Here is a 135,898-nt window from a genome sequence, read left to right as displayed (position 1 = left end):
TGAGACGCAGAAAAGGTGAACGGATGGATTCCACATGCCTGGTTCCCACTGTGAAGCATGGAGGAGGAGGTGTGATGGTGTGGGGGTGTTTTGCTGGTGACACTGTTGGGGATTTATTCCAAATTGAAGGCACACTGAACCAGCATGGCTACCACAGCATCCTGCAGCGACATGCCATCCCATCCGGTTTGCGTTTAGTTGGACGATCATTTATTTTTCAACAGGACAATGACCCCAAACACACGTCCAGGCTGTGTAAGGGCTATTTGACCAAGAAGGAGAGTGATGGAGTGCTGCGGCAGATGACCTGGCCTCCACAGTCACCGGACCTGAACCCAATCGAGATGGTTTGGGGTGAGCTGGACCGCAGAGTGAAGGCAAAGGGGCCAACAAGTGCTAAATACCTCTGGGAACTCCTTCAAGACTGTTGGAAAACCATTTCAGGTGACTACCTCTTGAAGCTCATGGAGAGAATGCCAAGAGTGTGCAAAGCAGTAATCAGAGCAAAGGGTGGCTATTTTGAAGAAACTAGAATATAAAACATGTTTTCAGTTATTTCACCTTTTTTTGTTAAGTACATAACTCCACATGTGTTCATTCATAGTTTTGATGCCTTCAGTGAGAATCTACAATGTAAATAGTCATGAAAATAAAGAAAATGCATTGAATGAGAAGGTGTGTCCAAACTTTTGGCCTGTACTGTATACACGTGTTAAATGACACCAAATCTCACAAGACGGCAACCAAATAAAAGCCTGTGATGAGATGTGATCATTTCACTGCCAAATATATTAAATAAAATGTTGACATTTCATTAGTTTTAGAACATAAAGCTCATCTTATTACTGTTTTATACCTTTACATTCCACTATATTTCAGAAAGAATACTTTTTAGGTTGACAGCTAAAGCACTGAAACACTGCTTCCACAGTGATGCATGAGCACTATACAACATGAAAAAAACTGACAGAACTTTTGATATGTTTATGTACTTTGATAACATACACTTCCTGAAGTACATTCTGAATGCATGAGGTAAAGGAGTACTCCTTCCACCATGTGATACATCAAAAATTCCTTTTGTGATATTCAAGATGTTCAGTACGAACCATCAGACACTGCTAAGCTATAAATGTGCTAAACAACACTGCTTGGTTCAAACTTAAAGGACACCTCCAATATGATGCATGCTGTAACTGAAATAGAGGATAATAGAACTGCAAGCATAAATGGATTACTAAACAGGCAGATTACCGGGCACAGAGCAGAGGGCCCAAAGTGTCAGGGGTATTCATTCATTAATTGCTTATCCTATTCAAGGTCATGGGGTGCTGTTGTGAGCGAGAGGCAGGGTACACCCTAAACAAGTTGCCAGACAGTCACAGGGGTGACTGGGCGGCTGTGGCTCGGGAGGTACAGCAGGTTGTCCACCAAGCAAAAGGTGGGCAATTTGATCCCCAGCTCCTCCAGTCTGCACGTTTAAGCACCTCAGGCAAGATACCAAACCCCAAATTGGTCCTGGTGTATGAATGTAGTGCTTTGTATGGTAGTCTTGGCCACCAGTGTATACATTTAATGTACGTTAATGGGTAAATGTGACAAGTAGTGTGAAAGTGCTTTGAGCGGTCAAACAACTAGGAAAGTGATATACAAGTGCAAGTCCATGCAAGTCTACTACATATAGAGACAGACAACCATTTACAAAGTATATTCACACTTATGAGCAATCTATAGTCATCAGTTAACCTGACCTGCATGTCTTTGGACTGTGGGAGGAAGCAGGAGTACCCCGGGAAAACATGCAAACTCCACATAGAAGGGTCACACCTGTAAAATGTTGCTCAAACTAACACCGACCAGGAAAAAAGATATCAAAGAACGGTAAAAAAAAAAAAAGATGCAAATGAACTGCAAAGAGATACAATATAACTACAAAAATGGGCAAAACAACTCCAAGAAGACACAAAGCATCCAAAATCTGTGTGTCTGTGTAGGACAGGTGGTGGGGCCTTTTGCATATCTGGCCCAGTTGCCCCTTTCTCTCTCTCTTATAATCTGCCCATGGCTGCAAATGTAAAGCTGCATGCGTGGTAAATTAATAATCGCATCATGGGAGTGAACAAAAACAAGGTCTCACAGAAAAGAGCTTTATCACCAAAATGTAGTAATTGCATGGAAAACACAATCGGGCCTGAGGTGTCACGCTTCCATTTCCAAGTATCTCTCAGTCACGTGTAGAAGGTGACAGAACTGTCACTGTATCACATATAAGTCAAATGAGAAGGCGGAAAATGGTGGAAAATGACCATCTGGCCTCTGAACCAAGATGATATTAACCGTTTTATTTTGATTTAATTATTAATCTCAGCTTGGCCCCCCTCAAAACATTTACTGGATTCAGTCCATGAATATGGAAGTTTTTATATTGTTCTGAACTTGAATAAATCCAAGAAAATCTCCTCCAAATTGGCAGAATGAACGTCAAACTATGAATAGAAATCTTACAAACTGAATTCCACTTGACTTGGCGACTTCCTCTTCATAGCTGAGGTTCTCGAGGGTGCAAACCCCAACATAAGTAATATTTTGGTGCAACCTCAGGAAACTGTGTCATGGAGTTGGTTGGGAAGTTTCTAAACAAAACAGAGAGAGGTCAGCAACAGGCTGGTGAAATAAACACCACAGCAATGTGAGTGAGTCAAGAGATGTTATCCTTTGTCTTTTGTCTCTCTGATTCAGACACTGGGCTTATGATCTGTTCTCTGTGACAGCACTGGCAGCCTTATCATTGTATGTTATGTGTACATTGCATTGTGGTTAGGTGAGCAGCTGATAACACTGTTGAATGCACTGAGGTTAAAATGGAAAATGAATAAAGGGGGGGATGTACTGACAGGTCATCTGCACCATGCACACAATGCAAAGTTGACCTATAATTAACATGTGGCTGTTAAGGTCTCAGTGGTAAAAAAGAGGCCCTGTCTTCCTATAGATTACATAACTGAAACACCACCAACAATGATCTGCATATATACTCCCTTTTTGGTTTTTGCAACTTCCTCTGTCTCACTGTCTCGTATGTTTTCACAGAATGTTCCTTCTATGTGGACAGAGGGACAAAATTCTGCATTGAGAAGATGGAGGTCTTGTCTATTGTAGTCTTTTCCTAGGTCATTTCTTAAAGGTGCAGTGCTGGGTAAAACTCAAGTAAAAGTGAAACCAACACAATTTAAAACACCAGAAATACTATATATTCAAAATATGTAAGGTTAAGATCTTTTGCCACAGTACTGAGTATGAAAATTGAGAGTAGCTTTGAGGAGTGGTCCCTGTCACAGCTTTAAATGATGTATGGTGGGTGATTTAACTACAGCAATGGGCTACATAATTTCTTATAAACCATTCAGCCATTTAAGAACAACATTTCTGTCTTAAATACAGTATTAAAGGTGTAATAAAAGTATAGTTTTGCAAAATGAAAATACTTTGGTTAATGCCCTGTGGCTCAAAATAGTAACTTATTGATTAAAGGGATGTATTTAGTTGGCCTACTTTTGTCTTGCTGAGATTATGTAAGTCTTAAAAATGATGGCATATCTTCCTTTAGGTGACATAAGCAGTGTCCTAGGGGGCCACCCAGAGGCTGTGGGGCACCAAAAGCCCCCATCCTGACCCCACCCCCCAAAAAAGTGCATTTAGAAAAAAAAAAAAAAAAAAAGAAAAAAAAAAAAAGAATATAGAGCATGCTGAGGTTTGGGGTGTGGTCGTCATGGCAACGCGGTTCACCTTAATGTTTTTATTAGTGAGTGATGATCACACTCAGAACATGCAACAGAATTGTTGGGTATGGTGAAGGAGGAAGAGGAGGAAAGGAAAAAGGAGGAGGAAGAAGAAGAAGAAATTTGCCAATTAGCACTTTATTATTGGTTATTTATAATTTTTTTTAGCTAAGTTGTTTATTTGTGTTGATTTCTTATTAGCCCGTTTTCACATTTGTAATAAATCTGGGGGGTAGGGAGACATGGTAAGCTTGCATAGGGCACCAAATGAGTTAGGAAAACTCACATTAAATTAAATATGATGCTATTTGCTATAAAATGCAAACTCATCTCTGTCATGATTTTCATTTCTATTCTTTCCATTTCTTTTCTCTTCTTTACTGAGTAAAATAGTAGCAATCTATTACGAAGTTAAACACTTATTCTACATAAACTAAAAAAATTGAAAACTAACAAAAAACTATATATGTATTCATCCTTACAGCTAGTATGTAACATATTCAGGCTGAGTACATCTGCAAGCCCAGCAAGCAGTCATGACTTTTAAACATAAAAGCAGCAGTTTAAAGGACAAGAGAGAAACAAACATGGGGAAAGTAGCAGAGAATCCTAAATTAGATTCCTGTGGCATTTTTATAAACAGTTGGCAGTGGTGTGTGTGTGTGTGTGTGTGTGTGTGTGTGGTAACTACCTTACTCCACTGGTGGTGGAAGAAGTATTCATCAATACCACTGTAAAACAATTAATTGCTTGTAAAAGATGTGCATTCAAGAGCTTAGTAAATTAAAAGTATATAACCAGTATAAGTGAAATAGTTTATGTAGGCCTACCTCTTATCAGCTCATTTCTTTTTGTATAGTTTGTATACTTATCTATTTTAGATATAGATATACTTATCTACCTATGTATTTCTGTCCTTGCACTGCTGTAACAGCCAAATTTCCCCCACTGGGGTTCAATAAAGGTGTATCTTATCTTAATGGTAAAGTGACAATAAAGTGACTGTTGATAATGCACGCGGGAAAAAACACACCCCACTTTGTGTTCTGATAGAAAATGAAGGTTTTGGTAAAAAACAGAACTTAACTTGTGCTTTTTTTTTTGTATTAAAAATTAAGATTACATCATGGGTTATGGTTAGAAGGTGAAGGATGGGCGGAGGGAGGAGGAGGGAGGGAGCTGCGGTAACAGCCGCTTCTGATTGGTTGCTGTAGGTTTGTCGTGCGGCCCGAGGTGTTTAAATAGCCAATCACGTCGCCTGTGTTCAGTATGTGTAGCAGCTACAGCGAACATTCGGTCCTCTGTCGGTGGAAGACCGCGTCCGAGCGACACCATCGTCTCTGCTCTCTCACTCAATACAAGTGCCATGGAGGAATCGAGTAGTTGACGTTTCCTGTTGCAACCTTCTCTTTTTAAGCTTTCTTCCCGTCTGATCATCGCGATCCTGACACCGGTTAACTGACGTTTTGACTTCTCAGCGACTTTTCCCACCACGAGCTTTGACCAACCGACATCATGAAGTACATCATCGGCATCGGCGGGTGAGTTCCAACGGATGAATGAACGGCGGCTAAGCTATGCTATGCTAAGCTAGCCAACCGATGCTGCTAGGCCTTGAAAGGCCGGTACACGTGGAGGAGAGGGTGGTCATAATGACACGCGACAAAACGTCGCTTCTTTTTCTTTGTCGTAGAGCTGTTCACGTACCAAATATATCTGTTTTCATTTATAGTTTGTGTAATAATTCAGTAGCTAAACAAAGCTAAAGCTAACGGTTACTGGCATGTGATAGAGACAAGTAAACCTGCAATGTGTTAGCTGACCCACCCTTTTTTCACAATGAATTAACACATGCCTAAAATGCCACTAAACGTGTAAAATTTGAGTTAACTTGAGACTATCATAGCAATGTCTGTTAACGGTAGTTTTGTTACAAAATGAACTGAAAATGAATGGCATGTGAAGGGTAATTACATATTTAATAATGCATTACCTGAAAACTGATAATGTATAACTGCTGTATTATTTGGGCATGTTAGACACTATATTCAATGTGACTGTCCAATCTTTAGGGTTGTCAGCTTTACAACTTTTCAAGTGGGTGTCCTTGTCCTCCATTCATTGCCCTTTTTATTGCTTTGTTCCATTCAGCGTAACTAACGGAGGGAAAACCACCCTCACCAACCGACTGATCAAGAACCTGCCCAACTGTTGTGTGGTTCACCAGGATGACTTCTTCAAGGTGAGCCACGTACACACATCTCTCATTGAATTTTGGATATAGTTAACCAAAGGGATTGCTCTGAGTAACACAAGTTGGTGGGGTGTTAACACTTTGCTGCCTGTGTTGCTAGATACAGTTTGACCTAGTGACTAAAAACACACTATCAGAGCCTTCCATATAGCAGAGTGTAGTGGAATGTACCTTGGTACATCTTATCAATGTATGTTTCAGCCCCAAGATCAGATTGAAGTTGGTGAAGATGGCTTTAAGCAGTACGATGGTAAGCCTGGGTTTTTAATGAAAGGATTTGAGTGCGTGTATGTGTTTGTGTGTTGTGTGTTTGCTCCAGCTGTGGTGTTGCTTCATTTGTTACCTGCATGCAATATAGACAAACTCTATCCCAGATCGTGTGTTTCCTAACATGCTTTTCTGCAATTTTCTATACGCTTCTCCTTTTCCTTCCATCCTCCCTCTTTGCTTTGCTCTCCAGTCATCACTGCCCTGGACATGGACGCCATGATGAGTACGATCTATGCATGGTTGGACAACCCAGTGAAGTTCGAGAAGTCTCATGGCGTCAATAACACCCTGGATACTGAGATCGTCCCAAAGTCTGAACACAAGGAGGAGGAGGAGACTCACATCCTTATTGTGGAGGGCTTTCTGCTTTACACCTACGGGTAAGCACATGTGTTCATTGTGTTTCTGTTGGGGTTGTTTCTCACTGTAAAAGAAATGGGGACCAGTAAACGTTGAAATTAATTTATCTCTTCCCTTGCAGACCTTTGATCGACGTGCTCAACCAACGCTACTTTATTTCCATCCCATACCAAGAATGCAAAAAGAGGAGGTGGTACGTACCTCAGTGTTCAGACACTGTTCTTAACCGGTTGTTACAGTCTAGTCTGCTGTTTTATTACCTTTTTTTTATAATTGGTGTTGTGTCTCTCTGCAGCTCTAGGAACTACACGGTGCCAGACCCCCCCGGCCTCTTTGACGGCCACGTCTGGCCCATGTATTTGAAACACAAGAACATCATGGAGGCTTCAGATGTTGATGTCTGTAAGTGTGTTTTTACGGATTCTTTTGTATCATCACTCTTTCATATTTTGAAGTTTAACATCTCATGAATTTAACTGTATGTTTGCTATTACAGTGCAGCTAGATGGAACCAAGTCAAAGGAACAGCTGTTCAACTTTGTCTACGGTGACATCCTGAATAAAATCCAGAAGTCTCTCTAACAAACAAAGGTACACAAATCATCCAGCTGTCCTGTCACAAAAATCTTTGTGTCCAAGTGTGAGTTTCTGATTGTGTTTTTCTGTGTTCCAGGTCATACGATCGGCTAAAAGGAGCATGTACTCAGCCTGCAAGCAGAACACCGCCTTGCCTTAAGTTTCTACCTGGCAGCTCATTTAGCTGACTGCTACGATTTTTTGTAAATGTTTAACTGATGGCATCAAAATGCTGGCATGTTTTTATATCTACCATATTTATTGCTTTGTTACAGCCCACACTCCAGAGAGAGTTGATGGATATGTTCAGAGGATGGTTGCACTTATGTCAATAAATGATCCTCCTGTCAACTCTGTGCTCTTCTGATTATTTTTAAAAGGATCAACTCTTCCACTGAAGGTTGAACAAAGTTGAAACCCTACAAAATATAACTAAGATATTGTGAAGTGTTCACGTGTGTGAAGCCCACATTTGTGAATTGAAGTTTATAAATATAGTTCCCCTTTTCAGCACTTGCAGCCCTGGGTGGCTGCTAAGTTAAGCACCATGAGCAGACTGCGTTCACTTATCTTGTTCCCAGGCAGCAGTTGGTGCGAGTGATAAGTGGAGTCACAAGGTAACCTTGTGACCTCAGGTTTAGAACACAACCCTTTATCTAAAGGCGGACACACTTTCGCTAGAAGTTTACCCTTCAGACGAAGCTACTTCAGAGGCACCTTCATTGGTTTTACAGAGCGATAACATTGTGCAATAGTACTCATCATCAGTTGATGTAAATGCATGACTTGCATAACATCCTACAGTGTGTTACTGGACCAAGATGATAAAGTACGTGCAGCACATGATGTATTTAATTATTCCACAAAGGTAGTAAAAGCCTGATTGGTGTAAACAAGGTCAAGTTCAGCAGATTTCTAAGCAGGGAAATAGCATCACTGGATACGAACAGACCATCACTTGGAGAAAGTGGAAAGAAACGTGATGGACAACCTGATTTCACTCCCACACCAATCCTTTTTTAATGTCTTATGAGGTGTGGTTTAATCCCATATGCAAAGACATTTATTTCAAAAGATGCTTTCCTCCAGTTGCAATAAATAAGCTCCACCATTTTGTCAGATTCTCCATGAAGCTGCGGTAAGCCTGGCTGCAAACACTGCCTAATGCATGGGCGTAGGTTTCAACAATTGAGACATGAAATTTAAAGCATCAAACACTTAATTTCCTGCATTCTGGTGAGTTTTTATGAACCAATTTGTGCCTTTTGTGCACCAATTTATGGCGTCAGTGTAATTTGTCCAAACAAAAGTCCTCTGCTACTTTCATGTTTTTATTGGTGGGTACAAATGTACATGTCTTAAATATTGACAGGGACGTGTCCCCTGCATCCTGCCTGAAATCTTCATCTATAGCTGAATGTGTTTTTACTGCAGGGACACATAATGTCTATATATTGCTGCTGTTTTATGTATATATGTGTGGTCAATGTAATACAATATGTTAATGTAATAAAAAGCTGAAGACTTCATTTTCATCTGCATAAGTAAAGAAGGTTTTTAACCAACACACCCCATGTCAGCTCGTGCATTAATGCAATGCTATAATAAAGCATTAGGCCAGTGTATTAATACTTAATTGAAAAAGGATACATTAAATGTGTAGGCTATCAACAAAAGACAAAGCATGCATGATATTAAAGTTAAATAAAGCAGTAAAATGATGAAAAGTACTAAAAATACATGCATGTGCGTCAGTAAAGCATTTATTTTTCCTCAATGGAAAAATACTGCGATGAAATCTAAATTAAAACATCCACAAAAGTCATGGGTGTGTCACGCCCCTCCGAGGGAGTGAAATATGTTTCACACTGGCCTTTTTTTCACTCTGCCGTGAAAGCACACGTTATGTAATCTTACTATAGACATGTATGGATGGAAAAGGAAGTAGGTCAGTGCTGTAAGTTGAGGAAGAAAACTCTTGGCCTACATACGAGAAGTCGTTTTTTCCCTCTTTGTAGTTCTGCATGCGACTGTTGTGTGTATAATCAAGGATAGTTACAGCTTTCCCCGAGTTATGTATTCATTATAGTATTAAAAGATCCAACCGTGCTGTTTTTTTTTATTCAACTAACCTGCCTTTGAAAACAAACCACATAATGTTTTCAGATCTATTGCCTGAAATCTTTTTCCATTAAACAGTTACTGTTTTCCCGCTGATGTGTCATTCTGGAATAAAACAATCCTAAAATGTTGATATTACACCGACAAATGGCGGTCTGACACAGAGAGCATGTGTTGCATTATTCACAGAGCACAAAGCAGCTCTTATGGGTTTCTCTCGCTCCAGACAGACGGCAGGAGTATTGACACATCAGTGTTTCTGCAGCATCTGCACACACACACACGGGCAGACAGTGAGCATCTGTCTTAAAAGCGTGTTTTTTCAATGCACGTTTGAGTTGTTAAGTTACAGTTTATTATTGAGGTTTCATTGTCATTTTTATGCCCTCAAACGACTTCTCAAGTCCTCCTCCACCCACTTCTCCTCTGATACATTTCAACATACCTGCTGCATGTGTTGTCACACACATAAAGGTTCACATCTGCCATGACCTTCCAGCTAATTGTTGTGATCACTTAACCAGAGGCTTCATATATTCATTCATCTGCTCTGAAACACAACCACAGGCTGAGTAATGTATATGTAATTGTAACTGCAAAGTATTCACTGTTGGCTGCTGCTCAAGTTTAAGTTATGTAACTTTACTTCATGGGCTGTCGTGTGGATTGAGTTTGAATAGTTCAGACCACCAGTGCATTCAAATGTACTGGGGGAGAGAGATACTGAGCGGGAGATCCTGTTACAATGTTATCCATCTTGAGAATTTCCTGCAGCCTACTTTAGTTCGGAGCAGCACAAACACCAAAATATTTCATCCCGTCAGTCAGTCAGTGTGATTATTTAGCTTGGATCAAACTTTTCAAGGCAGAAACTTTCACTTTGTAGTGTTTATTTTCCATGATATATGATTTTTTTATGCTCAAAAACCAGGTGATCTGTGTGCTGACGTCCCCACGTGGCTCAGCATTTTAACAGTGACTCATAATGTACTTAACTTCGACGCCTGAAATCATTTGGAGACGGTGTTAATTCCCTCAAAGGGTAGCTAACTCATTTTAAAATGGGTGTTACTTCACAACATGTGCAAGCTGGTCAGTCTGGACTTGAATGTGAGAGATAAACAGTTATATAAGCTTGACTGCTGTGGGCACGGCCTCCCTTGGAAAAAAAGAAAACATTGCACTGAAGCATGGCTGCAGGCTTTATTGACTTCAACTTCAGTTATACTTTACCTCTCTGTGTCTTACTCTACACAGCAACATGATGGACAGGGGCGGCTAGAATGTCAAAGATACAAACAGTGAGTCAAAACAGTGTTTCTTCCAGTAAAGTGAGTGGTTGCTTGTAGAAACTAGGTTACAATGAACTTACTGTCCTCATGCAGATACAATAATTCATGGATGAATAGCACTGTGGTGATAGAGGACATCGTTTTCTGACACCCGTGCTTTCTGGACTACAACAAACCCTGCAGTTTTCTAAACCACACCAGCCACCACACTGGCATGAGAGCTGCAGTATGGGTCTTGTTTGTGTATGTGAGCAAGTGTCTGCCTGTTTTACTGTCTGCATGAGTGAGTGTACGTGTGTCTGCGTCGCTCCCGTCTCTTCCCCACTACACACCTCTCCACAGTGCATCCAAAAAGCAGAGGAAGCAACAGTCTGCTGTGGTCGACTCAAATAGACCATATAAACAACACTATAAATCCTCCCTTCAGACCTCTAACTCCATACAGTTAAGGTTTGGATTATCACATATCCACCTCACGCAGGTCAGACGGGACACGGCATTGCAACCACTAACCATCCTGGCGGCAGAGGTGACTGCATCTCTGTGGCCGTCTTGTCTGAAAACAATTTCTTTGTCTCACTCATGGCTTTGCAGTGCGTCCTTTAACGTATTCCCTGTTTTCTTCTGTTACACAACCAAGGAAAACAGGAACAGGGCACATTCACTTAATCAAATCATGCTTTCTCTCGACCACTATGGAGCCACGCCACTCTTCAAAGCCTCCTTTTTCAGCCTATTTCTATATTTACTGCTTTTATTATAGTCTAAGAGGAGCCCATGAAACCAGTCATTGTTGCCATAAAAGCTTTTGTGACCCTAGGGGATGTTGTGAGGGGACTTATTTTGAAAATGTGACCCTCTAAAGCTGGCACAGCAGCGTGCTCCTCAGGGTTAACACTGCACCTGTGGGGCTGACGTGAGGACAGCCTTTCACCTACTGTGGTTCACCAGCTCCGTCTGTGTTTACGCTGAGTGGAACTGGCCTAACCACAGTGCAGACACAACAAGACACACACAGGGCATTAGACACTTAAATTGTACACACTGCACTGCTGTTGCTGCAGCACATGGGTGGTGGATGAAAACATTTAGTTATGGGTCACAGTGCATTTGACTGAAATAAAGTTACATAAGTATTATAAGATCAGTGTACTGAAGTGTTAGGAGTACACATACAGTGTTTACATGTTTACATACTACTGATCCATTAACATATAAAAAACAATTTAAAACTCCATCAGCTCCGGAAGCTCCAGGCTCACTGTGTCAACAGGTTTGTACTGATTTAATTTAAAATGTGTTTGCATCACTAAAGCCTAATATGAACTGACATGATAAGGGCTTTAATGTGGCGCCAGCTTTATTACAATTTAATGTCTATTTTGGGATTGTACAAATAAATACACAAAAGCATATTAAACAAACTCAAAGTTTTCCTTGTGAGGAGCAAAATCACATTTTAAGACCTTTTTTATTCCAGTTTTGTTCTTCAAGTCACCAAGTACATTTACTTTAATACTGTTTGTAGGTATTTTCATACTTTGCCACCTTAAACTATGACAGCCCGCTTCATTTCAGAGTGAAATATTGTACTTTTTACAGGACTACTTTTATTTAACAGCTGTGGTTAACCAAGGTTTCTGGCATTGCATTATGACCATATGCTGATTTGCATTTTTGTAGAGGTATTTTTACCATATGATGCTATTTATTTATCTTTTTGTGCTTCTTATTGCTACGTTGGGTATAATGTTGATTGGTCTATGTACTATGTTGTATGTTGTATTTCTGTGACTGCAGAATGGTTGTAGGGCCCAAGACAAATTCCCAGGCTGTGGGACAATAAAGTTAATCTTGATCTTGAGGTGTGGACTCAGTCACATGACTTGGGCTCAAGTCAGACATGAGTCACAAATTTGATGACTTCAGACTAAACTTGAAGAATTCAAAAGACTTGCAGCTCGACTGACTTTAACACCGATGACTCATGACTTCACCTGGACTTGAAAATGCTCAATACCTTCCCTGAAACCCACATATTAAATGCATGTTATTTAAAAAGTCTGCCACAAATCACTTAATATCTCTTCCTTTCCTGAATCAACTAACATTTACGCAATTAACGCTAGCAAGTTGACACTTAATTTTCACCAGATCCACTTTTTTTGAACCAATCCTACGTCATCCAGTGACGTTGCAGAACCACGAAGAACCAACATTACGTTACTTACCAAATAGAAAAAAGTGATACCAAAGATACTTAAGTTTGCACACAAAAACTTGGATGTCAACAAAAAACAAACTGCAGTGCGCAAAACGTGCAGGTTAAAAATTACAGACGGAGATGCTACATCTTCTAATAAACTTGTTTTAACAAAATAAATACAACACTCAAAAAACATTTTTAACTTTTGTGAATTTAATTTACACTCTTATTAAAATGGCATTACATTGAGTGAAGAGACTTGTTTGAGGCTTGAAACTCGAAGTTTAGGGCTTGTAATTTGACTCTGGACATGTCTGCCTTAACTTGGTACTTGACTTGAGACTTATTTGTGACCTGCAAAACAATGACCTTAACCCACCTCTGATGGTGAGTAGTTATTTTCCAGATAAAGATTTTACATATAAGCATACAGTACCCATGAGTTTATAAAATGCAATGCACCATTTAAGATGAAACCAGTGGTTTCATAGTTGTTTGCTGTTTCACCACAGAGATATTTTCCCTCTGGTTGTCTCAGGTGGTTCTGTTTAAATAAAAGTTTGAAGTTGATGATCTAGTTGGACTTTTTTTCTTCTTTCCCAACCGATCATCTCACAATCCTTCAGGTCTATCATGTGACCTGCTGGAGGGGCCGGACTCATAGGTTAGGAACCACTGAAGTATAATAAAAGTAACGGTAAATAAAATACTTAAAACTGGAGCCAGCCCAAAGCCCTGTGATAGTCTGGCGACCTGTCCAGGGTGTACCCCACCTCTGGCCCAATGTCAGCTGGGATCGGCTAATAATGCACAGGTGAGATGGAAAAACCCTGGGGGCTTGTAAAAGCAACCAAACTAATAAAATCAAAGACAGCTGTTCATGCTTATCACCAATTAACAAACAGACAAATAAAATTAAAAAAAAAAAAAAATCCAAACAAGTTATGGTAAAGAGCTAAAAACACCACGGAAGAAAATTAAATAAATAAAATTTCCAAACAGGACATGCCAGAAACAATAATAAAATAAAAATTTAAAAAATAAATGAGAACAAGAATTACAATAACTTAAATATGTATCTATATCTATATCTATATATCTATATATATATATGTATGTATATATATATATATATATATATATATATATACACACACACACACACACACACATACACACACATATATATATAGATATATATTTATCGTAAGTGCTAATATTGTAGGCAACTGTGATATTAGCACTTACGATTACCATGACCTGGATGACTGAGAATCTTCACCAACTATATATATATTTATATTTACTACTACAAACTCATTTACACACGGCTGTACTCTTTTAAGAGCAGTTGTTTAGAATCTCTAAAAGTCAAAAATGAGAATTTGCCTCTAATAGTTCCGTACACATATTTACATTGTCTTTAACTTACAGAAAGAAAAGGATTTGAATACGTCTTTCACTGGGTTTCATTTTGCATATCCCTAAATTAATCTCACTCTGTGGCAGTGTCAAGACAAAGCTAATTTAATGTATTTATTACTTTATGTACTGTCAGTACATGATATTTTAAAGGTTGATCATATGTTTTGTGTATGAAATCATTATCTGTAAAGCAACTGGGTGTAACTGTCTGTATAATATGTCCCTCTGAAATATACGGGACTAGAAGTACCATAAAATAATAACAGTGAAGTAAAATACAGTAAAAATATCTCAACTGTACTCGGGTTGATATATTTGGTTCCCATCAATGTATAATATCAAACTAAATGTAAATTATTGTTTTGGGAAGATGTGGTGGTTACACTGTAAACTCCTCTGCTTAAATATGTACTCTGTACCATCTGTTGAGTCACAAAGACCTAAATGTAATTACTAATGTCCTCCATGCCCACTTATCCAGACTTGCGTATGTAGAGTTATATAAGACCTGGTTGAGAAGGGAAAGTAACCTCACTCACTGTCACCACACCACAAAGAGATATGTTTTCCAGAACCTTCGACCCAGCTCTTCACATGGTACACAGTGTGCACGAATACTACCACACCAGCCAAATGGTAAAACCTAAGGGAAATAATAACATGATGCAACCATCCAACCATCAGTGTGGGCCCAATGACCATATCCTGTTATGGTGGGTCTGGGTGAGGCCTGGTGCTGCCAGTCTGAAGCAGACCACAGCCTCCCACACCTCTCCCTTCTGAATCACTGTTTACTGAGACAGGAAGGCCGTCCGCTATACAACATCATCATCTGCTGCTGCTCCATGTCTGTGACTCGCTTGTGGCTTTGGCGAAGGGGGGTTTGTGTTTTCCCCGACGGCCAAGTTTCTAAAAGCAGAGACAAGTTAAAACCAAATGCTTGGAGGAGGAGAGCCCAGCCTCGGAAACCACTGCTCCTCTGAGCTGTCTACCTCTGAACCCTCCTCTTGGAAAAACAGAGCGCGATTCAATCAGAGGATTAACTAATGAAGAGCAGATCCTGTTAGAGGTTCAGTTAAATATCACACAGTGTGAAAACTCAGTCATTTTAAAGTGATTAAATATGATAAAGCAACTGATAGTTCAGGAAAAAGCCAAGCAAAGATTTTTAAATAAGTGTTTCATGAATGTGTGGATCACTATGGCTTTGTAAACACCATTTGTTCAGTTTTTAATATTGCCCCGTGATTGGTGACTCTGGGCTATCCAAAGTCTTTCTGGGGCCCTGAGAAGAACTTTATTTTCTCCCACTGTTCATTCACAAATTCAAATCACCTAAAATCACAAAAATACAGGAATAAAATTAGATCTTCTCCTAGATCATTCATGGTATCGTACTTAGGCAATATGACAGGAGGTGTCAAGAGAAGACAAAATACCTACTGAAAATCTTGTTGGCAGCCTGTAAAAAGGCCATCGTGAAGAGATGGGACAAGGTAGAGCCACCAACACAAGATGAATGGCTGAAAATTGTGAATGAAATATATGATATGGAGCTGTTAACCCACAGGATGAGGACTCAAGAGGAGTGATGTTGAGAGAAATGGGAGAAATGGACAATGCTTGCACATCAATGACAAGATGAGAGATTGAGTCACTGAGTCACAGGGATGAATAGCTTTTGAGAGACAGGGCGATCCGGACCTTTGTATTTATTTGTATACTTATTTTTGTTTGTGTTTTGTTTTGTATTCTTTTTTCTCCATCTTTTACTAACCTTTTGTAACAGCAATAAAAAATAAAGTGTTAAAAAAATGGGATCTTCTTGTTTCGTGCTCGTTTCTGGGAAATAAAACACATAAAAAGTGCTTTATTGAAGGCACAGTTCAGCCCAAAATCAAAAATACATATTTTTCCTCTTACCTGTAGTGCTTTTTATCAGTCTACATTGGCTTGGTGTGAATTGCCGAGTGTTTGGAAATGTCTGCCTTCTCTCCAATATAATGGAACTAGATGTCACTCAGCTTGTAGTGCTCAAAACGCCAAAAAAATACATTTGTAAAACTCAACAGCAATGTCTCTTTCCAGAAATCATGACCTAGTTACTCAAGATAATCCACAGATCTTGTTGTGAGCAGTTTCATGTAGGACCTATTTTCTTCCTACCGAACTGCACATGCCAACTGTATCACTGTGCCGAAGGAAGTGTGCGTCTACTCATGGACTAACACATTTCACTCCGATCTTGTCATATATCAACGTTTGCTCATGGACCTTCCACATCACAACGATGTGAAAGGTCCCATGAGTGGGTTGTTGTGGTTCTGGGACACCATGTCAAGTTCTACCTGTAACATGCATTGTCTTCTTTCAAAATACACTTCCGTTGTCACAGGAAAATAACACGGTTTTTTTTCCTTCAACAACAAAACATGTGGTTGGGTTTAAGAAAAAAGAACTGGGTTTGGCTTTATAATCTTACTGGACGTGAACACCGCTCCCCCTGTTGAAAGTCGGTGTTTATGGGACCCATCCACCCACCTTACTTGGACTTTCGCTGCCTTAACTTTCATTCTTGTCCCGCTGCGTTTCCCTCTGACACCACAGATTGCCATTAAACTATAACGGCAACCTGCCACACATCACGCCAACATTAGAGGATGGCTTTTGTCGTCAGTGTCTGACACCGCAAGTCACTGCCCAAGTGCCAGATTTCGATGACTTCGGAGTGAGACCGGTTAGGACGAGACGCTTGTGCTCACGACAGAGTGAGATGTAAACATTAAAGGCGTCCTCCTTAGCTGAGCTGTTATGTTAGCTAGCTCAGCACTGCTAGGTGAGCTAGCAGTAGATGCACGCTTCCTTCTGCACAGGGATACGATAAGCTGGTGTAGTTTAGTACAAAGAAAAGAATCCCTACATGAAACTGCTCACAACAAGGTCTGTGGATTATCTTGTATAACTGGGTCATGATTTTTGGAAAGAGACATTGCTGTTGAGTTTTTCAAAAGTATTTCTTGACGCTTTGAACATCACAAACCGAGTGCCATCTAGCTATATTATACTGGAGAAAAGGCAGACATCTCTATGGCAGCAACTAACACCAAAACTATTTAGACTGATAAATAGAGCTACGAGGAACAAATCTGATCTGAACAGATCTGACAAAAATGACCTCCCTCTTAAATTAAAAAAAAAAAAAAAAAGATCATTAATAACTGATTCAATATTATTACACCTGCAAGATCTCTCTTTTTGTTTATAGGCATATTTTTGCCTCCAACGAACCCTTGACCAACTTTTATATGTGACAGAGTTGAGCAAAACATCTTTCCTTTTTGGTCTTGGCATCACACTGACCCAGTTTCAGAAAAATGAAGAAAAACAACAGCAATCAGGTCGCAAAGGCATTCGTATATGGAGCCACTGTATTTAGATATACACAGAAAAAATGTCAAACAAAACCCAAAGTCAAGGTACTGAAAACTATATTCAAAGTGTGGTTTCCACTGCACTGCCTCACTTTCATCAGCTGGAATCGAGTTGCCCCTCTCCCTGAGCCTGGACCCCTCCATGGCCACACTGTGGTGCAGTTTCTGCTCCAAGAAGGACTGGGCGGGGGTGGACCGAGCCATGTTGGTTTTGACTGAGTTTCCTGCTGTAGTAGTAAGTATAAAATTAGAGTTTATGTGAATAGGAGGGGGGTGGGACAGACACATGGTTGTGGTGGGATGGAGAGGAATGTAACCTACTTTTCTGTCAACAAATGTCTGTTTGTACGGCTGGTACGTGATAATAGTGGATAAAGTGTGCGTGAAAAGAGACAATGTTGGTTGAAAACATCCAGTGTTTACCAATTCAGTGACAATTTGAGGTTTATGGGAGAAAACTGAGGCTGTATTGGGAACCAACTGGAGCCAGTAAACCAGCATCAGTCCTGGTGCTCTCCTCTTTTTTATAAAATTGCAATTGACAACATTCACCTGGCATCCAAGCTGATCAGGTGATCAGAAACAAGTTTACAGCCTAGATGTTAAACTGTGTGCGATACATTAAAGACAAAGACTCTGCAGGATTTTATTTTAACTTAAGATTACACTGGATGTACTCACTGAAAAGATCTTCCTCTGTGCTAATCAGTAACACCAGGTGGTGCAGAAATGCTGAAGCCAATACCTGCAGAAACTCCACAGAGCACATTTTATCATCACAGCTTGAACTCTGGTGAAATAAAGTCTGGTCTCTGCTGACACCTGCTGGACTGAGATACTTACTACAGTTTAAAGTATCAATCAAGCACACAAGGCTGAAAAGAGGAAGTTTACACCATGTTCTAGATATGGAGACATTACCCCTCCTAGTAAAAATTGCCTGAACAACCAGCACTGAAGGAACTCTAACCAGGAGAAGTTTCAGCTGATGGCAGTCTGCAATCCCGATGTCACTAAATCTCCCTAAATCCTACATAGTGCTCTAGGGGAGCTCTTTTCTATCATTGGGTAAACTGATGACCCCTGACAAAGTCACATCTACTATGGATATTTCATATTATAATAAATGTATAGCAATAACACAATAGAACAACTGATAAACTGTACAAAATAATAGAAAACACCATAACCGCAGGAGGCAATGCGGCTGAATTTTGAGCAAATCATTTCCTGTGAATACTGCATTAGAGATGAGTTTTCAGTGTTCAAATTCCGTGTTTTCTTCTCCCTGACATTTAGTCATTGTTCTACTAGCTCTTTGGTTGTTAAAACTGTGTATTTTTCTGATGCAGGACGAGGCTGTTAAGCACAGAGTGAAGGCTCTGTAGTTACAGCTTGTGTTCAGTTCTTCACCGTGTCGCTATCCATTTACAATTTTTCGAAGTTTATTCTTTAATAAAAACCTAAACTTTAGAAATAACAATTTCATTTCTTCCCCACAGAAATACTGAAATACTGACATAAGCTGACTTTATACGGTCTAAAAAAAGTTTCTCACACCCCTTAAAAAGAAGGCCTTACTACCCCACGGTGGAGCTTTGGCGACTCCTAGTGGGGGTCAGGAACCAGGGCTGTAGTGCCCAGCTAAGAAGATACTGAAACCAGAAAGATTAAAAATGTAAGTCACTTTACAACAAACCAGCTTTTGTAGCTTTAATTATTAATTGTACAAACAGTGGAGTTCCAGGCGTTAAGTAGTGCATAGAAGCCTCTTGAAAGGTCTGTTAAACAAATGTACACATGCTGTGTATGATGGGGCAGAGTTTGGTAAATATTATCATCCATCCTCACATCATCTGGACCCCACAAATACAGTCAGTTAAGTTTAGTGCAGACCTATTTGATTTTAAACAACATACCTGTTTTATAACATTCAACACTAATGAGGCATGAAGCCCCGCAACAACATACCTATATCAACACTTTTTCTTCAAGAAAAGACAGCAAATGCACTGATTCTCCTCCCGGTCATTGTCTGATGGCTGCAAAAGTGTCTTTGAGTGATTTCTTCCACTCTCGGGGAAGTGCTCGAGTTTGTGTTTGTCACTGGAGGTTGATAGTGGGAAGTACCAGCATTTGATTTAGTCCATGTCTTTGGTTTGTGGTGATCTTGGCAATGTCCAACATAAAGGATCATACCTGACCTTTTGCACGTTTTAGCCCATTTACTCAGAGTCACACAGACTGTCTATAAAGTGAACCATTTCCCAAAGCATATAACTCTCCTTGTATTAGTCTTAAAAAATTTTCTTAATGGATTTTTGTTAATCTATTTCTTTCACTAAAGATGGTTTTACACTTTACTTTACACAACTCATGTCCCTAAAGTCAAGCATGTTCTGCCAGAAACACAGAATGATAATTACAGAAGTTTACAGTCTATTCTGTAATACTGCTGGAGACTAGGATGAACCAAATGTTGAGAGTCAATCTCAGTCCTATTTTAACAACTTCATACCATTTCTTTGCAGAAGCTGCCCCCTAAAACTTTTTTTAAAGTATTTCAGTAGCCAACAGGTGAACCTAGACTAAAGTTGATTTCTAACACCTCCAATTGAAATAGTCTGTACATATAATAAAATACTGAGACATGAAAGCGGCTTGAGATGGTACATACTGTCCCAAATGCCCCAAAAATCATCTTTAAAAAACAGATCTAAAATACTTTAGCTTTGGAAAACGGTCCACAGTAATGCAACATATAGCTGACAAATAATAAATAGGCTAAGGCATGCAAAAAGCACCTGTATGGTCCATTAATACAGCAGACATACTTGGGGATGATCCTAAGTTCTTTTCGCAGGTTTGGCAATAAGTTGCCTCTCCCTCTCCAGCTCCTTCTCACGTTGCTGCTCCTTCTCCAGCGCCTCCTTCTGCTTCTGCTGCTGCAGCTTCAGAGCTCTTTTCTGAGAGAGAACAAAAGTCAACATTTGATCAGTGTAGGCTTTGTTTAAAGGGAAACGTCTATATTTTTTCAACCTGGACATTATTTTCCCATGTTTTTATGTCAAAGAGACTAATGGAGAAAGAAATCGGTCCAGTACTGAGCGAGACGGCTGTAATTTACAGCCATTAAAAGTGCTTGTTTTGCCACTGACAGGCTCAGATTCTTACTTTTAGTGTCTGACAACATTATGGAAAAGACCCTATGGAGAAAGAGAAATGACACATATTTTTCATTATATTTTGCTGGTTTGTTTGTTATTGTGACCAATTCTTGCTCAAGGAGAGGGCTCGTTTTGAAATCTCAATAAAGGTGACTTGGAGTTGGAGATAGGAGTGTTGGGAAGAGGTTGTTGGAGTGCAGAAAGTATACCTTAGTGTTATCTAAAAGATTTTCAGTGTCATGGCTGAATATTTAGCTAATTTTGACAATATGGAAAAGTCAGAACAAGACTTCTCCTTCCCTTCTCGAACCGGGTAATGACTGAAAGAATGAGGTCACGGATACAAGCAGCCAAAATGAGCTTCCTCAGAAGGGTGGCTGGGCTCAGCCTTAGAGATAGGGTGAGGAGCTCGGACATCCAGACGGAGCTCGGACTAGAGCCACTGCTCCTTCGCGTCAAAAGGGGTCAGTTGAGGTGGTTTGGGCATCTGATCAGGATGCCTCCTGGGCGTCTCTCCTTAGAGGTGTTCTGGTACGTCCCACTGGTAGGAGGCCCCGGGGCAGACCCAGAACACACTGGAGGGATTACATATCTCATCTAGCCTGGGAAAGCCTCGGGATCCCCCAGGAGGAACTGGAAAGCGTTGCTGGGGAGGGGGACGTCTGGAATGCTAGGATCTATACGGCCCGACATCGAATAAGCAGCTGAAAATGGATGGATGGGTGGACTTCTTCTTGAGCGTGTCTTGGTTACACATAATTACAAAAACACTTCATCAATGAAAAGTAAAGAAAAACATTTAATTTCTCTGTAGGGTCTTTTCTGTGAAGTTGACAGACACTTATAATAAAAATCTGAGCCTGTCAGTGGCAAAAACAAGCACTTTTAGTGGATATAAACTGATGGTGCACAACTGTCTGTACAGATTACACTGCAACCTGTTTCACTGCTGCAGCGTTTTCTCTAAATACTGAAACAATGTAAAAAAAAAAAAAAAAAATGTTGTCTCTATTTGGACTCACTTGGACACAAAAATATGGAAAATAGTTCCAGGTAAAAAAAAAAATACAGCAATTTCCCTTTATCCTTTTATTTATGCATCCATCCATCAATATTTGCTACTGAACTTTGAACATAACGTCACTTATAAAATTGCTTTGACAACACTCGTGTTAAAGAGCAGTACCTTTAATTTAGTTGTCTTCTCGTGGAGCATAATCATCTCTTTCCTTATGTTCACTAGTTTGTTGTGGTAAACCTTCGCCTCTGTAAACTAAAGACAGTAAACTGAGTTAGAAATCATTCTTGTGGGCTGGTGTACATAATACAGGCAACAATAAGTGTGTAAAAATGAGATTATAATCCAGTTCAAACATACCAGTGAATTGAGGTCCAGTAAGGCATTACAATCTCTGAACTTGGTGACTTCCTGGTCCAGTGTGTCTAACAGGACCAGCTGATTTTGTCTGGTTGAGACAAAAATGAAGAGGAAGAAATCAAGTGCGTTTTTTTTTTCATCAAGTCAATGGGTAATAAAAAAATTAATATATGCTAATAATTTATACAACAACAGGACGTTAAGAAGAGTTTGTAAAATACACTTCAGGTTGTTTGTTATGACTTGACACACAAAAGTGAACACCAGCATGTTGACAAGTTAAGATACTCAGCACTACCAGCATTAAAGCGGCTGGTCAACCCATCCATCCAGTCCTTCCAGTGCCTCCCATTTGACTACTGCATACCAGTGTCTGTGTATATCAATGTATCTGAACTACACAACTGACTGCTGTGCAGGCAAAGACAGCTCGTTTTTAGAGACATTTCACTTATCTTCTTATCAACTTATCGTTCACATACCACAAAACAGAAGTTCGTAATGGAAGATTTTTTTTTTTTTAAAGAATAGTTTATCACTGCTCACTTTCTAGTCAGCACCCACGTCCCACACATCATCACTGTACCTTTCTCCAGCCACGTCAAGAGCCGTGTCATTCTGGAAAGCACTCTTTCATTCAAACCACGCATAAAAAATATTACCCGGGCTGCATTCTTCCACCTCCGCAACATTTCCAGACTCCGCCCATTACTGTCCCTGTCCAGCAGTGATGTCTTGGTCCATGCCTTTGTCACATCTCGTACTCACTATTGTAATGCAGTACTCCCTGACCCTCACACCAAACTCATTAACAGGCTTTAAATCATTCAAAACTCTGCTGCTCAGATCATCACCCACACCGAATCATCCGACCACTTCACCCCCATTCTCCTCCAACTACACTGGGTCTCTGTTCAGTACCAGATTAATTACAAAAACCCAACGCTCACCTTCAAAGCCCTCCACAACCTAGCCCCCACCTGTCTCTCTGACTTCCTCCAGGAGTGCGCCCCCTCCCACTCCCTGCACTCTTCTTCTGCTGGTCTCCTGACCATTCCCACCTCACGCCTCAGCACCATGGGTGCCAGGGCTTTCAGCTGCACTGCCCCCAGGCTCTGAAACTCCCTACCTCCACACATTCGACAGTCCAACAGCATAACATCCTTCAAATCCCATCCCAAAACCCATCTGTCCAAACTGGCTTATGCACTTTGTCAGTGTCAAAGCTAATCTAATTAATTTTAGACATACTAAACACTAACTGCCTCTATTCGCTGAGCTCTTTATGCACTCAATGACTTTCTTGCAGTCATCTCAATGTGCTACAAGATGGTCCCAGGCAGGTGTGACAACAAGAGGCTATCATCATTGTATCATCATTCAAAAATATAACTTACTGATCTTTGACAGCTTTCTTTCTTTTGCAGATATGTGACTAATGTATGAGTTAATTCATGGTCTTGTGCTGCCACCACCACCACTTAAATCTATTTGTGTCATTCTGCAGGGACAATGCTAGGAAGAACAGGGCATCAGCCAGAGGTGACTGCTCAGCTAAATTTAGAAAAACTGCTTTTGGAGAATCAGCACTTTCAGTCACAAAGGCATATATATGGAGCTCAGTTCTTACACATATCAGAAAATGCAGAAGTTTCAGTATTTTCAAACAACACTTGAAACATGTCTCAAGACAAACCAATCATGTGATCACTGATCTAAACCTTTGTCAGGAATTGACTGTTTGCCAAGACTATATGATGTGTATTTTGTATGATGTTTTATACGTGATGTACTATATGTAAGATCTGTTTTGCTTGCACATTGTTTTGCTTTTAATTGCCTATATTGTTCTGTCTATGTTGTCTTTTAATTTTTTTCCTGCCAGGGGGCCACAGATCCAAATACGCTATATCGCTAACTCAGTCTTAACAGTTATGTTGTGCAAGGCCCTGTTTAATTAGCTAATTAACTAAACTACACTAATATTTAAAAGGCAAGAGGTAAATATAAAAGGTTTAATTTACAGGTATGTTTGCATGGCTCCAAAGCCTATTAGAGGTTTAGTCAGATTCCTTTAGCATGGCATGGTTTTTGGTTTATAACTCCTTAATCTCATGCAGTTTTCCACAGAGGCAAAGACAAAAACTCAAATCCTGCAGGGGCTTATTCACCAAGGGACCTAACAAATCTGCGCAGTTTGAACCTGTTGGAAGAAATCCTTTGGAATATAACCACCATAAACTGGCTGTATCATGGCACATATTTCCCTTCCCTTCCCTTTACTGATCTTTTCTATTTCCCTACCACTTTTACAGTTTTTGCCATCAGCAGAAGAAAAAAGTGCTGTTAAAGATTTTGTGGTGACATTATACTGATGACAAGGCACTGAGAAATACTGCAGTCCATCGAGTGTTGGATGTAATGAAACCCCAAGTAAGGAAATACTCACGTGAGCTCTTGGAGGGCTCGTTTAGAGTTCTGTAGATCTGGTAGGTAGTGAGAGAGTAATCCCTCTGTGAGTTTTTCCACTGCTTTCTGATCCACAAACGCGTTCTCTACAGGGGCCGAGCTCTCCAGAAGCAGTGATTCCTGCTGTGACAACTGGAGATCTGTCAAATATTTAACAAAAAAAATGTGCAGAGCATTAAGAGACCATTCTATGCATGAAGCAATTGTAGCATGTGATAGAAATAGACAGACATTTTGGAGTGCAATTTGTCTATGAACACACTTAAACTAATCTGTTGGGTTCTGCACAGTGATGAACTGTTTGCAATAGTGCTGTGGAAAATTGCTCATCTAATCTTGTATCTCACAGTTGCTGCTCTGAAATTCTAGCTTTAACCACTGCTTCAAGAAATCTGTCCCCTGAGTTACATAAGATTGACTGCTTGTGCTGATAATGCAGTGACCTCCTAAAATATTCTGCAATGTCACCTAAAATCAAAACATTTATACTTCTTTATAATTCCATGGCTGTTCACAATAACCATCCTCTGCTTGTCTGTGACTACACCTGTACCTTTTTTACTGTCTAGTATTCTATTTTATTAATGACTCCATCTGTTCCTGTTGTTTGTTTCACGGTATGAGTGGATTTTACTCATAAAGGTGAGTCTACTCATCATGGTACCACGCAGCCTGGGCAAACAGTTGCGTAATTTCCTATGTGACTTTTTTTTTATAAATTCTGTGAAAATAACCCTGATGAAATCTTAAAGATTATCTCCATCTGGGCTTAAACTAACTTCAACTAAAAGTCTGCCTGACAAACTGGAGGTGTGAAGGTTATAATGTAGGTGTTAATACGTCAGGGAGAGTACACTGCGGCTTTCTTGTCATACAGGAAAGATGGTAAAGATAAGAAAAAAATCCCATGTTTACAACTTGTGGGTGTTTATGTCATTAGACGACTTGATATGATTGCAGAGTTGGTTGAGTAAGGGTTTAAAAAACTGGATTGACAATGTAACACTGTATCGATGAAATTTGGGTTTAATTACCTCGAGAAACACAGTTTGGCTAATGTGAGGGAAACATGTTTGGTTGGTTTGTCAGGCACTTCTGTCTTATTATGCACCAAGCTGAATATATCAGAAGAAAATTCTGAGTCATAATCATGACTTGGACATCGACATGAACACTATTTGCAAGTCAGGAACTGGTAATTACGATACCGAGTATCACATGAACACGGCACAAACAAAAATGCCTTTGACTTGCATTATGGGAAGTGCAGGATCCATTGTTGAGACTAAAGAGACTAACGGCCAGGATGTCACACTGCCACTCAGATTGGAACGTAGTGCCAACCTGCTCTGTACAAAAAAGTTAAATAGATACATAAACAAACTGCATGTCTAATCTTTAATTGTTAACATTGTTTTGATACTCACCGTCCCTTCCTTAGGGACTGTTTGTTACTTATGAAGGGGTAGGTGGTGCTGCAAAACATGGCAGGCATGTCAAATAGTTTTATAAGCACTGGGGAAAGACTTTTTTTGGTTCAGGGAAGTGGCATACAACTTTAAATGGTTGTATTTTATGTTTATTTTAAATATCCTCTGAATCCCAAAACCCGCTGGTGGGTTTAAAAGGCATGTTGTCTTTAAAAGTCTCCAGAATTACCCCACTTATCACAGCCAGAAACTGTAAACACAGAAATTATCGTTGTTTCTTTTTCAATTTCTGAAGGTAGCTGAACACATCATGCACAAAGACGCTTCCGTCAGTAAATCTAAGCGTAAAATAGTGATAAAAATTCTCACTTAAAACTTCACCAAAAACTATTAAAACTACTAACTATTAAATTCTGTGCTACCACATATATGACAACAGTGAAAAACCAAAGCTTTTTTCAACTCCAGGATTTCATTTTCAACTTTCAAACATCAAAGGGTAAGTTTTCAAAATCCAATGACATCTGCTGTGACGAGTTACTGATATTATTCTGGAAGCTACTGCCTTAGGCCAGCCTAAGGCACACCTGTGCAATAATCATGCTGTCTAATCAGCATCTTGATATGCCACACCTGTGAGGTGGGATGGATTATCTTGGCAAAGGAGAAGTGCTCACTAACACAGATTTTAGACAGATTTGTGAACAATATTTGTGGGAAATGGTCTTTTGTGTATATAGAAAATGTTTTAGATCTTTGAGTTCAGCTCATGAAAAATGGGAGCAAAAACAAAAGTGTTGCGTTTATATTTTTGTTCAGTGTATATGGCAGCACGGTGGTGCAGTGGTTAGCATTGTTGCCTCATAGAGGGTTCCTGGCTTGAATCCCAGGGGTGGGGGAGCACTTTTGTGCAGCATTTTCATGTTCTCCTTGTGTCAGTGTGGGTTTTCCCCGGGTGCTCCGACTTCCTCCCACAGTCCAAAGACATGCAGGTTAACTGGTGACCCTAAATTGGCCTTAGGTGTGAATGTGAGCATGAATGGTTGTCTGTCTCTATGTGTCAGCCATGTAATAGTCTGGTGACCTGTCCAGGATGTACCCTGCCTCTCACCCAATGTCAGCTGGGATAGGTTCCAGCCCCTCTGCGACCCCTAACAGAAAAAGCTATTATGGAAAAGGAGTGAATCAATGAATAAGAAAAATATGCTTGCTTATGGTGGAGGGAGGGTAATGCAGTTTCCCCCATCACTCAGTGGGGCTCAAGGAAAAGCAATTGTAGCTTAGGGGAGAAAAGTGAGAGTCAAGATATTAAAAAAAACAAATTACAAAAAATTAAGCGTGCGCTCTGAATCGCATACTTTTTCTTTTTACCTTTAGTGGGTACTGCAGATACCCTTAAAAAGTATGTGCTGTTGCATGCAGTATGCACGCAATCGAGACATACTACTTCCTCATAACATTACACCCTGAATTTTGATCCTCTTGCTTTTATATCTGTTACCATGGAGATAAAACAAATGCTGCTTACTGAGTTTGCCAGAGACGGAGATTAACCCAGAGAGTTCTGATGTTTTTTTGTTTACTTAAACAATCATTATTCCTGTTATTACTACTGGTCATCAGTAACATGAATGTGCTGTCATCCATCATTGGGACTTCTGACAACTGTCAATCAGCTGTCATCTGTTTGTGGCTCAGTGGATGTTATGTCTTGTCCACAACGCAGAGGATTGTGGGTCAGAATAGCCAGAAAAGCATGCTGGCTTGCATACAGCAAACTTGGACTGGATGTAGTAGAACATCCTGGTATTTTTGGCATACTGCATTTGACATACTATGTATTAGGACATACTAAATCTTGTTCTGGCATACTATGTAGTATGGTAGTATGGGTATTGGACCTTAAAGAAAGTCACACCCTCGCCACCCTCCTCCTCTGACAAGTGAAGAACACTCCCTTACACCACCCACAAGTTAGTGGTGGTCACTTACAAGTGAATGAGGATGCATGAGCTGGATTCAGGTAATCTATACTGATGTTCATGCAGCCTGGTCATTGCAGGCCAAACAGGTGTACACAGCAGAGAGCAGGTTAAACACACACACCTTCACTGCTTGGAGGTTCACTCTGGAGCGAAGGTCCTTCATCCTCCATCTCCTCTACCTCCATGTGCAACGACTCTGTTCACCCAGACTGCTTTAAATAGCCTAAAAAATAATTCACCAAGAATCCAGACAGATTTTTATCAGACGTAAATTATCAGCCATTAGTTATTTATCACGACATCACAGCATCTGACTGCTGAGGAAGTATTTTAGCTAGCTCACAGAGCTGCTTCATAATGTGTTCAACGTGACACGTTAGCACCCAGACACCCTGTAAACACTTCACCTTACTCTGTAACATCTTACCTGTTTGACTCTCTATTCAACAGCAATTAGAGGTGTGAAGAGTTGAGTTATTTCGACCAAAAGCAGAGGAGACCGCAGGGAAAGATTTTGGATTTGTCGCTGCGTCTAGGAAAAAAAAACGTCATGTGACGCTCACGTCATCACGTGACTGCGGGCGTAACCAAACTTGCTAGTGTTACTTCCGAATGCGGAGGTAGTCTTAAGGCTCTGATGTTTACACCAGTATTGCCATGACAGTTTTTAACCCACTGACAAACTAAGTTAGTACAGCGGTGAAGTAACACTATAAGGTAAGTTCGGCTCATATTTCTTAACAAACTACCACATTACGAGGGTTGTCTGTGTGTCGCGAGCTGAAATGACAAGATAGCTAACCTTTACTAGCTAGCTTGTCACTGTTTAGCCCAAGGCTGTTTTTCAAGAGGACCCAAAGTTTATCAGCTCACGTGGGGAATGTGAGCGAGTCAGTGATGTGCCTTTAACGCATTAAGTCACCAGCTCGAGTTGAATAACCGCTGGCATCTTGGGTTGATGAAATTGCTGAGTTATCCTGGCGTGTAACTGGGATCTCTGGTGTCACTTTCGTTTCTTTGTCTCCTCCAGCTGCTAAAATGAAGTAGAAATGAAGTATTTCAACCCACAACGATGTGAATGATAACCTCGGAGGACACTAACCTACACGCGGAGCTCACATAATTATTAAAGATGTCAGGTGGGAACCTATTAGGCAAGGTGCGGTCCGCCTTCAGGAGGGAGCGGAGCGACTGGGACCTGAGCGACACGGCGCCCTTTGACTTCTCCGACGAGCTGGTGGACGATGACACCCCCAAATTTAACAAGCTGAAGGTGGTGGTGTCCGGGGAGATGTCGGACTACTCCGCCGGAGCTCCGTCCAACGGGGTGGCGGTGAACACGCTGGTGGTGGCGGATGATGATGACTCCCTGCTTGACTCCTCTTCCAGCCTAGGCAGCCCGGGGTTGAACATGGACCCCTGTGACAACTGCGCCAAGAAGAGGGAGATGATCAAGCACAAGAGAGTGATGAAGAGGCTGATCATTGCAGCTTTGCTCTATTTTCTTTTCATGATAGGTGAAATTATAGGTAAGCATGTGCAGAGTGAACCCCACACTACCTGATTATTTTATTACTGCTTGATATCACAGGAGACTTTATGAGCACCATTTCACAGAGAGGTGGAGGACAAACTGACTTTGAAGATGTGTTTATACAAGGCCAATAAAAACAGCTTAGTGATGCAATATTTTCCAATAAACAGAGTGAGGCATTGTTGGTTCCTTTCACTTATCAACAGTTAAGTGAGTTTAGAAAATGAACTCTCGTGCCCCCGAAAAGTGGGTTTCCAGCAATGTTTTATTGTGTAAGTGGGCCATCTAGCCTGAAATAAAGACCGCTAACTCATAAAACATTAACCTTTAGGAGAACGGAGCAGAGTTGCTGTTTGACACAGGGATTTTGTATTTTTAATGAGGGTAGCTATTGTTTTTGAGTGTACTTTGTTCACCTCTATTGGTGGAAGGAGGAACGTTAGAGACAGATATCTCCAAACCTGGGTGTACAACCCAAGACGATATGCATGCCTAACGATCTCTAGAGACAAGAGAGACCATTTTTGATGTACTTTTGGCTGAATTTAGCCCAGGTGATATAATGCTCATTAAAATGAGTGGCATAGACATGTAAAAGGCCTCACACCTCTCCTACATAGGACTGGAAACACATGCAGAGATTTTGTGGTGATTTTGCCTCTTTTTTTGTCATCATTTTGTGTCTCTTTTGGTTGTTTTGCCCCTTTTGTAGTAATTTTTGTGTCTCTCTTTTCGTGCCTCTTTCTTCTGGTTTCATGTTAATTCCAGTGACATTTTTTAGGTGAAGTGTAGTGGAGGCCCGTGAACCTGTGCCTTGTAGGTCCGTTCAGTTATCCATCCATGCACATTAACACATTTTCTCCTCAGTTGAATCCTAACCCATTGAATGCAGTTTCAAAAAGAGTAAGTTTTGTAGTATTTAGTTCAGGGCTGTTTTATAGACTTGAATCAGGGGCTTTGCAGGTGTTCGTATTATCAGGTCCATCACCTGTATCTCACAGCTATCACATAGTTGCTGCAGTTTCTGTCTGTCTGGTTGGAAAGCAGCCAGAGGCCCCTGTGATTGATTATACACGTCAAACCGCCATTTCAACCTCTTAAAGCCTGTCCTGCTGACTTGCTTGTGCTAAAAAATCTCTTAAATTATTGATTTATCTTTATAAAGTGCTAACGTCTTTTACTAATGTTTGGATACATTTTTTGGTTGAAAATTATTACACCAAAAATAAAACCGTGGCCCAAACATAAGAGTGCTACATGAGATAGAGGGCTTTTGCTTTCGTTATGAATCTGTGTTTTCCATTAAAAAAAAGTGGTGACTGAGCCTTAGCGTCTTTATTCCATTTTTTGCTGATAGCGTGTGACAGTTCCACTTTTTAAATTAGATTTCATTTTCCCAGGGTCACATTAGATCGTATGCTGTGTTTTTGTCCCTGTTTTCAAAATTCAATTGTTTACAGAGCAAATTATCACGAAAAAACCAAAAACCTTTAAATGTACCTGCGGCTTTTTAAAGTTAACAACATACCAAGAAATCTAATCATGTGCTTTGCTGTTGATGTACATCTGCACGGAGCCAGCACCCGTCAAAACTTTTGTGTTGTATCTCAGGATCTGTACATGCACAAAAATCTCAGATAGATCTCAGCAGATGTCATTGTCGTTGTTCACCTTGTCTTTTACTTTCAGGCGGTTACATATCAAACAGCTTAGCCATTATGACTGACGCTGTGCACATGCTGACAGACGTGGTGGGCATTTTGTTTTCCCTACTGGCTCTCTGGCTCTCCACTAAGCCACCCACCAGGAGGTTCACCTTTGGACTGCATCGCCTTGGTAAGCCTCTGAGCTCAGATGCCTGCACACTTCCTCTTTTCACTTCTCCTCTCTCTCCACTTCTGTATGAATGAGACAAATGGATACTTGTGGTTTTGATGCAGATGAATCATGTTCAGAGGAGAAAGGGTGTGTTCAGCTGTGTTCAAGCAAGATCAGATTTCAAGCTGTGATACTTCTAGGTATAAGTAGATAAATTTAGGTCACTTCACCCATTACCTATATGAATATTTGTCATTTCCTTACAACACCACAGTGTTTCTAGTTTCCACCAACAGAGTTTACCTGTTACAGTGTAACTGTGGTGTTAGGTGCAGATAGATGTCTGCAAAATACTGCTTTGATGGTACCTGTCCTGATTTATTAGTAAAAACACTACACTGTTGCTAAATAGCTGCAATCACTCATGGAGATAAATGGCAATTACTGGGAATGACACACATACACAATAATAGGGCTAACTGTTAGCAACACTTGGATAACATTACTCAAGGGATTTAATGACAGAGTTGAGCTATTTCGGTGTCAGTGTGAGATTGTTGGGTATGTTTAACAGCTCAGTGTCGGATGTTTGCCACTGTTGCTGTGTTAGCTTGTGCAAATCAGGCAGAGCAGGAGGAGAACAGCTTACGCAGAGGGATGCTTAGCGCCATGCCAAACGGCAGCAACAGCTGATGTCGGCAATCAACTGTCAGCACCACCCACCTACCCAACTCTATCATCAGAAATAGATTCTAATTCTGTAGGAGACACTTAATACTTACAGGCTTTGAGTCAGAGACAGCATCACACATTTTTGAAATTTTCACTTGCCCCCAAAATTTCACTGCAAAAAACGCCTGTAAACACCACAACATAAGTCAAGTCACAAGTACACAAGTCATCTCTCACAACCTTGTTCTTTCCGTGTTTTATGATGTTTTAGGACTGACGTCATTTCATCATTGAAGTAAACAAGCCTGCCTGTGTCTCTCTTCACGTGGGGTGGTCTGTTTGCACAAAGAACGACAGACAGACGAGAGCAAAGTCTAAGACAGTAGAGCAGATTTAGTAATGTCGCTCATTCGCTCGCTTTTTCAAGCATCTACCCAATCAGTCAACTGTCTGATTATACTTACTGGCGATGGCTCTGTCTGACTGGCCAGAGAGTTAATAGCATGGCACGAATCAGACAAAAAAGCACCTACAGACAGAATGTAATTTAATACATTGATACTATATTCAAAGTGCAATTTTTCAATATGTTTATCTCGCAAGTTAACATCATGATGACGATAAAAAAAAGATGTATTTTGCAGTCCTAAATTAAATGTAGAATAAGGCAAGATGACCTTTGTATTTGTTTTAGTCCGACATTGTCAAACATCTTTTTTTTTTAGCCTGCAGGCAGTTGGATCCTTTAAAGCTTCCCTGTAAGAAGCTGACAATCACACAGTTGCCTGAAGCAAATGTAAACCAGTTTCATGTAATTAACCCTTGTTAATAGCTAGTGGGTAAACAGTGATAATGGGAAAACAAACAAACACAACACAATGACTGAAACAGACAAAGTCATTAATAACACAGAATAATAGACGGTAAACAAGGTACACGCTCAATTAAATTAATCACATCCAGGTACTGTAGAGGACACTTACAGGGAACAGTCTCACAGTTAGAGAGAGGTATGCGTGTTTCCTTTTTTGACTAACATTGCAGACTATGAAGCTGCAGAAACAGCAAAAGCAGTCTTTGTTAGATCACACTGTTTCTGAAGCATCAACCAGTTAGTGTAGCGGGTTAACAACGGGCCAGAGCACAAGAGCAGCAAACATGAGGTATAAGGTGGCAGCTGTCTGACAAGGGCTGTAAATAAATAAAGGCCTGTAGCCAACCACCTTCTTCATGTAAAATTCACCTGTCATGATCGTGAGGACAGAACAGTGAAAGGAGCCTAGGGGCCTCAGTGTTGAGGCGGCATCTGTGTGATACAGGAAGTGAGAGGGAAACTCCACACTTCGCCACTTCACAGTCCTCTCCCTGTACCCCAGAGAGAAGAAAGGCACCAGTTTCTGTTGTAGTTTACCATCAGGGTTTTCTTTGAGAGACTATTTTTAAATGTAATTTCCCATCAGGCCAGAGGCCAAAATATTTGTATTCCAGTACCCTCTCAATATTAAACCTGGTGAGAGTGGAGATATGCTTTATACATTATTGTAATCTGTATCTCTGGGCCAGAAGAATGGCATGAATTTTGTTTTATTTTCATCAAGGACTAAAGTGAGATTTATGAGAGCATTCCTCAGTGTATTAAAGGCAGGGCAGTTTCATTTATAAAGCAGAATTTCATACTCAGAGGTAGGTTTAAGGTCCTGTACAGAGATGTACAAAAAAGATGACATGCAGCAAAGGGCCACAGGCTGGACTCAAACCCAGGCCTCTGCAGCAGCAGCCTTGTACATGGGGCGTCTGCTCTATCCACTAAGCCACCGACGCCCCAAGTGGAATAATTTATTCCATTATTTTGGTATTGTTTCCTACACTAGTAGATAGTTTTTTCCCTGTACTATTTAGCTGACTGTTATTGTTCATTGTATTTAGGTTCATTCTTCCAGCTTCTGTATTTATAGTTACGAACATGCTCTGTATACACAACTGACTGTGATTTCCTGACCTAGAGGTGGTATCGGCGGTCCTCAGTGTGGTGCTCATCTACATTCTGACGGCCATCCTGATCTATGAGGCCGTTCAGAGGACGATACACCAAGACTTTGACATCGACGGAGATGTCATGCTCATCACTGCAGCAGTGGGGGTGGCTGTAAACCTCATGTAAGAGAAACACTGATATGTGAATGTGTAGTGAGAGAAAACTGTGTGGCTGTTACAAAATAAGAGCTGAAGTACAACGACACCGAGTGAGTGTCAGCAAAAATTTAATGTTTAAGTCAAAAGTTCTGTCTTAAATGTACTTCATTAGCTTTAAGTTGTGTAATGTTTGACTATAGACCAGAGAGTCACTGACTGCAGTTTCTAAGTCAGCTTAACTATAATTAGATAAATGTGAGGATGATGCTTAAAATAAACCTCTTGCTTTGTTCTCTTGTGTCTTTTAGAATGGGTTTCTTGTTAAACCAAGGTGGACACCTCCACTCTCACGGCCATGGTCACTCTCACGGCTCTGCAGCCGCCTCAAGTTCACAGTCAGCAGCGTCAGGTCAGCAGCAGAGGCAGCATGGCAGCCTGGCTGTAAGAGCTGCCTTCATCCACGCTCTGGGAGACCTCGTCCAGAGTATCGGGGTGCTCATAGCTGCCTACATTGTCAGATTCAAGGTACCCTTCTATTAACACAGTTATTTTTATTATTACTTCCTAGAACTGTCTCTAAGATCTCTTTAGTCTGATGTAATTTAACTTTACTTTCAGTAGCTTGATTTTCTTTTTCTATTTACGGCTACATTGTGCATCAAAGAGTAATTTGTACCTTCCAAAGTAATAATTTTACTTATTGACCCCATAACTGGTAATTTAGAGGGAGGTTGATGTGACATGTGGACTTTCCCAACTAAGCCTTGTTGAACTAGAAGGGCACTCAGAGAGTACAGACCTCGGCAAAGCCCAAATGCCATTTCTCACAATCTTATCCAAAGTAAAAAATTATTTGTGTATCCATCCTGTAATTTGGATCTGCTCCAAAATGTAATGGGTTCCTCCTTGGCCCGTGCTACACCCTTCCACCAAGTTTAAAGAATATCAGGCCAGTAGTATTTCTGTAGTCCTGCTGACAAACAGACAGATAAACAAACCAACAGACAAACAAAGCAAACCAAAAACATAACCTCCTTGGCGGAGATAATAATTAGTGGCAGTCCAGTGATGCATGTAATTAGTGGCCTCTACTTTTAAATTTCACTTGCTGAGCATGCAGTAGCTGCTCGATAACTGTCTGCATTAAATATAGTAACTAATTATGGTTCAAGAAATATAAAAAACTTTGATTTTTGGTTGATCTGATGTAACCCTCTGACTCCACAGCCGGAGTTCAAGTTGGCAGACCCAATCTGCACCTACATCTTCTCCGTTCTGGTTCTCTTCACCACATTCCGCATCGTACGAGACACAACAGTCATCGTGCTGGAGGGTAAGTCTTCAGCCTTTCGGGATCTAACTTAATTTGTTGTCACCACCGTCCCAAATGGTCTCAGAGTACGTATTTAAACTGTCTCGAAGGAAATGCTGGCCACCCCAATTGTGCAGTGACTATTTTTGTACAATAAAATTGTTTCCAAAACTAAAAGTGATGCGTGGCATGAATAAAACTTGAAAAAATTGAATTAGCTCAAAGGTTGTAAAAACATGTGTGAAATATACATATCCATTGATTTATTCATGCCAAATACATTAAATTCATAAATCAACAGTTATTTTTAATAATAATAATGTCTGTAAACTTTGTGTGTGGATGTGTGCATGTGAAAAAGCCACCTGTCTGGCATGCTCCAGTGACAGACAGAAACAGTGGTTGAAGTTTGTCCCTGTTTGTTTTTGTCTCCTCCACGCTTTTTCCAGTTAGGCTGCTGGTGACACCAGAGAGCGTAAAATCTCACCAACACTCTGGGACACCATTGTCACTGCCTGTGTGTTTGTGCACTTGAATTATGGATTGTTATGGACCGTAGTCCCAGAGTCCTGTTAGATTATGTTGCATAGTATTTAGAGTGGCGTAGGTGCATTAAGGTGTTGTCTTTATCCTGCTGTGTCAGGTGTTCCCAGACATTTGGACACACGAAGAATTAAAGAGGACCTTCTGAAGCTGGAGGACGTCCAATCAGTCGATGAGCTGAACGTGTGGGCGCTGACAGCTGACAAGACTGCAGCACTAGTACATCTCCAACTCAGTGAGTAGCTCCATGACATCACTGCACCCGACAAAGAGAAGGCATTATAGTCAGCTTTGGACAAAGTAGTAATAGTTGCCCATGTTTACTTTTACTTTCTTAGTTTACACACAAAAAATGGAAAGTATTGTTATCATCAGCTATGTAGAGTGATTATTGATTTATTTTAATTTATATATTAACAACCTACATGTCAGATTTCTTACTTGTAGTTCTTGCAGTCCCATTAAAGTTAAAGCAGTTTCAGCCCAAATTCATTAATAATGATTTGTTGTTGTTGTATTTTTGTACGTTGATTCTAAAGTATAGCAATGTCACTAATGATTATTTTCATTATGCATCGTCTGCTGATTATTTTCTTGATTATTCATTTATCATTTGGTCTATAAAATGTCAGAAAACAGTGAAAAATGTGCATCACAAGTTACTAAACAACAGTCCAAAACACAAAGGTAATGAATGTATTTTCGTGGAAGACAAATAAATCAAATCCTCAAAATTTTTAACGAATCTCAATAATATAAGAAAATTATAGTAGGTCCCTTTTGAGTATGTTGACTTTTTTTGGTCTACTAACTGGAAAAAACACAGTCGAGGGGAAAACACCTTTTTGTCAGCTGACATTTCGACTGGTCACAGCAGGAAAGCACAGTCATCGAACCATGGTTACAGTCATTAAAGACGTAGTACTTTAACGATGGCTAAGCGAAAGGGATACTTTGCAGATTCCTAACCACGTCTTAGTCACTGTGGTTTGAGGAGTGTGTACAGATGAACAGTGTCAAGGCGGGTGGGGAGCCTGCTCACTGTTCACTGTTCATCAGCACACACTCCTCACACAGAGGTTACACAGACCTGGGGTCTCATTTTTTAAAACAGTGCAGGGGATCCATACTAAAAATGTATGTACGGTCAAAAGCCAAAAATGGTGTGTGCCAAAAAATATTCAACAACTTCTACAGTCAGGCTTTCACCTCACCATCTGAGTTGCCGATTTCTAGTCTCCAAAATGTTTGTAAGCATGTGTCAAAGTTTCTCCCATCAAGTCTATTTTATAGACACAACCTATCAATGGGAAGTTGCGTTCACCTCTTTCAGGCCTCGTTTTGTGTGTATGCAGTGTTTATAAATGAGACTCCTGGTTTTAAATCAGCAGTGTCCCTTTAAGTGTCCCAGCGAACCATTCCTACGAAACTGTCTCACCTAACTCCAGTGCAGTCGTTCTTAACTTGATTAATTACACCTGCGGTTAACCTGCTATGGCATAGCCTATCATAATGCCTGCTGTGGATAAGGTCTGTTGTTAAATGGTTTCTTTGATATTTAAATGCATTTCTGTGTTCACAGCGCCCTCTAGTGCCAGCAACTGGGAGGACGTCCAGGCGAAGGCCCGTCACCTGCTGCTTCACACCTATGGTCTCAGCAGGTGCACAGTGCAGGTGCAGACACACAGGCTGAGGCTGGTACACAGTTGCACAAACTGCCAGCAGCCCACCGCCTAAAGAGAGAGACTTGTGCTTACCTTAACTTCCACAGTACATTTCATGGAGCCACACGGCAGAGAGTATGGTACGAAGTGCAGCCTGGATGTAGCAGCGCTGTCACAGCTCAGTGCCATAGCAGGAAACGCAGTATACTGTTTGTTAGTGTGAGAAGACTGGTGCCAAAGGACGGTCAGTGAAGCAACAGCACACTTCTAATTAGAGGAACACTACATCCTCCAGGGACCTTTTGCTCTTACGCTTGCAAAGCTTTCGAGGGGAATTTGAATGCTTGAAGTCTCAGAATGAAAATAACTTGCTCTTAATTCACCATTACAGCCTATTCCAACTTCTACCTTTTTTGTTTGTATTTTACTTTTTGATTTGTCACAACTGATGTCCTGTCATCAGATGTAAGTTTTACTTTTTGTTACTAGGTGTGAAGACTGTAAAACAGGATTGTATTATTTTACCGAGGATGTCAGCACATGAAAAGTTACCTCATGCCATTGGATAATAACTGTGGTCACGGTGCATATAAGCTGTCCGCCTTACCTCCAGCATCAGTGAGGCAGAAAACCCCTTTATCATTGTGTCCCTTTAGTCGACATCACATCTCATCTGATGCACTTAATCATTCATATTCCTCTGCCAAAGTCTGTTTAACACAGATTTTTTAGATATTCTTTAATCAGTCTGTACTGACCAACACTTAAAATACCAACACTTCTAACATTTTACTCTAGCATGTCTCTTAATGAATTGTGGGGGAGCACGCAACTGACAATCACAGTCTGACTTTAAATAAGGATAAATGCTACAGTGGTTGGACCGACCTCAGTACGGTCCCAGCTTCACACTCTATACTCAGCTTTTTTCATATCAGTAACAGTATAACAACACAGGCAGGTCTGTGAAGTCCTCAGTATTTCAGAGTTGTAGTGTTTTCAGGGAGGAAGATGTGAGTTAAAAATTTGCCAATTATAGTGTTTATAGTGTTTTCTCTGAGAGGCTTTAGGGGGGTTTATGGTAAACCTTTTCATGTCTCTGGTATTAATCATCAAGAGAAATCAGGAACTGGATCAGTGTTTTTGTTTATAATAAAGTATTTAATCTTGTGTGTCTCTCAGTATCATTTCTCTGGACAACTTCACACTGTTTAAGGGGAGATAATACAGGTGAAAACAGTTTGATACTGTGGTCAGTTTGGACGTTTTGGGCTATTTTGCTTCCATAATGTGTCGTCTTTTAGAGAAGCGCAAAGAAAATGTCCAAAATACACTTTTAGGTGTTTATTTTGGTGCGAATTTCTGTTCTGGAGATGTATGTAAAATAGCCCTTTCACCCACAGAGGGGCATAAGTGACATTCTGGGCAAAAATTTGTAATATTAATCAAATGTAAGCTCCTGATGAGCTCTTTCTATTACCAGGAAGATAGTCTAAAGCAATCCAGAGTTATTAAAAAAAATTTAGAATAAAAAAAAGAACACACTAAAACACCTGGGGCCAAAAGGGCATAAGTGCACTTAAACACTCAAAAATATATTTTATTAAATGTAAAAATACTACTAAGTACACTGTCATCCACATTTTTTGTTAAGTTTTAATATTGAAAATTGAAATTAATCAAGTCGGGAAAAAGTATAGTCATTTTTTGTTTTGGCTGTCCTGTAAGTTGATTGAATGTCCCTTAAGTCTCTCACCCTTTGATATTTAATTACATAATGCATCATTTGCATATTTATTTTGTTATTTTGGGCAAAAATGAGTTGTATAAATCAATTGTAAGCTCCTGATGAGCTCTTTCTATTGCCAGAAGGAAAGTTGTGAAACCAATTTAGAGTTAATAATCAAAAACCAAAAGAACACACTGAACTATTTGGGGCATAGTGCATTTAAACACTTGAAAAAAATATAATTTATGTAGTATACTGTACTGTATACTGTAAATCACATTTTAGTTTCAAATTTTCATATTAAAGAGTAAAATCAGTAAAGTTGTGACAAAGTATAGTAATTTCTTGTTTTTGCTGTTCTGTAAAATTGATCAAATGTCTCTTATGCCTCTCTGATTCTCACCCCTTTATATTTAATTACATAATGCATCAATCATTTACATATTTACATATTCATACATAACATTTCAGAGAACTTGTAATTAAAAAAAAATTCTATGTAAAAGTAAACAAGGAAAGTTTCAGTTTCATGGTAGTATCTAATGCTTAAAGTGTTTACCCTATTCACCTGTAGTGTCTTATTTTAGTTTAAAAATGTATGGAATTTTCAATACGTCTTTAAAGGCAATTTTCTCAAAATTAGATTTTTTTTCTCATACTCAGAGTCAGAAATCTCCACTTTAGTAGTACTTTCAAACACAAAACCTTCACGTTTATTCCTTTCTATATTCTGGTTTTACAGAGGGGTTGGTTCACATATCATTCACAGGTTGATTTATAATATTTTATGTCGAAAGTAAAAACATGCTGAAAATGGGTTTTTTTTAATGGCTACTGACAGTATTTTATGATTTATGGATTGATAAAAAAAAGATATCCAAATTCCCTCTCTGTAAGAGCTTTTATGTCAACAAAATTAAACAAGAATCTTGAACCTGACTTCATCTAATGTTCAGATTTGTGCTCTTGAAGTGGTGCAGCAAGTGTATGCATATTTAATTAGATGATGCCACATTTGCATTCATAGACATAAAGTTTCAGATAACCTAAAAAATTCAATTTGGGAAGTGTCATGGTGATAATCTATTAGTTTAAAGTTTTACCACATTCACATGTAGTGTCTCATCTGCTTATTTCCACAATCCAACCGAGAGTTTCTATTTAAATGTGAATATTTGTTTTCCACTGAATCAATAACTGTTGCAGATGTTTGTCTCATCTTTGTCCACATTTTTCCATGTTTTATTCATCTGCGAATTCTGGAACCGAAAGAAAAAGTATAAACAGAGATGGTCGGTAAAATGTAGCTGCACACGTTGCTGTCACCTTTCACCACTGGGTGGCACTTTTACCATGGCAGAGATATTATTTTGATAAGATAACAAATACACACAGATTGAGTTACACACCTCTTTTTACCACCTTTCATCTCAAATGATGGTGCACACAGGGCTGAATCAGTATGAACTACATGTCATTTAACACGGCTACATTTCAAAGGAGCTTGCTGGTATTTCCTCTACATTCATATTTGCACAGTGATACAAGTAGTTAAAATACTTTTTTTTGACATTTTCTGTAGCCTAACTACATAAACTACAAGTAATTTTCATAATTTGTGGACCGTAAAGAAAAATGAATGCTTTTTAATCTTGATTTTAACATTGCTTCTCTGTTGACCCCCTTTGACCTGCCCTGACCCTTCTCAGGTCGCCAGGAAGCTGGATTGTCAGCTCACCCTTTAAAAAATATTTAGTTTTGAATCTGAATTTGTAAAACTAAACTTAGATGTATTTGGTGTCAGTTAGTCAGTGTTAGTAAGTATTGATTTTGGCTTTTTATTAACAAATGTTCAGATAAGTTGTTGCATGTGAGCGCAGGTGTCTGTCGAACAACAACAGCACCTCTTGGAATAAAACCATTCAAGGAAATTTTTTGCTGGCATGGGACTTTTTTGTATTATATTTTGTCATATCGTATGACATGTACTTTGCCAATTTAAGCTATTTTTTCTGTGTTGCTTTAGGTAACCTAACAAGATTTCTCCTGAGGGTAATTTTGCTGTAGTGCAGTCTCTGCCAGTGTGAAGTAACTGGTAGCTTGCAAAGTGATTTCCCAACACTGGGATGACCAGCAGCATTCAACACACATTTCTGTCCCAAGAGTGCTTGTACTTATCATAATGAAACTGCTTTAAAGCTGTAGTTTTACTTGCATTATTAGGTGCAGGTTTGATGGTGAATAAAGCCTCCCTTCAGGGGGAAATAAAAGTTCTACACAGTATGAATACTGATAAAACACTTACGTAATTATGGCTGAAAATTGGTGAACTTCCTCTTTTAAAATGTCAAAACTGTGAATCTTGTGGTAAATGGCTAAAATACTTAAGACTAAGTATAATTGAAACATGAAAACATCAGCTTACTGAGGCTTTTCACATAAAACAAGGTTAATATTCAAAATGTGGACATATCAAAGGTTTATCACTGACAACATGAGTTAACTGGGAGTGTCTCCGTATCCAGGCAACCAAAGGCAGGTGCTCTGTTTGCATTGCAGTCAAGCCAATAGTTTTACAACATCCACCTGAGTGCTCTGTTTCACCTTAGAGTATCATAAACTGCTGTAATGAGGCCTCTTCAGTTACTAGTGTCCGTACCAGAGCAAAAAAAAACAACATGCAGGCCAAAATAGATCACGTTCTCAACTTGTTTTCACTGTTACAGCATTGAAATGTGCCGCTAGACAGCACAAGGGGAATTCCATCTCTTACTTGGTATACACTATGGGAGTGACTACCTGCTTTACTTGCTGCTCACATGGTCTGTGGTGTCGTGACGTGTGTGACTGTGTCACGTACACAGATTCCTGCACCACCTCTACATCCTTCCTCTCTGATCATTGTTTCCCTAAATAAACTTTCAGCTGCTTGATAGGTGATATTAAGGTCCCTCTCTGTCTAGCACTACACGTATTTGACCATATGATACAAGAGAGCTGAAAATGCCCTTAGGCCCGTGCTCATCCACAGTATCTCCTGTTTACATTCTCAAAAGCTTTGAAATGTGACTGGGGAAAAAAAACTACATAACATTTTAAACCACATGTAAAAACATATTAGGGTAAACGATAACAGCGAGGAGGAAGGAAATGCTTAAAATGTGAAACACCCTTTTTGACGTGATGATTTATAACCAAACGAGCTTGTAAGTGAAACCAGATAGAAGGGTTTCCTGAAACAGACCTCCCTGTCTGTTTCCGTTCACGGCCTTTGTTTAGCGTTTAATAATTCACGTAAACCCTTTCAGATTCAACAGTCCAGCGGCTGTCTGCCACACTGTGCCACAGTCTGACACTGTACACGGGTTATCTTATGGAAGCCCATTTCCGCCATTTTATGGAAAAAAATAAGATCTAATAACTCAAAAATAATGAGATACCAAGTCAAAATAATGAGATACTAAGTCAAAAATAATGACTTACAATCTCAAAATAATGAAATACTAAGTCAAAAATAATGAGATACTAAGTCAAAATAATGAGATACTAAGTCAAAATAATGACTTTCAATCTCAAAATAATGAAATACTAGGTCAAAAATAATGAGATACCAAGTCAAAATAATGACTTACAATCTCAAAATAATGAAATACTAAGTCAAAATAATAAGATACTACGTCAAAATAATGAGATACCAAGAAAAAATAATGACTTACAATCTCAACATAATGAGATACTGAGTCAAAATAACGAGATACCAAGTCAAAATAACGAGATACCAAGTCAAAATGATGAAATACTAAGTTTAAATAATGACCTTCAATCTCAACATAATGACTTTCAATCTCAAAATAATGAAATACTAAGCCAAAAATAATGAGATACTACGGCAAAATAATGAGATACTAAGTAGAAATAATGACTTTCAATCTCAAAATAATGAAATACTAAGTAAAAATAATGAGATAGTAAGTAGAAATAATGACTTACAATCTCAAAATAATGAAATACTAAGTCAAAAATAATGTGATACTAAGTCAAAATAATGAGATACTACGTCAAAAATAATGAGATACTAAGTAGAAATAATGACTTACAATCTCAAAATAATGAAATACTAAGTCAAAAATAATGAGATACTACATCAAAATAATGAGATACTAAGTAGAAATAATGACTTTCAATCTCAAAATAATGAAATACTAGGTCAAAATAATGAGATACCAAGTCAAAATAATGACTTTCAATCTCAAAATAATGAAATACTAGGTCAAAAATAATGAGATACCAAGTCAAAATAATGAAATACTAAGTCAAAATAATGACTTTCAATCTCAAAATAATGAAATACTAAGTCAAAATAATAAGATACTAAGTCAAAATAATGAGATACCAAGTAAAAATAATGACTTACAATCACAACATAATGAGATACTGAGTCAAAATAATGAGATAAGTCAAAATAACGAGATACCAAGTCAAAATAATGACTTTCAATCTCAAAATAATGAAATACTAGGTCAAAAATAATGAGATACCAAGTCAAAATAATGACTTACAATCTCAAAATAATGAAATACTAAGTCAAAATAATAAGATACTAAGTTAAAATAATGAGATACCAAGTAAAAATAATGACTTACAATCTCAACATAATGAGATACTGAGTCAAAATAATGAGATAAGTCAAAATAACGAGATACCAAGTCAAAATGATGAAATACTAAGTTAAAATAATGACCTTCAATCTCAAAATAATGAAATACTAGGTCAAAATAATGAGATACCAAGTCAAAATAATGACTTTCAATCTCAAAATAATGAAATACTAAGTTAAAAATAATGATACTAAGTCAAAATAATGAGATACTACATCAAAATAATGAGATGCTAAGTAGAAATAATGACTTACAATCTCAAAATAATGAAATACTAAGTCAAAATAATGAGATACTACATCAAAATAATGAGATACTAAGTGGAAATAATGACTTTCAATCTCAAAATAATGAAATACTAAGTCAAAATAATGAGATACTAAGTCAAAATAATGAGATACCAAGTCCAATAATGAGGTGAATGAGTACAGTTACAGTTACAGCCTTCGACAATCCATACTCTTCATCTCTCAGTCACCATGGATAACATCATTGAGGGATACTAACTCAAAACAATGAGGTAATAACTCATGTACAGCGGATGTGCCACACACTACACTTTGATGTGACGTATGGGGTATGTTTGGCTACTTAAGTAGTCTACAAATTACAAAATGTGGTAAAATAGTGTTGATTTTAAGTGTTCTGTTTGGCTAAGACATTAAGTTAATTATTCAACAGTTAGTTCCGACCGAGTAATTTGATTGGACAAGAAGCATTCCATGAGTGCTGATATAGAGTATAACATCACTGGGACTTGTAACAGTAAAATCACTCCGCTCACAGATGTTATAAATATAAATATAAATACAACCGTTAATTAACCAACTGTCAGACTCGCTACATTGCTGCAAACGGGCACTATAGCATTACACCAAGAAGATGGATATTTTCCCCAAAATTACATTTGAATTAATTTATGAGTGGTCGTCAGGAGAGCACGAGGAAAAGGAAAGCCAGGACTCTTCTGCGCAGACCTCCAGGTGTGTTTGTGTAACACCAGCCGAGCTGGACAAACTGGAGAAGAGCAAAAATTAAGCGAACATGGTCAGGAATTATCAATGATCATCTGATGAGGTATGTATGGAAGCAAATCGTGACCAATATTTAAATGAAAATGCATTTGCAGAAATGCCTTTTCATTTTAAGAATGTGGCTGCATTATTTCACTCATAAATAAAATTAATAATCAATCAGCCTATTTGCATTTTCATTTTCTTCTTCAAGACTGCACATTTTATGCCATAATCAAAAAGAAAACAAAGAGGACAATGCTATTTCATTTTCGTGATCTGCCCCAGAAAATAGTGCCCATAATTCGAAAATGATTTGGCAATCTGAGCGGCACAGGAGAGTGACGTCAGTAGCCGCTCTTCTTCAGCTCCGTGCTGACCGTGCTACCCATCTAATACGGTCGGGGCGGTGTGCACATTTGATATATGGACGCATCACAGATCATGGCGCTCCATGAGATTGTGCAAACACTGTTAGAATTAGCTGCCCAGGTGGATTCTAATATTGTATCTGAGTCTGATGCCTGTCTATTAACGTCTGAATCTGTGACGGTCAGCACGGAGCTGAAGAAGAGCGGCTACTGACATGTCATGTAGTGTGTGGCATATCCGATGTACATGAGTTATTACCTCATTGTTATGAGTTAGTATCCCTCAGTGATGTTATTCATCAAGACTGAGAGATGAAGAGTATGGATTGTTGAAGGCTGTAACTGTACTCATTCACCTCATTATTGGACTTGGTATCTCATTATTTTGGGTAGTAAGTCATTATTTTGAGTTAGTAAGTCATTATTTTGACTTAGTATCTCATTATTTTGAGTTATTAGATCTTGTTTTTTTCCATCAAGTGGCGGAAATGGGCTTCCATATTATCTGATGTTTTTGCTCCCTTCTGAGATACGAGACAGCCGTTAAGAGGATTGTCTCCTATTAGAGAACACAATGGGAGTTATGAATGCCCACGCAGCCATAAAAATAGAGGATGAGTGCATTTGGACATTGCTTGTATGGCAGTAATTACTTTATAGCTGCTCCTCCCTGACAAGCTGCAAACAGCTTGTAAACAAATACTGACTAAGCCTTTTGAATAAAAAGTGGAGCTTGCATGTTCTCTCCGTGTCAGCGTGGGTTTTCTCCGGGTGCTCCAGCTTCCTCCCACAGTCCAAAGACATGCAGGTTAATTGGTGACTCAAAACTGCCCGTAGGTGTGAATGTGAATGTGAATGGTTGTCTGTCTCTATGTGTCAGCCCTGTGATAGTCTGGTGACCTGTCCAGGGTGTACCCTGCCTCTCGCCCAATGTCAGCTGGGAGAGGCTCCAGTCTAGATTTTCTCAAATGACTTTTGCTCATAAATTTATAATACATTTCTAATTACATGACATCATGGCAAACTCTATCTGCTGATGAAGATCATGTGGGAGCTGCAGGTGAGATCATTTCTTCAAATAAATATGAACATTTAGCCTTCCAAATTTAAAGAATTAGATATTTTTCTTGCTTGTTGTTGCAAAGGAAACACAGTTAGATCTAGTAACATTATTAATCCCTTTTCCGGGGAACTGATAGGCCTGTTGTGTGTACTGGCTCACTGCCATGTTTTAGTGGAACACGCATTCAGGTGTCTCGATAAAACATGCCACTGAGCCATTGTTGCTGTTACTTGTGCTCTTTCTCATAAGTCAAACTGTCTACAGTGAAAAGAAGTTTATTTAATGAGGTACTTACTGCATGTAATCCAAGTGTGTAACAACAGACTGGCATTAATCTTTCTTAATGTCAACATATCCCAGGAAAAGACTAAAGTCAACAATGCATTAGTTAGCATTTCCCAGCAATATAGTCTGTCAGTTTCACTCATTACTGAGAGTAAAATGAGTAGGTCAGTGCCCCTGTCATGTCTGCACACTAAATAGCTGTGAAGCTAGAGCTAGCAGACAGTTAGCTTAGCTTAGCTTAGACTGAAAACAGGGGGAAGCAGTTAATGCTCTGTCAAAGCTCTGTTAGAGGTGACAAAATCTGCTGGTGTGCAGCTTTAAAGCTCACTAATCACATTATATCTTGTTTAACTCTTGCAAAAACCAAAGTGTAAAAACAATAGTTGTGGCTTTACAGGGTGTTATGTGCAGGGCTAATTTATGACCAGGAACAATAACAATAACCACTTATCCTGTGAGGAGAGGTCGTGGGGGGCTGGAGCCTATTCCAGCTGACACTGGGCAAGAGGCAGGGTACACCCTGGAAAAGGTCACCAGACTATCACAGGGCTGACACATAGAGACAGACAACCATTCTCACTCATTCTCACTCACATTCTCACCTATGGGCAATTCGGGAGTCACCAATCACCTGCATGTTTTTGGACTGTGAGAGGAAGTGGGAGTACGTGGAGAAAACCCATGCTGACACGGGGAGAACATGCAAACTCTGCACCCGAGGCGATAATGTGAATCACTGCACCATGCTGCCAAACAAGCTATGACTTGTTAAATAATTAGTGAATATTTTAGGTGCTGGCAGGAGGATGGAGCCAGGCTAGCTGTTTGCTGACGGCAGCTTAGGCTACTATACAGATTGTACACATCATCATCTGACTTAGCAAGAAAGTGAATATGCACATTTCCCAAAAAAATATTCCTTTAAAAACAGTCACCAATTTTCCAAAATGGCTGGACACTGTAGTTTTTAGCAGGAGTTATAGTGCATCTATTTGGGACTACTTTCAGTGGTGGATTAACACACATTTTGGTGCACTAGTGTAGTGGTTCTCTTTTCAATAATGTTCCCCTGTTTGAAATACTTTTTCTCACAGTAAACACAGTAAAACAACGTAAACATAAATAAATGCATTTGTGGTAGCAGTTAACGATTTCCTTGAAAATAGAAATACTAAATATAAAGTGTGATTTATTGAACTACATTTACATTCTTATTGAACTTATTGTAACATAATTACTTAAGGAATTATGCATGACTTGTGTTTTTAGAATTAAGAAATTCAGGTACCCTCTACAGTAGGCCTACTCCAAAGTACCCTTAGGGCTACCTGTACCCCTGTTCAGTGGCGTAAGGTAGTTATGATGGGCCCTAGTGCATCCTAGTTACTAACTGTGTGTTATGAAGCTGCTTTTATGTTATATCCACTTGCAGAGGTGCCCAGCCTGTCAGTCTGGAGAGATTTTGCACCTAAAGTTGCTGCTGTAAATCATATTGTCTCATTACATGATTAAACAGAGACTTGATATTGGACAGCATCTACATACTTATTACCCAGCAACCATCATAACATACCTGACAAAAAGTACAAAAGCAATAGGAAATTATTAGTTTAACTAAGTAGTTTTATAGTTAAATTGTAGTTTCAAAGTTTTTGTGGAATTAGCATATAATTTTGTCATAGATTGATAGTATTTTTGTCAGTCTGTGCCTCTCCTTCACTCATGTGTCATCTGTTTCCCCCCCTCCCCTTTGTTTTTGTGGCTCCTTGTTTGTCTCTCTCTCTGTCTGTGTGTCCAGGTGTGGCTCTCATCAGTCCTGCTGCCAATCGCCTGCTCACCTGAAAGCCATCCATTAATCAACCCCAGAAGGACAAATACCCCGGCTCTGCACTGCAGTCTCTGCCAGGTCGTTTAGTCTACCTTGTGGTGTTAACTACGGTTTATTTGTTGCTTTTTTTGCCTCTTGGTTTTTTTTTTTTGCCGAAACCTGTTAGCCTGTCACACCAGCCTGCCAACCTGTTTCCAGCCCTGCTCAGCCTGCCTGCCCTGTTTCTCCTGAGTGCCACTTTAAACTGAACAGCTGTCTGAGTCACGCTTTTGGGTCCAGCTCTCTCTGTACTAAACAATTGTACAAAAGCAGAAAACCATGATGGAGATGGGTTTGCCTTTTTGAGGGCATATTGAGAAAATTGCACAGTTTTTCATTTAATGCGAGTTCTTTGAACACAGGTGTATTTCCAGGTGGCAATCAGGCCCCTTGGGGTGGCTAGGGTTAGGGTGCAACCACACTGCCTGCACTGTCTATATTTACACCCCTGCTCCCGTTTAAGAAACACTTCACTTTAGAGTATCTTCAGTGCCTGTCGAGTGCATGTGGGATCAACTCAGACTGAACTACAGTGCTCGTGTTCATCATAAATGAGTAACATGTTAGAAAGTGCGATCATGTAGCTCATTTGTTTTTATAGTTTTGGGACAACATTACAAAATACCCAGGTGTGAATAAAAAATTATGATGGCTGAATTGTAGCCGGTTCCATTTTAGGATCATGTTATCATGAATAGTGGCATGCTGGCGCACGTGAACACAGTGCGTCCATTGTTAATGTTAGTGGTAACGCCTGTGGCACAGAGCAGTGAGCTAGCTTTGGCTGTACAGATAATATTTCTTATCAGGATCAAGTCAGTGTTAGTTTTGGTGTTTTCACAGGACTTGCTGACAAAAAGGAAAATATAGAGTATCACCTTACTTTTCCTTGTGTTATGTTTTGCTGTGTAGGGTATTTACAATTTTCAGCACTGCATTTATGGTTCAAACACTCTTTGTGAGGCAGATAAAGCTAAGAGGAGATAGTACTATTTCCTCTGTAGTACAAACCACAATATTTTAAGTATCTACATACAGGAATACAAATAATCCTGCAGACAAATGTGTTGAATTTTGAGAACAAAAGCAACACTGACAAAGACAGTTGAATATGTTTACAACAATAATTTATTGACACTGTACAGTACTTCACTTACAGAGTTTACATTCTATGTCTTTCACATTTAGACACTCTTCACAACTTCATTAACAGCAATTAAACACCACAGCTTATCAGTGTAAATGTTGCTCCCTAGCTGTGATCACAGTTAGTTAGTCTTTTACACTTCATGGCAGCATGGCTACCTGTTATGACAGTTTTCTACAGTTATGGATGGATGTCCAGAGCCGGGTGAAACCCCACCAGTGGAGCAGAAGCATTTCCGCACACTGACTGTCAAAGCATCCTAGTTTGTGCGGAAAGGATTCTGTTAGACTGATGGGGGGGCAGGCAGGTTTGTTGGTCACGCTGTGGATCTTTCAGGCAGACGCCCGCCTTTTATTTACTTGGTGAGATTCTTCACCAGCTCCAGCTCCTGCACTGGTTTCCACTGCTGATTGATGGTGATGAGCTGCAGCAAAATGCCAGATAGAAAAATTAGGTTTCACATGACGTATTTGCACGTTACATCAACTAAAAGTGACATGTCACACGAGTAGCGTGTACCAACATGTATTGTAACATAAACATCATCAATCTTTTGTCACAACAGCAGGCGGATACCAATTTGATAACATTTCCTCCTCAGTGACTCAGCAGTTTGCAGCTGCGCACTCCCAGATTCTGCTCGTATCTCAGTGCCAAGACATAAAAAAGCTTATCAAGCTCATTAAAAACTATACATGGATTATAAAATGTTGCATAATCTTAGATGTTACCTTTTGAGGTTTTGATGGGTCCACTCTCTCCCATGGTTCTGGGTTTCTGGTCTTATTCAAACTAAAAACAACGAATGAAAATGTTGCATCACTTGAGGCTGATAGAAGTCAGGTTGAAGTATGAGAACAGGTGTAGAGTTCAGTGCAATTTAAAGCACTTTATTAGAGTGGAATTTAAGTTTATCAAAATTAGAAAAAAGTGCAATAACACTCACATAACATCAGGTTTAGTACACAGAAAGTAGATTGCAGCAGAGGTTGCTCCTGTTGCAGCAAAAGCCATGAACCCTATGAGAGGGATCAGCTGAAACACACATGTAAAAATGAGTTTTAAATAATCACCATAATAGAAAAATACAAAATACAAATTCAATAACCAGACAACACAAAATAACTTTGAACATCACAAAAATGATGTCTCACCTCCTTTTTCTTCCTCAACATTTGGAAAAACCCAACCATTTTTGCGAATGTCTCAAGTACCTAAAAGAGAAATGGATCACATTTCCACTCAACAATGAGTCCGATGGTCCATTCAGTAAATTAAAGTCAACAAGTCACAGAGGCAGCTGTGTGGAAGGTCTCACCTGTTGTTGCTGAGAAGTCCTTAACGTCTCTCAGCTCAGCATCCTGTGAGGCTGTCTGATGTAGACTGGATGAGGGGTTAGTACGAGGTGAAAGGCACGTAGACAGACACAGCTTCCTCTGCTCAACCGCACCAGTGGAGTTCAATTCGTCTACACATCTAATTTGATGATCAATAAATTTTGAGTGTGGAGCCCCCTCTTGTGGCCACATTTGAAAACTGAAGGTCAGTTGCTGGAGGATGTTTTGGAGCACAGATCTCAGACATTGTAAGATTTTAAGTGCTTGTCAGTGACAGAAAACACAAGAAAATACCAGGAAACAGGGTCAGGTTATACCTTTACCTTTTTTTATTTCAAAGCATATTTGGTGTAATAATACAAGTCAAAGGACATATCTGCTTTGTCATCTGGGAGGTGTTTGATATGCACAGATCTGCTGGGCAGTGAGAGAGGCGCTCATTTTGCTGAGGGACCGGAGGAAGTGTGTGTGTTTGATGACAGACACCTCCATGTTTTCATCTTGTAGCGCCAACAGAGCCGCCTGGAAACAAAAAAACACATTTCAATTAATTTATGTAGCACAATTCATACCCGAAGGCAACCCACAGTGTTTTACACATTAGTCAAGTTCATTGTAGTCCAATTACTCGGCATGCCTCAAAAGGCTGTGCAAATAGTAACTTCAATTTAATTTCAATTTCAAGATCTGTAAAGTCCAATATCACAAATCACAATTAGCCTCAGAGGACTTTACAGCATATGACATCCCTCTGTCCTTGGACTGTTACAGCGAATAAGTAAAAACTCCCCTATAAAATGGTAGAAACCTATTTTTGAAAATGTGGCCTTCACATTACCTCTTTACACAGGTTTTCCAGGTCAGCTCCAGAGTAAAGCTCGGTCTTTGCTGCCAGATCCTCCAGACACACATCAGCACCCACAGGCATCGACTGTGTGGACACCTTCAGGATGCAGTGACGAGCCTAGACACATGGACATCCAAGATAAGTTAAAGGTTCGTGAATCAAAGATACGCCAATACAAAAAGGCACAACTATCTTTTAAATCGGTTCTCTCTGATGATCAAAGAGGTGCCCACTCATTTTGAGTTGTACTGGATGTACAATAATAGACTGAGATGACTTTTCCCCCTTTTTTTGGGATTAAACTACAGGTTTATAGGGAGGAGGTTAAAAAAGGGAAATAGGAGAATCCTGAACTTGGAACCACATTAGTTGATTTTGTGCAAAGCATATCTACAGGGGGGTGGTGGAGAAAAATAAATAATACATGCTCAGAGCACTTATGTTAATAGCCTGAGAAATTATTACAATGAACTGGATTAACCCCGACCCTCCAACCCTGGATCAACAGACCTTAACACTTGAGGCTGCAATCTGTTTTTAAAAACATAACCACGATACTGCATCTCCAGATGGACATGTATTTAGACAGATGGTCTTCTATTATTTTGTACTTTGATGCTAAAAGTATGTTTAACCTGCCTTATATCTTCTTACTATTGTGTGTTTTTTCTTATACCAGTGTGATTTGTGTGTGGACAGTTGTGTGAGAATTACTGTCGAGGAACTTGTTTTAATAAATATTAAAAAGAAAAAAAAATGCCTCTAAAAATATCATACAAGATTTCTGTATGACTTCAGATTTAATTTCCTTTGGACAAACAGCTTACCTGCTGGTCAGGTGGTGGGACATAGATGATGTGGTCCAGCCTGCCAGGTCTGAGGAGGGCACTGTCTAAGCAGTCAGGTCGGTTTGTAGCAGCTACAACCATCACCTCTTTGTTGCATACTTCCTGGCAGTCCAACTGTCAGAGAGCAAGAACAGGTTACAGCATAGAGTGTTGATGTATTCACCTCATTACGATCAAATGTGGTGTTAATAGATGCAGTGACAGCCTCAAACATGTTTCCGTAACATCTGACCTTTTCCTGCGTGTGCTTCTCCTCCATTCCCTCCGCCTGGAGGATCTTCTCTGTCCCTCTCCTCTCCAGCGTCTTCAGGCCGACCCCATCCATTTCATTTAGGAGCACAGACAGAAGGCGGGTCTGAACGCTGTTTGGCGTCTGACTGTTTGACCGCGAGCCAATCAGAGAGTCAATCTCATCAAGGAACAGGATGCAGGGAGCACAGGCGCGGGCCTGGCGAAACAGCTACGCGTGGACAGACAGGTGAAGACGTTTATTGATTAAACAGGAGGATAAGAACACAGCAGCCACTGATAAGTGTTTTTGCAGAAAAGAAAGTACCAGCGCTAAAGCCTTCTCTGAGTCTCCCACATAGGGAGAGTAGAGGTCAGCACCACTGACAGACAGGAAGGCACAGTGAGACGAGCTGGCTGCGGCCTTGACGAGTGTAGTCTTTGCACATCCTGGAGGTCCGTAGAGCAGCACGCCACGGGGTCGACACAGACCCAGACGAACAAACGCCTCGGGGTACAACATCGGCCACTCGATACTCTTTGATGTTCAGACAGGAGAGAGAGAGGGATGGAAGGAAGAGAGAATCTATGAAGTATTTTTTTCTGTATCAGTCTTGATCAGTAAACATGTTCAGATGACGACTTTTTGTGGTTTACATTGCTATAATTCAAACACTGCTGCACAGTCACCTGTCTTAGCTTGAGTTTGACCTCATCCAGGCCTCCTATCTGCTCCCATGACACCGGAGAGAGCTCTGTCCTGCCCAGGCTGCTCCGCAGGCAGGAGGGACGCACCACCTTCAGGGCCTCCTGGAAGTGTTTCATACCCACCGCCTGCTCTCCTGAACCCTGCAGATAACACAGCACAAGAAAAAAAAAAGCAATCATGACTTTGAGGAATCAACGCTCTAAAGCCATTATAGCAGCTTTTACACTTAAATTACAACTTTATTTTATAAGGATGACTCATGCAGACTGTGTGAAAGGACGCAGACTGTGCATCTTTGCTGTGACACATTTGCTTATCCAGCTTGATTAGGTGTTTCTAGAAGCTTGCTATGTTTGATTTTATGTATCAACAAACTTTTATATGTATGTATGTATGAAAATTTTGAGCAATGTGTTGGGTGTTGGGTTGTGGTGAGGATCGAATCAAACAGAACACCAGCACTCACAGATAAACTTACTTATTTACATAGCATATTTGCATACCTTATTTGCAAAGCAAAGCATGGAGGTAAAAGCCCAAGACAAATTTCCCTCTCTGTTGGACAATATCTTAATTTTGACAATAATCTAATCAGTATTCTTTAGTGTCAAGTCAGGATCACCATTAGTTGTTACCGCTGTAACGACTACTCTTCCTGCGGCCCACACCAAAAACAAGACAAAATATTAAAATATGACATCGTAGACAATGTCAATACAACCCATGACCCAGGCTCACAGAATTATATGTACTGCATGTACTAAATGTGACTGCACAAAACATGGTTGTACACTGAGGCATCACCCAAGTGAGCGCTACGAATATGCATAACCTTCACAAACATTACATCATATGCTGGTAAAACAGATTGTTTTTTTTGATAGTTGCTGTTCGTACTGGTCATCGGTAAGGGTAGCATAAAGCTTTCCATGCAGGCATATCTGGGTTCATGATGGTGTCTATCAGTACCGTGAGTTATCTTTGAATAAAGGTGGGTAGGTTTTCTTAAGGCAAAGATATTTCCTCAAATTTTTCCTACTCCTTCTCCACCCTCATCCATTAACAGGCTGACACGCACCCTCTCCACACTGTTCCTCATAGAGCAGTGAGCAACAGTGTGGAGAGGGTGCGTGTCAGCCTGTTCCTCACAGAGCAGTGAGGGACAATACTAATATCAATACTATCAATACTAATTTCCAGGGTGTCCTGGGGAAATATATGTCAAACAAACAATAAGCAAAATGCATCTTTAGCAATGCAATCCAACTGTGTGTCAGTGCAAACCACATTTTGTGAACTGTAGCATAAATGCAAGTGCATCTTTTTAGTGGAGGACCGGATTGACTTTATGGTACACATACAGCACAACACATTTCCTAGATCGCTGATTTGACTGTGCCAAATCAGATAAGAATAAACTCAAACTAGCATTAATGAGTGGAAGAGGCAAAGGAGGAAAAGGACTCAGTATAGGAGGCGCTAAGCGTCACTGTAAAGTTCTCAGTGATAACATCTGGGAATCACCGAGCCGTCTGGCTCACAGTGAAGCATATCTCTGGTCCAAGGAGACCCACCAAGAGAAAGACTGTGACTGCCATGGATGTAGTTTATGCTCTGAAGAGGCAGGGACGCACTCTGTACGGCTCAGTGGTTAAATACAAACAACTCACTACTTTTACGAGTAGAATACGCGTGCACAAGTTGGGTTGCCAAAAACCCACCATAGTACTCTTCTCAAACTTAAAAGCTGAGCACTTATATGATTTTTTCCTGTTGAGCCCACATATAAAATCAAATATGAGTGAAGCGGCAAAATACGATCCTGAGTCATGTGAGACCTACTGTGTGAAATACAATACAATCTGAATATATCCTGACAGAAGGTACTACATGTATCTCTTTTATTTATGAAATGTTGCTTGATTGCTGTATTTACCTTTGAGTTTTCCCGTATAGCGAGCATGGCAGCCTCTCTGCACAGGGCGCTGAGGTCCGCTCCTACATATCCTGTGGTTCTCTGTGCCAGCTCAGCTAAGTCCACACTGGAACACACCGGCATCCTCTCACACAGAACACACAAGATGGCTTTTCTTTGCTGCATGGTGGGAGCTCCGATGATAACCTGAACGAGAGACGTAAAAATTCAGGGCCTCAAAGATGTTTTTACATTTGTCATTATGTATTGAGTTATATATATGTCTGATCTGCACCTCTCTGTCAAATCTTCCAGGCCTGCGCAGTGCTGGGTCTAAGCTGTCTGGCCGGTTGGTGGCTCCGACGATGAGGAAGCGATCAGACTGATTCATTCCGTCCATCAGTGTGAGGAGCTGAGCAACCAGGCGGTTCTCTGGTGCCGACGAGCCGGTCCTCCTTGGACACAGAGAGTCTAACTCATCTAAGAACAGCACACATGGACCCTCTTCAGCTGCAGATTGAGCCCGCTCAAACACAGCACGCAACTTCTCCTCACTCTCACCCGGCCGTGATCCCACCACCTGAAACAATTATTTACAATTATTATTTATGATATACAGTAATATTAAAAAGCTGTATTGATACAAAAATGCTACACACAGTGCTTTACAATATAAAAAGTAAGTAAATGTGTTTATGTTAAATGTAAAATGATAATGTCCCAGCTTGGTTGAATTTGGATCTGTAATGGTTGAAGCCGCTAAGGTAGTGTAGTCATTTTAATCAATCTCAGTCTATCATCCAAAATGTACAACATCAACAGATCTCTGGTACAACTCCTTGTAGCACGTAATGCAAAAAATGCCAAACAAAAAAACAAGGTCACATTAAGATACTTGAAAATGTGAGGGTGGACTGCTTTCAAGGAAAACTGACTTTCCAACAGCCAGAAATGGACAAATCTTCTTGTTATTTGTTCTGGGACAGATGTTCTGCTGTGACAGTAGATGATTAAACACAATGATGACAGGTGTTAAATCACATATAGTGATATAACAATATATCTGCTTGTTTATGATATTCTGGTACTCTCCTGCCTCTGAATTAGGGTAGGCTAATATAATGACCATATGAATCCTGAAACAGTATTAAAATGCCAACCGCCAGAGCTTTGGCCTTACCAAATGTTTAGCCTTTAAAGTCAAACTTCACCCACAACACGTCAATTTGTAAATCATGCTGTGTTACCTTGAATTCACGGAGAAAACTCTGTTTTTCTTCAACAGCAAAACTATATTAAAACATCTGTTTACAAACTCTCACACAACTTGTGCAGTATAATCCAAGTCTCATTTATCCAGCCGTATGCTCTATACTTCTCAAAGAGTTGCATTTTCACTTAAAACCTTAGTCTGGCTTTGAGGAGAGCATAGAAAAGTTTTACTTTAAGTTCAGTTTTTAGCAAAAATGCATGTGTTTGAGAAGTACTGAGCATACAGCTGGATAAATGAGACTTGGATTATACAGCATGAGTTGTGTGAGAGTTTGTGACAAATTGATTTACAAATGGTCATTTATTGGGTGAAGTATTCCTTTAATATCTGTGGTTTTATGGGGCAACTGTAGGCAATGTTGCAAATAAAAAAGGAAAGGCTTTATGTCAATATTGTACTCAGAGGACTGTTGCCTCAGTGTAAGGAAGTGCCTTGAATAGTTTCAACAGCCTAACAACTTCTCAACTGAGATCAGACAATTTGTTACATCATAATAAACATGGGTTTTTACAAAAATACAGTTACACATAAACAGACTGAAATGTTAAACATATTTACCTCTGGCCCTCTAACCACCACCAGGCTGGCTCCCACCTCCCCCACCACTCTGCGGACCAGCAGGGTCTTGCCCACACCTGGAGGCCCCACCAGGAGCACACCTCTGGGACATGACACACCAAGAGAGGTCAGGGTGTCTGGATAAAACAGAGGCAGCTGCAGCATCTCTCTCAAGGAGGCACTAACCTAAAATACAGTAAAACAAAAAACAAATTTAGGTGTCACATGGTGGGATTACACACTATGGATGAATACTTATAAATGTCATTACAGTAAATATATGCTGACCTCCTCCAGACCCCCCAGTGGTGGCACCTGCTGGCCCTGTAGATGACTCCTGTAATGCCGGACCGTCTGGATGCCAGTTATCTCCACACCCGTTTTTGAGGTGATTAATCCAGCACTGGCAGAGTCCAGATTGATGCTTTCAATAATAACATATCTAATCTCTGTATCAAAATCCTCCAGGTTTATCACATGCCCCTTGTGGACATATACACCTTTCAGCATGTCTTTCACAAGCTCATGAATAAGGCGAGGAGATGTGTGTCTCTTAAAATCAGCACTCTGGATCACCACAGTTATTTTGACACCTTTCAGTTTGGGGCAGGGCACAGGTGTGAGCTGTTCGGGGTCCAGGTGGAGATGAGCAGGTGGGTGAGGGATGAGACTGGGAGAGGAACACTTCAGGTCCATCTGCAGGAAGCCCTCTGCCAGGTCAGGCCGGGGCCAGGCGGTGCAGAGGCAGCTCCCCCCGGGGACTGACACCAGCAGAGGGGAGCCCAGACTCAGACCCAGCGCTGACATCAAGCCTGGACCCAGCCTGCATCTCTGAGAGCCCCGGTCTGATGGATCCACTGACAGCAGCCGCAGAGACATTATCGTCCTTCAGCGGTCTCACACACTGTCAGTAAAATAAAGAAAGGTAAGCAGATACCGTTGTTTCTTCATTACAGTGCGACAAACAGACACACAGCAGCGAAGCTCGTGCCATCACTTTAGCTACAGTGTAAACTTTAGCTAGGCTACATGCTGCTAACATTAGCTGCTAGCTACAACTTTATTCTTAGCTGCCATAAATACTTTTTAACAATCAACTGAGACCGTTACGTACCAGATAATGTGTGACACAGGTGAATGGTGGCTAAAATACTTTAAGTGTCAGCGGTGCCGATTCATCAGGCCAACTAGTGTTTACAAAAATCCACGCGGCATTGATAGAAGATGGTCAACCAAAACATTTCCCTGCGCGAGACGAGACGTTGAAGCTGGTTTCCGTTTTATTTCCGCTTCCGCTTAGTTACAATTATTATGATTAAAAAATAAATAATGAATATATATATATATATTCATGTTTTTGTTTGACTTATCTCAGTATCTATTGATTTATTATTATTATTCCATCCTTCTATCCATCAATTTCCAACTGCTTATCCAAAGCCAAGTCAGGGGACAGCAGGCTGAGCAAAATGTTCCAGACGTATCTCCCCAGCAACGCTTTCCAGCTCCTCCTGGGGGACCCCAAGGCGTTCCCAGGCCAGATGAGATATGTAATCCCTCCACACTCTCAACTGTGCAGCTGTAAAAGTTGCTGAGGATATTGGTTGGCATGCCAGGTTTCCTCAGATTTCTTAAGAAGTACAATCACTGCTGTGATTTCTTGATGATCTGTTGTATGTTGTGAGACCAGGTGAGATCCTCGATGATGTGCATGCCACAAAATTTAAAGGTTTTGACCCTCTCTACCTCTGTCTCACTGATGTGTAGTGGCATGTGCTGCCTTTTCCCCCACCTAGGATCAATGACCATCTCCTTGGTCTTACAGTCAGGTCCATAATTATTTGGACAATGATACAGTTGTCATCATTTTGGCTCTGTACACCACCACAATGGGTATTAAATGAAACAATGAATACCTGCTTAAAGTGCAGACTCTCAGCTTTCATTTAAGGCTTTTTTCAACAATGTAGTATGAACCGTGTAGGAATTACAACCATTTCTTCACACAGTCCTCTGACTTTAAGGGCTCATAAGTATTTGGACAAACTAACATAATCATCAATTAAACAGTCAGTTTTAATACTTGGTTGCAAATCCTTTACAGTCAATGACTGCCTAAAGTGTTGGACACATAGACATCATCAGATGCTGGGTTTCTTCCCTGGTGATGCTCTGCCAGCCCTTTACTGCAGCCGTCTGCACTTCCTGCTTGTGTTTTGGGTGTTTTGCCCTCAGTTTTGGCTTCAGCAAGAGAAACGCATGCTCAATTGGATTCAGGTCAGATGATATGACTTGGCCATTGCAGAGCATTCCACTTCTTTGCCTTAAAAATGTCTTTGGTTGCTTTTGCAGTATGCTTCAGGTCATTGTCCATCTGCACTGTGAAGCATCGTCCAATGAGTTTTGAAGCATTTGGTTGAATCTGAGCAGATAATGTAGCCCCAAACACTTCAGCTTTCATCCTGCTGCTCTTGTAAGCAGTCACATCATCAATAAACACAAGAGAACCAGTTCCACTGGCAGCCATACATGGCCATGACATAACAACATACCTCCACCATGCTTCACTGATGAGGTGGTGTGCTTTGGATCATGAGCAGTTCCTTCCCTTCTTCCTTCTCTTGTCTTCCCATCATTCTGGTAGTTGATCTTTGTTTCATCTGTCCATAGTATGCTGTTCCACAACTGTACAAGCTTTTTAGATGGTTTTTGACAAACTCTAATCTGGCCTTCCATTTTTAAGGCTAACCAATGGTTTACATCTTGTGATAAACCCTCTGTATTTATTCTAGTGAAGTCTTGTCTTGCTTACAAGAGCAGCAGGATGAAAGCTGAAGTGTTTGGGGCTACATTATCTGCTCAGATTCAACTAAATGCTTCAAAACTCACTGGACGATGCTTCACAGTGCAGTTGGACAATGACCTGAAGCATACTGCAAAAGCAACCAAAGACATTTTTAAGGCAAAGAAGTGGAATGCTCTGCAATGGCCAAGTCATATCATCTGACCTGAATCCAATTGAGCATGCGTTTCTCTTGCCGAAGCCAAAACTGACGGCAAAACACCCAAAACACAAGCAGGAAGTGCAGACGGCTGCAGTAAAGGGCTGGCAGAGCATCACCAGGGAAGAAACCCAGCATCTGATGATGTCTATGTGTCCAACACTTTAGGCAGTCATTGACTGTAAAGGATTTGCAACCAAGTATTAAAACCGACTGTTTAATTGATGATTATGTTAGTTTGTCCAAATACTTATGAGCCCTTAGAGTCGGGGGACTGTGTGAAGAAATGGTTGTAATTCCTACACGGTTCATACTACATTGTTGAAAAAAGCCTTAAATGAAAGCTGAGAGTCTGCACTTTAAGCAGGTATTCATTGTTTCATTTAAAACCCACTGTGGTGGTGTACAGAGCCAAAATGATGACAACTGTATCATTGTCCAAATAATTATGGACCTGACTGTATCTGCATTTAGGGAGCGATTGTTTTCCCAGTGCAAGGCCACAAATTCTAGTGTCACTGAGAGACACAAAATGAAGAAAAAAAGAGGCAAACACACCAAAAGGTCTGTATGTCTTGCACCCATGTAAGAGAGATGGTAGGGCCTTTTGGATATCTGTGCCCAGGGGCCCATTGACTCATGATCTGTCCATGTACAATGCCACTTTTGTTGGAAATGTCTCCATGTTTTAAATAAAATGTATACATGAAAATAGCAAAAAATAAAAATGGAATAATAATAATAATAATAATAATAATAATAATAATAATAGTGAAGGGAATAGTTATGGTTGTCCAACCATTTTTAACTTTTGCACTTGTCTCTGGTGCTCTGGCGTCACCCTGCGTGCAAAAACTAAAATGCAGTACGCCGAAAAAAATTTAAACACACACACAGTTTGCCCAATACGTGTCCCCAATTCAAGTGTGTGTGTGTAACTTTAACATCATTTTTTTTATTTTAGAGCTGCGTAGGAAGCAAGAGAGACACTCTCGACACCGTCCATGTAAGCATACCTTCTTAAAAAATATATTTACCAGAGACTATTTGTGATAAACATGTTAATCCAGCCTTTAAATCGCAGGTTTGTCTGGCAGCAGCGGGTGCAGACAGTTTATCTGCTCTAGTGGTGGTCAGGAGTGAAGTCACATGACTTGCTATTTATATATAAATAGTGCAGCAGTGATATCGAAACTGCGGAAGGTCGTCTGTCTGTCCCTGCGAGCAGACGAGGGAGTTTTATGGTAGGACGTCTGATAGGTGACCCTGCTGCTGAGGGAAAGTTCAACTATTAACCTGCTCTTTCTGGGAATCTGAGAGGCAAGTGTGACAATGATGACGCAAATCCTTCAATTTATGAATGAATTAGTAGCAGGTGGGGGAAGGACACTGATTGACTGTGTGATTCACTAAATGAATGAATGAATGAATGAATGAATGGGAATAAATAGCAAATACAGCTGATCTGACCTAGAAGTCAAAACACCAAGCAGAGGTTCTCCTACATATTTTCACTTTTTAGTGCTAAAATTGTGCATATTTTGTTTTATTTATTTTCAGCATTTGCAGACAGCATTTATTATAATCTTGTTAGTGTAAGAAGGTGTGTGTCTGTGTCCTGAGTCCTGAGCTGTCCTCTCTAGCCCCACCACGTTTTATCTAATTCCCTGCCCTCTTCTCTTTGGTCCTGCTCACAACAACCAGGCCAGACTTGGCACAGTCTCCCCCCCCTGTGCCGTCATAATTCCAGTTCTCGCGAACAAGCAGGGAGTGTAATCAACCCTGGGCCCTGTGTGTGTGTGTCCTGCAGAGCTGAAATGTCACTTTGCTGTCTGTAGGCCTCGCTGCACAGACAGCCTGAGAGTGTGACCAGACCAGGGGGGCTCAGGACCTACTTGTGGTGGAGGGGGGATTATAATGTGCTTTGTTATTTGACAGCAGGTGCAGAAGTAGTGCTCACTTACCACCTACCTCTGCTTGTTTGTGTTCATCTTCAAGAGCCAGGGCGGACGCTCAGTGGCCATGTCGACCCTCCTGCGCTGCTTCTCCAGCTCCTCTGTCGTCTTGTTCCAGCGAGGGGTCCGTCAGAGGATACCTGGAAGGAGGACTTTCAGGACTTTCCCTGTGTTATGGGACCAAAATGCCCCCAGAGGTAGGAAATGTTCAGCTCTATTAAAAATCTTTCTGCTTAACCTTGCAATATTTTTGTTCACAGAGGACATCCTGGGTCTGCATGCTTTCTTTTGGTTTGGATTTCCTCTGTGTCTGAGTTGAGGAATGAGAGTTCACTCAAGGACAGTTTCCCCCTGGCCAGAAGAGTGGAAAACTCCACAGATCATGAACTGTTTGGAGCAGGTTGCTAGAGATGTTCCCAAAATAGGGAAGGCTGTGGTGAAGCAGGCCGGGGCCGGCTATGCTCACTGTACTCGCTGTGGGAGCTGCTAACATGTGAGAACATATGAGAGGTCAATTAAAGGTGACATGTAAAAGTTTAACTGCAGCCTGGCAGATCATATTCACAAGGCGTTTGTTTATGGAGCCCGTCGGCAGGGCACATGTCACTGAGTGTTTGTGGGAGTTTTGTGAGTTGCTGAGTGCTTTTTAAGTTTGAATTCTGTCGGCGTGGCAGTGCAGGCCTCTCACTCTCTGTGCGTGCTGGCTCAGAGCCAATCACCTGCTAGTAATGTCTCCATGGTGGCGAGGTCACCATTCCATGTATGGAGAGAAATGTGTAACCTGACACTGTTGCCAGCCGCACAATCTCGGCTATACACGCATGCTCTCCTGTGTTGTAGCAGAAGCTCCCTGTATTATAAAGTGATGGGTTTTTTTGTATCAAAGTTTTTAGTCAAGTCAATTTTATGTATATACCTCAACATCACAATGTGCCTCAAGAGACTTTATGATCTGTACACCATGCGAGACCCTCTGTTCTTACATCACTGATATTTAACTTACAGCCTGTGTGCCAATTTTGGCCCGCAATAGGGTGTCCCACTGACCATTACATGTGCCACTGGAGGGTCCTCCAGCCCCCAAAGACAGAGTTCCGGTCCGAATGTCCTTAAATCCTTGAAACACCCCTGCATACACCTGACATGTGTGGGGCTGGTGCAGCTAGATTTCCCTCTTGGCAAAGATGAGTGAGGTTAGCAGACATGGTAAGCTTGAAAACAGCCATTTCATTTATTGTATACTGATAAATATTAGGAAAGGCTTATTAATTGGCCCCTGGCCTCCTGTCATTTTGCAACACTCCCCCCTGGGCAAAGCAAGCTGAGTTTCCCTGCCTTCGATCCTCACTTCCCCCCCAAAAAACCTTGACGTGTGTGCAAAATAACCAACAAAATAAAATTACAGTATAGTCAAGCCAAGTGACAAAAATGACAAAAATATACATAGAATGTGAACACACATGACGAAAATGGATCCAGTTGGTATCAGGCAGCTTTCACGTGTCACCAAACAGCTGGAGCCTCATGACTTCCTGTCCACCTCTGTAAGAGGACAGGCTACACAAACACACAGGAAACAGAACTGAAGCACATCATTTGCACAGAAACAAGCAGAGGGTTATTGAGATGCAGTGGCTTTCAGAGAGTTAACATTATTCTCGTCAGCAGGCTTCTACGCTTAAAGCAATACTTTGCCGATTTTAAACCAGCTTTGTATCATAGCAACATGGGCAGTATGTGTAAATGAACTGTGGTAAACTTCCCTCCATCTTACCAGCACCCAGATATCCTTGCTCATCTCCCAGCTCAAATCTGCCAGATCATCCAGTGGATTTTGACTGGCTTTAGGGCTGTCACTGTACTGAGGCATTTTCGTATGCCCGTTGCCATGGACACAAAGGGTATAGAAGCAGATCAAGAGAGCCGCCCTTCTCTGTCTCTCTCAAACTCAGGTCAAACTGTAAAACCAGGTAGTGCTGATCAAATATAAACCAAGATTATTTTACTGTATTGCCTATTTCTTTCTTTCCGAGTTGGAAATCTGATCTCAGGGTGCGTTCGAGTTTAAACTTCCGCCTGGAAACTGGGAATTTCCGACCTCCGAATACAAAACGAATGCAAGATCAAACCACCAGTGCATCCTGGTAGTTGTAGGTTTTCTACCTCTTGAGCAAAAGCAAATGCCACAGTCCTTTTCCCCTGTTTTCTCTGGTCATGTAGCACCAATTCCTCCAGTAGTGAATTACTTCTTCAAAGTGACCCACCAACCAGATAATGTTTTTTAAAGAGAGACCTGTTAATGTAATCCATAGCGTTTTATGTTCTGCTGACTCACTCTCAGCTGGTTTGTGTGTTCAGGTGTGCTCTACAAGGACCTAGTGGTTGGGGTTCCTAAGGAGACATTACAGAATGAACGTCGAGTGGCATTGTCTCCCGCTGGGGTGGAGGCGCTGGTCAAACAGGGCTTCCAGGTGCAGGTGGAGAGCGGCGCTGGTGAGGGATCCAAGTTCTCTGACCAGCAATACAGAGATGCTGGAGCCAGCATCACTGACGTCAATGGAGCCCTTGGCTCAGACTTGGTCCTCAAGGTTTGTACAGGATGTGGTCTGCTAATAAAACAACTGTGTATTGTTAAGTCTAGATGTTACTGAGTTTTTACATCTGTAATGTCCTTTTTCTGCTGTAGGTTCGAGCCCCCAGTCTGACCGAGGCAGACCTCCTGAAGCCAAACTCCACCTTGGTGAGCTTCATCTATCCAGCACAGAACCCAGAGCTGATGAGCAAGCTGTCAGAGAGGCAGAGCAACGTGCTGGCCATGGACCAGGTGCCCAGAGTCACCATCGCACAGGGCTACGATGCGCTCAGCTCCATGGCTAACATCGCCGGGTAAGAAAAATACTCATGTAAATGCAGATTTCAATGTTTGTTGCTGTTCAGAGTGTCTGATGACAGTAAGTTTGACTTGATTATCTGTTTTGTAGGTACAAGGCTGTGGTTCTGGCTGCTAACCACTTTGGCAGGTTCTTTACTGGTCAGATCACAGCTGCAGGAAAAGTGCCCCCAGCTAAGGTAACTGTTTTTATGCATGTTAGCATGGTTGGTTCATCTTCCCACAGTCTTTGCTTATTAATGTTTCTGTTGTCCACAGGTCCTGGTTATTGGAGGTGGAGTGGCTGGTTTGGCAGCAGCAGGTGCAGCCAAGTCGATGGGAGCCATAGTCAGAGGATTTGACACCAGGTATGAGACTGAAAGAAGAGATGTTATGTCTCAAACTAATGGTTGTGACGTTGACAATAACCTGACTGTGTCTCGACTGTCAGGCCAGCAGCCCTGGAGCAGTTCAAATCATTCGGGGCAGAGCCTTTAGAAGTCGACATTAAAGAGTCTGGTGAGGGGGTTGGAGGTTACGCCAAAGAGATGTCTCAGGAGTTCATTGATGCTGAGATGGCCCTGTTCGCCAAGCAGTGCAAAGAGGTTGACATTGTCATTAGCACTGCCCTGATTCCAGGTCAGTCGCACTTCTCCCTCTTGTCTTTTAACGTTAACTGTCAAAAGCTGCATTGATCAATATTTTTTGCATAGTAACGGTGAACCAGATGACAAATATATTACCTCAGTCTGGTTGAAATCACTGATAAGAGATTCTCTAAGTAGGCAACTAATTTCAAGCACATTAGCCATAAGAACTTGATGAGCTTGTTTTTGATGCTTGTTTAGATGTTTTTCTGCCCCCTTGTGTTCAAAAATTGATTATTGCAGCTTTAACATGGATTCATTGTTCTCTGATTTTCCTGTGTTTTAGACTGCATGATAATATGAACATTTGTTGCATCTCACTTGTCTCTGTAGGTGCATTTCCATCCTCTTCTTATGTGCATGAAAAAAAGCTTGAGAAGAAACATAAAAAAAATATCAAAATATCACAAAATACGACTATGGACCCTTTTGTTGCATTGTTTGTCATTGCTGGTGGAGATGATTCCAACCTGACATCTGCAGAGCACCGTATGGTGACTTTTGCTCTGCGCTTGGAATGACATTTTGCTCAAATGGAAGAATTCTGCTCCGCCCGCATCTGGCCAGTGGCTTCAAGTTAAAAATATTTTTTAAATTAAAAAAAAAAAAAAAAAATCACAAAAACAAGCTTATGAAAGCACACATGACTGTTACTAGAACTCTTCAAAGAGCACATAGCTGTAATATAGTTGTTAAACTCTCTATTTTAATTGTACAGTATGCTCCATTACTACAACTGTTTTCCTCTGTTTGAGGTTTGACTGGCAATTTTTTTTAATCATGTCAGCACATTGACATACATCCTCTTTTGCAGTGGCACCTGAAATAGCCCTAACTGCTACTTATCTTGATGGCCTAACTCCCAGTATTCGCACAACAGTAGTGGATGGAAAAACACAGAAATTTGCATGTTCTCTTTTCAATTTTCTGAACATTCAATCAAAACCTGCATTTATATGCAAACCAATTTATGTTTCCTGCTTTCATGCAGGAAAGCGGGCTCCTATTCTGATCAAGAAGGAGTTTGTGGAGTCGATGAAGGATGGCTCTGTGGTGGTGGATCTGGCTTCAGAGGCAGGAGGCAACATTGAGACCACCAAGCCTGGGGAGCTGTATGTTCACAAGGTGAGGTGTCTGTGTAGCCAGCCGATAAGAAACAAAAGAAAGCCTGTCTTTATGTAAAATTCACTGATGATGTACTCTAGGGAGTGACACACATCGGCTACACAGACCTGCCCAGCCGCATGGCCACCCAGGCCAGCACTCTGTATTCAAACAACATCCTGAAGCTGCTGAAGGCCATCAGCCCAGACAAGGAATACTTCCACTACGAGCCCAAAGACGAGTTTGACTATGGAACACTTGACCATGTCATCCGTGGGACTCTTGTTATGAAGGTGGGTTTTCTATGTGTTGTAACTGTCTGCTGGCAGCCTCCGTCTCTGCTGGCACCCCTCCCTCCCTCTCGGCACGAGCTATCAGATTCTGTCATGCTAGGATACTGCGCCAAATGAGTACTAAAAACCCAATCCCAGCTGGGAATAGCTCATGTTGGATCCCGGCAAGAATGTTATGAACGTTTCAAAATATACTTTTCCAGGAATTTTAGCTTTGACACATTGTTTATGGCAGAGAAAGCATGCAACCTCAACAGGACATATCAGTTTACCCCTTGTTAAACTAAGCATTATTCAGGCCCCTTAAAAGAGAATTTATCCTTCAAAACCACTGGTAACTGGTTCGTGATTGCTGTTTGTTCAGTATAATCTCCTATGCGGTCCATGAATTTGTGTTTTGAGTGCTCCCACCATCCAGGCGAGATCTCCCACAATGCAAGTCTTGATGTCTGTTTCTCACGCAAAACTCTGTGGACATCCTCTGTGTTCTCACACTGATCCTCTTGTGTGTGCTCTCTAATGTGTCCAGGACGGCAAGAACATTTTCCCGTCTCCTCTCCCCAAAACAGTCCCCCCACCCCCAGTGAAACAGAAATCAGTCGCAGAGCTGGAGGCTGAGAAAGCAGCGGAGATCTCCCCCTTCAGACGCACCATGACCTCTGCGAGCGTCTACACTGGAGGTCAGACACAAATACACAGATACATGCAGAAATATTAAGATTACTGGACATTTAGTGCAGTTTCATAATCAATCAGATTATTTCCCCTAAGTGCTTTCTGCCTAGACTGTGCACATTCTTGTTTGTAATGACCCATATCTGACATCAGTGTGAACGGGTCTCTGCCCTGAAATGCCTCGTCACACAAATGCACATTGGGACAACAACAAAAACAACAAAAAATGAATGAATGAATAGTGGTGCCAGCTTCATATCCTGAACGATCACTATATTAGGGAGGTCCAAAGAGTCATTCAGGAAATTAATTAGCCACATGCTTTTGTTTGGGAGACTGTGCAATGGCCGTTTGTTTTCGGATTAACGGGCTGTCGTACAAGTGGGCTTTCGCAGCATGTAGACAAGCTGTCTCCGTCAGAAAGCATCTGGTCGTTGGGATCTATTGGCTTTCTATTAGCAGTAAGGCTATGGCAGCCTTTTGTAGTTTAAACAGACTGCTCCAAAACAGTATGGTGAGTAATCTGAGCTGTGCAATGCAGTGTGACGTGAAAAAATAACAACATGATTTTATGGGAAAAACACTCTTATGCTTGTCGTCTTCAGTTATCTTGCCAGCAAGCTTTTCATCCTCCACAGTCGACTTCATGTTGAAAGCGTACGACTCCAGGCCGTTCTTAGCAGACACCTTGTCACGCTGGACATCGTCTTCAGCCTTGTACTTCTCAGCTTCCTGGACCATGCGTTCAATGTCCTCCTTGCTGAGACAACCCTTGTCATTGGTGATGGTGATCTTGTTCTCCTTGAATTCTGATATGACTGTTCTCATAGCTGTTGCACAGCCAGTGATTGGATATGTATCTTATTTAGGAGCACATATAAAAGTGGCCCAGAGCAGATTGACAAAAAAATTATTTCTGTGTCCACACTACTGAACACAACCGAAGTTCTTTTGAATAATATTTTGTACCTTTTTTTATTTTCCCCAAATTTTTAAAAAGGTCCTTTTCTTCTGAAGAAAAACCAAAGTTTATATTTAACAGTACACTTAACCGTATTCCAACATAATGAAATTAAGCTTTCCAAATAGAGTTGTAACAATTAGTTAACTGGAAAACTGAATCACCTACTATCTTGGTGATAGATAGAAGTACATTTTCACGCACGATTTGCTGTCCCTCTGTCATAAATCAAACTATAAACAGAGCATCTTTGGGTTTGGATGTCTTGTTTGGCAAAAAAAAAGCAATTGGAAGACATCCCCATTTGCTCACAGCTATTCAGAATAACATCAGTTGAATTGGATTTGGCCGATTAATACAAATATTTGACTATTTGTTCCCTTTTTTTTTTCCATATAGAGTTTGAGAGTTTGAACAATGTTCAATGGGATTCTCAGGGTGACAGCAACGTTCATGTAACAAATCAAGTTAGCCCTCTGAGCTAATGCTTGCTAACTATGCTAATGCAAAGCCAGGAGCCAGAGACTAGCAGAGACTGTGTTATGTTAAGTTGCTTTGAGCTGTAAATTACCCACTTCTGAGAAGAAGGCAGAAGATAATGTTATTTTGGAGCCTGACTGGGCAAAGCCTCTCTTCCGCCAGGCAGCTGCCTCCATCTCACTCAGACTCACCCTGGGTCTGAGTCTGCAGCTGCCTGTATCGGAGAGCAGCATGAGAGCAAGGAGCACTCACTCAGCAGCTAAATCTCAGGCCTAAATTTTCTCCAGAAGCATCCTGCACACAGACTGACAGAAAAAAAAGAGACTACTCAACTTGAAGAATCTCAGTTGATTCAGATCTTCAACTCTCGGGGTGCAGCCCTATTATTTTCACTATTTTTCTGATGTAATTTTGACCAAAAGATAAATTAAAAAATCAAGAAAATAATCTGTGATTTAATTGATAATAAAAATGAATGTTAGTTGCAGCCGAAGTTTCAAACAGTATCTTATTTGGAAAGTTTTGGCATTTTTAAAATGAGCTTTTATTGCTCAGAGCACTGAGATCACCAGATCTTAATGGGACTTTTGAATGTAGACGTTATAATTGAGCACAGTGGGGGAATACATTTTTCAGTAATGTATGACGTATGAGTTCAGCTCTTTGAAGTCTCAGAGAAACTATGAATCACACACTTGCATAACCTGTTATGAATAGAGAAGTGTTTGTTTTTCCTCTTCAATTATTCCATTGCTTTTATGGTAAAAAAAGGGACTGGAAAAAACAACTGCACATTTTTTTCCCACTACATCAATATGGAAAGAGTTGTGCACAACATAACAACACCAACGCGTGTCTCTCTGTAGGTGTCTCCACCTGTCTGGCTCTGGGCATCATCTCCCCCAACGCAGCTTTCACTCAGATGGTCACCACCTTTGGCTTGGCTGGGATTGTGGGATACCACACTGTGTGGGGTGTGACCCCCGCTCTGCACTCACCCCTCATGTCTGTCACCAATGCCATCTCAGGTCAGGAGTCATAAGTTGGTTACAGCCAAGTTTAGACACCTGGGACACCTCATGTTTTCCTGATGGCATGTCTAAACCTTTTTTTAAATGTGTGGTCTTCTCTCTGGCAGGTCTGACAGCAGTTGGCGGTCTGGTGCTGATGGGTGGAGGCCTCACGCCCTCCTCGCTGCCTGAGACTCTCGCTCTTGCTGCTGCCTTTGTTTCCTCCATCAACATTGCTGGTCTGATACTTAAACACAAAAATATCAACAGAGAACAAGATTAACTTCCCGTCCAATCAAATGACAGTTACTTATTTTCTGTATATATACAGGTGGTTTCTTGATCACACAGAGGATGTTGGACATGTTCAAGCGTCCCACTGACCCTCCTGAGTACAACTATCTGTACATGCTGCCTGGGGCTGCATTTGTTGGTGGATATGGAGCGTCAGTAGCTGCTGGATACAACATTGAGCAGGTGACAGGATATACATCATATGTGTGTGTGTGTGTGTGTATGTGTGTGTGTATATATATATATATATATATATATATATATATATATATATATATATATATATATATATATATATATATATATATATATATATATATATATATATATATATATATATATATATATAAAATATAATAATAATTATATATTATATATATATATATATATTTTACTCACATTCTTATTAAGATATATTGTATTAAGTAACTAGTATTAAATTTTCAATAGGTAGCTGTCACTATGTTATCATTATACTGAAATGTTTGATACAATACCTTGAAAAAAATTGACATTGAGGGCTGTCAATTAAACAGTTTTTCTTTAAAGATAAATGAAGCAAGGCTATAACATGATAACCACAACTTTTCTTGGTTAGTAGCAGAGAGCAGCAGAATGACTGTAGTAAACATTAACAATAACACAGAGAGAAATCGCAGCTGGTACTGAGTATCAATACTGCAAAGGATTAGTACGGAAACCACCTTTTAAATATTCAGAATTGATATGTATCGATAAATCGCTATTTTGATAACACTATATATATATATATATACAAAAAATCATGTTTCTCTGCTCCTGAGTGCTCCTAATCGCATTTGTAAGAATCCACTGTGCCGGAATGACAACCAGTCAGAATCAGTGTCGGTACTCATGCATATGCTGCACAGCCCCTCTCCCCTGTGCAACTTCAGTTTTGGATTTGGTCCTGTGGCTTTCTCCACCTCGGAAAAGGTGCTCAGATGTTTACTCTTCTTTTATCTCAGCTTGATTACCCTTTTATGCCTCCGCTCTAGCGATAGCCGTGGCCAAGGACTGAAGAATAAACTGATTAGAATTTTGTGATCAAAGGTCAAGGTCAGTCTGACCTCACAAAATATGTTGATTAAGAATTTATATGTAAATTATGACAAAACTTCACACAAATGTTTATCAGGATAAAATAAGGCCCAAAAGATCAAAGGTCAGCTTTACTGTGACATCATAATGTTCTGCATTTTTCACACTTTTCTGGCCATTATTCAAGGTCATATTTCAGGAACAGAAGGAGAGGCATTTGGTCAGATACTTAATTGTTGACATCAAACCTTGAGACTGTGCTGGTTACATAGATCTTCTGTGCTGCCAGGGGGGTGGGTGTGAATCATCCATATTAAACTGTAGGAGAAACTTGACTGGTGGAGGCATACAATGGCGGGGCGGTAATTCTAATTCTTTTTTGTTTTTGGTCTTCTGTTTACTCGGCTTTGCTATTTTGTTGGCAGCACACCGTGCACTAGTAGTGGTTGACACTGTGTCAGAGACAAGTCAGCTCTAAGTGGTTGTTTTCGTTCAGGTGCGATGGATTCTTGTGAATGCTATCAAGAGTGTGGTTGCATTCGTATTTGGGGTTTTTTGCTTGTAAATTGTTTTGATGAGTACTAGGGTGGCATTGTCTCAAAGACTGCAAAATGTCAGTGAATTCAGAAAAATGTCCCCAAAACCCCTCCCAAAGATTTGAATTTGAATTTAAAACTGGAAGTGAAGAGGTGGTGAATATTCACCATTAAATGGGAACCAGGGGCTGAATAAAACATTAACTTCCGGTGGCAAAGCAAATTAGCATCTTAGCATCACGTGGATGGCAGGCATGAAATGTAAGAAAATGGAAAATGTACCAAAAAAAATTTCCTGGTGTTTATTAGCCAGCTAGCTAACATTAGCCAGCAAGCAGTAACATTAGGTGCTGCCCACATTCAACATGAATATCACCTCAGCAGGCGGTAGTTACTTGCCTACATTTACTCATGTGTTCTGTGCCTTTGAGCAGTTTTGCATAAAAATGACTTTAAGTTGCAGTGTTTAGTGGCATTCAGCAGTGAGGTTGCAGATTGCAATCTACTGAATACCTTCCCCTCACCCCTCCCTTTCCAAGCATGTTGTAGAACCTAAGGTGGCCTTCAGGTAACGCAAAAATGCGAAAGACCCCGTAGAAACAACATCGCGGACTCCGCATAAGAGGTCCTGCTCCGTATGTACATATAAACGGCTCATTTTAAGGTAACGGAAAACTCAGTGATTTGTAGTTTGATTTGTAGCAGGTGATTATACACTAAAGAATACAAAACTTTAAATATTATATTTCATTTCTGCTAATAGATCCCCTAAATCTTACAAAATGCCCCTTTAAGAATGAATTAACTATGAAAATAGTTGCCAATTTATCTTCTGTGGATCAATTAATCGAATAATCATCAAATCACTTCAGCTCTGAGTATTTTAATAAGATTTTATATTTACCATTACATTTGTTTTATTATTGTTTATTCCTTGATGATTTAAGGAAGATTTTTGAGTGACTTGATTGTGACTCTAACTGTGATCAAGCGCTTCACAAATAAGTCTGACTTGTGTTTTCCTTTTTTTACCTCCAGATGATGTACCTGGGCTCAGGCTTGTGTTGTGTTGGGGCGCTGGCAGGCCTCTCTGCCCAAGGCACCAGTCGCTTGGGGAATGCCCTGGGCATGATTGGAGTGGCGGGGGGCATCGCTGCCACCCTCGGTGCCCTCAAACCCTCACCAGAGCTGCTGTCTCAGATGTCTCTGGCCATGGCCACAGGGGGAACCCTGGGTACGTAGCTGCCTGCTTTTAGGCCCACTCTGGCACTGATAATTGTTTATTGCAGCACTGCCTAATTTAGTTTCAGAGCAAATCTTGTTGTCGATCATTATCTAAAGCCCCGAGGAAACAGGCTATACTGTATCATGACAAGGAGACTGAGACATCTCTGTTTCAGTCTCCATCTAAAAAGAAACAAAATTAATAAAGCTCCATGGCTGCTTTGAAGTCAAACAGTTTGTTTAGGAAAGTCAAAGACCATCATGAATGAGTTACATGTTGTTAACTTTGCATGCAACTGCTCTGCTCTTTGAAGAGTGTGAATTTTTTGCTAATTCATAACAGAACATTAATCATCCCACCCAGACACAGAGATGAGTGGAGCTCGTCATTATGTGTGAATGTTGTACATGTTAATAGTAATTAAAGAAAGCAGGATGATAAATGACGTTTTAATCAGCACACACACACGCAGGCAGGCAGCAGAGCATGAGGGTTTACTCAGTGTTAGATTAGTGACCCACTGTTTTCAGGAAAACAAACCTAACTTAGGACTCATTAGATCGGCTTTGAAGATCAGGCCTTGTTTGTTAGGAGGAAAGTTACTGGAAGCAGGTGTTTGCCTTTTAACCATTTTACTTTTTTTTTTTTTTTTTTTAATAACATTTTTATTTTGTATTCAGTTGTAGCCAATGTGCATGAGAAGTTTGGAGTCTCATGCTTGACTCAGCCAAACTGTAGTAACTCAGAGAGATTTACAGAGATCTGTCGTTTATCGGATCTTCATATCTCCACCGCAGGTCTGACCATTGCCAAGCGTATTGAAATCTCAGACTTGCCGCAGCTGGTGGCAGCCTTCCACAGCCTTGTGGGGCTGGCTGCTGTTCTCACCTGCGTTGCCGAGTTCATGATTGAGTACCCCCACCTGGACGCTCACCCAGCCGCCGGCGTACTCAAGACTGTGGCGTATCTGGGCACCTACATCGGAGGTGTCACTTTCAGTGGCTCACTGGTGGCCTACGGCAAGCTTCAAGGTAATGGATTCTACTTAAAGGGTGGTTTGGATTTTTTGAAGTGTGATTGTATGGGGTACTTATCCATAGTCAGTGTATTACATACAATACAAGGTGGTTGGCACACCCCCAGTTGTGTTTTAGGTGGCTAAAATACATTTTGTTGCTGCCCCGTCCACAGCAGTACATTATATAGCTTCTATATCGTACTCCAGCCTGCTTCTCCAAACTGGTGGTGTGCCGACTGACTTCTGCTGTATGTAAGACACTGACTACGGAAAGGTACTTCATGCAACCCTGCTTTCAAAGACCCGAACAGTATAAAAGTGCATACACAGTGTGCGTGTGACATGTTTTAAAGTCTGCAGACTGTGTCCTTTACTGACTGATCACTGTTCTTCATTTGGCACGAACACACTAATATCTACATAAACACACTGAGCTATGCGTCCTCCAGCGCTGATTGTCTCTTTCATCTAGTTAAAGCCAAAGATCCTCTGGTAAATCCAGGGGGGGGGGGGGGGGGGGGGTTTGTGTGCATGTGTCAGCAGTCACTAGTTTACATTGCAGTGCGACTGATCAAGAGGAACACATGAGAAGCTTTCTGGTAATTTGTTATGGGTAGTGGCTGCGTGGCTGTGGTTGGTGGAGGGCGGCTGTCTGATTTGTGGATGGGACAGACTCTTAGACGGCTGATTAGAGGCCTCCATGGAGACGTCTGAGAGTTCAAAGACACTCGACACTGCTGAGGAGAAAAGTGTGTTTACATGTTTTATCTTGTCAAATTATTCCCCTTCAGCCTTAAAGAAAGAGTGACAGTCATTTCTGGCTTCTATGAAAAATATTTGTTGGGAATGTTTTTTCGTTTATAGGCCTCCTGAACTCCGCCCCGCTGCTGTTGCCAGGACGACACATGTTGAACGCTGGTCTGATGGCAGCGTCAGTGGGTGGCATGGTGCCCTTTATGCTCAGTTCCAGCTACAGTACAGGCATGGGCTGTCTAATAGGAGTGTCTGGGCTTTCCACTGTTATGGTGAGTTTCAGTGATTCACTCAGCGGAGAGCAGGTGAAGTGAAAAACAGATTAAAATAAATGGAAAAGCTTGAAGATGTGCAACTTTTCTTTCAGTAAAATTGTAATTCAGTAATTAATCTAAAAACTGGGATTTCCCATCTTGGAGTACGCTAAATGTCAATCACTCTTTTACATTCATGGATTAAATTATATTTTTATTCAGAGCAAATGTTGGCACTTTGTCAGTGACTTGTACTCTCTGTACTCAGTGATTTAAAATTGATGTTATAATGGTACAGTAATTTAGAAACTTAATTATAGATGATATGCACATTAAAATTGTGGCTGTTGCCACAGATTAGGCAGAACAGAACTCTAATTTTTGGAAACAAGTTGGATTTAATTGACTTAAAGGTTGAATGTGTAAGATTTAGGGGGATTTAATGGTATCTAGTGGTGAAGTTTGCAACCAGTCAAAGCATCTACAGGTTAGAATTTATTCAATTATCATTGTTAAGGAAGTTTTTATCCAGAGCTGAATTATTTGCAGAGGTCTCTTCCAAACTTACAAACTCAGTGATTTAAACTGGTGAAAACACTAAAAAAAAAGCAGTTTCACATAAAATAAAAATCTTTGTTTTTCCAACACACTGGTTGGGGAGGAGCTCTGAATTACAGTGGCAGATACAAATGCTAAAACACGAATGGCCCTATCGAGAGGCAGTGTTTGGTTCTTCCGTTATGGGGTACTGTAGAAACATGACAGTGCAACATGGTAATGTCCGTAGTCGAGGACTCGCTCCCTATGTAGATATAAGCAGCTCATTCTAAGGTAACGAAAACACAATGATTCTTATTTTCAGGTGATTATGCACTAAAGAAAGCATACTAATTATATTATATTCCATTTCTGCCAGTATATCCCGCTAAATCCTACACACTGGACCCTTAACTGGCTCAAGTGTTTGCAGTAACTCCTTGTTTATTGTTTCTTCTCCAACCCTTTCACAGGGTGTAACCCTGACAGCAGCCATCGGTGGCGCTGACATGCCCGTGGTCATCACCGTGTTGAACAGCTACTCTGGATGGGCTCTGTGTGCTGAGGGCTTCTTGCTTGACAACAATCTCATGACGATTGTTGGAGCTCTGATCGGCTCCTCCGGTGCCATCCTCTCCTACATCATGTGTGTGGTGAGTAGACATACATATCCAGCCACATGTGTGAGCTAGCACAGTGAACTCAGAGTTATTGTCCTCTTCTCTCTCAAGGCCATGAACCGCTCCCTGCCCAATGTGATCCTGGGTGGTTACGGCACCACCTCCACAGCGGGCGGTAAGCCTATGGAGATTGTTGGCACTCACACTGAGGTCAACGTGGACCAGACCATTGACATAATCAAAGAAGCCAACAACATCATCATCACACCAGGTACACATTGTGACATTTGTGAGGCCACTGAATATTTTTTTAAGGAGTGTTATTTTCAGCAGTTTGGTCCTGTGCAAAATAGTAAACAATGTCAAAAAGTATTTTCTCAGAAAACAGTTATAACATGGAAATATTAAAAGTACACTCCACTGATTTAGCATTGCCTATAACTGGCTTATAACTGTCAGACTCATGGTGGATAGTTGAAAAAGAGAGGATCACAACTGATGCAGCTGAACCAGACATTTCAGATACCTACAGTACCCACAAAGCAACTCCACTTGAGTCACTCAAATGTACAGATTTGGGTGTGTCACGCTAGTAGCAGCTAATGTAGCCTAGAGCACAGATAAAGGGTGAGCTACAGAGGTCTGCTCAATTCTATCTAACTCCACACCAACATGTGTGTGTGTGTGTGTGTGTGTGTGTATATATATATATATATATATATATATATATATATATATATATATATATATATATATATATATATATATATATATATAATTTTTTTTTTTAATTTTCAAACTTGCAGTCTTCAGACCCAACTGATGCTGACTCAAGCGATGTCATTTGAGACACACGGTGACACTAGCAGCTCCCTCTAAAGCCAAAAAGGGCTTTCTAGTAGTCCCCGTGACCTGTAAACAGAGTTTGATGTGTAAAATTGGTGGAGTTCCCCTTCAAGTTTCAGTTCCAAGGAATACTAGAGAAACTCTGCCGACATTTAAAGATTTACTGGTTAATGTGGGTTTTTTTTTTTTTAGCTGTAAACTAAATGATATTACTATACTTTGATAAAACACATCAGTTTGCGTTTCATGGGTTGAAAAGGCTCAACATGCCCTCTGCTGTTTTAAATCAGCCCTGAACTTTGCAAGACCAATTCTGACATCGAGTCAACCTGTTGGGACTTATCTACGTCATGAAATGTATGTAAAAAAAAAAAAAAGACTGTTAACGTCCTCTAATCCAGCATTTCCCAACTGCTCCAGCCATGGGGTCCAGATTTCTCCTTAGTCATTAGTTTAAGGTCCACACAGTTGAATACATTTGGTTTCCTGCATGAGTTTGGCCATGCCGTTGCGCTCCTTTGCTGTCTCTTTGAAGTAGCTGTCTGTTAGTCACTAACTCTACAACAGGACCCTTACAAACCTGACACGTTTGCGAGTCACTTGTCATCCATTCAGGATGGACCCGCGGCTCACTTTTGTACCATGACCCACTAGTTGGGAACCACAGCTCTAATCAACCTCTGCCTCACACATCATTTTAGCATTTTTCAAGCTAGGTAAGCTCGGACTTGGGGGTAAAGTTACTCTTTTAAGAATACTGTTGTTTGGAGCCGGTCCAACAGGCAGCTCAATCAAGACAATGTCTGATAATTTTTTATTTTAAATAGCTCATGGTCAAAAAGATGGTGCAGTAGTCAACATTTATAAGGTTTAAGAATAGCCACAGAATTGTATTTTGGTTGAAACTTAACCATTTAAAATGTTATCTTTAATGTGGCAAGTCTGCTTTTTTGTTATTTTATTAATCTAAAGACAAATTTTACCAGATCTTTGAGCCCATTTTAAACCATGCATACATATAGTACAGTAGCAAAAGCTTCTCCGCAGCACAAAGTGGAGGCTCTCCTATAACAAGCCACAGCTTTTTGGGAGAGAGATGTGTATAACAAGGTTTGGGTTGACATCAGAGACTAAGGTGGAGCACAGATTTAATATCAGATTCTCTCATCACTGTATAGCATGGATCCTCTCCTGGACTCCAGCTGCAGCTTTTCAGACTGTCTGGATCAATAATGTCAACGATCTCTCTCATCTGATTAACTTCACCCTGAGTCTGACCTCGCTGCCAAATTAGGGATCAGAAATGTTTTTGCAGCAGCTCTGGAAAAGCGAGAAGTCTTGCAAAGCATTTGGAAATGGACAGATTGATGTGACAGTAATTAAATTAACAAAAAATATTGAAGCACAGTAACCACAAGAGGGAGCAGTTCATCCATGAATGACCCTGCAGCCACCTAGACTCTTAAAGCAGATAAAGTGAGTGTGTCAGTACATGTTTGTCAGTAGAGTGTAGAGGATGATGGATTTGATTTTTGAGTGTGAGATGGAGACCACATTCTGATTTATTAAATAGAAAAAGCAAGACTTGTCTGACAACCAAGTAGTTGTCAAACAGCCTGAGCAAGAGGAACAACGCTGAATAACTCGGATACTTGGATTGCTGTTGTTTTCCAGTGGCTCCAAACCAACGCAAGGACAGCTGTGTGGTCCAACATGCTGCTTTGATTAGAGAAACAGTGAAAAGTCATAAGAGCTATTGAGTCCAGACTCAAGATTTCTCCATGCGCTGTCAACAACAAAGCATGGCAGTGAGGAAACAGAAGGCTCCAGTTGTCTGGGGAATTAGAAGATTCGGGTTACGGGCGACTGGCTTCAAAAAACTCGATTAGGGGTAATGCTGAACTCTACAAGGTACCTGACCACCAGGGTTAAATAGGGGTTATGCAGACCCAGGGAAAGGAGTTCTTTGCACGCAGGGGACCCAAATGCACACCACACATGCGAAAGGCTTCAGAGGAAAAATGTCTCTCAGACCAATGAACCCCTGTGATTTAATACAGAGAGGAGACTTGTGGTGGATGAGGACAGGGAGAGGGGGACGAAAGAAAGAAGGCATCACTGGTTTTATTGTTGTTGAACCCCTGCTGGACTGCTGTGTTTTCATTTGAAAATGAACAATAACTGTGCCATTTATTCCAATAGGGCCATAAACAAAACACAAAACCAGAATCGGAAATGCTATTGAATAATAGATTCAAGCAACCAAGAAAGGATCACGAAATCTCTAGACACTAGTAAAATAAAGCTGATTATATGCTAAGATTAAGACGGCAACTTCCGAGGCTGTTACATGTTTATTCTCTGCGTGTTTTTGTGTTTAGGTTGGGGTCTGTGTGCAGCCAAAGCTCAGTACCCGATCGCAGACATGGTGAAGATGCTGACAGAACAGGGCAAGACTGTCAGGTGAATGTCGACACTCATTCTCTTCATCTACTGTATAAACAAGGTCACTGCAGCTTCTTTCCTCAGTGAGTTTGCCATTGGGGAGCTTGGAAAAAAGACAACTTCAAAGGTCCAGTGTGTGGGGTTCAGGGGCATCTATTGGCAGACATGGTGTATAATATTAATAAGCATGATTTCATTAGTTTATAATGACCTGAAAATAAGATTTGTTGTGTTTTCATTACCTTAGAATGGGTTAGAGTGGGTCGTCATCCACTGGGGCTGCTATGTCGTTCTACAGTAGCCCAAAACGGACAAGTCAAACACTGGCTCTAGATCCGGCCATTCGCATTTTTGTTTTCTCCACAGTAGTTTCCCTACACACTTGTGAGCAGTTTCACTTATGCACACTCACTGCTAGATGCCACAAAATCTAATCACTGGAACTTTTTTTTTTTTTTATACCATTTTATCTGACAATTATAGTTTTTAGTCACTTTTCAAATTGAGATTTTGCACAATAATCATGTGAACATGTTATAGATCCAACAAACAACATATAAAGTAGTTAATACTGGTGGCTTCATCTCCACCAGCCACAACATGAAAATGCTACTTACATGTTTATACTAAGGATGTTCCTAATAGGTGTGGGAATCACCAGAAGCCCCACAATACGATATTATTGCTGTTTTAAACATTTTATTATACGCTTACTTAGACTAGTCATCTAGTCTAAAAGTAAAAAAACACTCAGAAAACAGTCAAAATTTAGCACAATTTAATCTATAAGGCTAAAGACTGTCTGGAAAAATATTGCGTGTATCATAAGAGCCATTTAAAATTGTTAATCACATTTTTCAGTAACCAAATAGTACTTTAAATGCAGCTTAAATGTTTGGATGAACTTTGCACATCATCCTACAAAACATCATAACTCATTAAATAAAAGTTAACAAACAAAATTTATTGAAATCAATATCTTTTTAGAAAAATAAATCTCCAGTAAATGTTCCTAATTATTACAACAGGTCAATGCAGTCCTACAGAACGTAATCCTATCCTACCATTAAAAAAAATAAATACATCAGTCATCACAATTCATATTAAAGCAAAAAGTTTTCAGTTGTTGTCCTTTTTTTTTCAACAAAAGCTCTTAATACTTGACCACTGAATAGAAATAATACAATCTGAACTTGTTTAGAAAGTGAGGTGCATTTTTACTCATGGCGCCACAGGAACAGGGCATCAGTGATCAGTTTTCAATGCTAATCAATAACCATCCATCTCCAACAGGTTTGGTATCCATCCAGTGGCCGGTCGTATGCCCGGCCAGCTGAATGTCCTTTTGGCTGAGGCTGGTGTACCCTATGATGTGGTACTGGAGATGGATGAGATCAATGAAGACTTCCCAGGTAAACTCTTCTTTTAAAAGACTTTCTATCAGAGCTATCAGGATATTTAGGGAGAACCATGTGTTGTCACTTTGGCAGGAAGGTGTCAGATAATAATACAAGATCAATTATGTGTAATAATCTTTTCCCCCTTTCATCCGCACTTGGCGCAGCCGCGTGTTGTCTTGATATTTAGACATGCCATGTTATCAGGGCAACAGTCTTGTTTTCTTAGCAACCAGGCCTGCAGTCTGAGACACATGGTTCTGTTTATGACAGAGGGAGATAAGTGTGGTGCTGGGGAACCCAATAACATTAGTGAGGAGGACAATTGCGGAGCATTCAGCCAGAGGTTTGTCTGTCTTGTGTATAAATGTGTAAACGTCTGTGGCCCACAGAGACAGACTTGACATTGGTCATCGGAGCCAACGACACAGTGAATTCTGCAGCACAAGAGGATCCAAACTCCATAATTGCTGGCATGCCTGTCTTGGAGGTGTGGAAGTCCAAACAGGTTGGTCTTCCTTTTTTTTAAATTACCCTTGACATGTCACTGTATTTCTAGCTGTGTGATACAAAAAGTAACCATGTGACTTATTCAAACTCTACCCCAGGTGATTGTGATGAAACGTACCTTGGGTGTTGGCTACGCTGCAGTAGATAATCCCATTTTCTACAAGCCCAACACATCAATGTTGCTGGGCGATGCCAAGAAGACATGTGACAGCCTGCAAGCAAAGATCAGAGAGACATTCTACTAGTGACCCCTCATTAGCTTACCATCAAGGACAGAAGTTCTCAAGTACAGCGGCAGGTTGACATACAGATACTGTATTTCCAGTTTTAGCTTCCAGGGTATATATTTTTGGAGAACAAATTTATTGGGTCTACAACAAATGTGATTCTATTGCAAAGATGCCCCAGATTCATTAAGATGATTTGTTTTGAAAATAAGGGACATGAATAACTTAAACACAAATGTGAACTGATTTGTAAATAAAAATATTTAAATGTATCTGAAGTCCATTTCCTTGTACATTTTTGCATTTTACATTTAAAGGAATACTTCTCCTCCAAATTAACATTTTGTTTGTCAGTTACTCACCCTGTGTTATGTAGAGTTTGTGAAGAAAACTTTTTCTTGCATGCCCCTACAGTGGAACAGAGGAAATTCTTAAATTGAAATCATAGGGGTCCACGTTTAATAGCACAACTACATCAAACATTCATGCACAAACTCTCATACAACTTGTGCAGTATAATCTAAGTCTCATTTGTCCAGTCGTATTCTTAGTACTTACAAACAGACAGCCTTTTCTAACAGAGAACTAAAATGAAAGTAGAAATTAACTATACTCTCTTCAGAGCAAAACTCCACTGGTAAAAACAGTAATTTTACCTCACTGAACACAGGAGCTGCTGGTCTCCCACTTCCTCCATCAGAGTATAGTCCTGTTTCCACCAAACTCTTAAGGTATGGTACCTTAAGGTTTAAGAGACCTAGCATTTCCACCACAAACAGTACTCTTAAATGTAGGCGGGGTTGTTGTCACTCACTGTATTTCCTCATTATTGGTGACACAGATGGAAGTCTGCACCTTGTTTATCGTCCACAGGCTGCACACAGACATTTTCAGAACAAAATAAAACAGGCTGCAGTGAGAGTCTCTCTCCATGGGATATTTAGAAATAGTCGGTTTGTGCATTTAGTCCTTCTCAGGCAAGCTCAGGGTTTTAGTGTTGCCATAGCACGCAGGAACACCGCTCCACTTTTTTTTTTCTTTTTTTTTTTCTCCGAGTGAGGATTAGAATATATACAGTTCACGTAATCTGTCTAAAATTAATATATATATAAATGCTTTAAGTTCCACTCATTACTAAAAGTGTATGTCGTATAAAAATTAAAGTGATGGCCAAAGTTGTTACAGTGAAATTTAAGGTGTGTTGATTGATTCATGTCGTCAGCTCATACAATGAGTAACATTACAAGTTAACATTCCACCTTAAAAGTCACCAGCAGTCAGCCCAGTGAATAATTGTTTATTTTTTCTCCGACACCAGGTTCTGAGGCAGCAAAGCATCCATTCATTTTATAGTTACAGTTTACTTTGGAAGTACTGACTGAGCATACAACTGGATAAATGAGATTTGTTTTATATAACACAAGTTGTGTGGGAGTTTATAAATGGATATTTTGGTAAAGTTTTGCTGTTGGAGCCCTATGACTTGAATTAATTAAATCTGTTTTTGGATTCTTCATTCACTGGAGGCATGCAAGAAAAACAGTTTTCTTCACAAATTCAATGTAACATGGGGTGAGTAATAGATATCCAAATGATCATGAGAGATGAAGTCTTCCTTAAAGATTCAAATAGATGAATCATACCACAACTAAAATGGATTAAAGCGGGAAGATCAAAAATAAAATGCCCGAAAAGACTTACTTCTAAGAATTAAGATTAATTCTCAGGGTCACACCAAAATTCACAAAACGTCATTTCTTTTCTGATTAAATCTAAATAATTTCCAACAATTTACATTAAAGAAAAAAAAAAAACAAGGTAACGCTGTTTTCCATGTGATTTTAAAATACCCCAATTAACTATTTTTGTATGTGGTTTTGGTTGATAGATTGCTACTGTCCAGTCTGTGTTAAAACTGTTGGATTTTTATTTCAGAGTTATATGTCTTGTATTTACTCATGTATCAAACACATCTCATTCATGTCTGGCGAGTGTCATGCCTCATGTTTTATTGCATATTCATCCAAAATTTACATCTTACAAATAGATGTCCCAGTATCCCTTACAAAATAAAATATCACTCAGCCATAAAATAAAATCGATCACACTGTTTGTCTCTCATAGCTGATTTCAGTTTTTCCTCGCAGCATTCCTCAGCATTTTCCAGCATCAGTTCTAGCTTTGTTGACAACTGAGTGCAGGTAGGAGTAGAAGAAGAGCAGGTTATCATATTCTCCGCTGTACTCCTGAGCGAGGCATTGCTCGTGAAAGTCCTTGAGGAAATAATAAATAGCCTCGATTGTAGCTAGGTAGGTGTCTGGTTTGCCCTTCTGACGGCGCCAGAAACACGTTTTCCTCGTCTTCAGCTCTACCCGGAGCAAATCTGCAGGAGAGCACATGTCAGTCAGAGAGCGCACAAGAGCACAGAGTGAGATCATGTTAAACACGCTGTGGGTGAAGTGCTTTCGCCCCTAATAATCACCAGCAGTCAGAGCTCTTTGAAAAGCTGCACAAATGCAATCTTTCATGATTACCTTGGAGTCTCTCATCTGTGCTGATCTTGTTGGTCTGGTTCCATGTGCTGTCAATGAAGACCACCCTCTGTAGGGGATACGCCCTTGACTCCAAGCCCTTTGCTTCATCTGGGGTCCCTGACTCCGGGTCCTGTGCAGTGTGTGTGGCCTCTTGATCTTCCTCACTTTTCAGCCTCTTTACACAGGGTTCATCAGAGAAGTCATGTGACCTGCTATCAGTCATGTCATGCAAACACTGCATCATGTCATGTACTGAGACAGCCCCTGGCCCCGGGAACACCAACACCACCTGGAGAAAGCAGAGAGATATCCAATTCAGACTGGAACAACATCATACAAACCAAGACTTGAGTGTGAAAAATATGTTTCTAAGATAGAACATGTTGTTTCTACAGTGTGATGATTTATATATAGCTAACTTTAGAAAGCACTTGAAGAGAGGAATACAGTTTGATAGGAACCAAATAAAGTTAAAAAATTGAAAACACAAGATAATTCATTTGGCTAAATTAGAAAGCAAGAGGCAAAAATTCAAAGTTGGAAACTGTCAAATACAATAAACAAGGCTTGTGCACCAAAGCCACTGTGATTCTGTAAGTCAAGTCAAATAACAGTATCAGATTATGTTTAATACAATTAGTGCTATGAAATTCAAACTTTTCCTGCATGAAATATGAAAATGCAGCCCCTGACTGGGTCCTCTAAATCTGAAAACAGTAGAGATGATATGAAAATGTCCTCTCATAATTATGGTGACCAAAATTATCAGGGTTATCACCAGTATTGCTGTAATGTTTAAAATGTGCTGATCAGTTCATAAGGTACTGATACACACACTGAAATCATTTCACCAAGTTTTAGATCAAAATACCGCAAATAATACGAGCAACTTGATGCACTTTTTGTTGGCATAAACATTAATATAATAACAAAGCCAGTACCTTATGTAAACGTGTACAAACCACATGTGCATTAACATGAAAGAAAGCTCCACGTGGACATATGTCGGGGAGACTGACGCTTAATTTGGTTGATGCTGGATGTTTTTCAAAGCACAGTAAAAAAAGAAACAATAATACTAACCGTAAGGAATTTTACCACAGTTTATCGTAAAATCTGTAACCTTTTCATCTCTAGAAGTATGTACGGTACAGTATCAATCAAAACCTCTTGCTTTGTATTATTCATTCATTTTCCATAACTGCTTATCCTGTTGGCGGTTACAGGGGGGCTGGAACCTATCCCAGCTGACACTGGGTGAGAGACAGGGTGCACCCTGGACAGGTCGCCAGAGTACCACAGTGCTGACACATAGACAGACAACCATTCACGCTCACATTCACACCTACGGGCAATGAGAGAACATGCAAACTCTGCACAGAAGGGCTCCTCACCCCTGGGTTCAAACCCCTTTGCTGTGAGGTGACAATGCTAACCACTGCACCTCTGTGTTGCCTTACTTTATATTATTGTAAAACTGAATATCTTTAGGTTGTGGGCTGTTGAGCAGACACAACAAGACATTCGAAAATTTTATTCTGAGCTTCAGGAAACTGTAATGGGCAATTTTCTTTATATCTGGTCTCTTTCAATTCTAGAGACTTAACAATCAATTAATCTGGAAAACAATAGGCCAATATGACAATAATCACCGGTTGCAGCCATAAAGAATAAAGCCTCATAATGACACCCAAAGGTGCAAGTTAAATGTACAATACACCGGATTGTCGGTTACTGTTTGTAAAGACGTTCGCTGGGGAAAGTGTAAGTAAAAGAGGAAAATTAAAAAATACAGACAGAGAGCAGTGACTGAGAGGGATTACTTCTGTATGAGTATATCCACTGTTCTTTTTTTTTTTTTTTAGGAAAATCCGGCATAGTATATCCTAAATAAACTCCAATATATCATGACAGAAAACAGCTAACCTTGTCCTTTTCATAGTCAGGTATGCAGGGGTAAGTGTATATGGTGACATCACTGGGTGCGAGGATCTTTGCGTGGATTGCAGTGCTCTTGCCATCTGTCTCATTGGGATGTTTGATGATGTCTATCTTCACAGGAAGCTGAACACAAAATACAATGTGTACAGTCTGATCCAGAAGACAGGGAGGAGTTACATTTAAACCACACATTTCATAGATCTTAAACAAAACACATGACTTAACATTTTCCATCACATTAGAATACTACTATTACAGCAACTCCATACTGTAGCTGAAGGCCTCTCTTAAAAGAACAATCAAGAGAATCCTGACCTTCTACTGACCTTGATTAAAGGGATTTCTTGCCGGCTGACACCCAGTAATGAGCAGCATGTGTAGCAGAAGAACATCCTTGATCCTCCACATTTAGAGCATTTCAACCTGCCCCTCTCCTGCGCCTTCTCCAGCACTGCATGCGATGCCAATTTTAGATCTTGGAGAGGCTGCTTGGCAAGCTCATGAGTGTCTGATGAATCACTAGAGACTGTTGTTTTGTCACGGCAACTGGGATGGAGACGCTGGTCTTGATCCAGGCTGCTCATGCTTGCTCTTTTAATGTTGACAGGCCAGTGCTGAAATATGCGGGCCCTACATTCATAGCTGACCAAGAATGACAAAACAAACGATGCATATATTAGCAGACAAAAATAATCCAACATTTACATAACCACATAACTAAGTGAGCAGTATAGTAATGTGGAAAAACCATTAAACAAGCGAGTGTTTTTTTTTATCTAATAGGTCATTCAGAAGGTGTTTTTCAGACAAAAAGTTGAACTGAGTAGATATGGGGTATATTAAATAACACTAATAATGTGATGAGATTGGATAACGTGCAAGTTTTTATTGCAATACTGTGACGTAGCTTGAACGCTGTCTTTTCTTGACTATAAAGATAAACTGCAATTCAGTGCACCAACTAAATTCCCACACAACATCTTGTCTCATATCACACGCTTTCTGTTCAGGTATCTCAACTCCGAAATGAGCAGACCTAATAAACTCAGACTTGTAAATCAGTATCTCCTTTGAGTATCCATTTTAAAAAAGGAGACTGTCTTGTAATTTCATGTTAACTGAAAAATATCTGTGCATGTGTATGAATATTTACCAGTGATGTATGGGGGATACATGCAGGTATGATGTATACCCATTTTTTTTTCTGGCTGTTCACAATATACCCAACTATCAGCCAAAAGCCATTAGAAAATATAGGAGAGTAGTACCTATCTACTTTGTAGTACGTCCACCTAATCGACGACCACTGCACCACTGATATGTATGCATAGTGGGATTATAATCATGAGCATTTTTTAGGTTCTGATTTTATTTTCTTAATTATGGTTGCTGTTTTGATCATTGTACTGACATTATTCATTTGAAATTAACTGTCCTTCTCCCTTGTTTTATTTTCATGTGATCAACACTTTTTTTTACTTAGCTCTTCTCTTATTTTGGTTGCCTGGTATAAACTTTATTATTATCATGATTCATCATCATCATTAATAAAAGACATGCAATGTTCTGACCTTATTTGACTGTTCGTTTTTTTCTGCTTATATTCACAAAAACAAATAATGATCTGTTCTGACATCTCATTTACTCATTCCTTAAACATTTAAACATGAAAGCATCAACATTCACGATCAATTACTGACACAGTATGAGCCGACATCCATTTGATTTTGTCACATACATCAGTGCTGAGAAACAGGAAGTAACTGAAGAGGGAGGGACTTTCTGCATCAAAGCCCTAAACCAGATTTATGTCAGTCTACCAGCTAAAAAGACTTTTGCGATTAGACAAAGTCAAGAGAAAAACGTTTGCTACCCGAGACTAGATGCATATGGAGCATTAGCTAATACCACCGCATCTGGGCGAGAGCTAATGAATGAAGTTAAAGTGAGCTAAACAAAAGTACCTACCGTGCTATTAACAGTGACGCCTTAGGTTTCTCTCCCTTCTCTTTCGCACAGTTGGATCTAACGATACAGTATATAACAATACATAAGCCCCTGCTTAAGTGCTGTAGATAACGTTACAATATAGCACAGCACCTGATTCAAGCTAGTGAAGCTAGCCTCTGTTAGCAACCTACAGACATGCTAAACATCTGTAGCATCTGCTACTAGCAGACCCAAATGATAGTGACTAGCAAGGTTAGCTACCGAAGAAAAAGCCAAACAGACGTTGTAGTAGTTTCAGTCGGGTTGCAAGCAACACGTTGTCCACTTTTTAGTCAATCGTGATAAAAACGTGTCTACCGGTATTTAGTATGTGCATCAGCGTGAACGTCTTCTTCTACGCCGGAAACAGTGTTTCGCCTACAGGAAGGAGTGCGTTCGTCAGTTAGCCGTTGCTAAGCACCAAATTCCGAACGTGAGCTGTTGGGCAGTGACGTTACCTGCTGGTGGCGGACAGGTTAAGTAGCGTTGAGTAAAGTAAAGTAACGTTAGTAACGATGTCAAACGGGAAGAACCTTGTGGACTGTTAAGTAGCTAAATAAATTAAATGTTAATTAACGGAAAGTAACGAAAGGTTAATTGTTAACGTAACCGTAGGACTATGGGTTAGCTTAGTAAATATACTAAGATGTTTAAGCTAGATTCAATGTTGAGTTAAATGACATTAGTTAAAGTTGCAATTGACTAATTAACCATCAGGGAACATTTTACTCTGTCAGTTTAAGTTTCCTATTGTAACATTTAGGGAAGTAGCTAGCTTTATGGTTAATGCTACTCATGTTTTTCCCCATCAACAAATGTAACAGAACCAGCTTAAATGGCCAAGCATGTGTACATATACATAAACGGAATTTGACTCTGGATTTTTGTTGCTCTCAGTATACATACACAGAACTATTCACACAGCTAAAAACAAGGAGGACAAAGCTGAACAAAGTAAACATAAACATTTTAATATCTACAGATATAAATAAATAAATATATACAATGTATGATGTATCCACAATGTAACACAGTAGTAGAAGAGGTGCTGGAATAAATATGGGATGATTGGTGTAACAGGTTACTTTATATACATAATTTATGTGTTGTATTAATAATTTGAAAAATATTTATATTATATATTTCATTAACTTCTGCATGACTTCAGGTTTGGACATATCATGAAAATACTAAAAAAAAAAGTTTGTCATCTGTCCCTATTAAAAAATATCAGCATTTAAGTTAATGGTATTTTGACTGATGATAGCATTTTAATACATTAAAATATGCGTTATTTTCAAATGATTTGAATAAAAAGTTGTAAATTTAATTAGCTTGCGGCTCTTTGCTGCATTTCACCCCCTATATTCTCTAAACACACTTCCCTCCCACAGAAAATATGTCTGTGAGTGATGAATACTATTATTTAATCTGTTTCTTGATTAACTAGAGTACATAAAATGGCACAAAAAAGTACATCAGGATTAACTTGAGTTGAGAATAGCAGATTTCCTGGGCATCCCAATCCTTACAGTTATTGTATGTACAATGATGGTAATGTCACATTAATGCATTGTGCAGTCATCCTTTTGCAGTCTTAATTTTAGTCAGCGAAAACACAGAGAAAACCAGTGCTGATATTTGATAAAGAATGTTATCTATTATCTAACACTTAGTATTACAAATGCATATGTAATTGCTAGTTCAGAGTATGATGTACTATTTATAATCTAATTTCCTGTTCTGTTGATACAATTCTAAATGGATGTTTTAACTATAGTCTGGATCAGACCTTTAATTGCTCTGTATGTCTCAGATTTTCCAGATATTGAAATGATATGATTGAAAATGACTACTTAAGTGAAATAAAATGGTAATGAAGTCAAACTATTATGCTTTGTTTTGATTATACAGCAGTGAAAATTTCTGGGACGTTGTGCAGCCAGTCATTCTAAAGGAAGCTGATGCTTAAGCAAAATTCAAGGTTCACAGATGATAACACCCCAATGTGGCCAATCAAAACTTGAAAGGTCAGTTCAGAGAATACTAGCATGAAATATTAGGCCTAATATGCATCTGTTGTATTGAAAGCCAAATGTGCTTGATGTGATGTAAAACAGATTGTTTTATGTCAGATTTCAGAGATACCTGAGCTGTCACACTTTTTTTATGAAACAGACAATCGCATGCAAACCTGCATGGCAAACAGATGTGTATCAAATGGGATCTTCCACCGTCTGTGATATTAGATTCCAAACAATCAGAAATCTGCCAAATGTGCGCTGCGTGCCAGGTTGCTTTTAGAATCATTGCAATGAAATGTAGTTTTTCAGTAGTTGTCATATTTCTTGCACCAAGCTTACCTGTCATCCCTGCAGGCTGTGTTATTCAGGATCTAGGAGCCTTAAGCCTTGCTTAAAAACATCATCTGGCGGTTCTTCCCGCACAGGTTCAAGATGATTTTGCTCTCTTAAACTTCACAGGATGTTTTAAATCTGCAGATTTAGCTTTAGATAGGATTTAGGATTTTTCTGATAATACCTTGCGCTGTCCTTTGGTCTTTGTGCTCTGTGTTGCCTTTGGCATTAAACTGTCACAAAGCTAGACACAACAATATCATGGTTGAGATCCATCTGCCTGCATCAGATATGAATGGATTGACTGTTCCTGACATGTCTTATAATTAAAATTCAATTCTTCTTCTGTTTAGTCTAACGCAGAGGAATGAAAAAACAAACTGCATGACAGCTGCATTTCAGGAATGTTTGTTTTACAGATGACAGCAGTGCAGATAAATTTCCAAGAAAACTGTTACTGAATCATTATTTTCCTCTGTATTCTGTCTTGTTGCCAGTTACTAAAAACAGTCAGAGCAATGAAAATATTAAATCAAACATTTGAAATAAGGTCTTTCAGGTGCATCCAGGCCTTATCGGCCTACGCAGTCAGCATAGCATTTTACTAAACATTCCCTGAATCAAAGGAGTGACTAGATGACTGGGCTAACCTTTTGGTTTCCTTGCCTTTCTCAGGTCACCACACACTGATAACATATACATGTAATGCCTCTCAGACTGACAGACTTTCCATATTTGACATATGAATTTTTGAGCAGTTGCATCGTGTGCTTTTCAGGCATGAAGCCCAAATTCCTTTCATGGCAACACAGGAACTTAAGTTGGCCCATCACAGCAGCTGGAGATGAATCTAAAGAGAGGAACCCTGCTCATGGTAAGACTCAAAGTGTATTTTTGCCCTTGTGTGCCTTCCTACTAGTGCGTACATGTGATAATGAGCATTTATGTTGTGTGCCAGGATAACCTCCTGAAACCCAGAGTGATTTTTGCTTGGAAGAATTTTACGCCAAGTTCTAAGCCTGCTAAGCATCCATAATATGTTTGTGAAAGCAAACTGAAAATCCAGCATGCTTAAGTCATAAGCTTTTATCATACGTGATCCAGTGGCTTTGTGTTGCAAACTATCCCTCATTTGTTATTTAACTGGATACGTCTTTAAATGCTATAAAAGAGAGCATAAGACACTGAACATACTCAATAACAGCATGTTCTTCCAACAAGTGTCCCTTTTTCTTTGGATAACCCACAGATCCTGCTGTCAATAGTCTTTATCTGAGCTATTTATATAGTAGAATGTATTTCCAATCCAGTAACCATGAGGCAGCGGCAGGGTTAGAAAAATTTGCTAACCAATGCCAGCACTCCTCTTTTAATACAAAAGTTTCTGAGATTTTAAGTTTTCAAAACAGGCAGTGTATTTGCAAGGAATTACTCCTAGGCCCCCGAAATAACCACTGAACACTACTTGGTTTACTTTCTCAGCATCTGAAAGACAAAGGGAGCCTCAAACTCTGTTGTGCCAACTCTATTGTGGAGCTGACAACACATTTGTTGCCCAGATAAGCAAGCTAAGTAGCCAACTTAAAAACCAATGTTAATGCAATATATGAAACATAGCAAATATCAGCATTTTAAAATCATCCACTCTCAATTTGCAGCAATTCTAAAAAAAAAACAAGTATAGCCCCTTTATCCTATGTGTCTTTTCAGTGTGGTGAACAATGTGTCAGTGTGACCTTTTTGTGAGTATATCCCAATTCAGTTAACCATTACTGTAATGCACCTGTTGACCTTATAGATTACTGTACAGAAAGTTTTGATCCAGAAGCTGGGTTGTCAGTTCACCTCCTCTCACACTCGTCAACATGTATTTTCGTCCAACAACAGGAGCACACAACTGCATACAGTGATAAAGAGACAATGACTCATTACATCTGATTAGTGATGTGGGAAGCAAAGCTTTCTGAAAGACTTACTCACTATTTATTATGCGGGGTTGCAACAGTATGAGATTTTCACAGTGCAATAACCATCTCAGTGAGTTCCATGGCTTCACAGTATACAACATTACCCTATTATTATTATTATTATCTTTTCTATTATTGTTTGCAGTTACACAGACCCTTCTGTCAAAGCAGAATGTATGTGACTGACTGGCAGTCAAGTAGGGAAGAAGATGTGCAGCCACAGGTGAGATTCTCCATATGGTCCCTCATCCAACACTGCAGATAAGCAAATGCACAGGGTATGATAACCGCCAATTTTCATACCAAGATGTACCATTTTCAATGAATACCTCTGCAACTCGATTATAAGCAATTGTGTTGAAATTAGCCAACTGTTTCAAAGTATTTCAGACAGTCAAAATGGTAACATCTGCTTGCCAAATTCCTGGTACTGCATTCCACCAAATTGATTAAATTGGATAGGCCTTGTTCAGACTGCCAGGCCAAATCAGTTTTTTGGCATATCCAGATTGTGCCCGGATTTATTTTAGAAATTCTGGACAGTAAAAATAAAACCACATGAAATGCAGCTTCAGCAAATTAGATCCAAACAACATTAGTAGGTAGTAGTAGATTTACTGTAGACGTGTCTCAATCTACAAACTTTGGCCACTCTGATTAGATTTCAAAATGTCCTTTGCATTATTTGACAGAGGTGCTGAGCAGAATCCACACTGCTAGGAGAGTGCTATGGAGGACAACACTCCATGGACAGACACCGAAATAAATTGTTTGCTGTCACTTGGCTGGCAGCATCAAATAATCATACTTGACAGCACGATTGATTGGAGAGCGAAAGGATGAACCTCTATTCAGATCCCCAGGAAGTGCATGGGGCTTTAAAGCCAATTTTCATAGTGGTCAAACAGTGGAATTATGACTTTTAGGCCCATCACGTGATGCGTTTGGGCTCAAAAAGGCTTTTTCCCATAGACCTACATTGTGAAAGAGACGTCTATACCATCAATACCCACTGAAATGACTTGTTTCATTTGGGGATTTGGTCCATTCAGTTCAATAATGTTTTGAAAATCTAGAAGAGCCATCGATTAAGTCATTTTATCCCGGTCCAAGTTAGCGGAGGGCTAAGTTAGCCACTCAGCTTGCAAAGTCTGTAGTGCACCTGCTTTATGGGCTGAATGATGCAGTAGATCTGGGTAATTTTATACCCAGAAGGTCAAATTTTTAGGCTTCATGCTCCACTGAGCAACTTTAATAGGAATGAACGGGGCTCTGCCTCCAGCGCTGTATTCAGCTCTCTTAATACATCCATGCCTCCATCCCTCATGCTTTTGCATCAGGAAGCAGCTTCACCAGCATAGCTACATAAATACTGATTCCAACGTCGTTACCATAGCAACCCATGCAGATAGGCTGATGTTATCTCGACACACAATTCAGATCTGATCACTTGCAAATAATGGGCAGTCTGTTTTAAAGATTCTGATTTGCCTGCAGTCTTTGCGTAGCCTTTGTCAGAATACAAGAGGTCTTACTGCTCTCATTATTGTTATTTTGTTTCATGTATCTTGTATCTGCTTTGAAAAGACAATGCCATGTTGTATAGTCTGCTTCAAGCGCAATACCTCTAATGCACACAATGTTTCTTGTCTTTTCTTACTGGAACAAGTACACTTAGTAATCCCTCTAAAGGGCTGTAAACATGGAGGAGTGATTTAAAGTCAGACAGATTCATGACAGGTCCGGAGTTGTGTTGCTTTACCAAGTGTAAAGACATGTGTGACTCATTTGCTGTGAACTCTTTCTGATTTCCAAAATGTGGCCCTCAAGATAACATAAGACTTGCTAAAATGAGTGAATGTAATTCACCTCTTGTACAAGATGTTGAAGATGTTGACAGTGTTAGAGAGAAAGGTACTGCCAAACTTGGAAAGGAAACATGGTTTTGCATTTTTGATACAATGGAGCACCTCAGTTCTGTGGACGTAGAGTGGAAATAAAAACTGGGACATGAACAGATAAGGATTATATGACCATGATTCAACTCAATTTATGGCAAAGTTTAATACAAAACAACTTTCTTAACTTTCCAAATATGTCGAAAAGTGGGATACATGCACAAATTTGAAAAGTATTCACCCTTGATCTTTGCCTGGCTCTTCCAACTAGAATATCTAGAAAATGTGATGTGAGTAGTGGGTAGACCATTTGATAAAGATGGACGACATTAGAGCTGTGAAGTTTAGCTAACTGTAGCTAACTTGTTTATTCATTGTTTGGTCTGTGATGTAATAGGTCAAATAGAAAAAGGTCCAGTACTAACAGGGTGACAGGGATCATATCGCCACCTATTGTAGCAGAGTCGGACATACTTTGGTCAATAAATCAAATCCCCTCCTGTGCTTATACTGGGACATAGACAGTAGTCCAAATACATGGCCAGAATCTATGTGAATATGATTATAGCACAACTATGATTAAACGTGGAGCGTAAACACACTGAAGCAGAAAGTTGCAGAGTTTGAGAAACTTTTAAAATCAAGAATATGTTAACAAATGTCTATCCAGCATTTCAGACTGTCTGTGTGAATCTGTTCTAGCATAAGATTTTTGTCTGTGTTGACAATAAACCATTCGTCCCACGTGATCCACCACACGAGCCCTAACAGTCTTTTTTGACTCCAAATATGGCCATACTTGTGGAGTTCACTCCCATATTCACAAATATGGTGTTGGGATGAAAACAAACTCCGATGTCCATATGGCACAACACCAAGAAGTCATCAATGCTGTATTTGAAAACTATGAGAGACACCATAGCATTTTATTGGAACTGTATTGCTTTAACTTGGGTCCAACCAACCTGCATGTTTAGAATTGTGGTCTACTAATCGGGAAAAATCTGTCCATAAGTTATTATTTGCTCTTGTAGTGTTGTAATTGAGGCATTTGTTTTATCTGTTGGTGGTTTGCCAATGTAGCATGGTTAAAATAGCCTTTGAAAGCCAGCAATGCCAGTTGTCATGGTGGACTAAGTCAGTAGTCTTGCAAGTCTTAAGTGTTGCAGGTGATTATAACACCGTCTTTTGATCAGAATTTATCATCTTCCTGCGTGCATTTAATTTACTTTAAAGTAAAGTGTGATATTGCGGTAAGTGTGCTGGAGGTCCCGACCGTCTTTCACAATGATCTGGTGTTCTGGGGGGTTCCGTACAAAGGGCTGCAAACACAGAATTCCCCACATTGCATAACCACAGATTTCCTCGGGGGAAATGAAGGTTTACAGCCCTGAAATGTATCAAGTTCAGCTGCGTGTTCCCCCTCCCCCTCCTGGCCTCCCCTTTCTCCCGCTGCCCCAAGACCACCTCTCCTCATCGCACGAGACTCCCCAGCCTCTCTCCCTGTTTAGCTTCACTTGCCTTTCTTTCTCATCCAACCTCTTCTCTGCTTGTCTCCGTCCATCCTTCCCTGTGGTGTTATTCACAGCCAGCGTCAGACTTGCCTCAACCAGACGTTCATCTGCACGTGCTGTTTGTAATATGGCACGCATGTGGTTTTCATGTTTCCACACAAATGCAAATATAATACTGCTGTTTTAAAGCATTGCAATGAATAAGTACATTATTGTCTTTGAGTCATTATTCATCCCAGGAGGTCCATGAAACTACACAGTAGCTCTTTAGCTGCTTTTTTGATCAGAGGAAATGATCAAGTATTGACAGAAAATTGTACTTTTGCTGTGCTTTAAAACTATTGCAGGCCCTGGTCACTACTGATGTTCTATCAGCTAATATAAATCATTATTAGCTATACATCTGACCCTAAGTTATGGCTGCATCTGGTAAACAATTGCCGATATGTAATTATTAGTAATGCAAAATAAAAACTATTTAGACATGCTGTTTAAATAATCTACTGGCATACGTTCAGTGCTAACATTACAAGGCAGTATTTTTGACTGTAAAGAAACTCTGTGTCGCTGCTGGAAAGACTACAGCTGGTTTCATAATTTTGCTATTTGATAACTAATGATGAACAGATGAAGAAAATTGCATGGGAATCCCACATTTTGTAAAAAGAGAAAAAAAAGCTTTAAAAAAGTATTAAAAGGATTTGTGATTTCAGGAGCAATTTATTAAACAAAATCTGTAGGTCTTGGAACACCTTGTAAATATTATTTATGTGTCTGGCGTGCCTGCGTTGCGTCTTTTTTTCTCGGAAGTCTGTTGCTTCACGTCTGTGACAGTTCTCTCTCATTCTCCTTGGCTTTAGCCTCCCCTCGTCCTGCTGGGAATACACAGCCTTGAGTCTGAAATGTGTTTACATTTTGAGCATGTTACAAATTATCTGCTAAGACTAACTTTGCGTGACTTGGCAGAAGCCTTCACCTTGCTCAGATGTTGTTTGGGTCAAATGTATTTCAGGGGTTTGCTCTCTCAATTTGACTGTCTATCTGACAGGGGTTCTCCAAGCCAGATGTGAACTCAGGCGAAAGGTAAATCTCGTGCTGTGTCAGTGTGTGTGTGTGTGTGTGTGTGTGTGTGCGTGCCTGCATGCACGTGTATGAATCTATAGTGTAGGCAGCCTGCCAATATGTCTGCGATATTTTTCTGCACTGACAAGACTCCACTTGTACTCAATACAATATAAACCCACAGGGAATTAACATTTGAACCATGCTGATGTATTTTTATCTTCCATCATAAATGAATAGATTTATCCTCGCATTGTATTACCACATCTCAACCTCCCTTATCAGATTGAATGACCTTATTCATGCGTTTCATGTGTGGATGATTTTCCAAGCACACTTAAGTTTTCCCAAACGTTTCTTTCCAATGTGTATTCAATCTTCTTAAAGAGAACATCAACAGATTTGATTATCTTGTCATTAAATCAGCTTAGCTGGCAAACATACAGCTTAATACCTCCAGAGGACTGCAGACATATCAGAGTTTGAAAAACCAGTCGCTTAATACGTTTTCTCTACAGGCTTGAGCGTAATATAGAGTTACAGGCTGAATAACCCCAATTTTATCAAGTGATATTCAAAGATAAGGTTATGACTTATCCTCCAACAGGCATTTTCTAATGAGATCAAAATTACAGCAAATGTCAGATCATACATTTTGTACTTATTCAACATAATAGTTTTATTATGTACCAAGAATGGGGCCAAATCATGTAAGATTACAGATATTTTAAAAGTTGTTACTGAATAACAAAGTCATCTTTCTTATTAATGGTCAGCATGCAAATAGTAAAAAACTTTTTTATTCCATTTTTCATTTGGATTTATTGAGAGTGTGTTGAATTTTTATCACAGTTTGTGGGTTGAATACAGTTCTCTTCACCTTTCTCCAGAGTTTCAGCTTCATAGCTTTATATGTGGCAGAATAAAAGCATGGTTCATTTCATGCATTAAGTCATAAGTTGCTAGTACTGCCAGATCCATTAAAAATCAACACTGCTCACAGACTGGGGTGGTACATTAGAAGGTGTCTGGTGTGAAAAACCAGCTTGCTGATGAAAGGTGAAACATTCAGCAAGTCAACCAGATACCAAAACTGTCAGACCAAAGCAGGAAAGAGTACCTGTGAATATTGGAATACATCAAAATTTGACAGGCAAGTTTGTGAGCTTGCTTAGAGTCCTTAATACCCCCTAGTGGTAAAAAAAAAAAAAAAAAAAACATGAGAAACTGGTAGAATATTGCACATTGTAAGGAAAATGGACACTTTAACATACAACTCAAATGTTTTATATAAATAACTTACAACTATGAATGATAATGTAATGTTATTTTAGGGCCTGTATTGGGATATTGTAATGATGTCATGCAGATACTTGGCCTTTTCAGATGGAAAGTGGAAAGGAGTGTTAGACATGTTAAAGATAAATGCACCTCCCTACATTTTTTGTTGAAAGCTCATTTGCACGGGACTAGCATTACATGATGACCTCTGATAATTTGCAATAAATTCAGAGGTCATTTGTGATTTTAATCTCATGTCAAGTCCATAATTTGTCAAGTAAAATCTTCGTGATTTGGGGTTGTATTTAGGTTTTCTGTTTTCTCCACACCTTGTTTCTGCGTCTTCACCAGTTGAGAACTATAAAGGCTGCATTGACGGTTATACATCAGTGTTTTGACAGCATTTTGGGTGCACAGCATGCAGAAAAAGCAATATCAAATCAATTAGAAGAGAGAAATCTTGAACGATGATGAGATGGATAACATGACAGTGTGTGGCAGATTAGTGTAGCATCATAGCCTGGGGATGAGGCCAGTAAATTCGAGTAAAATACAGACTTCGCCATTGGGGGTGTGATTTCTAAATCACAAGGTTCCCAGGTAAGACTAGTCCCATGCAAATAGGGCTGTAGTCATACTTGTAATGTCTTGACAAAACTCAAAAAACGTCTCCTTATTCATAAATATGTGATCTTTTGGCAAACATAATTATTAACTCTGATGGAAAGAGATTGCATAGCATACACATTTATTATGTAGTTCACTTTGTATTTTAATCTGGATATCATTTCAGCAGCAGCAGAATATTTTAGCTTTTCAAAATCACACCTTGATAATGAAGAGGGAATCAGTGAGCAGCTACAATGCATTCGACCACAGTCTGGTCATCAATGCAAGAAGGACAGACAGATCAAAACAGATCATCCACAAACAGATTGTCCTACAAACTCTAATTTTACTGAACATGCCATTGTAGTTTATTGTGCCTCTGTTGTGTGTGCTCTGAGCACTTGTACCAGTAAAAAAAAAAAGACAAGTCCAGCTTGCTTCAGCACATCTTGGTCGAGCCAAATCTCTGTTCTGGACCTCTTTGTTGATCATTCAGGTCTCCTCATCTGGCTGGGTGTAGATCATCTTTGGAAAAGGATACAGTCCCGACTGTGCGTAATACATTTTACTGTTTTATAAGAAAACACTTAACTGTTTTATAAGGAAATATAATATTTAACTCAAAATAACAATAACATTGAGTAGACTTTAGTGGTTTTACGGTTGGTGTACCAGTTGAAGCTATGTCAAATATTTCCTTGTTTCGACATCGTGTTTGAGGATGTTTGGAATAGTTTGATGTGCCCATCTGATATCGGTTGCTTATGAAAATTACAACATGTTATGGAACCTTATATAACTAACGTACGACTGATTGTGGAGCGTGATGTTGGTAATGAGTTTACATGTGTCTGTTAACATATATAATATGTGACGGAAATCATACACAAATAGTCCTTTTTAGCTTTTTCAGTCCACCCTCCGGTCCTCCTCCCTGCACTTAATAGGGATGAAGTGAGATGCTATATGCTCCCTCCTAGTCTTCTTGCCTCGCATTGGCCGTCCTTTCTGAGACAGAGCTATGAACATTTCTTTGCCATTTTTAGTCCACTTTGCAGAGGAGTAAGCATTGAAGTAGTTTTCTAGGAAAACCTCCTTGAAGTTGCAGTTTTCATTGTAGATCCTCTGTAAAGGACAGACAAACATTAATACAATCAGCATTTGTCTTCACTGTCAGTTCTTGGTCTTGGTTATGAATGTTTTGCAATAATTGTTTTATTTATGCTCTGCTGTTAATCATCTGAAAACAGTGCATGACATCTCTCACTGAGGAAAAATATTACCTTGCCTTGCAGCTGTCCAGCCTTGTTCATAGAGATATAATACTGACTCTTCACGCCTTTGATAGCCAGTACACCCCCCTCAGACACTGTCCTGATCTCCAGGATACCTGCCAGACATTCACACAGTTAGTCAAAGTGAGACATATCACAGGACAGATAAGACACTGTCGACATCCAGCCTTCACTCCACCTCCGCACTGCGCGCGACATTCATCTTCATTAACAAACAGGATGAAGGTTCCTGTGGTTAATCAGTCTGTGGTTTCTCTGGCTTTATTCAAGCCTTGTTAACTGGCCTGGGTGGCCATTACACAAACCACAACCTATGCCATAGCACATATGGGAGACAGATTAGGCCTCTCTCTCCTGGGATTGAGAAAACTACCTCCTTGCATGAGCTTTGCACGCTACATTTTAGGCCTGCTCTTCAAGTCTGTGGGAGAGTAAAAACACTTGTGCTTAAGTATTTTGGTTTAAGAACAAATGGTAGTTGAGGTGTTTGACCTCACTTGAAAGTGAAGGAGCTAATTATGTTGTAGGGCTTATAAGAATGCATCTTTATTATTTCACGCAATAGATCCATGGATCTTTTATCATTTGTCCAGCAGTTGTAGACATCTAATGCTGTCTCATCATAGAAAACATCACTATATACAGTATATACTGCTCAGTTCTTGTGATTGAAAGTATGATGCCGCTGCTATCCATATAAAGAAGAGAGGGTCGCACGCAGAAATGTATCATTCACTAAGTTTACTAAATCATTTGTCTGGCAATACACAAAATGTTTTCAGCCATCCAGACTTCATTGGGATGTGATTATGCTCCTATTACAAATATGAGGAATCATTAAACATTAGTTCAAAGACAGCAACAAATACCAGATCATAGATTTTTAGTGAATATAAAAGCCTTGTTGTTTGTGCAAAAATTCTTCATTTGACAGTCAGAGAAAAAAAGGGAAGAACTCCATTGAAGGTCTTCAGACTGACATTGAGCATGCTGCATTTTAGTGTTTGCGTGATCACAAACAGATGGCAGAGTCCCAATCATGGAATGTTGTTTGTGCTCTGCTTGCACTTGATATTTGACTTAATATGACTGCCCTTTGACTGTATGATCATATTTATTTAACCCTGATTTTCTATTCCTTGATCATGATTTAAAGAAGTGTCTCACAGCCTTCTTCGTGTCAAGGACCCCTGAATTGATACACATTAGGTCACTGACCCCCAGTTGATAAGATATCACTTCAGGGACCTTCATATGAAAAGATTTTGGCCGTTAGATATGATTAAGACCAGAATTGTATTGTTGTTAATGCAGCTGAGGAGATAACTGTGGAGGAAGTGGAACCTATGATCAGAATAATCACTCTTATGACTCTCACTCACATCGGGCTCACTTCTGTAGTGAATTAAATAGTCAGAATAAACTGTTCCCCATTTTTTCTGGGGACCCCTTGGAGGTCCCTGAAGGGGCTTCCTGGACTTCTGGCTTCAAGTAAAGCTCAATTTAACACAGTCAGAGCTACATCTCCATTGTTAACCCCTTACACATTCAGAGTCAGCTGACCTTCATTTCCTAATAAATCCCACATTGGTGGCAGCTGTCGATGCAACTGCATGTTTATTTCCCGAGTAGGGATTTCACTAATCAAAGTGCTTGGATTACTGTGTTTTTATGGTTGTTAAAAAGCGTGAAAGTGTTATTCCCATAATATTACATGTAAGAGCTGCAGTTGTTTGGTCTACTGTGGAAAGATGGAACACATTTCCACACACATGCTCACGCACATATTGTTAACATTTTGGCTCTGACGCAGACAGGCTATCCTCAGCTTGAACGGATTTGTCATCACTCGCTGTTCCGGCCTCTGGCTACGTAAACTTACTTGTGGGTAATCCCTAATCCTGCTTTCTGTTAACGAAGCTTGAATCAATTGTTTACATTTGGTGGTAAAGATAATGCGTTGTTGAGATTAATATTGACTGCTTCATACTAAATACCTAATGTCTAACTATCACTTTATCTCAAAATGCAAACTGAATCCTTATCCACACTGAAATTACAGCAGACTCCCTGTCTTTATCAGATTATTTCTATTTCACTTTGACGTTTATCAAATTACAATGAATTAAATTGCGAGTTTTGGATTAATTCAGTCCCTCAGTAAGTTTTATTTTGTTGCTCCTGACACCAGGTTTATTATGTTACCTACTTATATAGTTACTGCCTTTGAATTCCCTGTTTTACAGTTGTCATGCTGTGGTTTAGAAGTTGCTGATTGCCTACTTGGAAGCTGTTTATCTGCTCTTTGCTGTGGCTTAACACAACTTTTTATTGATATTATTAACACATTTTTGTGACTCAATTTAAGCCATGACACGGCCTTTCACTTAAACACAAACCTACACATGTTAGTAATTACCATTTCCTATTTTGTTAGCAGTGGATCTATTATCTTATAAGTAACATGTGTTTGTTTGCTTTTGAGGATTTGTTTACACATTCAGAACAAAACTGTCCTGGAGACTGCTGCAAATACCTCTGGCCACAACGCAAACATTATTATTTTTAGAAACATTTCTGCAACATTTTTTTTTCTATGATGCACAACATCAATGTTAGACATTTCAGTTCTCTGTGCAACGCAGATACAGAAGCTTCGCAGAATTAATAAAATCCTTTGAAATATAGTAAAGTTGGAAAAAACTTGTGTGGTGCAAGAGATGAGTTCACTGGAAGTAAGCCTATATTTTTGTTGCAGGGGCACATGGAATGTGGAGGCCAAAAATAATGTAGCTCCAAGTTTCTCATTTTGGTTTCTTCTCTTTTTTTTTCTTTCTCGTTTTGTTAAAAAAAACAAACAAGAAAAGAAGTCTTTTTGCAATCAGCTTTTCAGGACTTCTTGTTCACTGCAGCCAAAAAGTATGACTCACTTATTTATTACACATATATCTGCACCACGATGGTCTCTTCAAAGGCTTACTGGTTAAATTTCTGTGTGCTTTTAGCGTGCGATTGTCAGCCACATATGGGTGTATCAATTTTTCTGTCTCTCGTTGCCAATTGTTGCACAAGCATCTTTTCCATCCACTTTGAGGCATTTCCCTGTCAAGCCAACATTCCAGCCACAGCCACACTGTCAGATAGGAGGAAATGATAACTACTTAAAACATCCTCACCGTGACAGAGATTTCCAGTGGTAAGCGCGAGCTCTCCAGCAACAATTTTTACAATTCACCATGTTAGATTACAATTACCATGGCTATTAGGTAAAATTAGTCACTCAGTAGTGAACTGGCATGCTATTATGACAAATTTTGCTACAGTAATTTTGGACTAGGCACAGCATGGTGACTGCCTTGGTGCAAGTTGTCCATTGTTAACCATAGGTTCATTAGAAATCATTAATTTCTCCAGGTCTTTGATGCCATTTCTTTGTCCCAAGATATCATGGTGACACTTTATGTTTCTGGGAGAGTAAATCAGGCTGATCATGTGTGAGTCCGAGGTCACAGGGGCCTGGCACCCATCAGACTGCGAGACCCCTCAGTTTACTTCATTACAGCCTGTGTTTTGATGATGTTATGGTTTAACAAGCCAAAGCTCCCACCTGCTTCATTTTACCTCTGTCACTTTGGCTGCTCTAACAGAGACACATGACCCATTAACACTGTGATTACACTACAAAGAGCTCTGCACAATAACACCTCCCACATGCTTCTGCCACCTTGACAGGCCAATGGTTCTTCAGTGACTCAGTGGAAAGATCTCACAACTCAACTCAAGAATTATAACTTCTTATAATTTCCAATTCTAGGACTAAGTTCACACCAAAAAATCAAGTTAATTCACATTTGGAAAATATCATATGGTATTTGTTTATTACTAATAACTGCAGAGGATCTCATAGCAAAACACTGGTTTAATCAAAAAGAGTCATCCTTACTGTAGCAGTTGGTGGGATCTTGAGTCCCGGTGATGTTGCCAAAGTCATCAATTGTTAGGAACCACTGTGTGCGGCTGAACAACTGACGAATGCGCACATCCCCGCCCTCCATGTAGTCGTAGTTCCTCGTGTGGCGCTCGTGTTTGGAGCAGTTCATGATGGCAGCAAGTTGCTCTGGAGTGCAGTCACTGTAGACCACACACACACTGCCGAACAAGAAGATTGCGTGCAGGTACAGTCCCGGGAACAGATATTGAAGGTTCCATGTCAGCATCCATTTGCGCATTATAATACAATGCAGTGGGGATCAATGAACAACATACTTAAATGTGAGATAGAGATCTGCGCGCTATCCCTCAGCCCAGTGACCCCATGATCCCTGACTTGTGACCCTTGTGTTGGTCCCTGTTCTTGCAGCAGGGGTTCCTAATGGGACCTTGAGACTGGGTGGTTGTGGAGGGGACTTTGTGGAGCTGGTTGTGGTTGGCTGAAGCTGGAGTGTGGTCTGAAGAGGACAGGTTATGGGATGATGAAGTCTCTCTTTAGTCCTCAGTGAAGGTCTGCGTTGACTGCTCCATCCTCTTGAGACCGTAGTCCGAGAAGAGACGTCATAATCCAGTTTACAAAATGCTATGCAGGATGTCACTATAAAATAAAAAGAAGACTGGTTTAATTCTAGCTTGCTGTTGGAAAAATAGACCCACAGGTGCAGTTACAAATTGAAGGTTTTCCTTGAAGCTGCTTCAAAGAAAACAGTAAGTAATTACAAGGATTTACCCACTTAACTTCACATAAACAAACACCTTTCAAAGAGCTTCTCACTTTCTGTGTTCATACAAATATAAATTGCACATTTCCTAGCAATAAATTAAAATTTCTGTGGTGCACTTTGACGGGCAGATGTCTCCCGATCTTGGACCCAGAACAGTGAAATATTGCGTCAATGCTGTTGGATTGCTTCACAAGTCTATGGTCTGTAATTTCCTCTGTATTAGCATAAATACAGTATGTACTTTAAAACAATAATGCTGTTTTTCAAACAAACAAAAACAAAGTGTAGTTTAATGACTTACATGTGCTCTGTGATGACAGGAGTTGTCAAAGATGTGTTCCCTTTCAGAGAGAGTTTTAATTTGAAGTCTCTGTAATTCTAAAGCTGTAGTCTCAGTTGTAAACCAAGCCCAGTAGTGCAGTAAGGCTAAGCAAGAGCTTGGAGCTTCTGTCAATTCCCATGGATGTCTCCCTGATTCTGGCAGGCTCACTCTGTGCATCTTCCACTGTTGCTGTGCACTCTGCTTAGATAAATGCCTCCTGCTGACCTCACTTGAGAGCAATTAGATCCCAACCAGTCAGCTGTCCCTGGCTGAGGTGCAATGGAGAAACACCCTCTGCCTGCCTCTCGCTGTCACTCACCCACCGGACATGAGAGGGAGCTATAAACTCTCAGGAATAGCAGGCTCTCCTTGGTATGCACTCCTAAATACTTTAAGAACATTTGCATGCACACTCAACCCTTGCAGAACTTACTACAACCTCTCTGGCTTTTTCAAGAAACATCTTGCACTTCAGTAAGTTTGTGCTAAACTTGTTACAGATCTCATAATGACTCACATCACGTTTAAGATATTTGCTCTGATGACAAAGCTTTGAAGAATTTCTTCCCTATCATTTCAAATGTCACAATTAATTAGTGGTTTTACATAGCTGCACTTAATCATTGGTGCGGATTTATTGACTCAAGTAGTTCAAGAACTTCAAAGAAGCCCTTTAGTTCTTGTTCTTATTCAGTGTAGTAGTGGGAAGCAATATGTTACTGCTGGCAGGTATCCATCGAAAGGGAGAAAAACAGAAGACATGACTGCTCAGAAGTAGTCATCTCTGTGTCAGGGGTCATGCACTCTTTCACTTTCCGTGTTTGTATTTAAAGTCACAATTTATTGCCTTTACATACCTGGCCTTTCCTTGGACTCACCACTTCAAAAGTTTATATGGGCCCTAATGACGTGCTCCCCTGTGGAGGTCAGGGCTGCAGGCCTGAGCGAGAGGGACTTCTGGCTACAGCAGGTCTTCTTCTCATCTCTAAACTGGGGGTCGTAAAGACCTGATCTATTAGGTGTCACACTGGCCTGTTCATTTGTCCCTTCTATCACCTTAGAGACTGCTTACACTTTGGTCCTTTGGACACACAGGACAAGGAAACAACATATCACTTCAGGCAGCCACAATATTACAAAATCAGAGAACCAGACATTAAAATGAATGCAAAATCCTATTTTCTTATAAAATATTTTAATGCAAATCTAAATCTAAATCCATGACATACTGTATGTGTACATTAACGGCAATACTTTGTTTAAATCTTGAATAGGAATATTCTCCAGACAGGTAGATGTAAGTTTATAAAAAAATTTCAGAGCCACTATCAAAAAATGCCTCCTCATAGTAGAGAGGCTTTTGTGTTTCTCAGAGCTGTGTTGTCAGGGGCAGGTAGCACCTGGTAGGATCCTCTAGGGCACATTTCTGCCAGGACAGAGGCCAGACAGGGCGATTCCAGGACCACTATGAATTAGCCTTAACAGAAATGAATGACCTTGCCTGTAATCGGCAAACTGGGCCCCCTTCTGTAGACAGGCCTGTTACGGGAGAGCCCAGTGGCAGGGCCTGGTTATGCTCAAAACAATGCAAGAGCTCACTTCCCGTAAGGTTCTGTGTTGGGTTTTATTGCCGTGTCAGTTGGGCAACAGGTGGGACCTTCTGAGGACTGACCCTTGGCTTTTAAATGCCACTTGTCTACCGCTTTGCTGGAGGACGAGAAAAAGCCCCATTGTCACAAGGTGCAATGTTGCGTGAACATTTCTTAAGGACTGAATTCAAATTACTAGTGTCTCTAGTACACTGTGACCCTTAGCTGCTGTGTGGCCACAAGCTAGTGATTGTACATACAAGCAGCTCACCATGAGCTAGATATCTACAGCCAGGAACTAAGATATTCCAAAATTTAGACTAGACCAGTTGCGCTATCATTTTGAAAGACGCCAGTTGAGGTGAGTCGGGCATCTGATCAGTATGTCTCTCAGTGGAGGTATTTCTGGGTCCTATCTGCCTTGAGAACACCTCTGGATCTCCCAAGAAGAGCATGACATGGCTCATGAGAAAGACATTTGGGATTATTTCCCCTGCCTGGTGCCACCACAACATTTATGCAATGTAAAATGAAAGGATGAAACGCTCTACTGCTTTACCACTTCCTTTCCAATAAGTATCTGCAAGTCTGACCATATCAGTCAGTAACCTCTAGGGCAGGAGTAGCAAACCTGCGGCTCTGAAGTTGCATGCAGCTATTTAGCCCCTTTCCAGTGGCTCCCTGTAGCTTTGACAAAGAAATTCATGGAAATAAAGTAGAGCACTCAGAGAGGGCAGACCTCCGCCAAGCAGCTCGGATTTCCCACCATTTCATTATTTTATCCACTTCACTTCAACCGATCACCACCAAATTTTTATCATCTGTTCCTTTTACCATTATCAACCTTTCCTGAAAATTTCATCAAAATCCGTTCAGAACTTTTTGAGTTATTTTGCAGACGAACAAACAAACAGACCAATGCCGGCGAAAACATAACCTCCTTTCATTTTTCATTTTGATTCTTACATTCTCCAATTGTAAATATGTGTAGCCTATACACCGATTAGAAAAATGTAACTGTAACATTACATCAACTAGAAGGAGCGTCATACGTACACGGCCTGGCACATTTTAATCTACATTTTGCCAAACGTCAACAGCAATGGCTAGTGTTGAATCACCGTGGCCAGACTAGCAATGAATTCCAAAGCCAGAAGATGAAAAGTCACAGAGGAAAGAAGAGAATTTAATGGCTCATTTGCTTTCACTGCCAACGCTGCAAAGTTAAGTTCCAATTAATCTTAAATAGTCCACTGCAGAGTGGCCACCTTGTGGTAAAACATATTAATGAATGCTCGTTAAAACTATTACCAATAATGATTGGCTAGCTTTGACTTTAAAGGCTGTGTTACTTCAGTATGATGCATAAGTTTGTTTTGTGGCTCCAGACAGATATTTTTGGGCCAAAAATGGCTCTTTTAAAAGTAAAGGTTGCCGACCCCTCTAGGGGAAAGGTCTACTCCATTACTGTCAGTCATCAACATGCTGTCCATTTCATGAGATGTAGTATGAGGTTGGGAGTCTGGAAGAATATATGGTTTGTATCACTACAGGAGTAGTTGTTCAGTTGGTGACCCTTGTGCTCATTTGGGATGGATCAGCAGGAACAAGGAAATGGTGTCTAATGAGGCGCTTGGAGATGTGTAACAACCTTTCTGCCCTAATTGAAAACCAAGTCATGTGAAAATGTAGATGTATAAATTTAGCTGGCTGAACACTGAAAACAGCATGCAGCTGGAACCCCTCTTGGGATATTTGATTGCAGCAGTTAAATGTACCTCTTTGTACAGACTTTACAGGAGCCCCAAGTTCACAGGTTAAGGGCGGCACCATTGACCTTAAATGATGAGGAAAGGGGGGAAGAGGAAGTTGTAAACTTGTCAGACTTCAAAATTCTTTTTAACATATTAGGTTTTTGTGCTCTCACTTTGTTCTTTGAAAGATGTTTATGCTTACCCGTTTGACCTTTGCTTTGAGTAACAGCACATTAGACCGGTTTTTATCCTTTGAACGAATCAGTTATCTTCGTTGCTAAAGTAGTCCCCTGTTTTGCTTGTCAAATTTATCTTGCTGTTGTATTCTGTCCAACCCATTAGTAATTTTGCCCTGGGAGATTAAGACTGTAAAATGATCTGCCTGAGGGCTGACTTACCTACTCTCATCTATATTGGATTTTAAATCACTCTCTAAAACAAATCAAGTTTTTCTCTGTTTCTCATAGTTTTTCTTCTTCCCTTCCTTTAATATAATAATAATTATTATTATCATAGGTAGTACTTGTATTCATGGTAGTAGTAGTTTAACTTAAAAGTCCAGTGGGTAGGATTTAGGGGGATATATTGGCAGTAATGGAATATCGTATAATAAATACGTTTTCTTCAGTGTGTAGTCACCTGAAAATAAGAGATGTTCTGTTTTTGTTTCCTTAGCCATTTATATCTACATAAGGAGTGGGTCCTCTTATACAGAGATCACCATGTTGTACCAGCATGTCTCCATAGTAGCCCAGAACAGACAAACCAAAAACTAGCTCTTCGTAGGGCTTTTTGTGATTTTACGTTTTTGTGTTGGCCACCGAAGTTGGAAGCCCCTCTGCGATGAGAGGTTCAGAAAAATGACGGATTTTTTTAAAAAGTGAAACTACTTTATTTAGTGTTTTTAATAGTTTAAATGGCTCTGTCTGTTTGTTTTGGAGAGGAGCAGACCCCTGGAGCAGAATTAATTTGGCTCCTGGTGAAAACTCCTGAAAATCTGGATCTTAAGTTATCAGAGAAAAAAGGTGAGCACAGATTAGTAGGTGCTGGGCTAACAGTCTGTCATGTGCCGAAAAGCATAGGAGAAACAATGATACGTAATGTGAAACTGCTTTAGTCCGTGTTTTTACCTGTTTATATGTCCAGATTTGTTCGTTTCTGGACAGGAGACAACCTCTGCAGATAATCTGGCTCCTCGTAAAATCCTCTTGAACTTTACCATAAAACTGCTTTGTTCAGTTTTATTACCAGTTTTAATCACCCGGTCCATTTGTTTTGGAGAGGAACAGACCTCTGTGGATACTACGCCACCTGGTGAAAACCTCCTGAACAAAGGACATTGAAGGAATTCTAACCAGGAGAAGTTTCAGCTGGTTGCAATCTGCAGTTCTCACCACTAGATGCCAGTAAATCCCACACATTGTTCCTTTAATAGAAGTAAATTTGCAAAGTCATGCAATGTCACGATAAGATCATCATAAGGCTACTTCAGCAGGCTACTAGAATGCCTTGAATCTGAGATATGAACACTGTATGTGTGTCCTCAGTTGACCAGTCATGTGTAGAGTATATACTCTTATCAGAAGTTATGTGTGCAAGAGTACATCCACAGTGTGTGTATGTGCAAATAGATATGTGTGTGTGCAGGTACTTTGGTTTTATAGCCTGAATGGCTGCCTGCTGCCATTCAAGGATCAAAGGCCCAGCTCTGTCTGGAGTTTACAGTAGCCTAGGAAGTGCAGTGGCCGTGAGGCAGGCACATTAGACCTGCGTGAGTGAGCCTCTTTAAGTTTCAGTGCCTTCACTTCCATCAATCTGCCTCACTATTTTGTTTATCTTCCTCTTCCTCTCTTTTTCTGTCTGAGTTATTTGCTGTTTTGACGAGTGGAGGTCAGCATTTAAACTCTAACAACTCCTTTTAATCGATTCCCATTGTCGAATGTTATGTTGAACGTTGCTGAAGCCAGTTGAGAGCCTGTGAGGGTTTGGATGATTGCTGTGTAACACGCAAACCAATCCAAGCTCACCATGAGCTCAAATCCTGTTCCAACTCCAAATTCAGACTAACCCCCAGCTCCAGTCAGAGAGCCACGCTGTGTCTGCCTGCATCATCCAGCATGAACTCACAGTGACAGGATCATCAGTTGGCCTCTGTAAGTGTTTTGTTAAGCATATGTCTGACTTTTCCTATACCATTGTACCATTTCACTAGTTATCATAGACATTTAAAGAAAAAGCTTTTGTTTAAGTAGTTTTGTGTCTAGCTTTTTAACCTTATCTCATTCAGACATGGTGGGTCTACAGCATGACGCGCGCACACACACACACACACACACACACACACACACACACACACATACACGCACAAGGATATGGAGATTTATTTACTATTTCTCTGAACGCAATACAATGTTGTAAGGATTTGTTTTCTGGGAACTTGTTTTAATAAAACTGTTGTCATGCAAATCACACATCACCTCATTGGCTGCAGGCTCACTAGATACGCAGTTGTTCAACAAGTTGTTTCCAATCCCGCCCATGCAAGACACAAATATTGCTACGTGATTTATCACTGTGCTGTATCTCAAGAACCTCTTGGAGTGTTAGCACACAAAGCTAGATCCAGAGTTTATGATAGTTTCCACTATTATGGCAGAGACATCTGCCTACACACAGTGTCTGCTCTCAACACTCTAAAAGCATTCCTGGAGAGAGAAGAGCCTCTGTGTCTGTATGTGTATGAATGTGCTCTTTACCCTGTCTTATAGTGATATGACTGCATTTATGCTGGGAGAATGGATTATGTCTAAGGTCAGTCTATTCTTAGCACTGTTTTAGACTGCTTGGGTTGAGCTTTTGCTTTCTAAATTCCATGATAATTGGGGATCTCTAGGGATGGAGCCTCACAACATTAGCTCCAACTATAAATAACTATCTTACAAACACACGCACGCTTGAACACACACTGTAAACTCATACAAACACGCACACACAGTGGCACAATGGTGAAACTTGTTTTTGTAAAATAGCAGCAGTCAGTTGACTGCTTTGCTTTTTCAAGCCAATATCAAGCCTCTCCCAAGCCAGTATCACCGTCTCTCGGTCATGTAGCTTGTGAATTTGTTTCAAACAAATCAAGTTAGTTTTCATCCCCCCAAGTTAAATATTGTCTCACTCAAATAAAGCATTTCAAGTGTTTAGGCTGTACTCACCATTTAAGGTAGTGTACAAAGAGGAAAAGTAGAGCTTTGTCTGTGGCCGCAGGCTTTGCAGTACTCTACACAGAACGTGTATACATACACACGGTCACACACACGGTCACACACTTTTACTCTGCTCGGCTCTTTGAAGCTTCTCTTCCTGGGTCCTGCTGACACACTGAGTGTTAGTGCAGTAAAAGGTGACACATGGTCACAGCTCAGGTCATCACTGCTGAGGTGTGAGATGGAGGTTGTTAACGTCGGTTGGTCTTCTTCAGTAAATGGTATTACGCACAGGGATTTCTTGTATTGAATGAAATCTGTTCAGTCAGACCTGATGTTTATACCGCCCTAACCTGACAGCAATGTTTAGTGAGTGAGAAGTTAATTTCAGATGTTTTCTGTATAACAGTGATTTGTTGGTAGTCACTCTTCATGATGTTACAGGCAGTTGCAGTGCATTAGGGCCGGTGTAATCGGCCTTGTTTGAGAATGTGAACCGGCGTTGTGCTTCACTGTCGGGGGAATACTCTGATCCCATCTAATGCAGGAACAGCTGTTAGGGATCACAGTCTTAACTGCTCGCCATATCTGTTCATGTATCAGAAAAAACAGAGCCCTGCTTACAAAGACATGCTCTGCCTTAGTGGCTTTAAAGGAGAAAGAGGTTCTAAAAAAAGCACTTTGAGTTTCTGAGTCAGAACAGTGGACTGTTTAGACTATGATTAAGTTTGTATTTATAATTTGAAGCATAAATGCATCAAGAAAAAACTACTTAGTGTGATTTAAAGGAGCAGTGTGTAAGATTTAGGGAGATTTAGTGGCATCTAGCAGGGAGAAGTGCAGATTGCAGCCAGCTGAAACTTCTCCTGGTTAGAATTCCTTCAGTGTCAAATCAGCATTTGCCAGAGATGGGCCGCTTGCCCAGCACCTGCACCTGTGTTTTCTGACACTGCTGATTGCAGACAGGCTGCTAACTACAGTAACTGACGCGAAAATGCAAATGGCCTTACTAAGAGCCAGTGTTTGGTTTGTCCATTCAGGGTCCCTGTAGAAACATGGTGGTGCAGCATGGTGGACTCCATGGATAAGGGCCTGCCCCATATATAGATATAACAACTCATTCTAAGGTATTTATACCTCACTTATTTTTACAACAGGGGATAGTTTTCAAAAAGGTCGACAATGACGCAAAAGACAATGGTCAAAATCTGTCAATACATACGATACATGTTACATGATATTGAGCTAACGTTTAATAGTATGAGAGGTCCATGAAAGTTCTACATAGTGCAGAACAGTGGGTGGTCAAAGCTTTTGTTAAAAGTTATTCTAAATCTGGTGTGTCATTTATTTATTTGGTGTTTTGGTGCCTTTTTCTCTGCTGAACCCGTTCTTGGTAGATTCAGTTGCTGTGGTTTTATCCACATGAAGCACTCCTCGGTTTTGGTTAACTTTCATGTCCTAATCTGAGTTCTTTAACAGTCATGGTACAATTGTCCCTGAGGTAAATTGTTTATTGGAAAACATACCTTCTGTGAAAACACTGAAAAAATTTTAAATGCTAAATGGCAAAGTCTTCAAATTTGAGGATTTGGTTGAGGATTATGAACACGGAGGTCTTGTTGTCTTTGTCTTTCTCTATCCCTCTCATGTTTTATTGTTTTATTTACTTTGTTGGTTTGGTCCTGTGCTTTTGACTCATTTTGTTGTCTTTTGTTATCAATATTTGTTTATGAGTGAATTCAGAAACTCAATATCGCTATATTATGTTGCTCTCTTCGGCCACCTAGGCAGTTACTCAGTTTCCTGTTCCTCTGACTGCACTACTAAGTTTTTTAATAAATTAAATGCATATCATATTAAACCTCATTCATTAAAAAAGGCTTTAATAGACAACAGTATATAAAATCAATATGTTCCTAATGCATGCACTTATTTGACTCCTTGTATCCTCATCAATTATTGTCATAATTAAGATATTCAACTGAGTGTCCCAGTCGTAGCTTACAATGGCATATATGAGAATCCCCACATTGAAATATGGATGAATCTGCCTGTAATGATCAGCTTCTCCCACCAATTTTCAGTTCCATAAAGTTATGATTACTAACAGGCATCCACGGTATACATAAGATTATGATCTAAGTCCAAGCAGGTGCTATGATGACATACAGTATCTAACCTTGCTGGAAGATACTGCAGCCTGTGCCTGTAGGACAGAGCGCATCAGAGATTGACATTAACATTTTTGCAAAGAGTAACGATCTGTTTATCAGTTGTTTCCGACTACCAATTCACAGACGCTCACTGACTGCCCAGCACTGGTGTGTCAGGGCCTTAATACATGAGTCAAAACAACTCCACTGCTTTCCCCATGATAAACCTCCAGGCAAATGTATTTCTTTATATAGAGAAAAGGGGCTATGGCAGTATGCTGATTGCAGATAGCAGGCACATGCATGTCAATTTAGAATGATTCACATTCACTGACAGATGCACGGTGGTATGAACAAAATGGGCCGGTGCCCACGTGTCATAAATCCGACGGTAATTTTGTGTGCATACTTTTTTTACGTGCAGAGTAAGAATAATCTGCTCACATATAAATAAATGAGGTGCAATATATCTTCTATTTTTTATTAATATATTCTGAGATTTGTAGAGTTTTAGTAAAGAAAAAATAATTTTCACTTGATGGTAAGTTGAGTAAAAGCACTGGACTATACACATAGTAGATTGTGGTCATAAACACTCCCAGCAGCCATGTGTTCTCTAAAGAGCTTTATTTAAAGACTTATCTTAAATTAATACGTCAGATAACACTCTGTACTCCAGGAGATTGCTGTCACGACCGTTTTCAGAGCCACAGTTGCTTTCTTCCTTGACACAAAATACTTCCAGATGAGCGTGTCATTATTACTTCAAGTCTCCAAATTACTCCCTCTGTCCTGTTTTTCACTTCACCATGTTTGTCTGTCTCTGTGTTTCCGTAGCCGTACAGCTTGACTGCGGGTTGTTTTATGATAATAATGACATGATAAAACCCCGGCACAACATGCTTTTAAAAACAGACTTACAAATAGCGTGCTAATAAAATGCCATGGCTCATCTGGGTGAACCCCTTCAAATTTTAGTCTTATCATAAAAAAATGTGTGTGTGAGACGGGAGGGATTTCACACAGCAGGGTGCAGTGATAATAGCATGTGAGGTTCAAACACAACGTGTTGAAGAAGTGCGTTAACTTCATAAGAAAGAGCCATGTGTGGAGCTTCACCAAACTAAATGAGGCACTTAATGAACTTGGCATGAATCTGGAGGGGTAAGGTGAAAAGGAAGGCTGGGGTGGATGATCTCCTCGTCTACGCGTGTTTCGATTTCTCATTGCACCCTCAGTTGGCGATGATTTTTCAATATGGAAAGTTAGCCCCAGGAATATGCTTCGTTTTTTCATAAAGGCCGATCAAAGAAAAACTGAATGAGAGACTGCATTGAATTACAGATTCTAGTGGAGAAGAGGCTATTCTGCTCTCTGTCATGAATGGACTGAGTGTTTCTGTAGTTCCAACAACTCCAACTGTGTGATAGGTTTTTTTCTTTTGTCGCTTGTGTCACGTCATTTCCATGCGTTGGACCTTTCCAGTTAAACTTTCATTTATATAGTCTAAGATAAGAGACTTAATGTATTTAAACCAGGACCTCCAGTATTTAGATTAAGTAGCTTGTGAAAAATGTTTGTCAGATTTAGTAGCCACAGCTGTTATTTTAATGTGTCTGAAGCAAGTTCAATCCACATTTAGTAAACAAAGTGTCAGATGTAAGTCAGTATAGACAGATACCCAGTATTACAGGATTTGGATAAGGGTTGAGGCCCAAAAAACTTGATCTGGTCATCCTTAAAAGTTTCTGTTCACATTCAGTGTTTCTTACCAAAACACATTGTGTGTAGCCTTGAAGCCTTACAAAGGTGTTAAAAACATTGGCTTCGTCATTGAATATTTGCAATGCCTATTACTGAAACATGAATTGCCGTTTCTTTCACCGCGTTTCCAGCAGGGATTGTGCTATCAAAAGTGTGTGTTTTCTAGTGAGCCACTGTGTGTTTCCACTGAGTATTGTGCAACCAAAAACGTGTGTTTTAAGCCATCATTGCATTTACAGCTGGGATTGTGCCACCAAGAGCAGGCATTTTCTAGTGAGCCATTGTCGGGTATCCATCGGGGTTTTGGCCACCAAAAGCGGCTGCTTTTTGAGCAAGCCATTGCTCCTTTTCCAACGAGGATTGCAATCAAAAGCAGGTGTTTCCTGGCAAGCCAACACTGCATTTCCAAAGAGGTTTCGGCCACCAAAAGCAGTTATTTTTTGCTAGCTATCATAATCTGAATTTCCAGTCACAATTGTGATGCCAGAATTGTGTATTTTAAGCCTAACTATAACCAAGTGGTTTTGTGCCTAAACATAACCACACACTAACCAGAGCACTGTCAAAATGTGAAGTTTCAACATATCTGCTACATGTTAATGTACAAATGACAAATATCCGTGATTTGCAGAATGCATGCCATCATTTATTCTGGCGACTGGGTTGCGTCAGGTGCTGGCTCAACTTTTATTTACCTAAGCCGCACATTGTCAGGCCAGCTGTCAGCATCAGCTTCACTTAGCCAGCCTTAGCTGTATTTAGACTTTGCTTTGGCTTTAGCTTAATGCTAAAATGTACATGTTAACTGTCTCTCACTAGAATACAGGTGAAGTTATTAGAATTTGACTCTAATGACAAGGTACCTGTGACTGAGACCACATCGGCTGAACTATGCTGTTGTTGGGAACCGCTGCCTCCAATGTTCTCATCTCCAGTGTTCTCATCTCTTTCATCACAAGCCAGAAATAATAGCAGGCATTAATTTAATTATGGTAGAAGAGTGATATTGCAGGAGGCACATTTCTAGCGATGGATCTTGGTGTGATCACTTCCCTCACACACTGTATCATGACCTCTGTGCCAGTTTGACTGAACAAATTGTTGTTTATAGCCAACTTCCAGAGTCTAGACTGTACACACAATATCACATTAGCGCTCACTGCTTCACAACTCTCACTTTTCAGTCTTGTACAGTATGTGATCGGCACTGGTTTTAGAATCTAGAAATACAGTGTGTGCCCTCAAAGTAGATTCAATGAAACAAAACCAGATTCTAAAAATAAACAAGGAAAGCGAATGCTCTGTGAATCACTTGTATGGAACACTTGAGTTGTGGTGTGGTTTGGAGTTGTTACAGACATATCGACAGCAGGAGAGGCCAGAGAGGGAGACACCTCCAGTCGGTCATACGGCACACACACGCACACACACTAATCAGCTGTCCTTCACCTTTGCATCTGCAATGGCAATCACTGAAAAACAATAAGCTGGCCAAAAGGACTCATGGTCAAAATTAATCTACCACAAGTGAAAGGCCAAATAAGATTCCTTCTGGGGCAGAGCTCCTTTTGGATCTGTCCGAAGTCCTCCTTAATCTTCTCATAGCTACCGGCTTTAGTGGAGCCATAACCATAACACTGAGTCACTCAACTGTTCATTAGCTTCTGAGAGGAATGTCTGTGTCATGTGTTATGACAGGAGTTAACGAGTGCCAGTATTTTGTGTTTTATTTTCATAACCCTCATTACAAAAGGCTGACAAGTTCATGGACTCATGAGTGCGCACACCCACGTTCACATAAAACTAAGAGTGTATATGCAAAGATTTCTCAACACGGAGCAAAACAAATATCTTTAATCAAGTTTACATCTATTGGTTTCAACACTGAACATAATCTCAGTGGTATTTACATGTTTATTTGCATCCACAAGTTAGTCATCACTCATGGGTGTTTGTCTAAGCTGATCATCCATGCAGTGAATCTGTATGTGTGTTTTCGTGTGTGCACATGCCGAGGCTTCTCCGCGTCCATTTGATGTAGCCATGTGGTTTTATTTTCGACAAGTAAAGCATCGCTCTCTGTGGCTTTTAGATAACAGTGCCTCTCAATCTCTGTCACGCCTCCCTTTCTGTCTCATTGTAAGGATGGATGTCTTTTTAATGGTGGAGGTGGGAGAAGTAGAGCAGAGCAGAGCTGAGAACAGGAGCTGATGTTGGAGGGAGAACAAACACATTAGCCCTGAGAATTCCTGATAGCAGCTAACTCGCCAGGAGGTTTCTCTGTCTGCCTCATGTGATTGCCCTTGAGCTTGCTAGGTGATTTGGCGATGTTCTGTCTTGTGGCATCAGCACTGTTTTTCCATCATTTCTCTTGTCTGTAATTCCACACACCTTTTTATCTCGTCACATTAATCTTGCACTGCTTAACGTCACTGGCTGAGTATTATTCTTGAAAGGTCGCAGGTCAGAGTTTCTTAGTGTTTCATAAACGTCCTCTATCACCCGGGAAGCCAACACTTACCATAAAGGGAGGAGAGTTTTGTGGCGAGACAGAGATGGATGATCTGGGGTTGTTCGTGTGGAGAGCAGGTGTTGTCTAGAGGAAAGAGCCTGCTGGGTGTTGTCTATGTGTATGTGTTTGGGTGTGTGTGTCCAGCAGAGACCCATGTGAGGCAACATGCATGCAATAGGCCAGGCCACAGGCCAGAGGAAATAACTTTTGAGATCAGTTATGTCCTGAACTGGCCTGGTTTATAACCAAAGGTGTGCTGCTGTCGTCCACTTGAGCAAAACAAACTGCGAAACCTACATGTGTTTCTGTTTACCTGTGACATCTGTTGTAGGGAATTAGTCATAAAAAGCACTTAAAACATTTACGTAACTGGCATTCTGCTTAGTAACAAAGCACGCATCGTGAAAACAGTTAACATTTTTAGTAAAATGTTAAAGCAATTACGAAATTGACACAGATAAACATTCTTCTTTTTTTCTAGTTAGGTTTGCATAGTATTCAGATGATGTCGAATTAAAAAGTAAAAGGTGAGAAATAATCTATTGCTTTATACATCTTAATCACATTTTTTGTTACTTAAAACTGAAACCTGTAACTATCCATTTGTTGCCTCCTTTTTCATCTATGGAGTGTAATTGTGATGACTTTTGAACAATAAAGTAAAGGTTATTGAATTGTCATAGCAGGTTTTGAGGAAGTCCGCTATTTATTTGAGTCAGCCTTTGCGAAGACTTAAAAAATGTGTCATGTATACATAGTGTGACATGCATCAATGCCAGTGTACTGGCTCTGTTTTGAACCATGCTTTATGGCATTGTCTACCAGCACAAGTGCAACTTGACAAGCTGAGCAATGTCTCCTAATATTAAAGAGTGCAGCTAGTCTCAAGCCAGTTGAATATAATAATGCATGAATAAAATAAATGTGTGAGTCTAGTTACCAATCATTCCATATTCAGTATCTGGTCCTTGCTGATTTATCAGGTCCATCCAGTCCACATGCTGCTGTTTTATCAAAACAAAATGTGAAAGTTTTTCCTCAATCTTTGTTCTTCTTCTTGTTTCCACTCTTGCTGCAAACTGTACAGCGATTACGTGGAAAGAAATATGGACTGTTTGTAGTGTTTCTTTGTAATCCAACTTTTCTGAAAGCTCTTCCATCAGTATGCTCTTTAACACATGTCAGACCTTTGGCTATTTTTGTATTTTCCTATTTGCATTGTATTTCTCTACGTTTTGCTGAAAGATGTCTCTATTACAAATAATGTGTGGATATCAGCTATAAATTTCATGATTTCTGATGCAGGCTTAACTAGCCCTAATTTTAAAGTAATTTCTCCACATTAAAATAGTGTGAACAATAGTGGAAAAGGTAACTAAACTAGTTAGTTAGAAAAAGCATCTGCCAAGTGAATAAAAGCAAACATTTTATTTAGAATGAGGAGCCCTAGTCATTGGCTTTTTTTTTTTACCAAGAGTACAAGAGGTGCAGTGACCCTATCTAGAGGTCAGAGGAAAGCCCTGACATTTTGATTACAAAATAATTGTTTTTTTTTCAAATTCATGAATTTATAATGATTTATTATGATCTATTTATCCACCAAAGCTGTACAAAGTGTGTCCCTGCCTCGACAGCAGTCATAGTCTTCTTCTCGGCATGCTCAGTGTAGTTAGGTGACAGCATCACAGATCACGTTCTCCAGGAAGACTTTCAACACACTGCAACTTTTCCTGTAGAACAGACCGGAGATACACTTCACTCCACCAAGGTGAGCCAGACGGTGGATCACAGGCTTGGTGATTCAGGGTGACAGTTGGCATCCTGAGTCCTTTTCCTTCTTTGCCTCTGCCATTAAACTCTTGATTAGTCATTGTTCAATAGACCGCTTCTTCATTAAACCTTTTTTATTTTCAAGTTATTTTATTTGAGGTGGTTTATTGCCTTTTAAATGTAGGCTATATGGCTATTTAAAACATGTCCGGTAGTTGTTCTGCATAAATTCTGGAATAGCTAAATTCCGTCAGAAAAAGAGTTTCGCTAAAACCCTGGAGAAGATGCTATCTCATGTCATGTAGTGATTAATAGAGGTTAATCCAGATTAGCCCTCTTGCCTCAGTGATCATCCACCCCCCTAAAAAAAATTTCAGCCTTGCACCCCTAGTCTTTCTGGCATGCTTTTTCCATTAGCAAAAGAGGACATTGTTCCTGTATTTGGGAAGATGACATGCTGAAAGGATGAAAACACTGAATAAACAGTCCTGGCCAAATAGAGGGATAGCATGAGTTTACAGATTAGTCCTTCCCACAGGGTGGAGGGGTCTGTTTCACAATGTGCTTTCACTCAGCCCATATCTTGAGTTGCGTGAGAGATTTCCATATCTCACACACTCTTGTAAATCACAATTGAACAGTAGTAACTCAAAGAATGAACTCCAAACACGTCTGCTTTCAATTTGGGCCCAGGGGTCCTGCCAAGGCTGGGGCAGACTCAGAGACCACCCCTCAGCGTAGATTTACTGGCCTCATCACCTCCTAGGACTGCAGGAACGCCTGCCCTGCTCCCGTCACAGACAGACACACACCTCACACCTATACAGCGGGGGGTGGGTGAGGTTTAGAAAGGTGTGTGGTAGGGGGAGTTGGGGGGCTTCACATGGTGGAATATTTAGACCCCACAGAAACACACATTGATGGTATGTATTTAGAAAACTGCACACGAAAGTTGAAAAAGGTTCAGTATGCAGTTTATTTTTCTTGATTTCATGTCTTACACAAAATTGTTAATATTTTTCATTACATTTGTAGATTTTTTGACTAGAAGTTGTAATACATTTAATTTTCTGCTGTATCATGTGACTAAAAAATCAGTTCTTGGTTGCACTGTGCAATTTCCAAAATGCTGGCTATAGCTGTTCTTTAAAATTACACAATTCATGTAAGTCAAAGAGTTATATTCTCTCTCCGGCCTGATGCTGGCCTTACTCAGCAATTGGACACACCAGTTGACATTCTGGAGATTAAATACTCCCAGTTTACTGACTGTGTGATCCTGTAACATGGAATGCATGCATGAATCAGTTTCAGAGCTCTTAAATACAGTCTCTGCTGTGTGACTTCTCTGTGGTCACACCACTCACCTGTACTTAAGACTGTGGTTGCTCAAAGGTCATAGCCGGGAAGATTACAGTGATGTTGCAAAACCTGTAGAGGTTGAAGAAGGCTGTCTGTTGAATCCAACTCACTGTGGTGCTTTGTGTGACAGTGTGGGTTGCCATATCCTGTGAGGGTGGTCTTGTAATTGCGGTGTGTACAAACAGTTAGCACAGTGTTCTGTTAGGCCTCTTTAAAAGGGCAGGATGAAAGTTTGGGTGCAGAAAAACATGCAGATGATTGTGTCACAAATGGCCATTTGATGTGCATCAGCAGGATGTGTAAACAGGACAACATCAATATCATCTTTTTGTTAGCGTTGTCAAATCAATCAGATGACTAGTTGAAGAACTTTGAACGAGACAGTAGCACTAATGGTCTTACCCAGCTCATTTCAAGGGAAGAATTCAGTTTAAAAACAATGAATCTTTAGCATCACGTCTTCAAGCTGAATTGAGTGTATTGAATGACAAGTATCACTGACTGAATCAGTAGATTTTAGCATTGCAGCGTCCCTCACTACTGATCAAAAGTGTCATTGTCAGCTCAGTCATCATGGACAGTATATTTATTCCTTTATTGAAAGGCTGTGTAGTCTACAGAGATAATCATGATGCAGGTTCACCCTAGTTGCCAAGGGGTTAAAGTGCTGACCATGAACCTCAGTGTGCCTGCATTTGACTGGGGACCTTGTTTTCTCCCCACATTTCCATTTCTGTCTCGACTATAAGCTATGTAAAAAAAGTTATGATGCAATAACTATTTCGCAGATATGTTTGCTGAGCTATTAACCCTTAGAAACTGCTTATATAGGCTTAGTTTTGTATTATACTGAGTAAAACAGTTTGAACCAACAGAGGACCGAGCTTACTTATAACAATTCAGCATTTCAAACAGTGTTACAAATGCTTACATATGTGAACTTGCTGTGTACATATTGGAATGAGGATACGATTGCTTAAAGAACGGACCAACTACATAGTCAGTGACTTCACATCTTTGAGTTGAGCTGTAAAAGTACAAATGTTTTTCTACTGCCATGCTGTTGGATGTTTTTGTTGTTGGTACTGTTTTTTTCCTGCTTTATTTTAGATGGACCCTGGTGGAGTCTTGAACAAGCCTGAGATCTCATGCTTCAACATCCACACTTTGACATGAATTCATAGAAAATAGCCCCATCTGTTCAGTGATTGCATACTCATTAAGGACCTCACAGGGATAATGTATCATTGATCTAATTTAGTCATTGGCTGTTTACATAGCAAATTCCAAAGCAGTGAAAGATATCACTAAGTCGTTATAATATTTACTGAAAAGCTGGGGGAAGCAGTTTCATGTTGGCATGACTGGGCAAAAACCCCATAATAAACTTAGAACATATTGTAATTCAAGTGGACTGAACGAAAACAAGACATCTGCACCTCCTCTGTTTTCAGGCTTAAGAAAATATAGCCAGTGACAGGAGACTTTGGCTAATCATGGGTCATTTCAGAGCGATGGCATTCCTATCGGCTATTCTAGAAATACAGATGCACATCCCTTTGGTGAAAACCTGACTCAGTGGTGGTGAGTCCTGCAGAGAAGGTAGCTAGTCCAGCATTGGCAACAACTGCCTAAACTGCAGAGCAACCCAAAAAAGGAAGATGGATTTAATGAATAGAGACTCTATAAAAGAGTCTGACAATAAACAAAATGTGTCAATATGGCAAACTGTTTTAGAGATGGAGATAAAAAAGTTGCTATAAATAGATTAAGCCTTCTGCCCACCCGAGCCAAAGACACCTTGCCAGGAGGAGAGCAGGCCGCAGCAGGCCCAGCTTTGGCAAACAGGGTGGCCCTGACTCCCCACTGGATCGCCAATCTTTCTGCTGCTGCTATTACACAAGTCAGACCCGACACTGCCACTGGCCAACAGCCGCTATAACACGTGACGCTGATGGATCTGGCCAAATTCAAGCCCCTACAGCCACCAACCGAGAGTCGGTCTGTATAGCTGCTGATCGCTCTCCTCCTGGCAATGCAGTCCACAGCAGCAGGGAGAAAACAGAGGGATCGTGTGGTGGTGAGCTCGCAAATTCTTGTCTCATTTGTGGTCTGATAAACAGAGAGAGCAGGGCAGGGACACACTGAGCAAATGCACTGTGGGCAACTCTACAATGAACTAAGATTAAATAAATCAATGTATAGGAAACACTGGGTTACTGTATGAAACACGTGGATCGTGGTTGTCTGGTGGGAGGGGCTCAGGACAGAGAGGGGGAAGCTGCTGAATTCTGCCTTATTTTGTTTATTTTTTCTGCCTACCCCAGCTTTAATTTCACTTTCTCAGTTGTCCAGTAGTAACACAATGGTGGAATCCTGGCTTGCTCGACAAGTCTAGGGCAGAAACCACAACAATTGTAAGACTAGAAAAAAGAAGGCTGGTTGAGTAAACATAGTTCTGTGGTCTGGTGGAACCACACACCAAGGCCGTGTGGGATGTGAGGAAGGATTGTTAAAAGCATCCAGAATAATGCATATGAGATTATGAACACCACTGTGTTTACTGATCCAGAGATACCCTATAACAGCTTCATCATCGCATGTGGAGGTTTCACAAGTATGTATGTTAACACATTTCTTGGAGCATTTCCCTCTCTTTAAAACTAATGACTGGTTTCTCCATAGTTGACTGTATTACATAAAGACAAGCAGTAATAAAACAAACTCACGCTCTGTCTGTACGGCCATTGAAGGATGAGAGTCTCACATGAAAAAGCATGACAGAATTTTCTAAGAACCTGAATAATCAGCTTACATTGGAGCTAAGTAGGAACAGAGGGTGGTGGACTCGTGTTTGCTTTCCATTTTCAGCTCTGGCACAGATTCAGGCCACCTTGAAGAATCTGAAAACCATTATCCAGGACTGTTGGTCAAAAGTGCAGACTGTATAGGATATCACAGCGCTGTGCCTCACAGAGAGACAGAGTGATGAGGATGAAGATGGAGGGGGAGAGAGAGGAGAATGGGGAAGGGAGGTATCATGGATGAGATATCGTGCGAAAGGGGGAGAAATTGAGACTAACAGAAGTTCAACACGCCTTCCTGCGTAGACATCTCAATTACAGCCAGCTCGACATGTCATTCATGTGGATGTGTTTGGTTTCACAGAAACAAAGGCATCCTCACAAAGTGATGTAATTCAGAGCGGCCGTCTGTCCATCTGAAGTTACCTTCATGGTTGTCTGACACACTACCTTTTGCATGCAACAGCAGATTAGTCGACAGGCCTGCAGACAAGTTTTTCCCCCCTATTGTCTCTTCCACACGAACCAACTGAACATGCATAAAGAGGGGTCACGCACATGAAGACAACATCAGTCGCTCTCTCGTATGGCTCTGAGCGAGCTGCTGACGGATGCCTTTTAAAGGGAGCTGGTAATAAAGATAGGTGTGTGTAAATGTGGGTCTGTGAGTGTGACCTGATGTGTGTTTCTTTAATGTGCATTGTAGTTGGTTTGGCTTCATAAATGTGTTTATCTACGTGTGATTGTATCTGGGAAACCAGGTCATATGTGTCATTGTGACCTTGTCAGTCATCTGATCCCTTTGCTGTAGAGCTATTAACACTTTTATATACACTGAACAAAAATATAAACGCACCACTTTTGTTTTTGCTCCCATTTTTCATGAGCTGAACTCAAAGATCTAAAACATTTTCTATCCACACTAAAGACCATTTCCTCACAAATATTGTTCACAAATCTGTCTAAATCTGTGTTAGTGAGCACTTCTCCTTTGCCGAGATAATCCATCCCACCTCACAGGTGTGGCATATCAAGATGCTGATTAGACAGCATGAATATTGCACAGGTGTGCCTTAGGCTGGCTACAATAAAAGGTCACTCTGAAATGTGCAGTTTTGCTTTATTGGGGGGGGGGTCATCAGAAGACCAGTCAGTATCTGGTGTGACCACCATCTGCCTCACGCATCTCCTTCGCATAGAGTTGATCAGGTTGTTGATTGTGGCCTGTGGAATGTTGGTCCACTCCTCTTCAATGGCTGCGCGAAGTTGCTGGATATTGGCAGGAACTGGAACATGCTGTCGTATACGCCGATCCAGAGCATCCCAAACATGCTCAATGGGTGACATGTCCGGTGAGTATGCTGGCCATGCAAGAACTGGGATGTTTTCAGCTTCCAGGAATTGTGTACAGATCCTCGCAACATGGAGCCGTGCATTATCGTGCTGCAACATGAGGTGATGGTCGTGGATGAATGGCACAACAATAGGCCTCAGGATCTCGTCACGATATCTCTGTGCATTCAAAATGCCATCAATAAAATGCACCTGTGTTCGTTGTCCATAACATACGCCTGCCCATACCATAACCCCACCGCCACCATGGGCCACTCGATCCACAGCGTTGACATCAGCAGACCGCCCCCCCACACGACGCCTCACATGCTGTCTGCCATCTGCCCTGAACAGTGAAAACTGGGATTCATCCATGAAGAGAACACCTCTCCAACGTGACGCCATCGAATGTGAGCATTTGCCCACTTTGGTTACGACAACGAACTGCAGTCAGGTCGAGACCCGATGAGGACGACGAGCATGCAGATGAGCTTCCCTGAGACGGTTTCTGACAGTTTGTGCAGAAATTCTTTGGTTATGCAAACCGATTGTTGCAGCAGCTGTCCAGGTGGCTGGTCTCAGACGATCTTGGAGGTGAACATGCTGGATGTAGAGGTCCTGGGCTGGTGTGGTTACACGTGGTCTGTGGTTGTGAGGCCGGTTGGATGTACTGCCAAACTGTCTGAAACGCCTTTGGAGATGGCTTATGGTAGAGAAATGAACATTCAATTCACAGGCAACAGCTCTGGTGGACATTCCTGCAATCAGCATGCCAATTGCACGCTCCCTCAAAACTTGTGACATCTGTGGCATTGTGCGGTGTGATAAAACTGCACATTTCAGAGTGGCCTTTTATTGTAGCCAGCCTAAGGCACACCTGTGCAATATTCATGCTGTCTAATCAGCATCTTGATATGCCACACCTGTGAGGTGGGATGGATTATCTCGGCAAAGGAGAAGTGCTCACTAACACAGATTTAGACAGATTTGTGAACAATATTTGTGAGGAAATGGTCTTTAGTGTGGATAGAAAATGTTTAAGATCTTTGAGTTCAGCTCATGAAAAATGGGAGCAAAAACAAAAGTGGTGCGTTTATATTTTTGTTCAGTGTATTAACCTTAAGTGATATCAGTGGAAATCAAGAATTTAAGGCAGCAAAACTGACGGTCCACACAGCATTTACTAGGTTAAGATAATATTACAGCTCTGCAAATGTTATGTAGGTTTGACAGGTTGTTTTTTTTTCTGAACTTGTTTCTTCAAGGCCCCAGCTGGAAAACTGAGGCATAATGGCGAGTAAAAAGAAAATGAGTAGGCTGAGGTAATGACTCACATCAGAGTATATAAACTCAGGTTTCATTGTCTTTTTCTTTATTTGAATTTGAGGTAACAGTCGTAGTAAGGTTGACCCAGATGCACCACACTGACATCAATGCAGATGACGGTTTACCAGTTTATTGCAAGGTTTACTACTGATGGAGATGGGACGAGTGCTGCAGCTCAGCAGGAAGAAGGAACCGCTGTAGCTCAGTAGGAGCAGAGGTTGGCCTGGCTGCCAACTGGGGACCTGGAAAAATGTGTAGGTCGCATCACTGATCGGGAACCAGGAGCAGGTGGCAGCTCTGAGGAGCTGAGTAGCTAAGTCTCTCTGGCACCTTGCCATGTCCTCTCTTAAGGACTCCATGGTAACCCAAGTGAGTTCCCTTAGCGTGGCTCCTTAACCTGTCCAGGCAAATCCCAGAGTGTCCATGGAATAGGGAGTCAGAACAGGAAGGTGGTTGCATCAGGACAGTGGGGCATTGGACTGGCCACAATAGCACAGCAAAGCAGCGGGCAATCAGGACAGGAAGGCTGCAGACTCAGGAACCTCACGCTAATTGACTAGATAGCAGGTTGGTTGTAAGCAGACTGGAAGTTAGAAGATGCAGAAACAGGCTCAAAAGAAGTGGACTGAGGTGAAGAATAGAGGCTAGCAGACTGGAGTGAAAGCTGGTTGTTAGCAGATCAGAGTGAAAGCTGGTTCTAGCATATTGGGAAGCAGGCTAGAGGTTAGTAGACAGGGGTGCTGACTGGACGCTAGTAGACTTGGAATCGTGCTGGAGGTCAGAAGACAGGTGGGAATAAGGCTTCAAATAAGGCTGAAGGCTAGCCAACTGAGAAGCAGGCTGAGAAGGTGCTCTAGCGCACAAGTTCTACCTGTAAAATGCCACCATCCAGGCAAATTCACTGCCCAAAATCAATCCAAGTGAAGGGCAGCCTGTGTGGGTGTGTGTCTGCTTGGTCCATGTTGGCCAGATTGTTCTGTTATGGCCGTAGTAAGGCAGACCCAAACACATGACAGACCAACAGGAGCCCACTGTTAGTCAATGATCTGATACTGAGTGGGAGAAGAGCTTGGAGAGTTGATTGTAATCAGATGTGTGGTGAGCTGATGAGCTGATTGAAAGCAGGTGAGCTGGAAGGCATGGTCCAGGTGAGCAGCAAGACAGTACCAAGACACACACACGCCCACAGAGAGTCAACCCAGGGACATGTAAGACACAGGAGAAGTGGGGAACACAGGGAAACACTAAGGGAGACATGGGGTACAGCCGTGACAGATCATCATTAGCTTCCACCAAGTGGTTGCTGGCGGTTTTGAAGCCCACACAGAAAAATGATAAAAATGTAAATAAACATCAATTCAAACAAATTGAAACAAGAAAAATAAACATAAGAAAATAAGAAGTTTGATGCAAATGAAAAACTAAACAATAAAACAGCACATTAAAAACGAAACATACTGTTGAAAACCGCAAATAATAACAAACAAAACTACGTCTACATTAGATTATCTAATTTTGTTTCACTGTCTAGGAAAATATCGACTTCTGATCTGTCTTATGCGGGAAAGTCTTACAGAGTTTTGATCGCATATGTATTTGTGGACGTGGCGCTACCAGATGACCTTTTCTCACTTATACACATGTATACAAAAAAATATGTATAAGACTTTTCACAAAAGAAGAATGGCTACATCACCAAGATACAATAGCTGTGAAATAATCAATAGTTCTAGGAGCACAGGTATTTTCAGGTCAGGTATGTTTAGTCATTTTCTTTAAGATCAGCAGAAAGCGATTTTGACATGGAAGAAAATCCTATAAATGTCTAAATATCTAAAACAATATAGTCTACAGCTGACTAATTTGTACAAAACTGGCAGATACTTTACAGCATAACAGTGGTATGCTGTTCAAATTGTAAATCATACAGTTCAATGCTGGTCAGCTTAGTCTTGTCTCTTTGTGTTAGCTTTAATAATGGATTATTTCTGAATGTTTCCAATTTCAATTGATTATATTCTCTGGAAGTCCTCTGATACTCAAGGATATTGTCCAAGTATTCTCCAGGGAGGAGGAAAGGAGCCCAGGTTGATTTTAAGAGGCAAATTATCCCCCTTTAATGATAGGAGAGCGGGCCGATATCTTTTAAAATATTAGATCATTAAATGAGATCATCTTAAAGTAATCATCCCTTGACAGCAATCATGACAGATCCTCAGCAGTCTACCTCCGACTCTCACGCTAACACGCTGATGTCATTTAAAGCCTCCTCTTCTAAAAGGGATTGTTGTTTGTGGACACTTTGACAATAATAGACTTTCATCACGTTATGCTGCATTGGAGAACAAACAGGTATTGAAATCAAAGGAGACAAGTAGATGATGTGACTTAATCAAGTGATTCGATGGCATAAAAAAGAAACTTCACATTGCATTTGACAAGTGATGATCCCCTCCCTCACGAAAAAAGCAAGTGCAAAGCTGCAGTATGTTTTCATTCTTTTTTTTTTGTTCATCGTCTGACCACCTGCAACTTGCACATGTCATGCTAGTGCCAGTTAAGACATAAAGTAAATGAAATCCAGACCTGTGCTTTGGGGTCTAGTGAGTTGTAAGGGGGACGTGTAATGGGAAAGCAGCACACTCCCTCTGCACTGTACACAACAGTCATTAGGCAACCCATCTGCTCAATGCTTGCATGCTAAGCTGTAATTTTCAGGCTCTGGTGTGTGTGTCTGTGTTTCTGTGTGTGCGGGAGTGTGTGTAAGAGGCCAGCGGTGGCGGGCTCGGAGCAGAAGAGATGCTTGTGCATGTGTATCTATTGTGTGTGTGTGTGCCTGCTATTATCTGGATGTCATCATAACCACAGAAATCAGGGCCTGATAGTATCTTCCCCACCCCCCTCCTCCTATCCCCAGCCAGAGTCACGAGAGCCGAGGGTCTCCTTTGACCACACACACACACATACACACTCACACTAACACATAGACACTGCATCATGCTTCCACATTTTGTAGGTAAACATCTCCAGATTGGTGAAGCGGGATGGAATTCCCGCCTTTGTGGGAAATGTGCCCAGAACCATTTGTAAACCCTCTTCTCTGCCGCCTCTTAACTCTTTACAGATTGTAAAACTCTGGATTTCTATCATAGGTTACTGCACGGAGGTTCTGGACCTTTCTTTCTGTGGGTCGAGAAAGACCCCCCTCAAAAAAATGCAGTCACGCAAAAAACTCAATATATATTTATCTTTCTCGGGCTGAAACCTCACAGGTTTGGTCGCATGTCATCATTTCCATGGTATTTTGAGAACATACGCACACTACGCTGTAGCCTGTTGCTTCTGTGTAAATATGTGGTTAGCAGACTTCAACATAGCATAGACAGTTTACATGTAGACAACACTGTGAATGATATAGATTTACTGTATTGTGTTGTATGTTACGCATTAAGCCCATGACTTTACTCCAGGGGGAAAGTGTTTGCCTGTTTCCCCTTTACAAACTTAAGAGTCTACAATCACATGGAAGCGTTGGCAGTCGGCCAGCCTTTACTGTGGACATGGCTAAACCTGAGCCATATGCCTCATCTCAGTCTGTAATACATTGTGTAATAACATTTGTTTTATTATACTTAGCACGAATCTTGTGCTCATAAATCTGAAATGTTGTGGCAGTCGAGTTTGGGTTCATAAAAACGGCTGCACGCAAAGTGTCATTCGATGCAGTGTTGGCTCTAATATCCTAAACACTAGCCCCAGCCTAAGCCCCAAAACATACCATGGTCGCGGCTTCAGCTCTGGTCTCACTCCACCGTGTACCATGTACTTTTGTCAGGTTTTTTAGGCCCAGACACACCAAACTGATGTCAAAGAACTAGTGGCAACAAAGGCCGACTGTTTCTTTGCCTCATGTCGCCTGCGTCCCAAAGTTGCACATGAACATATAGCAAAGACTACAGCCAGTAGCCAACTGGCATGTACATTCTGCACTAGCATGAGAGGAAAAACTCTCCATACAGAAGTCTGTATTCATTATTACGAAAAGGGAAACATACAAGATGTTAGTTAGCAAGTTAGCACATTAATGAAACAACCTGATGTAGAAACAACAAAGGATATTTACCGTGTGCTAGGAAACAATAACACGAAAGAGTACAAACCATTTCTGCTAAAAATCTCAATGGCTAAAAAAATAATCTTACCTAATATAACAAGTTTGTTTTGATCTCACGCCCTCTTGACATCAGTGGTTTGTTTGCTTTCCTCACCTCTGTTTCTCTTCTCACGCACTGAGCTGAACAGCCAATCAGAGTGATTTTATTCACTCACAGGCTCTGATAGATCCAATGCCAATTCAACTCGTTGTATTGGCTAAAAAAAAAAAGTCTGATAATGACCGACTAGTGCCAACAGTGCTGGACACACCACAAAACTAGAGCAACAGATGCTCACCGACCACCAGACATTGACTGACGGCCAAACATTGGCTTGGAGTGTCAGGGCCCTAAGCCTTTAGAAGGACCTTACTCATACGGGACTACAGAAGAAGAAAGCCACTGATTGCTGAACTGGTATTTGTCTTTCTCATCCCCCTCCTTATTGGATTGCTTAAATGTTGCAAATGTGGTTTTAATGTTGGTTTAGTCATGCGTCTTGTTAAATGTCCCTGTTTTCTGGGATCTGTGACGATTGGACTTATTTATACAAGTTGATATTTGCCAGAGTGTTGACAGCTATGTGTGTCACCTCCACAGAAGGTCCTTATCTTGTACCAGCAGCGATTTCATCAAGTGTGGGAAATGGAAGATCACAGTGGAGCATCCGTCTCTGGGGAGATTGTGCAACAGGGCCAGACACAACTTACATCGGAGTACTGATGCACCAGCTAACAGTCAGGAAGACACATGCATGGACACTTGTTGTCTCAAACGTAAACAAGGATGGGGACAATGAATGGAGATCAATCCACACTATGATCAAGACGTTTTCCTCCCACTTAAATGCCCTGTGCCTTTCCTAGAACTGTAATTTGTTGACATTTAACATTGAGGGCACTCAGAGACAGATAAGGTACATCAAAGTAATCTCTCAGCAAGGACCCTGGTTCCATGCAATGGAAAGTTACTATTTGTGACTGACTGGAAAATCTCACATGCCTCCCTGGTAGTAGACCACCGGTCTAAGCTCACAATATGGGCGACTGACTCGCAGAGGAATAAACAAAGTAGATCCTAATGGATGAATGTGAGGGCTTTTATTTGATCCGGGGAATGCTCATAGACTTTAGCCTTAGACATAACAAGGTCAGACACGCATGGGGCTATAACAGACTCCCTGTCATATATACAATGTATATTCAGTCAGTGCAATGTCTGTGTTATTGCAAATTAACTGCACTCGTAAACTTTGGTTTTATACTTGTCAACAACATTTTGGGGCTTTTTATTGCTTTGTCCTTTTAAGATCATTCCTTCTCATTCAGCTTAAGCTGGGCTCAGACTACAGGAGTTTTAAAATCCTAACTGATTTTGAAATCTGGTTACATCATGCAAATAAGGAGAAACTTCACAGATGTTTTCTTTCTAGTCTCAAACATGCACACACGACAAGATTTGAAAATTATGGCACATCACACACTACAGGATATTATTAATATTATCGTGCCAGAGGAAGCATGAATACACCACATGATCTCATGGGAAAGCACATTTAAACAACATGGAGACTGACGTGGTGTGACAAAATGCTGTAATGTTAACAATGCTTTGCAGTGAGAAAAACAAAGGCAAACGGGGTAAACAAGTCTGGATGAGACAATGTTTGGGGAGATGCCGTCAGCACGGGTTGTCTGTTGTCTTGAGCAAGGACTGAAGAAGGGCTTGAATGCTCCGTACTGACGTGATCATAACCGCAATCATCTAGATTTTAATCCTAAATATCAAACATGTTCGAAATTATTGGGAAGCCCCCGATGACTCTTTGAGGAGTTTAGGAGGTTTCAGAATGGATCTGTAAGCGTCTCACATTACCAGATAATTTGGGCTGAACATTGGTACCAACCAAAAAGGGTTGAGTCATGGATAAATCAGCCCAAAAGTCCTGTAGTTTGAGCCTGGTGTCAGAACACTTCATCTGTTGCAAAAGTAATGCAGGTTGAATCCTCGATGAATTTTATTTTGGGGGATTTCCGCAATAGCAAAACTGTGTCTTACTGACATTGCGTGGTCACATAGAAGCCACAGTGTATTGATACTCAGTAGCACACAGGGAGACAATGGTTATATTAATATTACAACTAGTATTAGTGTTGTTGAGTCTTATTTACAATATTTATCCCTCATGTGAAACAGTTAACTGAACTCATAGTGCGTTACAGAGAGCCAAGCACCATCGAAGTGCACTCAAACTGACAAAATAAAAACTACCACTAACATTATGGAAACATACAATAAATAGCCTGTGCTCCAGGGAAACCACACAGAAAGCATATAACTTACAACATAATTTTCCAAATCTTCATTGTGTTGGGAAGAAACAGCTCCTAGAACTTTTGTACCCACAGAATAGTGTAATATTACAATAAAGCTTGTAAGATTGATATTATAGTTTTTCCACCACAAAGAACTCCATGCCTTTGTTGCACCTACAGTATTTTTGGCATCTTTGTCATCTTCATTTCCAGTGAAGGAGTCACCATCAGGGCAGATGGCAACAGAAGGTCAGACTACTCTACGAGGTGAAATTTGCATGAAGAGAAAGAGACCTTCAAGAAGACAATAATCCATCGATAGTAGGCATGCCGAGAGCTTCCCGAAATAGGTACGGTATTTGATCTATATTTACAGTGTGAGGAAGTTGTGAGACATCAATCCTTTCAACAGGAGCAGAGTTGTGCACAAACGGAGGTTTTATTACTCCACTTCTGACAAGCACTTTCACAGCTGTGGCTCCTCCGAGCGTGGCTGTCAGCTAAGGGCATAAATCACTCTGTTCAGTCTGACAGGTCAAAACAGTGACAACAGAAGGTAAGTTCATTCCTACGGTCTCACTCTGTATGAACCAGCATGCCGTCTGCCAGGGGATTTGACACTGTCTCATGTTAATGAAAGCATCGAAAGGGTCACGCATCTTCTGTCAGGCTGGTACTCAGTGTGCTGTTGTTGCTTTGCATAAACCTGAAGTTGGAAACCACCAATCCCATAGCCTCAACTTTGGCATTTGAAATATGCAAGGGTATCTAAATATACCCTGTCTACTGGTTTGATTCTCGAAAACCAAACTTACAGGGATGAGTGCACCAGGAGAGACAGAGAGGACATGGCTCAACAGAGGAGGAGGAGAAAGGAGAGGGCAGGGGGGACAATCTGTATTTCACACAGTCCCACCCTGCACTCTGCATCCTGGATCTGACCTTAAAGCTGGACTAGCTTTTGTGCTGTGCCACATCTGTTTTGATTTTTATCTGTAGCAGAGAATATTAAAAACAGGGCAGCTCAGAGCTGTTAGCCTGCCATCCCATTGTCCAGTGGGTGGGGGCTGGTGGGGGCTGGCAGGGGGCTGGTGGGACGTCATATCAATGAGAGTTGGTGGGATATTCTGGTGCTCCGTGCTGGCTGGACTTTGTGACATGTTTGCAGTCATGAAAGAACAATAAACTCTTACCCACCTCCCTTCTACTTGAACAAGCAATATCCTTAACACTATAATTGTGTAGGGAGAATTGCTCTGCAAGTCAAGAGGTTTAATCAACTTAAGTTGATAGAAACCACAGAAATGTCTGACTTCACAGTTTGTTACATTTCTTAATGAGTGTTGGATGTGGAGTCATCTTTAAAGGAATAGTTTTACATAGTAAGAAGTATGCTTATTTTGCAGTAACTTCCTGGAGCCTTGCTGGGCTAGGCTAAGACATAGCAGGGCACATAACCTCTTGTAAAACTATCCTACTTTTTACAGTTTGGTTTTTGCAAAAATTTAACAAACACATTATAATATGTTAATGAGGAAACTTCAGAGGAGCTGATAGGGGGTTTATGTTATCTTTGGACTGCGCCAGGCTAGCTGTTTCTTCCTGTTTCCAGTCTTTATGCTAAGCTACACTAATCGGCTGCTGGCTGCAGCTTCGTAGTTCCTGTACAAATATAATAACAATAATAAACTTTATTTATATAGCACCTTTCAAAACACAGTTACCAAGTGCTTTATAAAACCAAATAAAAGTGAAGTGAATTCACAATTTTTCTCAAAATGTTGAAATAATCCTTTAATTTGGGGCTTTTCTGTCACAATGCATATTGATCTGAAATGGACAGGAATCCTTAACCCAAACCACAACGCAGTGGCCCCGATGAGCTCAGCCAAGCTTTGTTTTGTCTTAAATCATGAAAGTGTTCGCTGGGTAGTATTTTTCTAACCTCCATACATGTATAATATACAAAACTATACCCCAACACCCTCA

The 135,898-nt window shown here is 40.4% G+C and overlaps 8 protein-coding genes and 1 long non-coding RNA gene across 14 annotated transcripts; 4 read left to right on the top strand and 5 right to left on the bottom strand.

The window, feature by feature from the left end:
• The first annotated feature begins 5,050 nt into the window (after positions 1–5,050).
• Positions 5,051–7,590, top strand: mibp2 (muscle-specific beta 1 integrin binding protein 2). Of its 2 annotated transcripts, XM_049602505.1 has the most exons (8): positions 5,051–5,320; positions 5,931–6,021; positions 6,235–6,283; positions 6,494–6,683; positions 6,785–6,856; positions 6,959–7,065; positions 7,160–7,254; positions 7,337–7,590. In XM_049602505.1, exons 1-7 carry the CDS (start codon positions 5,295–5,297, stop codon positions 7,243–7,245), a joined length of 621 nt encoding a protein of 206 aa, XP_049458462.1. In that variant the 5' UTR covers positions 5,051–5,294; the 3' UTR covers positions 7,246–7,254; positions 7,337–7,590. The 2 variants fall into 2 exon arrangements, with proteins under 2 accessions (XP_049458462.1, XP_049458472.1); XM_049602515.1 differs by lacking the exon at positions 6,235–6,283.
• An 11,823-nt stretch (positions 7,591–19,413) lies between these two features.
• On the bottom strand, positions 19,414–28,709 carry bloc1s6 (biogenesis of lysosomal organelles complex-1, subunit 6, pallidin). The gene is made up of 6 exons (XM_049562800.1): positions 28,571–28,709; positions 28,265–28,366; positions 24,709–24,868; positions 22,260–22,347; positions 22,068–22,154; positions 19,414–20,680 (listed from the first exon to the last, which is right to left on the bottom strand). The coding sequence occupies exons 2-6, from the start codon at positions 28,326–28,328 to the stop codon at positions 20,561–20,563; spliced, it is 519 nt and encodes a 172-aa protein (XP_049418757.1). The 5' UTR covers positions 28,329–28,366; positions 28,571–28,709; the 3' UTR covers positions 19,414–20,560.
• A 15-nt stretch (positions 28,710–28,724) lies between these two features.
• slc30a4 (solute carrier family 30 member 4) lies at positions 28,725–38,989 on the top strand. The gene is made up of 8 exons (XM_049562743.1): positions 28,725–28,860; positions 29,174–29,672; positions 31,367–31,513; positions 34,171–34,324; positions 34,609–34,825; positions 35,528–35,633; positions 36,256–36,390; positions 37,738–38,989. Exons 2-8 carry the CDS (start codon positions 29,276–29,278, stop codon positions 37,890–37,892), a joined length of 1,311 nt encoding a protein of 436 aa, XP_049418700.1. The 5' UTR covers positions 28,725–28,860; positions 29,174–29,275; the 3' UTR covers positions 37,893–38,989.
• Positions 38,990–49,915: 10,926 nt separating this feature from the next.
• lg2h15orf48 (linkage group 2 C15orf48 homolog) lies at positions 49,916–51,404 on the bottom strand. Its single transcript, XM_049562816.1, has 5 exons — positions 51,271–51,404; positions 51,107–51,166; positions 50,899–50,987; positions 50,684–50,744; positions 49,916–50,376 (listed from the first exon to the last, which is right to left on the bottom strand). The coding sequence occupies exons 2-5, from the start codon at positions 51,143–51,145 to the stop codon at positions 50,308–50,310; spliced, it is 258 nt and encodes an 85-aa protein (XP_049418773.1). The 5' UTR covers positions 51,146–51,166; positions 51,271–51,404; the 3' UTR covers positions 49,916–50,307.
• A 191-nt stretch (positions 51,405–51,595) lies between these two features.
• On the bottom strand, positions 51,596–58,941 carry spata5l1 (spermatogenesis associated 5-like 1). Its single transcript, XM_049562716.1, has 11 exons — positions 58,782–58,941; positions 57,956–58,571; positions 57,668–57,853; positions 56,132–56,416; positions 55,858–56,043; positions 53,903–54,061; positions 53,541–53,750; positions 53,217–53,444; positions 52,964–53,098; positions 52,128–52,253; positions 51,596–51,811 (listed from the first exon to the last, which is right to left on the bottom strand). Exons 2-11 carry the CDS (start codon positions 58,544–58,546, stop codon positions 51,674–51,676), a joined length of 2,244 nt encoding a protein of 747 aa, XP_049418673.1. The 5' UTR covers positions 58,547–58,571; positions 58,782–58,941; the 3' UTR covers positions 51,596–51,673.
• Positions 58,942–61,616: 2,675 nt separating this feature from the next.
• LOC125880347 (NAD(P) transhydrogenase, mitochondrial-like) lies at positions 61,617–82,656 on the top strand. 2 transcript variants are annotated; one of them, XM_049562704.1, is made up of 22 exons: positions 61,617–61,675; positions 62,668–62,821; positions 64,983–65,212; positions 65,311–65,510; positions 65,606–65,693; positions 65,773–65,861; positions 65,945–66,132; positions 67,132–67,265; positions 67,346–67,537; positions 68,067–68,217; positions 70,520–70,681; positions 70,792–70,902; positions 70,995–71,140; positions 73,591–73,786; positions 74,575–74,808; positions 75,660–75,820; positions 76,813–76,992; positions 77,071–77,230; positions 80,187–80,268; positions 81,544–81,662; positions 82,040–82,155; positions 82,256–82,656. In XM_049562704.1, exons 2-22 carry the CDS (start codon positions 62,692–62,694, stop codon positions 82,400–82,402), a joined length of 3,216 nt encoding a protein of 1,071 aa, XP_049418661.1. In that variant the 5' UTR covers positions 61,617–61,675; positions 62,668–62,691; the 3' UTR covers positions 82,403–82,656. The 2 variants fall into 2 exon arrangements, with proteins under 2 accessions (XP_049418661.1, XP_049418653.1); XM_049562696.1 differs by lacking the exon at positions 61,617–61,675 and adding an exon at positions 61,837–61,989.
• Positions 82,657–82,790: 134 nt separating this feature from the next.
• dtwd1 (DTW domain containing 1) lies at positions 82,791–89,199 on the bottom strand. Of its 3 annotated transcripts, none has more exons than XM_049562758.1 (5): positions 88,828–89,199; positions 87,186–87,501; positions 86,845–87,009; positions 84,919–85,207; positions 82,791–84,767 (listed from the first exon to the last, which is right to left on the bottom strand). In XM_049562758.1, exons 2-5 carry the CDS (start codon positions 87,441–87,443, stop codon positions 84,538–84,540), a joined length of 942 nt encoding a protein of 313 aa, XP_049418715.1. In that variant the 5' UTR covers positions 87,444–87,501; positions 88,828–89,199; the 3' UTR covers positions 82,791–84,537. The 3 variants fall into 3 exon arrangements, with proteins under 3 accessions (XP_049418715.1, XP_049418722.1, XP_049418729.1); XM_049562765.1 differs by having other exon boundaries at positions 87,186–87,489; XM_049562772.1 differs by having other exon boundaries at positions 86,845–86,982; positions 88,828–89,196.
• Positions 89,200–89,226: 27 nt separating this feature from the next.
• On the top strand, positions 89,227–132,685 carry LOC125880400 (uncharacterized). Of its 2 annotated transcripts, XR_007448064.1 has the most exons (5): positions 89,234–89,323; positions 90,763–90,878; positions 91,984–92,079; positions 93,318–93,395; positions 132,195–132,685. It is a non-coding gene; the product is annotated as an uncharacterized LOC125880400 (long non-coding RNA). The 2 variants fall into 2 exon arrangements; XR_007448068.1 differs by lacking the exon at positions 90,763–90,878 and having other exon boundaries at positions 89,227–89,323.
• On the bottom strand, positions 98,353–106,089 carry fgf7 (fibroblast growth factor 7). The gene is made up of 4 exons (XM_049562785.1): positions 105,848–106,089; positions 104,775–105,419; positions 100,820–100,926; positions 98,353–100,661 (listed from the first exon to the last, which is right to left on the bottom strand). The coding sequence occupies exons 2-4, from the start codon at positions 105,058–105,060 to the stop codon at positions 100,446–100,448; spliced, it is 609 nt and encodes a 202-aa protein (XP_049418742.1). The 5' UTR covers positions 105,061–105,419; positions 105,848–106,089; the 3' UTR covers positions 98,353–100,445.
• Positions 132,686–135,898: the final 3,213 nt, after the last annotated feature.

The sequence above is a fragment of the Epinephelus fuscoguttatus genome, linkage group LG2, assembly GCF_011397635.1.
Source record: "Epinephelus fuscoguttatus linkage group LG2, E.fuscoguttatus.final_Chr_v1".
NCBI classification, from domain to species: Eukaryota; Metazoa; Chordata; class Actinopteri; order Perciformes; family Serranidae; genus Epinephelus; species Epinephelus fuscoguttatus.
The sequence above is the reverse complement of the archived record's forward strand: the minus strand, read 5'-3'. Positions and strand labels throughout refer to the sequence as shown.

Excerpts from the sequence above, each read along its gene's own strand:
- spata5l1 (XM_049562716.1), bottom strand. The coding sequence starts at position 58,546 with ATGTCTCTGCGGCTGCTGTCAGTGGATCCATCAGACCGGGGCTCTCAG. Across the intron at positions 56,044-56,131 it reads CTGGAAGATTTGACAGAGAG|GTTATCATCGGAGCTCCCAC; the intron begins GTGCAGATCAGA and ends TCTCTCGTTCAG. Across the intron at positions 53,751-53,902 it reads TCAAACTCAAGCTAAGACAG|AGTATCGAGTGGCCGATGTT; the intron begins GTGACTGTGCAG and ends TGAACATCAAAG.
- LOC125880347 (XM_049562704.1), top strand. The coding sequence starts at position 62,692 with ATGTCGACCCTCCTGCGCTGCTTCTCCAGCTCCTCTGTCGTCTTGTTC. Across the intron at positions 74,809-75,659 it reads GGCCTACGGCAAGCTTCAAG|GCCTCCTGAACTCCGCCCCG; the intron begins GTAATGGATTCT and ends TTTCGTTTATAG. Across the intron at positions 77,231-80,186 it reads CAACATCATCATCACACCAG|GTTGGGGTCTGTGTGCAGCC; the intron begins GTACACATTGTG and ends TTTTGTGTTTAG.
- bloc1s6 (XM_049562800.1), bottom strand. The coding sequence starts at position 28,328 with ATGGAGGTAGAGGAGATGGAGGATGAAGGACCTTCGCTCCAGAGTGAA. Across the intron at positions 24,869-28,264 it reads TGAACCTCCAAGCAGTGAAG|ATCTCCAGTTGTCACAGCAG; the intron begins GTGTGTGTGTTT and ends AATATTTGACAG. Across the intron at positions 22,348-24,708 it reads CGAGCCCTCCAAGAGCTCAC|ACAAAATCAGCTGGTCCTGT; the intron begins GTGAGTATTTCC and ends TGTCTCAACCAG.
- fgf7 (XM_049562785.1), bottom strand. The coding sequence starts at position 105,060 with ATGCGCAAATGGATGCTGACATGGAACCTTCAATATCTGTTCCCGGGA. Across the intron at positions 100,927-104,774 it reads AGATCCCACCAACTGCTACA|GTATCCTGGAGATCAGGACA; the intron begins GTAAGGATGACT and ends AATGTCTGGCAG. Across the intron at positions 100,662-100,819 it reads CTGGACAGCTGCAAGGCAAG|AGGATCTACAATGAAAACTG; the intron begins GTAATATTTTTC and ends TGTCCTTTACAG.
- dtwd1 (XM_049562758.1), bottom strand. The coding sequence starts at position 87,443 with ATGAGCAGCCTGGATCAAGACCAGCGTCTCCATCCCAGTTGCCGTGAC. Across the intron at positions 87,010-87,185 it reads AAGAAATCCCTTTAATCAAG|ACTGTACACATTGTATTTTG; the intron begins GTCAGTAGAAGG and ends CTTCTGGATCAG. Across the intron at positions 84,768-84,918 it reads CACAGATGAGAGACTCCAAG|ATTTGCTCCGGGTAGAGCTG; the intron begins GTAATCATGAAA and ends GCTCTCCTGCAG.
- mibp2 (XM_049602505.1), top strand. The coding sequence starts at position 5,295 with ATGAAGTACATCATCGGCATCGGCGG. Across the intron at positions 6,284-6,493 it reads TGGCTTTAAGCAGTACGATG|TCATCACTGCCCTGGACATG; the intron begins GTAAGCCTGGGT and ends TTTGCTCTCCAG. Across the intron at positions 6,684-6,784 it reads TTTCTGCTTTACACCTACGG|ACCTTTGATCGACGTGCTCA; the intron begins GTAAGCACATGT and ends CTTCCCTTGCAG.
- lg2h15orf48 (XM_049562816.1), bottom strand. The coding sequence starts at position 51,145 with ATGGTTGGGTTTTTCCAAATGTTGAGGAAGAAAAAGGAG. Across the intron at positions 50,988-51,106 it reads TGTTGAGGAAGAAAAAGGAG|CTGATCCCTCTCATAGGGTT; the intron begins GTGAGACATCAT and ends TGTGTGTTTCAG. Across the intron at positions 50,745-50,898 it reads TGTACTAAACCTGATGTTAT|TTTGAATAAGACCAGAAACC; the intron begins GTGAGTGTTATT and ends CGTTGTTTTTAG.
- slc30a4 (XM_049562743.1), top strand. The coding sequence starts at position 29,276 with ATGTCAGGTGGGAACCTATTAGGCAAGGTGCGGTCCGCCTTCAGGAGG. Across the intron at positions 34,826-35,527 it reads CCTACATTGTCAGATTCAAG|CCGGAGTTCAAGTTGGCAGA; the intron begins GTACCCTTCTAT and ends CTGACTCCACAG. Across the intron at positions 35,634-36,255 it reads AACAGTCATCGTGCTGGAGG|GTGTTCCCAGACATTTGGAC; the intron begins GTAAGTCTTCAG and ends CTGCTGTGTCAG.